Source organism: Clytia hemisphaerica, unplaced genomic scaffold (assembly GCF_902728285.1).
Source record: "Clytia hemisphaerica strain Z4C2 unplaced genomic scaffold, Clytia hemisphaerica genome assembly, whole genome shotgun sequence".
In the NCBI taxonomy this organism is placed as follows: domain Eukaryota; kingdom Metazoa; phylum Cnidaria; class Hydrozoa; order Leptothecata; family Clytiidae; genus Clytia; species Clytia hemisphaerica.
Window position 1 is genome coordinate 2,023,557 of NW_027103979.1, and position 142,656 is coordinate 2,166,212.

The 142,656-nt window shown below is 35.2% G+C and overlaps 11 protein-coding genes and 2 long non-coding RNA genes across 17 annotated transcripts in view; 5 read left to right on the plus strand and 8 right to left on the minus strand.

The window, feature by feature from the left end:
* Positions 1-334: 334 nt before the first annotated feature.
* On the minus strand, positions 335-6,808 carry LOC136810964 (ubiquitin-conjugating enzyme E2 R2-like). Its single transcript, XM_067067558.1, has 5 exons — positions 6,277-6,808; positions 4,518-4,604; positions 4,021-4,118; positions 3,093-3,227; positions 335-2,659 (listed from the first exon to the last, which is right to left on the minus strand). Exons 1-5 carry the CDS (start codon positions 6,442-6,444, stop codon positions 2,425-2,427), a joined length of 723 nt encoding a protein of 240 aa, XP_066923659.1. The 5' UTR covers positions 6,445-6,808; the 3' UTR covers positions 335-2,424.
* Positions 6,809-21,931: 15,123 nt separating this feature from the next.
* On the plus strand, positions 21,932-23,683 carry LOC136811039 (uncharacterized). Its single transcript, XM_067067642.1, has 2 exons — positions 21,932-22,685; positions 22,887-23,683. The coding sequence occupies exons 1-2, from the start codon at positions 21,932-21,934 to the stop codon at positions 23,681-23,683; spliced, it is 1,551 nt and encodes a 516-aa protein (XP_066923743.1).
* A 2,449-nt stretch (positions 23,684-26,132) lies between these two features.
* LOC136811040 (histone H1.8-like) lies at positions 26,133-29,611 on the minus strand. The gene is made up of 5 exons (XM_067067643.1): positions 29,100-29,611; positions 28,359-28,517; positions 27,593-27,901; positions 26,981-27,106; positions 26,133-26,725 (listed from the first exon to the last, which is right to left on the minus strand). Exons 1-5 carry the CDS (start codon positions 29,500-29,502, stop codon positions 26,247-26,249), a joined length of 1,476 nt encoding a protein of 491 aa, XP_066923744.1. The 5' UTR covers positions 29,503-29,611; the 3' UTR covers positions 26,133-26,246.
* Positions 29,612-31,250: 1,639 nt separating this feature from the next.
* On the plus strand, positions 31,251-34,105 carry LOC136810966 (uncharacterized). 2 transcript variants are annotated; one of them, XM_067067561.1, is made up of 2 exons: positions 31,251-31,390; positions 32,934-34,102. In XM_067067561.1, the coding sequence occupies exon 2, from the start codon at positions 32,940-32,942 to the stop codon at positions 33,663-33,665; it is 726 nt and encodes a 241-aa protein (XP_066923662.1). In that variant the 5' UTR covers positions 31,251-31,390; positions 32,934-32,939; the 3' UTR covers positions 33,666-34,102. The 2 variants fall into 2 exon arrangements, with proteins under 2 accessions (XP_066923662.1, XP_066923661.1); XM_067067560.1 differs by lacking the exon at positions 31,251-31,390 and adding an exon at positions 31,479-31,585 and having other exon boundaries at positions 32,934-34,105.
* A 1-nt stretch (position 34,106) lies between these two features.
* Positions 34,107-39,079, minus strand: LOC136810965 (carboxypeptidase A2-like). The gene is made up of 6 exons (XM_067067559.1): positions 38,983-39,079; positions 38,330-38,434; positions 37,706-37,907; positions 36,720-36,922; positions 36,241-36,325; positions 34,107-34,939 (listed from the first exon to the last, which is right to left on the minus strand). Exons 1-6 carry the CDS (start codon positions 39,058-39,060, stop codon positions 34,743-34,745), a joined length of 870 nt encoding a protein of 289 aa, XP_066923660.1. The 5' UTR covers positions 39,061-39,079; the 3' UTR covers positions 34,107-34,742.
* A 13,781-nt stretch (positions 39,080-52,860) lies between these two features.
* On the minus strand, positions 52,861-58,658 carry LOC136810969 (galactosylceramide sulfotransferase-like). The gene is made up of 4 exons (XM_067067562.1): positions 58,548-58,658; positions 57,830-57,863; positions 56,749-56,979; positions 52,861-54,183 (listed from the first exon to the last, which is right to left on the minus strand). Exons 1-4 carry the CDS (start codon positions 58,621-58,623, stop codon positions 53,307-53,309), a joined length of 1,218 nt encoding a protein of 405 aa, XP_066923663.1. The 5' UTR covers positions 58,624-58,658; the 3' UTR covers positions 52,861-53,306.
* Positions 58,659-63,146: 4,488 nt separating this feature from the next.
* LOC136810970 (galactose-3-O-sulfotransferase 2-like) lies at positions 63,147-71,234 on the minus strand. The gene is made up of 5 exons (XM_067067563.1): positions 71,133-71,234; positions 69,942-69,993; positions 66,102-66,377; positions 64,917-65,147; positions 63,147-64,332 (listed from the first exon to the last, which is right to left on the minus strand). Exons 1-5 carry the CDS (start codon positions 71,218-71,220, stop codon positions 63,426-63,428), a joined length of 1,554 nt encoding a protein of 517 aa, XP_066923664.1. The 5' UTR covers positions 71,221-71,234; the 3' UTR covers positions 63,147-63,425.
* LOC136810968 (uncharacterized) lies at positions 66,737-69,044 on the plus strand. The gene is made up of 2 exons (XR_010847180.1): positions 66,737-67,317; positions 67,613-69,044. It is a non-coding gene; the product is annotated as an uncharacterized lncRNA (long non-coding RNA).
* Positions 71,235-79,312: 8,078 nt separating the features above from the next.
* LOC136810971 (stabilizer of axonemal microtubules 2-like) lies at positions 79,313-85,427 on the minus strand. Its single transcript, XM_067067564.1, has 6 exons — positions 85,254-85,427; positions 82,566-82,781; positions 82,238-82,320; positions 81,460-81,729; positions 80,764-81,035; positions 79,313-80,194 (listed from the first exon to the last, which is right to left on the minus strand). The coding sequence occupies exons 1-6, from the start codon at positions 85,286-85,288 to the stop codon at positions 79,610-79,612; spliced, it is 1,461 nt and encodes a 486-aa protein (XP_066923665.1). The 5' UTR covers positions 85,289-85,427; the 3' UTR covers positions 79,313-79,609.
* Positions 85,428-85,746: 319 nt separating this feature from the next.
* On the plus strand, positions 85,747-92,314 carry LOC136810973 (tetratricopeptide repeat protein 24-like). Of its 2 annotated transcripts, XM_067067567.1 has the most exons (4): positions 85,747-85,818; positions 88,672-89,352; positions 89,742-89,969; positions 90,228-92,314. In XM_067067567.1, the coding sequence occupies exons 2-4, from the start codon at positions 88,707-88,709 to the stop codon at positions 91,013-91,015; spliced, it is 1,662 nt and encodes a 553-aa protein (XP_066923668.1). In that variant the 5' UTR covers positions 85,747-85,818; positions 88,672-88,706; the 3' UTR covers positions 91,016-92,314. The 2 variants fall into 2 exon arrangements, with proteins under 2 accessions (XP_066923668.1, XP_066923667.1); XM_067067566.1 differs by lacking the exon at positions 85,747-85,818 and having other exon boundaries at positions 88,347-89,352.
* Positions 92,315-92,937: 623 nt separating this feature from the next.
* LOC136810974 (proteasome assembly chaperone 2-like) lies at positions 92,938-115,736 on the plus strand. Of its 2 annotated transcripts, none has more exons than XM_067067569.1 (8): positions 92,938-93,084; positions 93,447-93,603; positions 93,967-94,025; positions 94,728-94,849; positions 95,695-95,798; positions 96,588-96,639; positions 97,078-97,199; positions 115,668-115,736. In XM_067067569.1, the coding sequence occupies exons 1-8, from the start codon at positions 93,016-93,018 to the stop codon at positions 115,700-115,702; spliced, it is 720 nt and encodes a 239-aa protein (XP_066923670.1). In that variant the 5' UTR covers positions 92,938-93,015; the 3' UTR covers positions 115,703-115,736. The 2 variants fall into 2 exon arrangements, with proteins under 2 accessions (XP_066923670.1, XP_066923669.1); XM_067067568.1 differs by lacking the exon at positions 115,668-115,736 and adding an exon at positions 97,848-98,289.
* On the minus strand, positions 105,423-107,922 carry LOC136810972 (uncharacterized). The gene is made up of 2 exons (XR_010847181.1): positions 107,630-107,922; positions 105,423-105,583 (listed from the first exon to the last, which is right to left on the minus strand). It is a non-coding gene; the product is annotated as an uncharacterized lncRNA (long non-coding RNA).
* Positions 115,737-130,960: 15,224 nt separating the features above from the next.
* LOC136810989 (dynein intermediate chain 2, ciliary-like) overlaps positions 130,961-142,656 on the minus strand; it is a 285,291-nt gene continuing 273,595 nt past the window's right edge. For both annotated transcript variants that reach the window (XM_067067595.1, XM_067067596.1), the window contains 11 exons: positions 141,791-141,857; positions 141,220-141,305; positions 140,575-140,669; positions 139,573-139,662; positions 138,519-138,728; positions 138,249-138,355; positions 137,569-137,668; positions 136,004-136,058; positions 135,590-135,668; positions 132,266-132,323; positions 130,961-131,144 (listed from right to left, as the gene is read on the minus strand). In XM_067067595.1, coding sequence (XP_066923696.1) covers positions 131,067-131,144; positions 132,266-132,323; positions 135,590-135,668; positions 136,004-136,058; positions 137,569-137,668; positions 138,249-138,355; positions 138,519-138,728; positions 139,573-139,662; positions 140,575-140,669; positions 141,220-141,305; positions 141,791-141,857 — 1,025 coding nt within the window. In that variant the 3' untranslated portion in view covers positions 130,961-131,066. The remainder of the gene's footprint in view (positions 131,145-132,265; positions 132,324-135,589; positions 135,669-136,003; positions 136,059-137,568; positions 137,669-138,248; positions 138,356-138,518; positions 138,729-139,572; positions 139,663-140,574; positions 140,670-141,219; positions 141,306-141,790; positions 141,858-142,656) is intronic.

Consider the following 142,656-nt stretch of genomic DNA (forward strand, 5'->3'; position numbering starts at 1 on the left):
CTGGACCATTGCAACTGAGGCCTTGCCTAGTGGTTCAAGCTAGTTTAACCGACCCTAACTTATCTATCAGGTATTTGGCCGGTGACTTGCTAAATCAGGTCTTCGGCCGTTGATTCAGGTCTTCGGCCGCTAAATCAGGTCTGCGTCCGTTAATTCAGGTCTTCGGCTGCTAAATCAGGTCTGCGTCCGCTGACGGAAAAGAAATTTGTGAGAGAGAGAGAGATGGGGTGACTGATTCACAGGGGGGAGGGGGTAATTTATTTTTCCTGGTTTTCCAAAAGTGTTTCATTCTGAAAAATGATAGATTCGGACAAAGAAAAAGCAGCACAAAGAGTTAAAATTCAAAAATCTCTTGTTTAAATTACGTTAAATTATATACAATGAAATAAAATAAGAAGAAAAATACAAAATTAACTATATTTTTAAAGTAAAGTGCGATAACAAAATACACGCTTTTTTTTTTATAAGAATACACTTTATAAGAATGTCCATGATGAAAATGGCCAAAAAATTAAGAATATGCTAAGAATATCACCATCATAGAATTTTGCTACTCAAGCTAAGAATGCCATTTTTAGACCATTTTAAATTATAAATTGTCAATTAGGATCATAACCTAAGAATGTTGTAAGAATATTTTAGGATGATTTTCCCAAAAAAGTTAAGAATATCCATGATGAAATGGATTTACACCATTCTTATAAAAAAAAAAGCGTGTAAATGCAAAATGTTTTTGTCAACCCAAAGAACTTGGCTAACCTCTAAAAAGTTGATCTCAGAGGTTAAGGAAGTTCAAACCTTTTTCCATGGAATTTTTATGAAGAATCAGTATTTTAAAGATAGTTTGATTTCTATATCGCTATGAAAAAATATGTTTAAATTGTAAAGAAATTGCAATTGTAAAACATCGGAACAAAATTCTAGTTATTATTCAAATTTTTTCTGGAAGAGCCTAATATTAGAAAGTTAAGAATTGAGTTAAGAATTGTTCCGCTTATAATAAGCGTCTAAATAGAACAGACGTCTATCTATTTATTATGGCTGAGTTACAGGAGGCTCTGGGAGTCCATTCTCGCAACTATAGATACTCTGAGTAAGCATCCCGTCAGCACCTTGATCTGACTACCCAATTCCCCTCACATGGCATGGGTTGACCCGAGCGAAGGTTTGTTCACTTGCCAAGTGAACCGTTGTGAGTGGGAATCGAACCTTGGTCGCCTGTACAGGAATCAAGGTTGATGTCCACTATACCACAACGCTACCACTAGAGCTCAAAGCTCCGATTTGTAGCCTCGTTGGAACTGCGATCAGTATTCTATTATACCAATCTTAGGAAACAAGCAAAAACACAGCAATAAAAACTTAGTAAAAAAAGGTAATTTATATGTAACTACATACACAAACTTTATGGTCTCCGGACAATTCCCCCCTGGTGAATTCCCCCCCGGTGAATTCCCACCCATATATTTTCATATGTGTTTTTAAGTTTCGAAATCACGGACTGTAACCCCGGGGGTACTAGGGTTAGCGAATGAGAGGTATGTGCGGACGGGACCTCCAAAAACCGACCCTTAGAGAGACTGATTTTTGCTGAAAAGGTGACCCTTAGAGAGACTTTTTGAATTTTTTTTTCGAAGTCATACCCTTAGAGAGACTATATTACAATTTTTTCTCTAGAAATCAAAAAAATTCCTAAAAATCCTGGATTTTCCGACCCTTAGAGAGACTAATTTAAAACTTTCAATCGAAACAAACCTCCAATTTTAGGGTCAAGGATTTTTACATGATGGTCTACAAAGTTTTAAGAATCACAACGCCCATTTTTTTTATTCTGAAAAAAGAACTGAAAGATTTTTACATGATAGTCGTCTACACAGATTTTTATAAGATAAATAGTAAAATAGCTTATTTCAAATTACACGATTTTTTAGTTCACCAGGTCACCAGGGGGGAATTCACCGGGTGGGAATTTTCCGGGTGGGGGGAAATTCACCAGGGGGGAATTGTCCGGGAATCGAACTTTATAAGTCAACCTGAAAAATAACAATCATACACAAACATCAAGGAACCAATTTACCTGAATGTTAATTTATTGCGTTTCCACTCATCACCCCCTGATTCCATCATTTCAGAGGGATTCAGGTTAACTGAGAACTGTCAACGTGAAAGAATCTTCTCTTTCAAGACTTTAATCTCCTCTCCTCTATCATTTTTAAACTTTTTTAACTTCATCACAGGCAAACGACTCTTCGAAAAACGACAATTTGCTATCCCACCATTATCTCGACGAAGAAAAAAGCCGACAAATCGTTCGATAACACTCGTCACACCAAACATCCTGACTTCTAAACGACCAGTGTGTTGACGTCGAAAAGGCGCGAAAAAATTGTCGTTTTTCATCGGGTCGCCGAATATTTGAACCAATCAATCGTCGGCAGTTCCCGAGTCATCATTGTCGTCAAAACACTCGTAGTCATCATCTTCTTCGTCATAATCATCATCGACGTCATAATCGTCGTACCAATCGTCGCAAAGATCAATGTTCGTATCCGACGATTGTGATCCGATCGGCTTGTGTTTAATGCAGTATTCTTCGATAGAAGCAGGGATGACGATCCCTTCTTTTGAAGCAGCTTCACGACTCGCGGCAACTTGTTTTCTTAAAAAGTAAAAAGATTCAACGTCAAATATCTCAACTTTAAGAAAGATTTCGAACCAAAAAAAATTGAATGCTTTTCAGACTGTAACGTGTATAAAGAGACTGTTTAGCATTGTCAAAGCAAAATTTGGTTCTAAGGGAAAGATTTCACAAAATAAAATACAGTAGACTCTCGCTTTTTCGCTAATTCGAACTTCTATTATTCAAATCTTTCTATGATTCGAACTTATTCTCAGTTCCTGTCAGGGAGAAACCCTCTTAAAATACTCTCATTAATTCGAAAGTCTCCATGATTCGGACAAATAAGATTCCCAGTTCGATTTCGAATTAGCGAGATTCAAATGTAGCTCGTATTCTTCAAATTTCATGACGGAAAAACATTATTTCTATCGAGACTTGAGAAGTTTAAAAACAGTGTAGGAAGGAGACTTACTTGACCATATCCTCATAAGCTTTGTCTTTGCCCTTGCTGACGACCAACTTTCGATACATGACGGACGCGTCGACGTTGGCAGGCGAAAAGGTATTCGGCTCGTTCAACATCGAGATGACAGATAATAAAATGGTTCTGAGGGAGTAAAGGGAAATTTAATCTAGAGATAACTTGAAGGGATAAAACTTTTGGGAGATAAAAAGCAAATTTCGTACATTTTAGTGTCATTTACAAAATTTGGTTCTTATGAAAAATTGATCTTATCGATGAAATATTTTGCAAAAATAATTTCAAAAAATGTCAACATAGCCAGTGACGACTCTCAAAATATTTACTGGCATCAAAAGCGCCCAAATAGTGTCATCCACGAACTTAAATCCCATAGAAATCATAATTTTTTTCGGATGAGCTCAGCAACGAACTTTAATCGCTACGAAAGTTTCTACCATTTAAGTATTAAGCATGAAAACTTCTGCTACAGAAGATGGGCAACTGTTACAGGTTAGTCTTCTAGTTTTATGATTGAAGTCTTTAAAGGTTTATTTTTTAAATAAGAGTGCTATCGTTTGCGTACTCATCAATTTTAATTCACAAGCTTTTCACATTGGATTGACACGGATGTGGAGCAAGATTGGTCGGAAATAGGAAAATACAACATTTTTTTTAGCTCATATCAGCATAATATAACAATTGCAAGACACTGTCCTGATATGAAATATGTGTCTGACATGAAACAGAAACACTTATGTAAAAACAAAACCTTTAAGTTAAAATTGCATTGTTTCCAAATACTTTACCCTAAATATATTTGGCAAGTACCAATCATTTGTTATGTACTTTAAAAAAGGTAAGTAGTACTGTGAGCCAACCAGCAGAGAATTCTTCTCTTTTTAACAAAGAACTTCGACAAGACAGTTGTTAAACATACCTGACGTTTTGAGTAGGGTTCCATCGTTCCTGAGGAAGCTCGCCACTCTGTGGGTCGTCTATTGGTGGATGCAAGATGGAAATGCAAACATCACCTGACTGTTGTTAGCGAAAAGATAATGTTAAGGAATTTGGTTAACAATGCCTTATAAACTTGTTTCTGTAACCCGAAATTTTCATACATCGAATAAATTTGCGTTCCCCGTGCATTTTCGAATTATGGAGACTCTACTGTACTTAGAAAACTCCCAAAGCGTGAGGTATTATAAAATAAACTAAGGTTAAAAAAAAGTCGTGAGAGGCTTGGTATCTTGACTCATTACAAAAAAGTGTCATGATCATGAAAAAATCTTTTTGAAGTAATTATGTCTAACGATGAAAATCAAATTTAAACACGCTATTAACATAATAAGCAGTCCTTAAAATATTACTTGAATTTTCAGATCAAGCTTTTAATCATTTTCTCATTTTTAACCAGTTTAACTCAAGGCTACTTACCTCATAAATATTGGGATGCCACATTTTAGTCAAGAATTTGAAAGTGGGTGGAGAGTACGGATAATCTTGAGGGAAATTGATCTTTGCCTGAAATAGTATAAAAGGTAATGAATTTTTATCCAAACAACTCTTCACTTCGATTTTTATAAACATCTGGTGCACGATATACAAGTTTTAAAGTCCCCTCCCCCTCGACTTTAGCATATCATCCAAAGACAACAATCCTTAAACTAAATTCAAATCAATTTGAAGGAAGACATTGCTATTGGGCTCTTCCAGAAAAAAAATTCAACAATGAGAACATTTTTTTTCTAAAGTGGATATCTATGAGGATAAAAAACTACAAAAATGCAGAGGTGACGTGACCCAGGAGTAAGAATTATTTCCAGAGGGGTCTTTACTTCATACCTAATCCACAAATTAGATTCAAGAAAACCTCGATGCGTATAAAGGGATAATCAGATGGTTTGAGATATTTGGCATGCAGAAACCCACTGTTGACCAGAGTAAAACCTTCAATTAAGGCGTGGTTACTTACATTACATTAATTTACTTCTAAATTTCTGAAATTTTTTAATCAAGTCTTTATGATTAAAAAATTAAGACGTATAAATTCTTGAAAAAGAAAATATTTCTTGCAATTCTTTACCATTTTTTTGGTAAAGAGTTTAAAGTTTTTTTCTTCACTTCTCTCGAGATCAAAGCCACCGACATGATAGTTCTGTACATTTTTTTCGATGAATGGATTTGCTAGCGTTTGGAACTTTTAAAACGTAATATGAGATAGGGGTGAAAGATAGGATAAGTTCTAAATCCGGGGGGGGGGGGGGGGTACTACCCTTGTCGACCGACGGGGTGCTCCGCTGAGGTTCGAAAAATGGACCCTACGTGAGACTCGAAATTTGTGAAAAAGTGACCCTGAATGGGACTGAAATTCCAAAATTTTCTAAAATTTTCTACTTTTTCCACAAATTTTTCAAAAAAATAGGCACCCTACGAGGGACTGATTTTTCTATTTTGGTGTTTTTGCGACACTACCTGGGACTCGTGGAGGTTAAAAAAGGTACTCTGACCAGCGGAGCATCCCCGTAACCCATCTTGCCCTAGTACCCCCCCGGGTTCTAAATAAGATCTAAATACTTCTTGGTCACGTAGACAAGTTCAGCAAATATGTTGTTGTAGGCACTTTTTTCGTTCCTCAGCTTTAACCACTAGGCGTGCCCAGCAAGACCTTTTAGCTCGACTTTTCTTTTTCGAATATTTCCTCTCAAATTTCCATTTCAAAAGAATTAGCACAATACGTGCTGCTGCCTTCCTCCTTACACTCATGTCGTTGGTTGAGTGAGAAAATGAGTTGAGAAAAAACTATTGCAGATTTGATAAAACATACAAAAATTTCAAAAAGACTTAAAAGAAAATAGTTAATTTCTTTAATGTATTTTTGATTAAAAAATCTCAAAATTTTTAAAGATATTAATGTAGTGTAACCACGGCTTAACTAATTTCCATAAAGCGATGTTGTATAAATCATTATTTCAAATTTTCTAAAATCAGCTTAGAGACCATTCTTATCGAAACGTTGGAATTCTGATTTTTTTTCATACTAAAAGTCAAGAACTTGTGACTCGGATATCTCGACTTTGGAAAACAGGTAGGTAAGAATATTTGAAGCTTTCGATCAGAATTAAAGATGCCATATATCTGAAAAAATCTGATTATCCCTTTATATTAAAGTCTAACCAACAGAAAAAATAGTTACCTTGAAATAACCGCCCTCATACAACGTTTTGGGCGGTCCAAAAACGCCTACACTCCATTCGAAAAGGTTGTTTTCGTCTTGTAATTCGATCAAGACTCCTTCAACAGGATCTTTAGTAATGTTTTTCATTTCCAGTTGTAAGGCTTTCACTGCTGCGTTTGATGCCATGGTTTATTTGTATCTGTTTTTGTTCGAATATTAAACAAAAACTGAGCCAAAGTTTCACAAGAATGGACAAAATTTTCGGATTGGATTCTTTACAGGGTAGTTTCTTTGTTTGTCACTGTTACTTGTTTATTCTTTGAAATTGTTCAAGAATTTTTGAAATGGATTTTCTTTAAATCGGAGATGGGATGATATTATGTTGCTTCCTTGTCAGTGACTTGCACTTGGTGATAGCTTTGAATGTCCAAATGGCCAAGTCACCAAAGAAAGGCTAACAGATAGTAGTAGGATTTTCTTTCACAAGGCCTTCTCTTTTGCGTTTATTGTATTTAACACTGATGATCTGTTTAATTCTTTTCTGTTTTTTTATGCTATAAAATGGGAAAATAAAGAAATCAAATTTAAATTCAGGGAGTGGGAGTTGGGGCCAAGTGGGAAAACACTTACAAGAACGCAATCTATCAATCGATGACATCTTAATCATTGAGGCACTAATGATCAAAGAGCTCCAGCCCGAGCTAAACACGAAGAATGAATAATTTTTCCTTGTGTTTATCGTCATCATTTAAAAGTCACAATCACAAAATAAACCAAACATCGTGAAGCATAAAACATTAACAATAGTCAAAGCGAATGCAAAAGTCAGGAATGCATTTTCAAATAATCTTGAGAACTGAACATTGATTGGTGTTTTATAATAAAACTTTTACTCATTTTTTAACCCTACACAATACTTGATTAGTTTATTTTAATCCAGCGGACATTGAAAACCTGGTCAATCTCTGGGTGAAAAAAAATTCAACAAAGCAAAACAAAAGAAAAGAAACTAATCCTTGTCAAGTCTACATAAAACACAATTATGACACAAGGCATATCCGTCAAGATTTGTTTTCAAAATGAGATATTGATTCAAATTAATCTGAAAACTCAATCTCTAAAACAGAAAAAAAAAATATTGCCAAATCGTTTCCTGTTTTATTGATCTGTGTTACAAAGAGAAAAGCCAAGTATCAAGAATTTCCCAAATGCAAATTATGTCAAACAATTAATTGCCGAGGTAATTAAACTGAGTAAAATGTTTAATTACAGAGATAGATCTTTTACTCTTTCTTACTTTCCGACACAAGCACACTTCTAAATCTAAATGATGTCACAGTATCAAAGAAATGCTATAGCCTTAGGCCATGATGATTATCAATAAAAAATAACTAAATGACGATCGTTACAGCATCTTTTTAACACTCAAGGCATGGGCATAATCTTTCTTTCAGGTCTCCTCGACAATGAAAAATGCTCCTAAACCATCATTCTTTTAGGAAGCCATATTCTCTAAGACCATGTTTCAGACGTTACGGTTTCGTATTGCTAGTACGGTATGGTTTACATTACCGAGCAGGAGTGTTCGTATTGGTTCTAGAACGTTTCGGAGCGAGAAAACGGAGCTGTTCCGTTCCGATAAAAAACCGAAACCGTTTGGATCAGTTTTGCTTTGTAATGTCTTTATTTTTAACGTTTCGAATTTTGACGTTCACACTTGTTTCGGAACAGTTTCGTGGCGGAACGATACGGAACCGTAACGTCTGAACATGGCCTAAAAGCTAAGACTTCAAATCATATAAATTGCTTTGCAGCCACCTGAAAAATACATCATTGTAGCCATAGACAGGTTCGCATTCATATGAAATTTTGTTTGCCTTCATTTTTCAAAAAACATGTTAAAAGCCTTCCTGGTAGAGGAAAATTGTCCAATTTTAGCGACAACAAAAAAAATGTTAAGCATTATGATATGATCCTTTAAAAAATTTGAACCAAAACCTTTAAGTTGACAAGGTAAAACCTGGCTACCTCAGACTTGTAAATTCTCCTGTAAGTTTGTAATGACTTTTTGAAAGGACAAAGAATTTTTACTCACTTTAGCATTATGAGTAAACTTCATCATCATTCCCAAATTCTAAACTGCCTGAACCGCCAGGGTTAAATGCCAGTTTAAGACAACATGTATTTTTTCATAAGCATACAAAAATTCGAAAACAGGCTTGGGATGCTTAGGTCGTGGTCGCTTATAAGGATGCATATTCCAGGCTAAATTTTAGAGAAATTCTGAATATCCGTAGAATTCGAGCCAAAAATAGCCAAAATCAGGAAAATATGTTTTTCGTAGGCTCATGGTATTGCTAAGTGTATACTTAGATTTTTGCCAAACATGAGCTTAGATATGCTTATAAGTGCAACACTTGATAAAACATGCTATACTTTTATGGACCTACTCTGACTTACCTGGTTATGAAACGAATAAGTAGCCCTTTAGCAAAAAAGTAAGAAACAGAAAATTCTTTAAAAATTAAATATTAATTTAGATCCTTACTTCGATAGAGGAAAGACAGCTTTATGTGCTTATAAAAAGAAAGAAAAAAATTAAATTTGCAAAAGGTAGGTCATTATATTATAAAGTGCTATAAAGGTGATTTTCATGAATTTCGTTAAAGTGGGGGGGGGGACACCTAAAATGGGGGAGTTTTTTTTTCTATAAAAACATGTCTATCAACCAAAATTTCATGTGTCTAACTGGTCTAAACACAAATATTCTTCAAAAGTAAGCCTTCATTGCAAAAAAATGACTAATTTGGCTAAGAACATTGATGTAAGCTTAAAGTGATTCTTATAGATAAAGATGGTACCTATGATGGTACCCTGCTACTTTCATGCAAAAAAATCTGAAAAAATTTATGATACAATATTTCACAGTCCAGAAAGTCCAAAAAGCCCGTTTTTTAGCCGTTTTTGGCTGAAATTCACTCAAAAATCTTTTCCCCCAAAAATCAGCTCCACCACAATCAACGGTTTATAGTTATGCATCATTGTGCAAAAAATCATAAAGAATTAAGTGAGCCAATCTCGGGAAAAGCTAATAGCTAAGTAATTGGTAATTTATTTGCTTATAAAAAAATATCTAATCTGGTCAATTTTTCTAGGGCTGGCTAGGGTGAAGATACTAGTCTTTTACCTCCTTTCCTCTTCAACTTTATATATAACAATACAATGCTTAAAAATTGACGAAACACATTGGCCAGTAATCCATGTAAGAAGTTTACATCGAACTCTGCTACAAAAGTAAAAGGGTCCTCTGAGTAGACTTTGTGTGGCTCATTTGCAGACTATTTATCAAGGTTCCACGTATCGAAATGATCGAACAAATTGAAAATTGTCAAAGAAAATGCCATAATCAAGTGAGTATTCGATCACCAATAAAACCGATAGGTGAACGAGTTCATATATCAAACAAGAAGTTCAGTTAACATTGCAATTCTTTCAATTAAAAAAGCAGCCAACTGAGAGAACTCGAAATACATGCTAATGTTTTTGTGTCCATCACTAAAATTTTACAACTTCATTATGCTTCAAGTCACACGATAAAATAATTTGCGCGCTTAGTCAGTCTGGTTTCCTTGTCCTTATTTATCACAAACACACGCTCTAGGCACTAAGAGGCCGCACACAGATACACTCCCTATTTTTCATTTGAATGGCCAGGGTGAAGTTGGTTGGCAGTATGGCGGTCACATTAACTTCAAAAGGAAACTGGGTTCTTTTTACTATTTTCAGTTCACAGTAAAAAGGTCTACTAAAACATTCCTCACTCGCAAAATGTTGTTTTGATTTGGATATCTTTGTTGAAAGCATGCTAATTAGTTTTTTAGTGACGAGTACATCGTTTAAAGTTTTCTTTTCTAACATAACACTTCACATTTTTCATATATCAACAATCTGTAATGTGATAGGGTGAGTACAATTTAATACTGTGATTGATTGGTAACTTTGGTATGTATTTGTCTTCACAATTGCAGTTTTTCTGACTTTTTGGAACTTTGTGAGTAATTTTCTATATTTTTGTTGAAAATTGAAAATGATTTTCCGAAAGATCGCCACCATTCAAACCAACTAAATGCAAAGTTCTGATGATCAGAAACCCAACGCCCTAACCACTGCCCCACGGATTCATGCCAGGAAAGTCTTTCTGACGGCTATTTATATTGTTAGGGAGGTCAGTCAAATTTTCAAACATCATAAAAATAAAAATAAAACTAGGCTCATCTGATAGCCCTAAACATAAGAAAAAAAATCTGCTTGAACCATCTTTTACCTATGATGGTACCCTACTTTCACTCAAAAAATCAGAAAAAATTTATGATTCAATTTTTCACAAAGTCTAAAGAACCCGTTTTTTAGCCGTTTTTTTTGCCTAAATTTTGCTCAAAATTTAAGAACAACACAGTACAAAATACATCATTGATTGAACAAATACTATGCAAACAGCTTAGAAAGATAATAGAACGATAATTGAAATAGAAAACTGTAAACTTATAACAAAGTGAAAGAAAAATATTATATTAACATATACAGAAAATACTCACTAAAGAACGCAGTGTTTGAACATCACATAACTGACTGTATATACAATACATAACATTTAGACAACACACCACAAGACTGAACATTTATAACTTACACAGATAACAGCAGATAACATAGAAATTCCCATTAGGATCATGATACAATACAAAAATATATAAAAATTACACAAGTCTTTAAGGTAATAAAAACTAAACCTAATACACATGAGACAAAATAAATAACATAAAGGAAACAATTATAAGAAATCTACCTACAAAAGACCAATTAAATACGAAGTAATAATTGAAAGCACATCAAACAGTTACACCAAAGAATAAACATAAAATCAAAGCCCCAAACGGCATTAACATTCAGTATCTCAAAAGATATAAGAAAAAATGGATAGTGAAAATCTTAGCTTTTTCTTAAATATATGTGTCCTTACCAAAGCCAAATTGCATATGCAGAGCGCAACAAAAAGACTCAAAATGAGGCAAAAAATAGACTACAAAGATTACGTCATACTCATGCGGTCTGCTTGCATCAGGTTTAAAATCTCTCAACCAGCATTTTTTGCAATCCATAGTGAAGCCTTTAAGAGCCATTTTTTTTAAAAATCTTCAGAATAAAGAAAGTGTGATACCTCACCCTCTTAGATTTTAATGAAATTTTGACCAAATGATCCATCACACAAGAAAATAAGACCATGAAAATTTCACCTTGATATCTCAAGTAGTTTTGAAGATACAGAGTCTCAAAGATAGGCTACTAAGCGGAAATTGACCCCTAAAAATCATGAACTCTGGTGGGGAGCAGATTTTGAAAGCCAATGAATTTTTATTCAAGTACATTAGAAAGCTGATTTACAGTGGATTTCAAGAACTTTTTGTAGGGAATCAGAAAAAATCAAATTGAGTCTCCAAAATTTTCCCCGAAAATCTCTAGCACCTCCTGTAGAGGGCTTCAAACTTTGTGTAATCTTGGTTTGGAAGCACTTTTAGCTGTCTGCTGATGGTCCTTGGAGACTTTTTTGAAGCAAACTTTTGACCTGGAGTGGTTTACTGGTGGGTTTTGGCCACAAAAATAACATTTTCAGGATTTCTATTTTTGCGTAACCGTCAAAAATGGCCGAAAAAATTGCTATTTCGGCTGATCTGGAGCAAAATTCAAGATGGCGTATCTTTTTTAACCTTCTAAACTACAAATTTTTTTTAAACTTTCAGTAATGCTTCCTTAGTAGGTCTAGTTTATAACCTCAAAAAATCTCAGTGGGGCCTGGAAGTCTCTTAAAGATATGATCAATTGAAAATTTGCTTAACTTCGTTGTTTTTTCCCTCCTAAAATGCTAAATCAGGCCCACTTAAGGGCTCTAAAGGTAAATTTTTGTCAAAATATTGGTTGATCTTCTCTAGCCAACTAATCATTGGCATTAAGGGAACAACTGTAAAAAAATTCAGGTCATTTACATTAACAGATGACATTTTATGACTGTTTCTTTATTTTTAAGTATAGAATATGTAAAAAAATGGAAATGATATCTGGCCTTTCCTACCATTCCAGGGCCTATATTTTCAGGAAAAGCCTCAACCTTTCACAGTTTGGTAAATATTATTCCTAAAAATAAGCAGGTTACTTCAACTAAATGGGTTTAACAGTACTTAATTCCTATTCAAAAACTTTGTAGACTCATTCAGAAATCCTACTTTGACAATAATTAGCGCTTTACCGCAAAATTTCTAAGTCCAAGTGTCGTGATTAACTTTAGACTGTCCAATATCTCTATATTTGTGTACACTGACAGCCTTACTTGTTGATTCTTAAATAACTAAGCAACATTACTAGGGTGATATTTTATGAGATACTGCAAACAATGATGTTTAAATCTTCTGGACAAGAAATATTGGACAGTCTAAAGTTAATCACGACACTTGGACATAGAAATTTTGCGGTAAAGCGCAAATTATTGTCAAAGTAGGATTTCTGAATGAGTCTAAAAAGTTTTTGAATAGGAATTAAGTACTGTTAAACCCATTTAGTTGAAGTAACCTGCTTATTTTTAGGAATAATATTTACCAAACTGTGAAAGGTTGAGGCTTTTCCTGAAAATATAGGCCCTGGAATGGTAGGAAAGGCCAGATATCAGTCCCATTTTTTTACATATTCTATACTTAAAAATAAAGAAACAGTCATAAAATGTCATCTGTTAATGTAAATGACCTGAATTTTTTTACAGTTGTTCCCTTAATGCCAATGATTAGTTGGCTAGAGAAGATCAACCAATATTTTGACAAAAATTTACCTTTAGAGCCCTTAAGTGGGCCTGATTTAGCATTTTAGGAGGGAAAAAACAACGAAGTTAAGCAAATTTTCAATTGATCATATCTTTAAGAGACTTCCAGGCCCCACTGAGATTTTTTGAGGTTATAAACTAGACCTACTAAGGAAGCATTACTGAAAGTTTAAAAAAAATTTGTAGAAGGTTAAAAAAGATACGCCATCTTGAATTTTGCTCCAGATCAGCCGAAATAGCAATTTTTTCGGCCATTTTTGACGGTTACGCAAAAATAGAAATCCTGAAAATGTTATTTTTGTGGCCAAAACCCACCAGTAAACCACTCCAGGTCAAAAGTTTGCTTCAAAAAAGTCTCAAGGACCATCAGCAGACAGTTAAAAGTGCTTCCAAACCCAGATTAAACAAAGTTTGAAGCCCTCTACAGGAGGTGCTAGAGATTTTTGGGGAAAATTTTGGAGACTCAATTTGATTTTTTCTGATTCCCTACAAAAAGTTCTTGAAATCCACTGTAAATCAGCTTTCTAATGTACTTGAATAAAAATTCATTGGCTTTCAAAATCTGCTCCCCACCAGAGTCCATGATTTTTAGGGGTCAATTTTCGCTTAGTAGTCTATCTTTGAGACGCTGTATCTTCAAAACTACTTGAGATATCAAGGTGAAATTTTCAGGGTCTTATTTTCTTGTGTGATGGATCATTTGGTCAAAATTTCATCAAAATCCAAGAGGATGAGGTATCACACCCTGAAGACTCTTAAAAAAAATGGCTCTTAAAGTTGGGGAAAACAAACTTTTTATTTTTAAAAAGCTAGTGCTTGAAATCATCTAAAAAATCTAGTAAAAAAAGAAAATAATTATAAACCCTTGAGAAATCAAGATTTTCACTTATATAAGTTTAAAATATTGTAATATTCTACGCGAGGGCCCATGGACCCACTGGTATCAAAAGAAAGCTTTAATCTTAATTGCACCTCTTCTCCAAAAAAAATTGGCCGGAAAGAACAATCGCTTCAAGTAGGACGACCGTTTGAAGACGAGCCATTGGAACTTTTTTCGGTTTCATCATTATTTTAGTTTACATTTTTTACCTTGGGTCAGAGGTAATGTGATACATGTTGGGTCAGGAGCAAATGAAGGTGAGACTGCTTAACTGCTCTTGGGACTATCTGACAAAACACGGGACGTTGCGTTAAGATCTCACCAGAGATGGAACGAGTTGAAACATGCAGAAACACCAAAATCAAAGGACTTCAAAAGGAAATTAAAGCATGAGAAAACATCATGAAAATTCAAAATGAAGAAATCTCCCAACTGAAATCAAATGACCTCAACGTTATTACAAAAGAAATCAAAGAAAGCCTGGAAACAAATATGAGCATACTCGAGAAGAAGATAGAAACAAAAATCGAGAACATCATAATAAAAAAGAAGCAAGATCTGAAAGAGGTTAGTTATGCTGAAGCTGTATCCAAACAGATGAATCAACAATCAAATAAGGTGGAGAAAATAGCTCGAAGTGAAACAGTCGGCAAACAACGATCCACAGCATGCAATCTAATTTTCCATGGAATCAAAGAAAATTTGGAGGATCCTGAAAATACAACAAAAATCTACGACAAGAAATTTATAAAGTACAGAATCCTTGGATTACAACTGGGTATCAAGGACATAAAAATTGTAAACGAACACACAGAGGATTGGAGTATTCACGGTTAAGAGAGAGGAGGAAGGCAGGTATCGACCAATCAAGGTAGTTTTCGAAAATGAAGAAGACAAGAACAAAGTCTTGAGAACCATCACGACATACAAAGGCCCTCCTTCATCCTATCGAGCAACAGAAGACCTCACAATTATATATTGAACGATTGACAATCAAAGAATTTAGCAATCGAGAGCACGAGCACGCGAGCTCAATGCTCAAATGAAAGGAAGCCCCAGAACAAAATTATACCTAAAGAAAACTGTAACAACAAGCATTTGTAAAAAGATAGGTTCTTAGAGGCCCACGGCGCGCCTTGCACCTCAATCCTTTAATAAATAAATAAATAGTTTTTAGAGTAAATCAGTCAAATGTGCCAAATTCTCCTAGTTTAGGTATGGTTCTCTTAAGTAGGAGAGTAAAAATCTCCTAAAAAAGGTAATCTTCTACTTTGTAAAATCCTTGCCTGGGAAAGGAAACGTGTGTGTTTCAGTCAGACAGAGAGTGGACATCATAAACCAAAAAAACTTTATCTAAATAGATCCAAAATGCAATAGATACACGATTTAGTGTGCATCTATGTTTTGTGGTGCAGACAGTGTAGAACATAAAATACCTATACTAACCCTTCAAACTGTTTTAAATCAGTTTAGAAGCTTTAAATTTCTTCTGTTCAATGTTGGCGTTTTCCCGTTGATGTGGTGGTGGTTGCCTGGCGTGGGGTGACGCATTTTTTTTATTTTGATAATTCACTGTTAGGTCTACCATTTTGGCTTACTTAAGCCATTATAGACTAGGAACTAACTTTCCTAATGTTTAAAGAGCTAGTAGCTGTTTTCTGTTTTCGTCTAACAGGCTAGAGCCCCCGGATTTAAATTTCTGTACACTGAGTGCTGAACCCAGGGGGGGGGGGGGGTACTTAGGCAAAAATAGGTGCTGGGTATGTGTGGACGGTAAGGGTCGGGTTTTTCACCTTTCAAAGTCTCTCTAACTCTAAGGGTTACAAAAATCAGGAAATTTCAAAGTAGTCTCTCTAAGGGTGGGAAAAATCACGATTTTTAGAAAAAAATTTTGATTTTGAGAGAAAAAATTACAAAAAAGTCTCACTAACTAAGGGTAGGAAATTTTTGAAAATCAGAGAAAATTTTTCGAAAAAGTCTCTCTAAGGGTCACTTTTTCACTAAAATTTGGTCTCTCTAAGGGTCGGTTTTCGGAGGTCCCGTCCGCACATACCCCTCATTCACCAACCCTCTAGTACCCCCCCCCCCCCCGGGGTGCTGAAGTGCCAGTTGAGTTACTAGATCATAAAGGTCCCCCCGACTTATTTTTTTTTAAAGACCCTGGTTTAATTTAAGGTAACTCCCTGGTTGGTATCTCATTTTGGCCATCACATAGTTTCAGGCATTGAGTTTCAAGCCCGAAGGGCTAGAGGTCAATCTCTAACCTTTCTCAGGCAAGAAAAATTGAAGCCTTAAAATATGCGCCGTATTTTTGATGACGGATTGAATCTAGCAATTCCTTTGTTTTCGAGTGATATATTTTTCAAAATTAAGCGGTAAATTTTAGTTTTAATCTGTCATTTGTGTAAAAACCAGGCGGGTCGCTCAAGGCCGCGCAACTTTGGTAGGATTTGTTGGCTTCAAATCCTACCAAAGAGATTGACTTTTAGCCCTTCGGGCTTATACTTCATTGGTTTCAGGTTTGAACAATACTTTTTAGATTTTAGATTAGATATTCTGGTTTCACGTTTTATAACGTCATCAATTATGACGTTTCGCTATATATATGATTCTAGCTCTCGCGGCCATTGAGTTTCAAGCGAAGGGCTAGAGGCGTAAGTTTAACCCTTCTCAGGCAAGAGAAACTGAAGCTACTTATTTCCCATCCAAAATGTTAATGTTAATGTATATATTCTTTAAAGTCGAAAAATGTGTACAAATCTGTACTAGCTTTAAGCTAATAGAGTTCGACTGCCTATTTTACAAAATGAATCATTCATCATCATCTGTTAATGCCCAATCGCTGACGATTTCTTCTGTAGAGCATTTTGGTTTACAATTTGAAGATATTTTTGTTCGGTTTTGTAATTTTTTAACGAAGCGTAGTTTTGTTCTTGGGCTTCCTCTTACGCACCAGTTGAATCCTTTATTGTTATTGTCTTTGTTAAGTTTCTTCGCTTGTTCGTGCATCTCCTTGATCTTTTTCCGTTCGTTGATTGTGAAATCTTCCGTTATACTTACCTGAAAGAAACAAGTTTCTTTTAGCATGTGTAAATTCTTCATGATAAGATCTTTGTCATGTTGACTTTGCAGGGTGACTTTCAGAGGACGGCCATTCTTTGTTTTTCTGTTTCCTAATCTGTGGTGGGTAACATTGATTTCTGGAACATTGATGTCATCTAGGAGTTCTCGGAACCGAAATATATCATATTTTTTCCCATTTTCTTCTTCTTCCTTATCTGGGCCTGAATATTCGAGAAACCCGTGAACGATCATATTCAGTTTTCTAGATTCTATGTCTCTCTTTTCACTGTCTTCCTCCCGTTTTTGTTCTTCGGCAGATTTTAAGTCTTCATTGTGCTTCTTGGTAATCTCAGCGTATGTTTTCTTTGATGTTTCAGTCATTATTTCTGCTGTGTGCTTTATTTCTTCCTTAATCATACTTCTTGTCTTCTCCTCCATCTCTTGTAGTTTTCCTGCCAGAAAGGTTTTGAGGTCATTTTTGATGGAATCACGGGTTTTTGTGTTGGTGTTGACCTCTTTGTTCAGTTTTTGTATGACGTCGTCTTTCTTTTTAAGTTCATTTTGCATCATATGTTGAGTGTTTTTTCCCACTTTACTTCTTAGGTTTTTCGTTATTCGTACGCAGTTTGAACATAAGTAATGATCGTTGTAGGATGTCACGAATATTTGTAGTTGATACAGGGGTAGCTGTGTGCACTCATAATGAACTGATCTTTTACATTTTTTGCATGTTAAGCGATCCAGGTCATCGTCTTCAGTACATCTTGACGGCGTGCAAGCTTGAGGTGGTGAAGCTGCTTCGAAAGGCTGATCTTTATCCATTTTGATGTTATTTTCATGAATTTTGATGTTTTTATTGGTTTTCAGCCATTTTTTCGAAGAGCGTTGCAAAAGCGTCTCATACACGCATAGAACGCGCCGTAACCATGACGACGGATTGTATCTAGCGGTTTCTTTTGTTTTGGAGGACTACATTGAAAACTAGCGATATCTTTTAGTTTAAACCGGCGTTAGATTAAAAACTACACGCGGGTGTTCTGGATGGGAAATAAATGGTTTCCTTTCCCATCCAGGAGTCTCACCTCTAGCCCTTCGGGTGGGCTTGAAACTCAATGCTCACCGCGCGGCACCTTTATTAGGGAATATTGTTCAATAATTAAAAAGTGACAGTTTTTTGTCTGTTTTATTCTAAAATGCGAATAATTGAATCCCCATGTTGAAAATCACTAACACGTCACCAAATTAATTGCAAAGTGGAGAAAAACAGCATTACTCAGAGCACATTTTATCGATTTTAATTTTTTTTTAATTTTTTATTTATGAGTAATGACACAAACATAGAATACAAACACTAAAAGGTTCCAGCCCTCCCGCAAAAAAAACCGCTAGATTATACAGCCAGGAGAGAGGAACCTTATAAAAAGAAAAACGAGAAAGATAAAAAACAATAGAAAGGTAAGGCAAAATTAAACAAAAAACAAACTAAATGAGCATTGTGAACAATCAACACAACGGACCCTCGAATCGACCGGTATCTTGGATAAAGTTTACGGTTATACTTAATATATCATGGTTTAGGTTGTTACTAAAATTCGCATCCCCAAAGAGAAGTATTTTGGAAAGTCTTCTTGGGTTTAATGGTAAGCATATGTCAATTTGAAGAAGGCTGTCCAACATTACATGTCTATCATCGGAGAAATCAGAGCAATGCATCAGAAAATGCTGTGTAGTTTCGATAGAGTTATTTCGACAGTTGCAAAAAGGATCAACTATGTCTGCAAAATTGTGTTTCAATTTATGTTCCCGAAGATGACTGAAGTCGACCCTTAAACGGTTAAGTAGAACCACACCTCTATTGTTATCAAGTCTGAAAACCGAATTGGCATTGGGCTTTAAGAATCTGAGTATCGCGGTTTTGAAAAGAGAGATTGAAGGAAGATTTCGTATATTCTCGTCCAGGTTATTCCACTCATTGATACGGTTCGATTCGACAAAAGGGTGGCACAAAAGGAGGTCTAATCCTACGTCTTCCACCAGCATCCTCATCTTCATCTTCATCAACCTCCGCCCCCTCTGGGGAGGAAGGATATTAGAAAGATAAGTTGGCGCAAAGCCATTAATTATCCTAAGCCATTAAGTATTTTAATATAAGTCAGCGTGTAAATTCTACCAGGTGCGCCACAAAAAAGTTTCTCTCTTTAAAAGTAATTTTCTCGAAATCTAAAAATTTTAAAAGAACCATTCCTATTTTATTGGAAAGAAGAAAAATAAACTTAAATTTTGATTGGTCATTTATTGAATTCGATTCATTAGATCAAAAGTTATGCTCAATTGAATAAAAAGTTACTTTTGGAAAGTGCTCAAAAATGTTAAAAATCGACCTATCAAATTATTCAGAAGCATAATTACATGATGTATCAGTATTTTTGTTTCAGTCATTAAAAATGATAATTAGCTGTTTAAATGACCTTTGTTATTTAAAGGAAGGTTGAATTTCAATGAAAGGAAGAAAATTCGTCGAAAAAGGCCAAAAAATCTGGTAAAATTCATAAAAATACATCAAATATGGGTTTCGAGGTAGACTTAATCCAGTCTAGAACCAAAAATCTGAGGAAAATTTCGGTAATACTAAATCAAATTGATTTTGATGAAGATTTTGAACCCTTTCGACCCTTCAGTTTCAAAATTTATGTGTTTAGTTAATGAAAAATGCTCTTAATCATGTAAAGGCTATTGCGATTGCCAAATTTAAAATAAAAATTTGATAGGTCGATTTTTAACGTTTTCGAGCACTTTCTGAAAGTAACATTTTTATTCAATTGGACATAACTTTTGATCTAATGAATCAAATTTAATAAAAGACCCATCAAAATTTAAGTCTGTCTTTCTTCTTTCCAATGAAATAAGAATGGTTCTTTTAAAAATTTTTTAGATTTCGAGAAAATTAGTTTAAAAGAGAGAAACTTTATTGTGGCGCACCCGGTATGATAAAAGGCAATAAACGTAAACAATAAACAATAAACTAGACGTACGTACCGATCTTGTTCAATTCCTATGTGACGACGATAAACACCAATGGTCCGAGCACATGCCTGATATGCACCAATGATACAAAGCTACTCCGCCACACAAAGATCAAAGAACTTCAGAGCGCCAATGAATCCGTCTAAAATGAGATAGACAACCATCAATCTTTTGGTGCGAGCAAAACAATCTTCGGCTAAACGCAAAAAAAAGATAAAAATGACAATCTTTTCGACCAGACCACTTGCACAACGTCATTCCCTCGCAAAACTGGTCACAGTTATCAAAATCCAGCTGACACACAACGTTTTTTTAACGTTCATCCAACGTTATATGGACGTTGTCAACGTTAGATAAACGTTATATGGACGTTGTCAACGAAGCACTGCTATCGAACATGTCAAATGGTTACTAGTTGCGGAGATGGTTGATCTAACAATCGCTCTTCACAACCCCAGTTGGCCATCATACCTCTGCCTCAATGGACAACCGGACACGGGCAGAGAGCTTTGAACCGGTAATTTGGTTGCACATGATGTCGAGGATACATCTCATCTAACTGACACCTTGATTCATTAGGCTGCAAACGTTTCAACAACATACTTGTTGATATCAAACGAATTGACAAAAAGGAAAGCTTTGCTGATACGCGTGCTGGTAGATGTCGTGATTTTTATTTTTGAAAAGACGTTAGCCAAATCTTTCAATTTAAGCCCAAGCTGGCACACAACATTCTTTCAATGTTTACCTAACGTTTTATGGACGTTGTGAATGTTAGATAACGTTGAAACAACGATGTGTGCCAGCTGGGGTTAATTTAATCCAACCTAGAGTCACAAATTATACCTAAACAACCTTTAGCTTTTGCAGTCTAGCCCCCCCCCCTGTTCAAGGTCATTCATTCATAATATTTTATTATATCTTAACTCTCTCTCCCTGTGATACTTTCCTTCCATTGATAGTTAAAATTCATGTTAGAATTTATATTTTAAATTATTTGAAAATCTACTTCTAACATTTTATATTTCCAACACGATCTTTGATAGATCAAACGTAGACTTACACTATTCACCCGATTAATACAATCGGGGGGTGGGTCGAAAAGCTTCGATAGCATCAGTTCAACCTGTACTTCGGGAGCCAGGGGTGGTGCTATCGGAGTGAAAGTAAGCAGGGGAAGTTGACGCGTACTACATAGCCACTCACCTCCTCAGACTGTTGTGTATGGCGGGAGCCAGTTGCCTTCACGTGGTACCCCTGTTTGGAACGAAACACAGCCGATCTAGAGGAAGGAAAACCTCGATAAATTAACCCGACTATTTTTTACGGGTAGTCCGTAGTTCCGGTGGTGATCTTCAACAAACCGATGACTCAGTACTGAGAACAGGGTAGCTTCGCGGACGATCATACGATGACAACGGGAAGGTACATTCAACCAATGACAAGCAAATCCTAAACCCTGATAGGCGGAAGAACGTCGCAAACCGAAAGTTGGTCTCTCCAAACTCTGTCGCATTTTCAAAATTGCAACACTCAACTGTAGAACCCTCCAAAATGATTCAGCTATAACCGAACTCGATAAACTACTTCATGATAAGTCTATTGATATCTGCTGCATTCAAGAACACCGTTTTGTACATAAAGATCAGACCCAGACATTGTTGCTCGTGACCTTGGTTGGTCTACCCTGTTCATAGCTTCAGCCATCCGTAATGACATTGGTGCAGCCATCCACGGTGTAGGAATTGCAATCAACTCAAAAATCCTCCCTCTTCTCTTATCTATCAAAAAAGTTGATGAAAAAAATCGTATGTGCCACATTCAAAGGCAACCCTAAAACTATGGTTTACTCGTGTTATTCTCTGCACAATAATCTTCCAGAGGATAGAGTTATGGAATTTTATGATAAATTAAGCCACTCGATCGGAAACGTCCCCCTTCATCACATGTTATTTATCGGTGGCGACATGAATGCCAAAATTGAAGGAAAATATTCTCTCCATGACACAAGCAACCGCAACGGCCAACTCCTGACCGACTTCTTACATCAATTCAATCTCATTGCGGGTAATACAGTCTTTCAGAAACCACTTCCTAAACTCTGGACCCACCGGTCGCCAAATGGTTTTCTCTCTCAAATTGATTTTGTTCTGTATCGCAAAAGATGGCAAAACAGCATCCACGACTGCCAGGCCTTCTCAAGCTCGAACCCAATTGGCAGTGATCACAGGATTGTAACTGCAAGAGTAAAACTGAGTGTTCGTCGCCCTTCTCCGTCAACCTCAAAGAAATTATTCTGGCAATCCCTTACATTCGATAAAACTCTGTCAAAGCGCATCGACAATGAAATTGTTTCTCAGTTTACTCACCTTCCCAATATCAATCAAAGTTACACCACTTTCGTTTCAATTGCCAACAAAGTTGGATCAAACCTACTTCCTAAACGTGAACGGAAACCTCCCTCCAACTCTATTGACGCACCTGATGTTGTGGCTGCCCGAAAAGCCACACTCAGATCATCAAAGTCATATATTCGCACAGCCCAATCAAATCTTCGAAATACCTACGATCGTGTCGAGGACAGGCGTATCAACAGTATCTTGGACTCCTTTGAAACCTCTTCTTCATCAGCAATAAAAAATGCATGGGACCTGGTCAAAAAGCTTTCTGGAAAGAAGTCCCGTAGTGTTGTTTTTATTGAAGGCACTGATCGTCTCAAGTCTTAGGAAAATCACTTCAAAAATCTTCTCAATGCTGATCCTCTCGATCTAAATAATCTCCCTCCAATTTCGAAAGTTTACGATGAATCTTTAGAAATCTCATCTGGAATTGTAACCAAAGACGAACTTGATTCTGCTATTGATCAAATGAAAAATGGAAAAGCGCCAGGTTTAGATGGACTAAACATTATACTGAATCGCATTCGTCCTGTTGTTGACAAGCTTTTACGCCCAAATCAAAATAGATTCCGTGAAGGTCGATCTACCTCGGCCCATGTGCTTGCTTTACGTAGGATCGTAGAAGAACTTAAAAATCACAAAAAAGAGGCAGTCATTTCGTTCATCGATTTTCGCAAAGCATTTGACTCTATCAATCGTGACCGTATGTTCCAAATTCTCCAAGCCTATTGTATTCCTGAAACTGTAGTCAATGCCATTAAAGTAATTTACCGAGATACTTCTGCCACGGTTACAACCCCAGAAGGACAAACTGATCCTTTCGTAATCTGTACTGGCGTTCTTCAAGGAGACCCTTTAGCACCTTTTCTCTTTATAATCGTTCTGGACTACGCTCTTCAATCCTCAATCACCAGTGACCATGGTCTCACTCTAAAACGTCGTCGAAGTAGGAGACATCCCCCTGAACGACTGCCTGATCTAGATTACGCAGACGATATTGCTCTACTGGAAAATCATATTCAAACTGCTCAATCTCTTCTTCGTGCTGTGGAGGAGGCATGTCAAAATGTAGGTTTATTCTTAAATGCCAGAAAAAGGAAATTTATCCATATCAACCGCACTAACGACGATAAACTGTATTCTTTAGATGGCTCTGAGATCGAACGAGTTGATCATTTTCTACTGTCTTGGTAGTTACACTGAGACAGATCACGATATGAATGTTAGAATAGCCCCATCCTGGAATGCACTTCATTCCCTTCGCAAAGTATGGAAATCAAACATTTCTAAATCTACCAAAACCAAAGTATTCAAAGCCTGTGTAGAATCTATACTACTATATGGCTCGGAATCTTGGACTTTAAACATCTCCCGATCAAAACGCCTTGATGGCACCTACACAAGAATGCTGCGGTCAGCCTTCAATATTTCTTGGAATAATCGCCCAACTATTGCTGAAATCTACGGTAAATTACCCCGCATTTCAAATGTTGTCCGTCGCCGGCGCGTATTTTTTTTCCGTCAGCGGTCTAAACCCAACTTCAGCGGTCGAAACCCAGCTTAGCGGTCGAAGCCCAACCTAACGGCCGAAACCCATTTTACCGGTCGAAACCCATGTTGGAAATGGAAGGGGGATTTTTTAGCGACCGAAACCCAACGCAGGTGAGTAAACAAACTCACAGTTGAATGATTCTTTTGTTTTGATAGCCCACGAGCGAAAGAAGTCAATCTCAAGCTTTTTCGTCGGGATTTATCTATAGGAATATTCTGACAATTAGACTAGGTGATAATTAGATTGGTAATTACTTTTAAATAATATATATTATCCAAGTTTTCAAGTAAAAAAATCAAACTCAAACTCATGATATCAACCCAAAACTTCTCTCAAGTTTAATGTTCCATACGCGAAAGTTTTTCAAGCAAATAAAAGAGAAAATTCTTGGGTTTCGACCGCTAGGATATCTTGTTTCGTTCGTGGGCTATCAAAACAAAAGAATCATTCAACTGTGAGTTTGTTTACTCACCTGCGTTGGGTTTCGGTCGCTAAAAAATCCCCCTTCCATTTCCAACATGGGTTTCGACCGGTAAACTGGGTTTCGGCCGTTAGGTTGGGGGCTTCGACCGCTAAGCTGGGTTTCGACCGCTGAAGTTGGGTTTAGACCGCTGACGGAAAAAAAATACGCGTCGCCGGCGCTTAGCCTTAGCCGGTCATGTTTCAAGACATAACGAACCTTCTGGAAAATTGCTCACCTGGACCCCCAAAGAAGATCGACGTGTTGGTAGACCGAACATCACCCTGCGACAAATCCTTGAAGATGACACTGGACTCAGTGGCAAAGACCATGTTACAGCCATGTCCGATCGTGAAAAATGGAAAAAATACTTTGTATACTTCACCTAACGGATGCATCAAGTACAAGTACAAGTAATACAATAGTTTCTCGTCATCACGTCTGGTATTTATCTTCAATCGATTTTTCCTTTAGTTTGGTGGTATCTTAGTGTAAATTTTAGAGAGTTAGTCTTCTTTATTCCGAGTAGTTTTTATTTCCTAATAATTACTATTTTACTACAAAACTAAGGACTTTGGCAACCTACACATTTTAACTATGGGATCTCTATCTCTCTGAATGAAGGGGTATACATACCCCTGGTTGTAAAATAGCAAATTGCGAAAACACCTTGAAAAATAGTAGTCTTCTTTCGTAAAGTGAGGCTTGGACGAACTAAAATCAATACTGAAAATTTGAGAATTTTATAACTTCTGGAAATTTCAAAAAGGATTCTTCTACTCCTAGAGATATGAATAAATAATTCATCCCTGAAAACGGAAGTTTGGGAATAAGATAACTCGATCAATCTTTTTTTTTGAATACAAATAATTGTCTTAGACCCCCAAGAATTTTTTCTTTGCGAACCTCCTGGGAAAGTTCGTCCAACCCTATGTATGTATTGATAAGAATCACGAACCCTTTAATTCAAAAAACGAGACGTAAATTATTGTAACTATAATGTCGGTCATCACTTCTGCATAGGGAAAATTTCTAGCACTAAGTGCTAACGTCTGAACTAAAGATTAGATCCTAAGGATTTGAAGATCTAAAGGTTTAAGGGTCTAGATAATTCTTCAACCATCAATCAAAACAAGAAACCCTTCATAATGAACAATGTGAAAAGGATAAAATAGCTATTTTCATCCGAACTTGAAATTTCGAAAAGTATTTTTGACCAGGAATGTCTTATAAACTGAAGAATACCAAATTTTTTTGTGAGGAGGGGTCTAATTTCATAATTTCAACTTTATAAAAAGGTCTCTGGTCCAAAATTCCCTTCATATCAATTTGAGTGTCTAAGACTTAATTTAAAAAGACTTGAATTTTCTGCAATTCTGAAATATTTAATCAGTTGTATTAATAGTTGCTTAGCATCTACATTTTTTTGGATGGGTCTTTTCACACTTCCAAAAGTTTATTTTATGTAAGTGAAGAAGGGAACATAAATCTTAATTGCTAAATTTTGAATATCTCAGGTTCTTAAAAATTTATTTGAATGTACAATTTTATCAAAATTATATAAAATCCTTATCGACATAACAGAAAACGGAAATAATTCTAAAAAGTAAAGCAAGTCAAAAGTGTGCCTTCTGTTTATCCTTTTGGTTTGGATATAAGACTGTAAAACAGGTTATTAACAGAAAGCCAAAGCTTGTCCTGTTGCGAATTGCCATAACGCTTACGGCCGATCAAAAATATTCGCTTTAATTTTTAGGTTTTCGACCACGTTTCTTTGGAGCTGGTTTCACGGGTTCTGGTTCGGGTTCTGACTCGGATCCAGTCTTCTCTTCGTTTTCGCTTTCTGTCTGTTGTTCTTTTTCTTGCTCCTTCTGAACAGCCGCCTTGCCGCCACGACCACCGCCACGCTTTTTTGGAACTGACTTAACCGGTTCCAGTTCAGATTCTATTTCTGATTCAGAGTTTTCTTCTTCATTTTCACTGTTTGCCAATTCCTGTTCCTTCTGTTTTGTAGTTTTTCCACCACGACCGCCTGCACGCTTCTTCGGAGCTGGCTGTACTTCTTCATCTTCTTCACTTCCACTTCCGTTTTCCTCTTCCTCAGTTCCACTTCCATTTCCGTTTCGTTCCTCACTTTCTGATTCTTCCTCTTGATCCGATTCTTCCTCGTCGCTTTCCTCTTGAGCCTGTGCAACATCACGCTGCTTCTTATTGGTTAATTGACCTGGAAGAAAGGAAATATCACTCAGCTTGAAAAGATGTTATTTGAATTTCTCTTATTTCATACGCTCTAAAAATGGAATCAGAAATTTACCACTTTACCACTATTCTGGATACTTTTAAATATGGAACTGGTTTGTTCAGTTAAAATCCAACTAATTCCTAAGGTTATAGGGCTTGGCTTGAGTTGACCCATAATAGTTCACTTTATTTGAAAGCTCAGTGTTTTATCAGAATTCGTCAAACAAGGAGATTTTACCAGTGCTTTTAGCTTTCTTTATGGTCTTCATCTTCTCAATCTTGTCTTTCAGAGTTTTCTTCTCACTGACAGTTGGTTTGTCACTCGTATCCTTGCTTCGTCCTTTTTTCGATGCTGTTTCTTTCCCTATAAAATATGATCAAATTATTTTGTAAAAAACTAGTAAATTTTGGCAGAGGTTCTCTGCTGTTCTTATGTTTCTCCTGGCTTTCAGCCTTGAATGGTCATAGATAAAAAGGGATTTAAGAGGGATTTTCAGCCTTTTCCTAAGCTTCTAAAATCTGAGACTAATTGGATCGTTCTTAACTTTTCTGGTAAAATTGTTCTTATAAAAGGTGAATAAGCCAAATTAGTAAAACCACACCGAGAAATAATGGACATATTTAAACATTTGGTTAAAATTTAAATAATAAACTTCTCATTTTTTCGCCTTAAGTGCACACTAATTTTGGTCAAACTTGGAGGCTCAAGCTCGCTCAAGGGCAAAATTCATTATGAAGTAAACTCTAGTCCAGTGGCCTTTACCAAAGTGGTTTCTCGACCCTTACTAACCTTGGCACGTGGTAATGTTTAATATATTGAGTATCAAAAAAGCAAAAATTCATGAATTACCAGATGGTGGTCTTTTGGTCACTTTTTTCTTATCTATTACTTGTTCCTCGTCTATTTCACTTTTGGAAGATTTGGCGCGTGGTTTCCTTCCTTTTGCTGATTTCGGCGCTTCATTTTCTTTATTCTCCTTTGATGACTTTGATGATGGTTTCTTCGTTTCCTTGGTGATGGCTTCTTTTTCTTTCAGTTCTTTTTCTTTGGTTTTGAGCTTGCTCTTACTTTCTTTCTGCTTACTCAGCACTTTTGCAGCTTGTTTCTTCTCTTCTTTGTATTCTTTTGTCAACTTGAAAGATCCGGTTAGACCAGTACCTGAAATTTAAGATTTCGTTAAAATGAAACTTGACAAAATCCTCGACAACAGCTAGGTATTCAAAATAAAGGAAAAATAAAAACACTTTTCGTCATTCGTTTCAAGTACAATGCAAACAAAAGCTGTGTCGGAAACTACTGAAAAAACCCTCGCGAACCAAGGCCGATAAACGATTCTGCGACGTAAAGAGGCCAGCTCCGTAAAACTGGAGGAATCATTTATATCCCCCGGCAAGGCGTCCATCAATTTATCAATAGCACAAGGGGGTCGGATAAGCCCTGAGTTCAGGGTGCTGTTGAAGCAGCCATGCCATACTAAATTTGAAAATAGGTCCCTTAGAATTCTGAACGCCATGGTTAGAAGCACTAAAAACAAAGATGAAAGTTTTTTAAAGATACTTTTACTAAATACTTTAAATTAGATTTTCTTTTGTTAATTTGAGGAAACAGCACTCACCAGTCGAATTCAGGATGATATTCTTTTCGATGGCCCCTTTCATGGCTCTGTTCAAAGCAAGATTATTGACATCTTGTAAAGTGTACTTCTCTTTAATGTGGGCAATTATCTTTGCACGAGATACACCTTTGCCACGCTCCTCTAATTCTGTTAGCGACTCTGAATCATAAAAATTCGGGATGATTAGATGAAAATAAGATATTCACATGAGAACATTTTTATAGAAACAAACTATGTTGGAACACAAAGTCTTCCATGGTCAAAACATTAAGAACAAGTTAAAAATATTTTCAGGCTATGCGGAATCAAATAAATTTCACAATTTCTTACAAGAATTACAAGGCCCGACTTTTTAAGATAACTTGACCCTGAAAGTTTTTGTACAATTTGTTTTCTTTAAATTTATTTTTTGGTTTCCTCCCTCCTTTTCGCAAATTTGGGGAAATAAGTATACATATCCTATCCGCTTCTTTTCGGGCAAAATTTAGAGCCCCCTTCGCTATTTATTACTCTACCCCCCCCCCACTTTTTTGTAGACCATGCCATATTATTTTAAAAGTTACTATTTTAATCCATAAAAACTATTATTCTCCCCAATTAGATAACGTTTTAAGGTTTTTGGAGGGTGTAAAAAGTGAAAGATTTCTTCGTTGCTCAACCAAATTGCCCCCCCCCCACTCATAATTGCTCGCCGGGCCCATGTAGTTCGAGACATTGCTGTAAATATTGGAAAAAACTCACCTTGGATCATCTGTAAATATGGTGGATGAGTATTTTTCGGTAATTTTACACCAACAGCACGGGCAGGTTTGACATAAGTTTGATTTGCAAAAGCTCCATGGTCTCCTTCAGAATCAGACATATTGGTTCGTCGTTGTGTTTTGGAGACAGATTCAGCGGTGAAAAGCTTACGAACTAATTGTTTGTTTTGTTGAAGTTTATTCGAATGGCTTCTTGTTATTCGAATGTTTTGTAAACCAGTAGAGATGGTTGCTGGTTGTTCTGGAAGCTGTGATAAAAGTGTTAACCAGTCTTGTGAGTCTTTGGTTTGTGTAGCAGTTGTAGGTTCCTGTGGAATAGCCTCTTTTTGTCTTGTTGTGAGTGTATTTTTTATTGTTGAAGCAGCTTTTCTAACACGTGGCATTTAGGTTCAAAATCAGAATTTTTGATTCACAAGATTTCCATGTGTGAATGCTCTTGACTCCATCCACCCTGTAAATTTCTTTTTCATGTGTTTCTCATCTCTATTTGTCAAATAGTTTCATTTTATTTTTGCCAACTTTATTGTTGAAATTAAGCATTGTCTGAATCTCTTTATAAAAGTCCTTTGAGAATACCATTCAAAAGTCATTTGTGTATTGCATGAATCAAAAGAATGGTTTTTACTCCGTTCAGTTTTTAAAATTGTATTTTCAATTAACATGATAGCCATGATATTGCTATCTCTCATGAAGACGTTATATTTTGATGTGCAATGCATTGACTTTAAAGTCCCAAAGGGGCTAGAGAGGAATCTTTAACCTTTCTCAAGCAAGGAAAAAGTGAAGCCTTAAGATTTGTTCTGAATTTAGAATGTCGGATAGAATCTATTTAGTTGTTTTTTTGTTTTGCGGAATAGATATTTTTCGAAATCTGGCGATGGGTTTTACTTTTAATCCGGCTTTTGTGTGAAAACCACGCGGGTCACTCGTTTTCAATGGGAAATAGTGGCTTCATTTCCCATCCATGAGTGCTGGATCAAGCCCCTTCAGGACTACAAAATCAATGGTGAAATACCCTTTGGAGCACTGACCTTGTTAACCGACGGGAACTTGCTGCTGGAGTACGAAATATGAACCCTGTCAGGAAATCACTTTTAAAAAAAATTGGCAGGCCCTCTTTGATAGAATTACTAGTTTTTTTTCGAAAACCCACCAATTGATACCTAGTGAAGATGATGAGAGCTGACCCTGTCAGATAATAGTTTTAAACATTTATTGGATTTGACATTTTTTTGATCCGCAACGACACGTTCTAGTACCCCATTTTTCCTGAGTAACGCCCCTCATCGAACATGAGGTTGAAAAGACATTTAAGAGGATTGATATTTTTTCAAAGGAGCAGACATCCCTGTCTCAATGTTCCGGTGAAATTTTTCACACTTAACTTTATCAATATTTCAGAGAATATTTTTTTTAGCTCAAAAAAGCAAGATGGGATGGTTTTGGAGAGGATTTTGTTCCCGATCTGATTTCAATCGAGAGGGGTACATGGTGTGCTTTAAGCTCTTTCAAGCAAAAAAATATATGTGAACATTCTAAAAGATATTGTTGCTATTGTTCTCGAAAATCCATGAAGCTTCTGATTCTATTGTGATGTCAAGTGACCTCTTTAGGATATCCTATCGAAATACGGCACACTTTTCAGCCAAAGTACGCCATCTTGACCTTCGGTCTTTATCAATCTGTAGATGAGATTTGAAGAAGTAGGATTTTTACTTAATGTAGTTTTGCAGACACAATCTCGTACCCAGAGCCAATTGCACCACTTTTTGATTTTGCTAATGAACGTACTTTCGTGAGCGCTATCAATATCATAAGTGAATTAAGGGACTAGGTTCGATATAGAGAGCATCCCACCAGAATTGTTATACAAGGGATGTGTGAGAAGATCAGAAAATTCGGGGTTTAATTCATATTCAGAGTGAACTGATCAAATCGTGTCAGATGAATTAATGATTAATCAAACATTCTAAAAATGAAAACCGAAAATATATTCAATGAATCAATCACAAAAAACGACGAGGAAAAATTAATATTAAATTTTTTGCCATGAAATTTAGAAAAAGGAAAAATAAATCAATCCAAGGAAAAAAAGTATTGAGCATTCTTCGTAAATTTTTCATTTTCTTAGTATGCGTATCTGAATCGAAAAACAGTTAGAATTGACAGTTACTTTTTTTGATCAGGATAGGAAGTATTGGGAGCTACCTCCTAGAAACAGAATTTACAAACATTTTTGGGTCACCTATTGATGTGCTGCACAGATAATATGTAAGTACGTTTATATTTAAACTCACCTGCTAATTTTGACCATTTCTTCTAAAAGATTAGATACCGGTAGACTTCTTTGAAAGTTTTCTTCCGAGGATAGATAAGATTAGGTGTTGGAGTATTTTTATCAGTTTTACCCTCAAGATGGCAATCGATTCTTGTTTTGTAGCTTACAATCTACCGCCAAAGAAACAGGTAAAAAGATTTCTGTTGCTATCTTCCTGGGTGTTGATTTTAGTGAATAATGGTAGAATATCTTTGTGTAATTTTGAATACACCTTTTCGACCGTAGTCACTCAGCCAGGCGCGTGCCACCTACAATCAGGGACAAAATACTTGGCACAAAAGGTAAATTCACCGGGGTGTTTTGAAACCACAATCGATTTGTAAGTGCTCTAAAGTAGGTTCGAAGGGTAGAGTTTTAACCCTGAGTTTTAACGCTAGACTTAGGACCTTAGGATCTGAGGATGTGAGGATCAAAAAGTTTAAAAATGGTCCAGTAGGGCTTGAAATATAGCCTAGAAACCAATAAATCCCTCCCAGATCGAAATAATCGATGAAATCAAGTTGAGGGCCTGAAATTGACATTCTCGCTCGAACTTCAATTTTCGAAAAATGGTAAATTAGCCAAAAGTGCAAATATATTATGGCACGGATTGTAATTATCTAAATGTCCCACAAAACTCGACCCAATCCTTTTTTGACACATTTTTCTATTGCCTATAGGTGCGAAAAAAGGACTGGGACGGATTTAGTGGGATAAAGCGGGAAAAAAATGCCCGCGCGGCAATTGGCGGCTACGGTCGAAAAGATGTATTTACACAACATCGTGATCTGCTTAACTTTCCGAAAGAGGAGCCTATCGGGTCGCTTTCGACTTCGGTCACAGACTTAACTTTCCAACTAATATTTCAATTGTAGCACAAAATCAGTGCTTTTTTGGAAAGTTAAGTGAGATTCTGGACAAGTCCGGTTGATTTACTACGGTAATCAAATTAATTTTGCATTTATAAAAGGTTTGAACATCAGGATATCGCCGAGGTTCTAGAATAATTTCATGTAAATGCTTCACGCCCTTTGTTTCCAAAGGTTTGTAGCCACAGATATGTGTAAAGCCCGAAGGGCTAGATTTGCGGCTTTTATCGAAAAGTGAAGCCTAGGTTTGGAAGGGTTTCCTACCAAAGTCACGTGACTAAAATATGCAATTTCACCGGTTTGAGAGATGTGAAATAGCGTTTGCCGCCTACGTTTTTTGATCTCGCGCTCCGAAAACAATTAAAATGCTAGATCCTATCCATCGGCACGAAATTTAAAAAGTCAAATTTTTGCTTCACTTTTTTTTGCTGGAGAAAGCTTAAAGTTGCCTATCTAGCCCTTCGGGCTTAGATATCTGTGTTTGTAGCTGTCTTATTCTGACTAGCCACCGGTATCATTACAGTAATGGATCGGGCTAGTTTATTCCTCGATTCTATTCGCATGCACTTTACCATTACTTTACCATTGAACTAGTGATGTAAAAATACATTTTCTTTTATTTTTACAGATCAGCATGGCAGTAAAACATTCGTTACTCATACTCATTGTCTCTGGTGGATTAATTGCTCTCATGGGATTTGTTTTGACAATGTTTGGGTTTGCATCTTCATGTAACAAGCCACCAAGATGTCTGAAGTCTGAAAACTCACGAATCCTTTCCTACAAGATCTTCGGCCCTATGTTATTTTTCTTCGGCCTGGCCGCTTCTGGTGCCGGTATCATACTTAAATGGCGACTGAAACCAAAACATCTAAGACTTGAGTACCGTGTTTCTAGTATCGAGGGAACTAACTTCACCGGTGACACAACCCTGGAGACTGCAGAATCCCCTGTGAATGTAACACCAACCGAAGTAACATTCTCACCAAACTTCACCACCACAACGTCTATGCAGATTACTGAACCAGTCACAGTGTCAAACGATGGTACGGATCACGCAGTTGGAGAGCCATCCACGGTGGAGAAACAATATAACTCTCCTCCATGGGTGCCTTCTATGTTAGCTCCGCCAACGTACGAAGAAGTGTGTAGTAAGCCGGCTGAAAAGGAGTGTAGTAGCGCAAAATTACAAGACCACTCCGAGCAGGAGGGTGTAGATGTGACTGATGCTGACGTCAGTGATTTTGTGATCAATGAAGATGAATTGGAAGATGAAGTTTTTGAGGCGGATGATACGGAGGAGAGTGAAGTGTATGAAATTCAAAATCTCATTCATGGCAAAAATTGCTCAGAAGCTTGAGATCATTCATTGATTTTTCCTGTTAAACCGTCTTTCAAGACGGGGTTTTAACATTTTTCGACGGCTTTTAACGACACTTTGAGGACTTTTAAAGGAACCATACTGGTGCAGGCGAGTTTAAAAAACAATGAAAAGTATTGACATACTGTTTGATGATTTGTTGCGGAGGAAGTATGATGTTTTATCAGTTAACAGTAGAATTTTGGAAGAGGTGGGCGGATAATTTTTGATCCGTACACCCCAGTAATTGCTACAACAATGTTAGCTAGAGCGCGACATGGACGTGATTTATGCGGCTGGGCGAAACAAGAAACTTAAAAGTCCTTTTTTTGTAAATTTATTTAGTGAATGAATTTTCTTACTCTTGTTTATATGATTAAATCTTTTAAAGAAGGAATTGTTAAAATATTGAAATATTTACACGTAAAATTACATACACCTGCTTAAGATAAGTTACAAAAATATTAAAAAACATCAAGAAAAGGTTACTTTCTTCCAAACATATGTATAATATGTAGAACACGGTAAGCCATAACAAAATTTCGGCAGCAAGTGATTTTTTTTCACTTTTCGCCGACGAATCTCTACTGACGAGGAAAGTACAAATTTTGGATTTAAAAATTTTGAATTTTTATATATCTTTACGACTCTCTCTCTCTCTCTCTCTCTGGAAAATATCAACCCTCTATTGATAGTAGTTCAGAATGTTCGAGGGATTGTTGTCTTTTGTAAGCTGAAGTTATTGCCATCTCTGCGAAGCAACAAAGTAAACTTCTTTGTCTAAGATTATCAGCATTCCATACAAAGTTATATCCAGTCTTTTTCAAGATAAGGTACCACCTGATAAATTATTTTTACTGTTATAACTTCGGGATAATCATCTCAAAAGCTGCAACATATATGACCTTTTGGGTTTTTGGCATCATCCTTTTATCGGATGGTATGGAATCGTTATTCCGCAATTTTCCAGAAAAATCTAGTCCGAAGAAACCCATCTAATCTTTAAATTTCATGACCGTAATTCATGTGATTCGAACGGTCTACTTGTTACCATATAGCCTCTCTCTCTATGATTTTTTAATCATTTCTGACTTGCGTTATTCCGAATACACCATCAATAATTCCATCAAGAGTTTCCAAAGCTGACGGTTCAATATTTTCTGGAGGTAACAAAAAACCAATTTTAGTATTTCGATTTCTCAATTCAATGATGTAGGAGTTGGTGATATGTAAATCGTCATGCACATAGTCTGGTCCATTGCCACTATGTGGAACTAAAAAGAAAGAAGAAAAAAATTTGAAGAATTGAACATACCTTAACCCTTCAGACCCGAATGACGTACATGAACGTCCAAAATGAGCTCATATACCGAGTCTCAGACTTAAGGCCATAGCTCCTGACCACTAGATTTAAAAAGGTATAAACAGAATGTTTTTAGGAAGAATATAAAAATACCTTTCAAATGGTCTGACTCTTAAGTTACAAGCTTTAACGTTATTTTAAAGTTTTGGGTTTCAAAAAAAAAAAAGTTGAAAATTTTGAGATTTTTCAAAAAATGTTGTGCGCTGGAAAGGTTAAGGGAAGAAATTTCTTTCCACCAAATTTAAATTTATAGATCATTCGCGAAAATAGATTCTCGCCAAATTTAATTTTCTTTCAATTTAGTTTCTATTTCTCCTAAAAACCCTTTTGTTCCCTCTTTTTTCAGCTAAAATATTGAACAACAATGGGTCGTTCGCCAAAATTAATTCACACCAAATTTAGAAATTTTATTAAGTCGCCAAAATAAATTGCACCAAAATTGGCGAATGGGCTCATTCCCCAAAATTTCTTCTCGCTAAAGTTTCTTCTCTTATCTTAAGGTAATCCAACGAAAGAATACTAATTTCTAGAATTTTAGCTTTTGTAAAACGTGTTGCAGGTTTGAATAGATATTTAAAAGAACTCTGATTAAAAACCTGCTCCGATATGTGCGTCGTCACCTACGCGTAAAAAGGCTTTTCCTCCCCCGTTTAACAAGCATCAATTACGTCATCTTACAAACCAATAGTGGGGCTTAAGTAAACTCTCAAGTTGGAGACTATTCCAAAATAATAATACTATTGTTTCGTGGTCTTCTCAAGGTGAGATACCACCTCAAGACCACCGTGCAATGGATTAATCCCATCCATGTTTCCCAAGAGCTTTCAGAACACTACACACCGCAGTGTCACAGAACCGGTCGGACCCATACCAACTAGAAAATTTAGTCCCAGGTGGGACTTTCTCTACAATTTCAGTCCAACTGGACAATTGATTTTGGTTTCGTCCCCAATTGAATTCAATGTAAAAATTTGTACTAGATTTTTTGACCTGGGAACTTAATAGATGGACATTTTCATCTTCACTGTGGGAAGAAGCTACACCGGGGCTGTGATACAAGGGTGTGCTTACATCAAAGAGCTATTAAAGTGAAACAAAATTTGAAATTGGGATCTGCGAAAGTAACAAAAATATTTCTCTTCTCAATGCCAGTTTAGCCGATATTTTTTTTATTTTTCAAAGCTAAAAAATCTAACAATTGGTAGTACTTACTTGAAATGAAAGATGCAGGTCCTATGTTATATGGTGTACCAAACCGTTTCCGAACTCCAGCTTGAAATGTAAACGCAAATTTCACCTGAAAAAAAAATATTCAAAAAAATATTTTCTTATTTTGTAATTTAAACGAGTTTAGAAGTTCATGACATACATTAACCTTGTCCCAGGTGCTTTCAATCCCTTATTTTCATTGATTTTTCATTGAAAATTTCAAAGAGAGCTCAGCCATATAAATCCAACGTTTTAACTAAAATAATAATTTATTTAGGGGCAACAATGCGAGAAAAAGTGGACAGCGATTTTTTCAATATGACAGAAAATCACAAAAGGATATTTAGTAATTTTCCACCGGGTTTTCCCACGGGGTAGATCTAACAAAGCCATCGAGACAAGAATGTTCAGGGGGTGTTCAGGTTGAAACTAGCGCTAGAAAATTCAAATAGAGCTATAAATTAACTGAAAATGAAACTCACAATTTCAGCATTATCCTTTGGTGGTAATGGAGTATATGAATTTGGAGTTAATAACAATTGGAAGAATGAATGTAATGAAAAATAAGCATGTAATCTCTTCTGGTTACACCTCAATTGTTGCGCAAAGGCCCTGACACACGGTGCTTCTTCAGGACATTGACCCCGATACACGTCACTACAAGCATCACCACTAGAGCCGATACCTATATGAATTTTAGAAAACAGTTTGATTGACAGCTTCTTCTTTTTAGGTGTAAAACTATCAGTATTTGAAGCTTATGGGGCAAATAGTGATTATGATTTTTCTGGGGACTAAGTTATTGTTTATCATGTAAAATCGATACTAAAATCTTGAGAAAAAATCGTCTAGCAGATTTCAATAATGCTTTTTATTAGAGGTTTTACCAAATTTGTACTAGTAATCTCATGGTTATGAGGGAAATTCGGGATAAATTTCCCGAGGTCAATTTTGAAATTTTTTGAAATTTCCCGAGTGCAACGAGGGAAATTTAAAACATTTCGAAATTTGACCAAGGGTAATTTATCCAGAATTTCACGAAAACAAACATGGGATTCCTGGTTAATCTCATGGTTTGGTTTGAAATTCTGAAAATTCTTAAAGACGTCAATTTAACAATGGAAATCAATCTGAAATTTTAAAAAGAGGTCTCAAAAAAGTTATAGAAATGCGAATCGAGTTTTAATTGAATAGTATTCCATTTACTTAACCTTCGAAGTTAGTAAGAAATTCGAAAAAGATGATTTCAAACGATAGAAATTTCACTTTTGTGGGAAATTACAAAATCTCGGAGGGAAATTACAAAAGCTAGGAAGGAAATTACAAGTTCGCGGGAAATTACAAATTAACGTAAGCAAAAACGTCAATCGAATTTCAATCAACCATGAGATTAAAGATGTAATTCGAGAAAAGGGAGGGTGGCTCAAAATTACCGTTTGTTAAATTGTTAAAGAAAAAATATACACACCTCCCCATTCTCTCTTAAAATTCCGATTCGGATCAATTCCAACACATTTGGAACCCGAAATACGAGTCCGTGTTTTACGCCACATCCGATTTTCAGTCATTGAAAACTCATAGCCATCCGGGTTAAACATAGGGATGATCCAAACTTCAAATTTCTCCAATAGTTTCTTAATATTTCCATCTTTGTTTTTCTCTTCAAGAATCTGTTGAAAATGATGTTTAAATATTTTAACTGTATGAAGAGAGAGGTAAAGACTTACCGTCGGTAGCCGTACTTGGTCATGAACCAAACTCGTGACCTTGCTGCTCGTTCGTTCGTTATAAATATGATTTATCCTATCATATCCTATGGTTTATTTTAGTCGAAGCCACTATCATGTTTTGAGCAAAAAATAACTTGCGACACTTCATATATTTGACCTTTATTTTAAAGAACTTTACGCAATTTGGGCAGTGTTTTCTTTGCTAAGATTCTTTTTAAAGATATTGTTTTCAAAATTAAAAGATCACGGGGCTTTATCTTGGCTGAAAATATTTAACTTGATGAATACCTTTCAGACCTTTACTTATACTATGAGTGAGTTCGATCGGACAAATCAAATTGGTCTGTAAAATACACACATACTTTTTTTATCATGAACATTGCGGTAGCCGGTGCGATCCATTCACGTGCGTGCATTCCTGCGTCAATCCAAATAATTGGTTTCGGTTTGTAACTTGGTAAGCGTAGCTGTAATGGTTAAGTAAAAGAATTACACTAAAGTTCTGAATAGTAGGGGTCTGGAAAAAGGGGGGGATCCGAAATTTTTCCGAAATCCAATTAAAAAGGAGAGTTCCGAATAAAAGGGGATCTGATATTGTGCCCAAAAAAAATTATAAAAAAATTATAATTGGGGGATATGTTCATTCGGGTCATTAAAGCAACATTATTTTCTCCATTGTAAACGGTGAATGCGACGAATATGAAATGAAAAGAATTGGTCCGAGTTTGCAGGGATTATGAGATCTATTGCATTGACGCATGAAATATATAATGGCATACAAACCATGTTAATCCTAACCCAACGATTCTCTTGTCGAGCTTTAAGGGTCAAGGATTATTTTAAATTAAAGAGGATGTTTCATACGAAATTACCGTTAAGGAGTCAAATGATTTATTTCGAATTACAGAAAGATTTTAATTATAGAGGTATGAGTTTACTGTAGGGCAATACTCCGACATTGAAAGGAAGACCGAGACAAGATCAGATTACTTTTTTCTGACCAAAGGTTGCATACCTTGACAATGACGAGAGGCCTATGCTCTGAAGACCATCCAACATTCTCCACTTTCATGTAACCAAAATTACAAATCATCAATCGATATAGCTCTCTCAGCATCTGAAATTAAAATGAAAAATTTTAGTAGTTTTAGTAGTTTTTTAACAATTTATGTTTATTTAGAGTCTGAACTCTTATTTATCCTAAGAGTTAGTTCTTTCTATTACTCAGACCATCACCTCGAGCAATAAGCGGATCGGATCGGATCGGATTGGATCGGATCACTACGTGCTCGATTTGTATTGGCTCGAACCCACAACTTTGGCAGGAAGCGAGTGCGCTACCATTCGACCACACTTCTTAGATATACTAGACATATAGTGGTCGATCAGCGGTCGATTATACTTTTTTTCTAATATGCCAGCTCTTATTACGCCACAGCCTAATTTTGGGCTCACGCCAATAGGGCCGTTAATCTTCAAATTAGTAAATAATGACTAAAATTTACATTAAAATGTCATTTTTCAGTAGTAAACTATTGAAAATTCCGTCGAAAATTACTGATTTTTAAAAATATTTCTCTGAAGCTTTGAATATGGAGTGAAACAATGGGTAATTTTGTCTTCGAATCATACCTAAAATCCTTTAAATTGAGAAATAATGATAAAAAATTAATGCCGCTTTTAGGTTAAAATTGCTAAATCTTGGCCCTTTTCACGTCGGCCCTTTTAACACCGGCCCTTATTACGCTACGAGCCAAAAATAACGCCAATAAGGGCCGGTGTAAAAATGTAATTTACTACCGAAGAATGATCGATGTGTGTGAAGGAGCAAATCTTACCGGTGAGTAACTGTTATACTGGCGATAGTTAAACTGTCCCCAGAATGGGACTGTATTCTTTACATTTTCATCAATAGCTTTCTTCAAACTTTTGATCTGTGTTTTCATCACAATTTTATTGGACGAACAAAATTTCTTTAAAGCTCTTTGTTTTCTTTTGGGAACACGAACGATGCAGATACTCTTGGAGCCATCCTCAACAAACTCATGCCAAACATCAAGCTATAAGAAAGAGTTATCATAAATTTAAAATTTCATGTTTAAGATAAATTTTGCTGGACTTCTCAACCAAGTTACTCGAAGAATTTTTTGGAAATAATCTATTACCTCAGAATTTTCGACATCTGCGCCAGGAACAGAAAAGGAAGTATCAAAGACAAAACTTTCTTTTACCTTGTTATCTTCCATAAATTGGTTGACGCTCTTCATTTTCTTGATATCTTTTGGATCTGTTTGTAGCTCATACACAGAATCCCTGAAATTAGACGAATTGAAATACTTTTCAATTAGCGGACACTTTAATATTTGGACAGCCTCAGTATCATTCCTCGACGAAGTCAATAAGGAGGACAGACACGGTAAGAAAATTTACAACGGGACAAATAATGCATCAGGTCGGTTCTCTAGGCTCCGACCTTAGATGCGTTTTAACAGAACGTTTGGCTTCAAAAAACTAAATTAGTGGGCGTTATAGTAGTGTCACGTAGTCTAGTATAATAACCAGTGCTTTCAAAGGGCTGCTTCCATAGATATCTTATATAAAACAGAGCTACTCTCTGTATTTCCCAAGCAACGGCAGGTGAAGTAAAATAATGCACCATCTTTGCTGAAAGCAGGTCATAGTAGGTCACAGTTCGGTACAGTACCGGCAATTTGTTCAACCAAGCAAAATAACCCCAAATGGCGCTAAGCGACGAGGCGAAAGATAAGGCTTGATCGATCAAATTGCCGGCACCGAACTATGGTCTACTTATCAAAGATGGCGGATTATTTTGATTCAAATAGGAACGGAGTAGCTCTATCTAATTTTCAGTTTTCGTCAAGGGGAGACCCTAATGCTTTGAGTCTGTAATTTGACTAATTAAACTCACCGATTTCGAATTAGCGAGAGTTTAACTGTACTTCGTAGATAGATAGATAGATATATATGAGCCCTCCGAATGCATTCGGGATGGGTCCTATCTACGAAGGAGTAGGAATCACGGCGCTAACAGACACTGCGACTTGACAAAATGTCTGTCTAATCTACCCACACTCTTGTATCAGTAATGGTACCCAATTTCCCTCACATGGCATGGGTTGACCCGGGCGAAGGTATATTCGCTTGCCAAGTGAATCGTAGAGACACGGTGGGTATCGTTCTCGGGCCTCCCAGGCGGGAGTCGAGGATGATAACCACTACACCACTACACTACTATGCCTAGGTTCCCAATGTAGGTACATAAGTGGTTTATTATTCAAATAAGTGTTTTTTTTTGTTTTGGTCTTTTTGAAGATTGCAAAGATTTTTTTCATAAATCAGGGGTCGGGATTCACATATTAAGAATATTTCCAGTCTTAAAATCCGAAATGTCAAGAACATCCAAGGCTTCAAAAATGTTGGATGTTCTTATAAGAAACGTGTATTTTACCATTGTACCGTTCAATGAAAAACGTGACAGTTCAAACTGTATGTAAGCAAGCAGTAGAGACAGACAGCTATTTTTTAATTTCCTTCCCCCGTTGGCTCTTATGTAAACCGCAAGTTCATTTATCTCTAAATTAATTGAGATTAAACTGTTTATCAAAGATGCTCTGGGAGAGTCAGAGTTTGATAAGTTTAAAAGAGCGAAGAAGACAGTCCAATATGGGGAGCAAAATTTCCTCTAAAACAAAAACAAGTATATGACATAAATCTGAAAGGAAATTATATAAAATTCTAAAGGGAAACTAACGCAGATTAATACCAATATAATCAAAGTTATGAAATCAATATATCGATTTTCCTCTCAAAACCTGATGGCGCCGCTGAATTTATTACTTGTGGCTGAATATTAAAGCTTTGGAAGTCGGGTTTTAAGTAGAGTAGGTATCGTTTAAACACAAAGAAAGGCGCCCTAGTAATATTAATTCTGTACTAGGCCGTTATGTGGTTGCTACTGTGTCTTTTTGTTGTTTTTTTTGTGTCTGTATTAAAAATATGACTAATGGAGCCACAGCCCTTTAGATTTTGAATGTTTTTAAGTGTTTCCAAGCTGATGTCTAAAAGTGCCTAATTCCTTGGCTTAAAAATGATAAGAATTGCTAAGATACAAAACTTTAGATCGAGGTGAAGCCCCTGGCCTCTTGCCTTAATGGAACCTCCATGCAAAGGAGATTCTAATAGCCTTTGGGGGTCCACTCAATGATACTAGAAAGGCTCAAGATTGGGCGTAGCGAGATACCCTGCAAAATTTAAAAAGGAGTGCAGACGTTTATGACATATTCATTATCTTTTGATAAAACAAAGACAATAATTACATTGTTGTAAAAACCGCTCTCATCCATAAATTTTGCAGGGTATCTCGCTGCGCCTATGTATGGTATACAAAAGCTACGAAAGCATTCCAGCAATGCAGATATCTTCATACGAAATGACTCATCGCATAGAAAAGAATAATTTATTATAAATTGGTGTTACCCAATGCTAAATGTTGTAGTCAAATTTGCATGTTTTCAAAACGAACCAGCTAACCATTTAAAAAATAATGACCTTGCTATAGTTCTGATTCGCACAACAGGAAGCCTGCAGTACTGCATTTTTTCAATTTAGTTTTTGATAGTTATAGAAATTGCGACTGTATTTTCTGTTCATATTTTGTACCGGGGATAACTTGCTTTGTTGAGTTGAAAAGTTTCGTAAGATATACTGATTTGCTAATATTCCTTGAGCGGTACTTTTTTTAGAAGTAGTTCCTGTTTTTGGGATTAATTTAGGATTATCTTTCGATATTTCATTCTGTTATCAAAAAAATAGTAATATTTCTCAATATTGTGGCTACCTTCAAAACAAAGTATTAATTCAAAATGTCGGATGTATCTTTTCATTCTTCTGCTTTGAAATTTGGCAAACATTATAACTTGTGTGCTTTGCTTTTAATTAGACTAAAATCTCACTAAAATGTTTTAACCAGGTATGCAAGAAATTATGAATGAATTTATCACTTTTCGTACAGGTGAAAGTGGCCTAAGCAATAAGTGTAGACCATTCATAGAGCTTTTTTTCAATCCCTGGCCTATTCATACCAAAGACAGTTGAAATGGTACTTGATGCCTCTCTGCTTAATGCTCAGCAATTAAAGAGAAAAGGATCAAGTGTAAGTGGAGCAATCCAGGGAGAAGGATTGGTGTTTTCCCTAGACCTCCGGGTAGATCTAGTTATCAAAAGAGGAGCTTTTGGATCGCCTCCGCTAAATGCAGTTGCAAGACTTGTTTACTACAGGCGGAAGTAACAAAAATTGGAACAGAGATTGATACAAAGGAATCCTTGATTGGAGATAATTACAACTCTTTAAATTTTGTTTTAAAACTTTTAAACAATTCCAATTTAATGAAAATTACCTTAGATTAAACATACTTAACTTACAAAATGAGAAATCAGTTTCTTTGACCATGAAAATTACTTTACATGAAATAGTTGCACTTATACTGTGGTTTAATACAAAGGAACTCTGACGACGATAGAAAGACCTCACATGGCAATGAGAGAAAATCCATTATCATTGAGAAAAATGTTCTTTCCCCGTATTAGTTTTTGGAGTTTCAAGCCCCGCCGAAGAGGCTAGAGTTGAAACTCTTGGCGGATTGAAAATGGAAACACTTATCCATCTATAACGCCTAACGTGTGTTTTTCACACAAACGCCAGATTGAAAGAGAACTTATCGACTATCCATCCCCAGCTACAAAAGATCTGGGAACAATGATCCCTACCGAGTTTTGGTCCGTTATTTTTACCTCCACCGGCCACTTTGGAGAAGGGGGTGTACAAAGGTATATTATAAAATCTTACCCAATAAATTGCTCATTGATACATTCTACAGACAATATAAGTTGGTGCACCAGTAACAAACCAATGCAAATGTTCTTCATTTTGTTCGTTCTCAAACCAATCAAAAACTACTTCCTTGATTATATTTTTTACTGATATTTCACTGATTTAAACTAAAAATTGAAAAGGCATATTTAAAACAGTAATTATAATTGTTTTAACCCTTAGACCACGAGGGACGCGTATATACGTCCAAAACAAGCCAAAATACTGAGTCTCAGACTTGAGGCCATAGCTCCTGACAACTTGATTTAAAGGGGCATAAAGAGTATAAGAATAGCTTTCTAATGCTACCAAAAACATTTTCTAAATCATAAGCTACAAACTTTTATGGCACTTTAGAGTTTTAAGTTTCAAAAAAAAGGATTTAAAAAAATTTCAACTTTTTCAAAAAAAAAAAAAAAAACAGCGCGCACAAAGGGTAAAGTAACAAACAGTACATAGAAATCCCTAAGAAGAACTTTTGCAGCTGATTTAGATCTGAGATCCTGTCGACATTTTGTAATAACTTGGTTTGATCAAGCCACCAGCTATTGCTAGTTTGATAGCTGTTCGTACTGTGTCGTTAGCCGGTCATCTAAATGGGTTTCGATGTTTCCTGGTTTTCAAACCACTCTGATGTCATATCATTACGCCCTTGTAATGTCGGCCACAGAAAATAAATACTCCTTGTTCATGCAATAATCTTTCAGGCACGTACAAAAAAAATCGTGTCCAAGACCCGATGGGACCTTCTTCTTAAAACACTCCGTACAAATTCTTCAAAAAGTTTCTCCAAGTGAGAAAAATGCACAGAAATTTCCCCGTAGAGATTTTTAAACTATAATGCGATAAAACGATAGAGTTTGAAGTTCCCACTCACCAAAGACAAGACATTTCTGCCCAAATTTATTCTCATTTTCTCCTTTATTTTATGCCCACTTCTTATTTTCATCGGGTCACTGAGACAGGGGTGTTATAAATGTCTTTTATTTTATTGCTTGATCTACAGTGCCATGCATGGTCCATATGATGCTTTAAAATCTCCTGTCTTCTGTCACGTAAGGATAGCAATAGCCATATTTTCAAGGCACTATCGCACAACACCAGTGAATCCTTGTCCGAATTCCTGCTCCATAGCCAAGAGGACTGGCCTCTGGACCCCGTGAAAACTTAGAACTAGACTTAGATTACTTGGCTAGTCACGTAAAATATCGACTCAATGTATTTAGTATTTTTAACCAACTTTTATCAGTAACGATTTATTGAAAAAGAAAAAACTTCCCAGAGTCGAACATAAAAAGAAATCTAGAAAGAGATTTAATCCGTTAAATCTTTGATACCTTCCAAAAAAGCAATCGATAATGAATGTGCAATTTAGTGCAGCTCCTACCTTTATATATCACCTCAAAAAGTAATCAAGAAACCCCAAAGAGTATATATTGACGATGTGAACACAATTCAAATCAAGGAATGAAAACCACAAAGTTTTTGTCACATCTAAACCAAGAATTTTAAAATTCCATCATCGAACACATATAAAAATCCATCAAAAAGTTTTAATGAGTATTACAGTAAGGGTCATTAATGTGAATTAAACTAATAGTAATGTGACACAATGTAACAACTCCCTGACCTTACGCTTCGAGTAACAGTAAAGAATTAAGCTTTATAATGACAGTGATTAAGAACTACCAATTAGGTTGCTATATAACTCTTTTCCAGTATTTGTAACTTTATTGAAGGATTAGTGTTGTCCATATTGGACAAGAAGTACATGCCAACTATAAGAAACATTACTCTGAAACGTGGAGGATTCCAGTTTCATTTATGAAAGTCTAGGGTAGGGACTTGTGCTATATTACTTGCCAATGGCGGAATGTTGCCACGAATTTAGAAAAATGGGTTTTAAGTGTGGCACTTTTATTGGTTCTTTTCTTAAAATGAAATCTACAATTAACATTGTATCACGGAATTCACTGCATCAGCATAAAACATAACATAAAACAAATTGGTAAAGCCCGAAGGGATCTGTAATTTAAATTTGTAACTTAGTACATCAACTCTCCGTAAATTCTTAGCTGAATTTCTGAAATAAAAGTATCTTCTTAAGGGAAATAGGATTACAAAATCTTGTAATTTTCCCTATAAACCACCCTGCCCTGCAAAGGTATTGTTTATTTCTCATTACCTGGTCTGCTTGTCTAGGGTGCTTAAAGTTGCAACTCCACCCAGTCCATGTCCAATGAAAGTTGATGGTAAGTAATTTCAGACAAATATTTCTTAAAGGTTTTGAACAAATCTTATGTTCTTTATAAGAATGATTTGGTTGAAATACTTTCTAAATTTCTTAGAATTACAATGACCTCCTTCCATTATAGTATACATTTAAATGGTAAACCAGTCAGTTTGGCGGTGTGTCTTTGAACGTGATTTTAAAGACTTCAGATTAGCAGTTGAGTATATTTTTATTGTCCTTTAATTTGCGAGCAATATATTTTTGATTGATAGATGAATTTTGAGCTACAAATAGGTTTGCGTCCTCGTTTTAAAAAGCAACCTAATGGAAAGTTGCCAGTAGTAAACTAACTTACAAAATTTGCAATTAAGACTATTTCTTTCTTTTGACTTCTCTTGGATAGAAAATGAAGCAACTTATTTTCCATCAGAAACGCGTGACCCACATGGTTATCACACAAACGCCAGATCGACCATTCTGACGTAATGGCCAGATTTTTTAAAATGTGCTCCGTGAAAACAAAAAAAGCGCTCGATTCATTTTGTTATTTTTAAAGCGGCACAAAGGTTGATTGATTTCACTTCCACTTAAAAGGTTGAAGTTTCTTCCCTGGTCTTTGTTTTAAACGCAGTGATGTTACAAATTTCATCGAAATTGTATTTAGACTCGCAAACTAGTCTGTTAATTAATCATGTCAGAGGGTGGGAACATAAAGGCGGCGGGCGTTTGCTAAAATAGGAGCTGCGTAGGAGAACAAGCAAAACTTAGTGAGAGAGTGCTTTCAGCCCTTGTCGCCGAAAAAAATTTCTTCCTGTGCTTACCTAACTTCTACACTTCCTTTTCCCGCGTGATACCGTTCCAGCCCGACTGGCGTGCAAGTCTCAATTGTATTATGTTTTCAGATTTTGATATTGATTGAAAGTTGGAGGGAAAGGAAAATTGTAATTAACTTGATTATAGTTTACCACCAACGCTGTGCGTATGTTATATAAGTCGTCTAGTTGCGGGGGTTTGAAAAGAGAAATGGCTCGTTCACAAGCTATTCAGGGGGAGTTGCAGAAAGCCCATTTTCATTTTTCTTTCTAATGTACAACGCGAGTTTGAATCCACACATTGAATATAGTTTGTTCTTATGAAAAAACGCGTATGGAGACTCCACTGTATGGCCCACCTTGATCCTTACTGCATGTGGTGTTTCAGACGATGTTATCGTCCGTTACAGTGACAGTAAAGGCGGGAAAATATGGCGGTATACGGAAAAAAAGAGCGGCGGGAGAGTTTCGAAGAAACAGACGATACCAATTTGCGCCAAAATGGTATAGTCCAAGACTGGTAAACTCTACCGACTGTGAACTCTTTTCAGCAAAAAAAAAACCGTTTGAGAATTTTCTTCGGCTTTGGGCTTATTTCTTAGATAGTGATGTGTCTTAGACTATAGCATAGTCTAGTGGTGTTTCAACATTTTTCCTATAACAGCTAAATGAAAAATGTTTGACCACGTTTTACCCTGCCATATTAAAATGAAATGAGACGTTTAATTATAGCCTGCAATAGTCATGCATTAAGAATTCCTAGTTCAAGGCACATGAATGGAAAATTATAATGGAAATTTAATTTGCAATACATTTTCGATCATAAATCAAAATAATTTGATGATCATTAACCTTAATGGGGTTTGATATCATAATTATAATCTTTCAATCAAGTATATTAATCAATCAGCTGTCAAAATAATTCTAACCAAATCCCTGGTTTGTAAAATAAAGCTGGCTATATACTCGGTTTAAACTGCAAAGGTCTGAATGAGTTTTAAGCTCCGAATAGGGGCTAAATGTCAAATTCAGCCATCTATTTTCCAGCTCAAATGCGCGACTTGCGTGTTTTTTACACAAATAAAGAAAATACCACCCGGTATATAGCAAAATTTTGAAAAATATACAACGCGAGAACTAAGAAAGTCTAAGAAAGTTTTAGATTCAATCGTTCAATTTATAAAGGTGGCACAAATCTTATGGCCTGTGGATTCATTATTTCTTGTTTGGGAAAGGTTGATGATTCCACTCTTGTCTGCGCCTCTTGTCTTGTCTGCATCCGGCTACGGTGTGCAAGGTTGTGTGCTCGATCCCCAGCCGGGCCATATCAAAGATTTTCCTGTAACACCCCTTAACCTTTGATCTAGTGGGTCTTTTTTGATGAAATTTGGCTACTTGATGCCTCTCTGCTTGATACTCAGCAATTAAGAGAATGATCAAGGGTAAGTGGAGCAATACAGGGAGAAAGAGTGGCGCCCTCCCCTACCTTCAGGCAGACAGCTATCGAAAGAGGAGCAGCCTTGGGTCCTCCGACTGTGGTTGCAGACTTCTTACTCAAGTCCTTCGGGTTTTCAACTGAATGAACGGTTTATATACAAGGAAGAAGATGATCGTGGAAAGTTTGACTGCTGATAAAGCATACTATGGCTTTTTTTAAAGATCTTTAATGAGGATATTAAGTATCCATTATGAGTGATAATCAAGAATAACATACCTTAAGTGGATTAAATTTCGCGTGGATTAATTTTCGCGGTTTTCGCGAATTTTGGCCGTTTTCGCGAAATTTTGTCCACGCGAAATATTTAAAATCTAAAAATTGGCCAAAACCTCTAGGAAAATGAAAGAAATCGGGTGAAAAAGAGGCTGATTCGCGAAATTTTGTCCACGCGAAATTTTTAGATCCTTGATTCGCGAAAAAAAGTCCACGCGAAAATTTATCCACTTAAGGTATCAAAATCCAGACTGTCTGGTTTACTTGAGTAAATTGCAATGGAAAATTGCTAAATTTCTTAATTCAGTCAACTTTAGGGATCACGTGCTTGGTTTATTTTACGTGGGTCAAAAACTATTTTTCTTGTCCAGCCGTAGTGAAGTTTCCAAAATTTGATTTCATTCAAATTTGTCCTTATATAGGTCTATAAGTGCTTTGCAGGGATCCCGAGAGGGGGTCACTCATATGGTTCACCCTTAAGGTTAGGTTTTTCGAGACCCTCAAAGTGCATTGTAAAGTTTTAATACAGGGTCTTTTTTCAGCTGGATACACTATAAGAGTGTGTTTGGCGACTAGTGGATTCAGCAAAAGAAGATATGAAAGCTAAAAGGTAAAATGCACCTACCAGAGTACCTTCTACTTCTCAAAAGCTGCACTGTAAGAAATCAATTACCATTCCCCCTGGGGGATGGGATTGAAAAAGCTCAGTCATCTAGTGGTAGTTTTTAGCACATAGCAATATAGGTTGACTCACTTATTCAAATATAGAAGGGTGAGATAAAAATCGTATTAATCTCTTTTTGTAACGCCGTATTTATTGGTTTCGCGGTAGGTAGTAAAAAGGTCGTTAAAAATTATGATGTTTGTTGGTTCCATTGTGGGAATCCTGTATTAAATAATTGCCAATGAAATTATGCCATTAGAATTATAAAGAGCCCATATTGACACGGGTGAATATCTCGGCCTCAATCGTGAAAAGGCCCAAGGGGTACTAGGTTTGCGAGGTGACGGGTATGTCCAAGGAAAAAATCGAAAATCATCGGCCCTTTGATTAGAGAAAGGAAAAATTGGCGTTTTTGGGACCCTTGAAGAGACCTCTCTCAAAAGCTTTGTTGATTTCCACTCGATTTTTGGAAAATCACGACCCTGTGAGATAGGAAATTTCGATTTTTAAATTTTGGGCCCTTGCACTGACTCAGTTTGCTTTTTAATGGTTTTTGTACCCCTTAAGATACGTGTAAAAGTGTGCTCAAGTTGGGAAGAATGTTGGATAGTTGGCAAGATATAGTTGGTGATCGCCTGGTATGGAGAAGCTCAATTGTTGGTATGTGTGGTAAAGTCAATGAGAATAGAATTGCAATCTATCGACGGAGAAAAGAGCACCGAGCTCGAAAGAAAAATTTAAGTGTAAATTGATCAGATAGAATCTATTTTATTTATTTCGCCTAGAAAAAGTATTACGATAGCCTTTCGCGGTGGCGGTGTTGGTGTCCTCGGAAAAAAAAATTAGAAAACAAAAGTACTCGATACGGTGGACGAACTCACTAAATCTAATTTACAAATTACACGCTCGTATAACCACGGACGATTTTTGCGGGTTTTCTTTGGATTACGTCATATAATTGTGTGTTTTTAGCTTCACAGTTTGGATTTTTTCTTTATTTTCTTACAAGCATATACTTTATAAGAATCAAATCAATAACTTTTGATAAACGGCGATATACTTTTCGGTAATTAGTTCTTACAAAGTAAACATGGGATGGCGAAAAAGATGAGCATGTTTATTTTTCTTATAAGCATATACTTTATAAGAATCAAATCAATATTGAGGTTAAGTATCGATAGATAAATCACGACGACGGACGAATTTTCTCTAATATCCGCTTTGCTTCTAGAATAAGGTATTTTGCTTATAAGCATATACTCTATAACAATCAAATTAATAACTCTTTATAGATGGTTCTTAAGAATTAAACAACCATTGTTCTTAAATTGATCTTATCTTTTTAGCGATTTTGAGCCTCGTTGTTCATATAAAATAATTTCATCAAGGCTCGATGTAAAGTAGATTTCAGATTAGCTTCCATCTCTACTTATTGTTTTTCCCATTCAGTTTAAACTTTAGGCGAAATTTTCGACTTCAAGTAGTCTTGTTTTACATTGTATTGATTGGTGTTTTACCTGCATCGGGTCATAGGCGTATTATATGTACCCCTTTGAGGAACTTTCGAGGGTGTGAAAAAGGGACCTACCCGCACATACCCGGCACCCATTCTGCCTAAGTATCCCCCCCCCTGGGTGAAAAGAACAAAAAAAATAAAACATCAATCCATCTGAAATATTTTAAAAGAAGTAGTAAACCAAGTAACATCCTAACGCGATGATTTTGGTACCCGTTACCTAAATACAATTCGACCTATGTGATTTTTTATCTATATCATCTTATCCGACGAACCTATTTTTCAGCGTCTTCTATATTAGGTTGCCCATTGTTTTACTACATATTTCTATACTATGTAGCCGACCAGCCCACTAAGCTTTCATAAATGATTTAGCTGTCCACTTCGTATCAGTTTGAATCGTAGAATTTTATATACATTTATATACATAACATATACATGAAATATTTCAACTTCTTGTAAGAAGAACCAATATACTTTTGGAGATCAAGAAATTAATGATGAAAAAAAAATATATACTCGCGGGAAACTAGTTCATGTACAGAAGGGTTATCCAAATTTAAGAAATCTCAAATGCCTAAAATAAAATCGTGTGACCAGACGTGTTGATGGTTTCTCATATATGCCGTAATCAAAATTCAAAACAATTGACACTCGTGAATACCAACTTCCTTATTTTTATGAATGGCAGGGAAACTCAGATTGTAACTATGACCAAGGCGTCACACGTTCATCTAATATTCATAACGTCCATATAACTTTAGATTAAAGTTGAAACAACGTTGTGTGCCCTTGACAGGTATTTATAATTTGAATCATGGAAAAAACGAGATTCTACTGTAGTAGCTTCCGTAACACCCCTGTGTCACAGACCCGCTAGAAACCCAGCCCCACTGGAAAATTTGTCCAAAAATTAATCACTGTTCGAAGAAATACCCTACAATTTCAGCCCCATTGGGAAATTGACTTTAATTTTGGTAATTTAGCCCCACTTAAAGCTTAATGGCAGAAAGTTGCACTCCAAAGACTCCAAAACCATCCCTGCTGGAAATTTTGGGCTGGGAACAACCTAATTTCTATCTCCATTGGGATTTCGATCCCGGGGGACCACTCGATTTTTAAACGACGGCAAGTGACTCCAAAAAATTTGCTCTCAAAATCGGACCCTTACAGTGCAGCCCTTGAGCAGTAAAAAGGTACACATTGTATTTAATCGAACGTTTCTGCTGACCCTTACAGTGTAGTTTGACTTCTTTTTGTTTTACTGAAACCACCTAAAAATTAGCCTGAGATGTCGACACAATGTGCAATACAAATCAAAATGGGTGCGAGTCAAAATTACTAAAGACACATTAGATTTTTACTATCAAACTTGAAATTTAGTAGTCCCAAAACACACCCTTACAGTGTATCCAGCTAAAAGAAGACCCTTGTAATCTATAAGCCTCTTTAATTCATTAGACTGGAGTCTACATAGTCCTTTTTATCATTGCAAATTTGCGGTGGGCTAGGGTAGTGCTTCTTATCTTCAAGTGTCGGTTTTACTGCGATAAAAATACTGAAAAGCTACATTAAACTGACTAAATATAATTATTTGTCCCAGTTTCTTTCTGGTCAAATCCTTCGCTGGTATATAATTTTGGATCCCTAAAGATTTTGATTATACCTATAACAATAATGCATGAAATATAGAAAATATAGAAAAAAATTCAAAGTATAAAATATGAAATATAAAATATATAAAATGATAAAATTTGAAGAACATCATAACGTGTTAAAATATTTCTAAATACTATCAAAATGTAATACGGCATATGAATTAACTGTAAGATGCAAAGTTTGAATAATTTTTCCGCTAAACTAGAATGTATTCACAACTAATAAACATCGTCAACCCTTAGCTCCATTCAAATTTCATTTTGTGATCTAAGTCTAAAAATTTAATAGAATGAACATCGGAAAAATAGTTCAGAGCACTTTATGAAAAGAAAAAGGAAAGAAAAATTTTACAAGCTTAAACTTAAACTAAAAGAAAATGAATATGAGTAGAAAAAACATCAACCTATCTATCTAAAATATTCTAAAAATTACTTTGTGCTCTCTTATTTGCAAAAGAAAATTCAGTGACATTGTATATCTCATATTCATAGCTAAAAGAACTGGTAAAGACTTTCCCCTGCGGTGCTTTTATCTCGCCAGTTCCATACATACAGTTGATTCGCTGTAATTCGATCTTCATGGAAACAAAGATATTATTCGAATCACAGAAAGATTCGATGAATAGAAGTTCGAATTAGAGTGAGCTAACTGTATTTGATTTTAGTCTAAATATTTTAACCTCCGTTTTTCCAGCCGTTTAATTATGAATATGTACTCCCTACGGGCTGGCATGTAATATGTTGAAAGTCTATCCCTGGTGCACCAAACCTTCATCATAACATCTTCGTATAGTTAGATGAATAAATCAGCATTGTGGTCCAGTTCTGCTCTTTTGTCACTTTTTATTTTTTTACCTAGCCATTGTGTTTTTGTTTTTTTCTTTCAAGCTCAGCTCTAGCTTTAGCCATCTTACGGAAAATAGCTTGTCGAATTTCTTGGATTTCCTGACTGTAAAGTCGACGAAACCAGTTAATATAATTAGTTTCCGAGCGGAACACCATCTCACAAACAGAAACAAGGACAGTATTAACGTTTTCTCCAGGTTTATGTTTAATGATTGCAGTGTCCTTATGGTCATGTGCTCCTCCTTTTGTCTCCTTAACATCACAAGCATCTTTAAATTGGTCTAATTTATTTCTAAAGATTTTTAGATCATCATGAAAGGATTTTCCATACTCGGCAATCTTTCTCCATAACGTTTTGTTAAAATGTTGGTAAAGGAGCAAGTCTGCTCTATTCCATTTTGTAATAGTCTCCTTGAGCTTAGGATCCATTTTAGCTTTAACTTTGTGTCTTTGATTATGTTTAATATACAAGATATCTTCAAAAGTCCAACAAAAAAGACGCTTCATTAGGATTAGACTTTCGTCAAAATGCTCCATAATTAGGAACATATCCATTTCATTTTCTAGCTCCTGTATTTTTTGTTGAATTAAAGTATCTTCGTATTCCATCTGACTAAAAAACGGTTTTCCCAAATCGAAAAGCATTCCATTGTGGAGCAAGGGTACTATCTTGTCATTTTTTTTGATTGCTTTTTGTTGAAATTTCATTGGTGACTCGAAGAATTCTTTAAATTCAACTTTTGATTTTCGATGCTCATATTTTTGGAATGTTTGACCCATCTCCTCATAATTGTAAACACTTTCGACATTAGTGATTGGATTGCGTATGATTGTAATGAACTTGACATCTTTTGGAAAAAAATTACTCATCCTTGATTTGTTCAACCTGGATTGAAAAATTGGAAAACTTATTTAATAATGCACACAGATTTCTTGTGTTAAAATGTGCTATGTCATATTGGATTAAAACAAAAATTTGAAAATTCTTATGAACCTAATGATGGTATGAACACCGAAAAACTTCGAAAGAAATGAAAATTGTTACATGAATTTTCAAATTTTTGTTTTAATCCAATAACACAAACCCCAGTAGAAAAAATTGGCCAAAATATCGTCCTTAAAAGAAAATTATTTTCCAACTTTTGTCCCTGCTGAAAATAATCAAATAAATAAATTTCTTGAATTTACTTCAACCATTGATTTGCGTAATAACTAAAACGTGAAACGTCAGAGAAACGGGTGGAAACGATATGGAAACGGGGGGAATCGCCCTGGAAACGGGGAGAAACGACAGGGAAATGGGGAGAAACGATTGGAAACGGGTAAACGACCAACAGTGAACAAAGCTTCTGTTGTATCATTAGTCGGTTCCCGTCGTCGCAAACGCCGGTTTAGCAAAGCCCTTAGGATGATAAAGATGGTATTGTTGATGCTCTCAAACTTTATTTTTAAGGGGAATTCGAATAAGTTTTCATCAATCACGGGAGTACATATCATATCGTAAATATCTTTTTATGCTTCAAATGGAATAAGAGATAGAATGGGACTTCTTCACCAGAAATAGTAAATAAATAATAAATAAAAGCTTAGTAAATAATAAATCTTCAATTGTGAGAGTTTCAGTAAGTTTGAAAGCGATTTCAATTTAATTTTAATCGAAAACGGGAACTTAATTGACCTGACCAGTAAAACGTCAAATTGAGAGCCTCAATATATCATCAGTGTGTAAGAATGGAAAATATATAAAACAATTTTGCTCGCTGTATTTACGAATTTGAGGTCGACATGACGCGCCTTATAAGACCAAATAATAACTGCATTTTCGAAAAACAATAAGATTTCTTGTTTTAAAACTGCACGAAATCCCTCTTTCATACTCGAATCAACCCCTTGGCAAAATTTGAGAAATTTTTCATAAACTCGCCGAGGAGTAGATAAGCTGAACGCATCATAAGCCCTTTTGATAATAAAGGGGAAACTATAGACTGAATTAATCCCAAAGAACGAAAAATTACCACTTAAAATGGTTTAAAACTAAAGATATGACAAATTTTATGTTCTGTTACGTCATTTGGGCTCTAAATGATGTCATCGAATGTGTAATAAACTTTTCACTCTACTGTAACTATTTCTTCATTGACCAAATATATGCTCATGATGATTTCCGATCCCATGAGGGGTCAATCATTGCTTAAATCCTTCTCAAACTCCAGATATTGCATTTTTCAGTTTTTGATGACGTCATCGGACCTAAGATGCCTCAATTTGAATATGTTTAATTTCGAAAGTCTCTATATACCCACTCTTACCCCTCCTAACTTATTTTCCATTAAAATTCTCGATCCAATGAGGGGTCAACGACCTCCCAACTCCTTTTCAAACTCGAGATATCGCATTTTGAAGTTATTCCCAAACTTGTGACGTCATTGGGTCCCGTTCTAATGTTGTCAACGGTCAATTCAAGAGTTTTGGAATTTTTGTGGTCAACGGGTAGCTTATGCCCCAAGGGTTCCAAAAAAAACAAAAAACATCAATTATTTCCACGGGAAAGTGGGTTTTTAAATTTGCGAAAGATTTGCACTGCAACGACTTTTATGGTTATGCGGAGCCTGTGATAAAACGGAGATGTATCTTAATGCTGGGCTAGCGTTACATAAATTTCCGTGTCGTTTCCACCCGTTTCCGTGTCGTTTCCACCCGTTTCCGTGTCGTTTCCACCCGTTTCCGTGTCGTTTCCACCCGTTTCCGTATCGTTTCCACCCGTTTTCATTTCGTTTCCACCCGTTTCTGTATCGTTTCCACCCGTTTCCACCCGTTTCTCTGACGTTTCACCTTTTAGTTACTACGATTCATTTGAACTCAAATAATGCTTGTGTTTGAAAGGGCGCTAGGCTTGCAGGGTAATGTATCAGTTCTCTGTGTGGACCTGACCTCTAACCATTGAGTTTCAAGCCCGAAGAGCTAGAGCCGAACTTTAAATCTTCTCAGGCAAGAGAAATTGAAGCTTCGTATTTCCCATCCAGAACGCGCCGTAATCATGACGACGGATTGTATCTACTGTAGTGGTTCCTACATTTTTTGAAATCTAGTGATAAATTTTAGTTTCAATCCGGCTTTTGTGTAAAAACTACGCGCAGGCGTTCTGGATGGGAAATAAAAAGGGGAGTCTCGTCTCTAGCCCTTCGGGCTTGAAACTTAATGCCTCCAACAACATGTGACATAATTATCTAGAAATTTTTTAGAACCTTTGCAGAGACTAAATGGCTAAATTATACATAACAATGTGTAATAAATAATTTGTTTGGGTATCCCTCTAAGTTACTTTCAAGGGTGCGAAAATGGAACCCTTTTGGCTTATTCGGCACCACCCCCTTCCCCAGGGAAATGCAAAACAGTACCGTTTTTCCTCTAATTATCACAGCCAGATATTCTACAACAAAAAAACACAGACCTTGCATGATTGATCAACAGGTTTGCCTTGGTATCGCTTCTATATTGGAAATAACTCATTTCAACTGATCGTTCTGAGAAAATGTTGGGCCATTGAAACCGATTCAATCCCTTTAGGGGTAATAACACCCTCAAATTATTCATCTCTGCAAATCTGTTAAGGATGTTCGCCAACGTACTACTACCAGTCTTGTGCGTCTTCAAGAATACTATATTCTCCTGCCTCTGGCATCTAAAAAGACGAAAGATCATAGATATGATAATCCAATACACGTTTTTTTATAAGAATACACTTTATAAGAATGTCCACGATGAAAATGGCCAATAAATGAAGAATAATTCTAAGAATATCACCATCATGGAATTTGGCTACTCAAGCTAAGAATACCATTTTTAGAGCATATTCAATTATAGATTGCCAATTACCCCCAAGTAAGGCTCGCTCTTTTCACAAGAATGCCATTCTATCCTTGAGACGTATGTACTAAATGTTAAATTTAGTCTGAATTAGGATCCTAACCTAAGAATGCTGTAAGAATATTTGGATGATTTCCGCAAAAAAGTTAAGAATATTCATGATGAAATGAATTTACACCATTCTTATAAGAAAAAAGCATTTAATGTAATAAATAATTGAACATTCTAAAACGCGGACATCTCTAACTAGCCAATACTAGCCTGTCCGCTAATTTCAGGTTCCCATGTACTTAGGCTGGAGAAAAAACTAAGGTTGGAGGGTTGACCTCTCACTCTCTTATCCTGATCCAACCACGCTTCGTTTTATCATACTTGATGGACGTGATATGGTCGTATTGTAGGGGCTTTCAGAAGTAAAAAGTGGAATAAGAAACTGGGGACGAGTTCGGTGACTTCAATGAATGAGAGATTTGCCGTTTAGCCTGTATCAAACTTGATGATGGTATTTCTAATATATTAATAAATTAGCATTATCATTAAATTCAAACATTAATTAATGTCTTTGTAGTTGAATTTACACGAGATAGACCTACGCTAATTTTTATTCATTTCAAACGGAGAGAATGTTTTTGGAAACTATTGGAACTATTAAAGTAATAACTAACACATTTGTTGTTGCAGCTTCAGTCGTGGTATCGCCTAGAAAAGAATCAAATAAAGAACCATTAGTCAATTTTCCTTAGATACGAGGATTCCTAAATAGAATTCGTCGATATTATAACGAGTAAAAATTCGCAAACTAGCAAAAAATCATTCAAATATTTAACCGAATGTAATTATGCAGCGGTGACCGTAGAATAAAGATTGAACATCCGGCTACGGCACAAGGTTGTGAGTCTTAACAAAGATTGTGAGTCTTATCAAAGATCACAAATAAAATTTGATGCCTCTCTACTTACTGCCAGCAGAGTCAAGAGTAAGTGAAGAAATGGTTCGCGACCTTCAGATAGACCGTTATAGAAAGAAGATCCTCCCAACTGGCACACAACGTTGTTTTAACGTTCATTTAACGTTATATGGACGTTGTGAACGTTAGATAAACGTTGAGACAACGTTGCGTGCTAGCTGAAACAGTTAACTACTGTTAATTCGAACTCGAATTGGGAATCCTATTTTTTTGAATAACAGAGAGATTTGAATTAAAGAGAGTATTTTAAGAGGGTTTCTCCCTGACAGGAACTGAGAATAAGTTCGAATCATAGAGAGATTTGAATATTAGAAGTTCGAATTAGCGAGAGTCCACTACTTAAAACCAGAGATGCATATTACATATGTTAGGATTAACCATATGTTGTGGACTGTACAAAATCAGATATTTTTTACCTCCTCGGAACAGATAAAGGACGATCGTTGATACAAGTAATCCATAGAAAAGCAAAACCTTTTTATTTCTCCGCATATTTTTGGCTATAAATTTAATCAGGGTTTATATGAATCTCTGAAAAAAATCATCATGATAATAATAGCGAGGTTATGCACGGGTTTATTTTGACCGTAAAGTGCGATACCGTAGACCTGTACATAACTTGCCAAAGCAAACCATGCAAGTGAAATCTTATATACAGGCCTACGTGTCGCATTGAACGGTCTAAATGAACACTTGCTTAACCTCGCTAATAACAAATATTTTACGTGGCATGCTTCGAAAAATTCAACAGCTTTTAGACAGTTGAAGAATTGTTTGCACGAATGACCACAAACAGAACTTGATAGTAACTTAACAAAATTAGAAACAAGAGCGAAAAAACAGAAAGATAAAAAAAATCATTAACATTGTCATTAAATATGATGTGTGAGCGATAAAGGAGCTAAATGCGGAAGGAAGAAAGGTTTTTATGGTTGTAAACCGTGCTTCTTCTAATTTTTGCTTTGCTCGTAATTTTAGCCAAACCAGCTGCCGTGAATTAAATAAAAACAAACAGTGCCTTAGTACCGAGGGAACACAAGGGGTTTTTTAATCCCTTTCCCCTCCAACCAAACCCCTGAATGGCCCTTGCAATGCTTACAAATGTCCTAGAAGGAGATGAATACACTCAAAAACCTTCTCTTTTTGAGTTATTTAGTGCAATGAAACTACTGACGGAAAATGCAATTTATGACGTCAAAAATCTTCTCTTTTTTTTTCTCGAAGACGGCAAAAAATTAATTTCGCTAACAGTGTTTCAGTGAATTAATACGCATACGTTTCTTTTCCGCAACAACGGAACTATGCTATGAATTGAAACGAAAAAAATCCATTGACCTTAAACTATAAACTTTTTCGACCGTCGTCACGCAGTCAGGGTCCGTACCACTTTATTATTTAATTTACCACACTAAACTCTTTAAGTGCGAAAAAAATGCCCGCGCGGCAATTGGCGGCTACGGTCGAAAAGGTGTATTGGCCCAAGGAAAGCCGTCAAACTCTTCGCTTACCCTACCGTAATAAACAACACTTTGTTCCAATAGCTCACTAACTTTTATCAAAGAATAAAATCAACGTTGAACAATCTCCTTTTTACTGCATTTTTTACTTTAAAAAAAATAAAACTCGCAATTACTCACAATTACAAAAAATATTAATCGTGGCATTTTGAATATACCGAGCAAAAAATTGTCATTTTCAAAAAAGGACATATTTTGCTACATTAATCTTTTTAATCCTGTCTGTATGCACATTTAGAGAAAGCTTTTATATTGAACGTTTTTTATCTATGGATTCCATCTCGTTTCTTTTTGTATGTCAGAAAAGAAATGTGGCATTGCTACTTTAGTATTATAACTATGTAAGAGGCCCCCCCAGCGGTTTGCGTGATGGCGTGATTGGGACTTTTTTCTTGCGTGATGGCGTGATTAGAGATTTTTTTTGGCGTGATGCGTGATAGGGCAAAAACTTGAGGCGTGATGCGTGATTTGGGCTATTTTCGCTATTTTTTGCGTGATGAAAAATTTTAGCAATTTTCGTGATGCGTGATGGAGAAATTTTTTGAGGCGTGATGGCGTGATTAGGGGTGCCACTGGGGGGCCTCATGTAAAATGTAACGTAAAATAGATCTAAAAATTAAAAGTTTTCTTCCCTTTTTCTTTCAACTTTTTGTAATGATCAATTGTTCATCCAAAGAGCCTGCTCGGATATAACCAGTTAGCTGAATACTATCTTGACTGACGATAGATTCAACACAATGATTTGACCACCAAGGCTAAAATAATGCAGAGCTCGTATGATTCTATCCTGAATTGTTTAGAATTATAGAGAAGGCGCCATCATTTTATTTGTGACCCAAGTATTCTCATGCTTTCAGATAAAGAAAAATTATTGAGTTTGATCCCGGCTAGCTCAGAGAGGGCTATCAGGGAATTTTTAATTATCTGTAAAAATAAGATCTAAAATTTTTGTCCGATCTGGGAACAAACTATAACGTTTTTATTAGGACGGTCTATGAATATCTGGAAAAGTTTGAAAAAAAATTTGAGATTTGGCGAATAGGAGGTTTGAGTCCCGTTTGAGTCTAGACATATGGGTCTTCTGCGAGTTCAAGGAAAGTAAAAAACGAAAATATTGTAGGTGCAAAAATCTAGGAAAGGAGAATTTGGAATTGTGCCATTGATTTTCGAGATTTTAAGAAAACACAACCCAGCTAGCACACAACATTCTGTTAACGTTAATCTAATATTCACAACGTCCATATAACGAAACAATGTGCTAGCCGGGAAAATGATACAAAGAGTGGTAAGAAAAACCTCATCAAAATACTTAGGATCTGATGAATATCATGTTTTTGGTAAGATTCCTCTTCCTGGACTAAGATTTCTCTGTCACTAGTGGTGAAAGACCAGGACTCCAAATAGTTAAAAAAATGGGCTTTAGAAAGTTAGGTAATTCCCACAAGTCAACACAAGATTTTCCGTACCTTTAGCAAAAATCCCTTTTCAATAGCAGGTTGATCACTGCAGTGGAATAGAAAAAAAAGATGTACCAAGTACATGGAATCCTATGAAGTAATACCCTGAGTATCAGAGATTAAGTTTTCCAAGAATATATTAACCTCTGAAGACCAATAATATAAATTTTATCGCACATGTGTCAATCTAATCACTGTGGAAAGAATCAAAGATGAAGAGCAAATGTTACCATATTAATGTCTAGCAGACTGTATCAGTATGCAGTTTACTATTTATAAATTCCCCAGAAACCTCTAAGTGTAATCGAAGTGAGTTTTTTTCGAAAGAAATCTTTTACTCCCCAAATGTATAACAGTAATTACTTAACTATTAATTATGGAAATATCACTTTTAATTAAATCGAAATAATAGACAGACTTTATATTATGATTCTCTATCACTGACTCTTTTTAAAAAGCATTGATGATATTTTTTAGTTGTGTTTTCAACGACGGAAATAAAAATATAAACTTTGAACTTCATCCAAGATCTTGGATGGCCGTCATGGTTACTTTTGTCTTTGTTGATTGCGCGATGAATAGAATCTCGATTCGTTGGCACAGCGTCAATATATGATTTTGACCTGTGCTTTTCAAGGTAATGAAATAAGGTAATGAAACGAAGTGAAAAATTTGCGAGTAAGATAATGTAAAAAGCCCTTGCTAACAATCTCATGAAAAGATTATTGAGAAACAGTGACCGATACCAATTGCAGAGCAAAACTCAACTTTCTACCAAAAGCATATATTTTCGCATAACTTAATACCTAAAAGGTATGAATAAAAAACGATATACTCTACTTACATGACCGACCAATATGAACGTAAACCTATTGAATATCTTAACTTTTTCTCCTTATCAGTATACAAAGTTCCAAACATTAAACATGACTACTTTCTCTTGGAGACAATTGGATTATCTTTGTAACGCGAGGCCCGTACTGTACAATAAGTACTTAATTACAATAGTTAATAAACAAAGACAAATATAAATAATATATAAACCAGAAATGACAAATTTAGACGGTCATTCCCACCGCAGGAAGCTTAAAGCTTCCGAGGATGGCACTTATATTTTCACGCATAAGGAAGTTGGGTAAACATCTCATAATTTTGCGCGCGTTTTTCAGTATTTTAGTTCCGGTTAAATGGTGTACCGGTACCATTCTAATCTCGATTGTATTTTTATTGTTTATCATCATTAAATTCACTTTTCCGCACTTTTTTTGATCTGATTACCCATTTTCAAAGCTCTATATGTCTTTTTTTATTACCTCAGGGAGTCGAATTAAGGGAAATTCCACCACAAGTAGTTATTAACCGCTAATTAGAAATTTTTATCCTTTCAAAAATTATTCGTTTGGCTATTACAGTAAAATGGCAGTTTCAAGACTTGTTGCATTTGAATTTTTCGGTATCTCTTCCGTTTCGCTGTTTTCATAATTAAACATAACCTAAGGGACTCCGCAATCTAATGAGCCCCTTCCCTGGACTAAAAACCTACCTCCCTCGAGGATACAGGTGCCAGTTTGGTTCGCCAATCTGACTGATCTTTTGGTAGGAAAAAAAATACCTTGGTTCGTTAATAAAATAATAAATCTGTTATTGTCTTCTTCTGTTCCGTTTTGTTCTCCTCCATCGCTTGATAGGTTATTCGGTCCCTATATTGTCGGCAATCGCCGTATGTTCATGAAAAGAAATGTAATCGATTAATAAAGTTTAAGTACACGACCTTGTGTTGCAAATGAGATGTCAAAGTCTACTCCGTTCCTCCCTTTTATAGCACATGCTCAGGAATTCGCATGTCGGTACTTTCGTCCGAAATTGTATAAGATATTCAGATTTCCGGATATTTTTTTTCAAAATATAGCGGAAATCACACAATCGAACATTCTAATGTTTTTTCTTTTTAATTGCTTTTTAATGACTTAAGTCATTCAATTGTTCACGAAATTCACAATTGAACTCTTTAATAGCTACAAAATAAAAGTGACAAAAAAAATCAAGTTTCGAAAAAAAGTTTGAAAAAAAAATTCTACTGTGGTATAATACCGTGGTATATCAGGAATTATTCAATGGCTGTTTTTGCCTACGGGTATACAATAATAAACAATAACCTCAAACACGCAAATTAGCAGTCGGGTGGAAATTTTATCTGCGTGGGTGAAAAATAGTCGGAGGTTACGTTTTATAATATGCAACCATGTTATATCATAATATCATAATAATATATTACACGGACGATAACATCGTCTAGGTAGACACTTGCTTATTCATGTCACTATTGCTGATTAACTTGGCTTCTTGATCGTCGATAGCGTGAAGAAACACTTTTCAATCGTTTTCGGCGTTGCCTTTGTCTTTCAAGTTCACCCTCTTTACGAAGTTTGGTTCTGATTTCCAATACATATTGTCTTCGAAATTTTCGAATATAATCAACTTCTGAACGAAAAACCATATTGCAAAAGGGTGTCCTCAAAGAGTCGACTTTTTTTCCAGGAATAAATTTGATCACATTTGTGTCTTTGCTACCAAATGCTTTTCCATGTGTTAGCCTGAAATCACACTCATCTTTTAACTGACTCAGTCTAGTTCTGAAGTAATTCAAATCATTCCAAAATTCTTTGCCATACTCGGCAATCTTTCTCCATAAAGTTTTGTTAAAATGTTGGTAAAGGAGCAAGTCTGCTCTATTCCATTTTGTAATAGTCTCCTTGAGCTTAGGATCCATTTTAGTTTTAACTTTGTGTCTTTGATTATGTTTAATATACAAGATATCTTCAAAAGTCCAACAAAAAAGACGCTTCATTAGGATTAGACTTTCATCAAAATGCTCCATAATTAGGAACATATCCATTTCATTGTCTAGCTCTCTTATCTCATTGTAAATTATAGTATCATTGTAATATGTCTTATTATAAAAATCCCGCCCTAAATCAAATAGCATTCCATTGTGGAGCAAGGGCGTCGCCTCCTCCTTATTATTCAACGCCCTATGTAAATACTTCATCGGCGTCTCAAAGAATTCGTGCAATGTTACACTTGAACTTCGGTTCTCGTAACTTTGGAATATTTTACTGTAACCTTGGTAATTGTAAAAACTTTCGAAATTTGTGACTGGATGACGTAATAATGAAATGAACTTGACATCTCTCGGGAAGAAGTATGACATCTCAGTCTTGTTTAACCTGAAATTGAAAATCATTATTTGTCAAGGCGGAAGAATAAAAATCATTTTCGCAACTACAGTTTACTTTCCCAGTTCTAATTTCTGAACAGATTCTTGTACTTCCAATTTGTACCTTTAAATTGTTTTTCCATCGACACCCTTATCCCTTTTTTGAAGTTCCGCGTAGTAGTAATGGTTGAGTCAATGATATTTCATGGGGGGGATGGGTTCAGGGGTTATCCGATTCTGCGATTCGGTCAAAATATTTCTCGCTTTCTGTCAAACCGTTTAGAAAAGAACCAAAATTTCGCCACCAAAGTTGCTTTGAAATTCAAGGTTTTTGTCATAAATTCCGGGAATTCTAAATATTTTTGCCATTTCCAAAAACGGCAACATTATTTGCTACATTCTGTTTTTCCGGACTAAAATGCCCAATATTTCGATTCCAACAAAGGACTGAATTTCCGAAATTTTGTCAAAATTCCCATCGAATTCCGCCACTCCGTCCGAAAAAGGGTCGATTTCGTTCCTCCGTCAACCGGGGGATTATTGGCTTTTACTGACAACCGACAGTATCGTTTTAACGTTAGACATAAAATGTACCTTGCATGATTGACTAACAAATTTGCTTTAAAATTGTTCCTTTTATCCAAGTAATTTTCTTCCACGTAATATCCTGAAAAGATTGATGGCCAAGAAAATCGATGCGCTACCCCTCTTGGTAATAGCATTCGTAAATTGTTGATGTCAGCAAATCTGTTCAAAATATTAGTCAAAGTGCTGCTCCCAGTTTTATGCGTCTTTAGAAACACAATATTCTGTTGACTGCGACATCTGAAAGATTTAAAAAATACAAAGAAACTTTAAACGATAGGTAGGGCATTCAGTTGACTCCCTCTAATTCGATCGTCAAGAGATCGAAAACTTTCTTTGAATTCTTAATATTCATAATGTAATCTTTTATACGGAAACACACAAAAAACATTGGGCGTTTGCCACCAGTTTCATTCTTTAAATTCAAAACTGGTGGCATACACCCGGTGTTTTTCAGCTGCTTCCGTATAAAAGATTTCATCATGAATATCAGGAATCGGAGAAAGAATCGAATTAAAATAATAATTTAAACCACTTTTCAGCTGAGAGGTCCAATATTTTAGTTCGGGTTACATAAAATTCGAATAATAGCCGTTCGGATTAGAGAGAGTTGACTGCAAGTGCCTTTATCATCTACGGCTTCTGTGAATCTAAAATATTCTGCATTTGGCCAGATACTTATGTGTTTATTGATACGGTTCATCAGGTAGCCGACATATCTTAGTGATATCAAGTCCACAAAAAACGCCACTCATTTGACGCCCATATAACATACGGTGTTTGCTTGCTGTGTATTGTACCTATTCAGATATTCATGACGTAGCCTTTTATCGATTTTATGCAGTAACGCCAGAAAGATATCGACCATTATTTAGAATATTCTGCTTAGGGAATTACATAATGAAATCATTTAATGGGCTCTTAATGGGCAGAAAAAGCCTGTACCCCTGTGTTGTGTAGCGTCAAGGGTGATCTGAAAATTAAAAAAAAATCCACGGGGCTGATTTTTCGCCGAAAGTGAGAACGAAAATCCAAGGGAGTCCTGAAAAAATAAAAACAAAATCCAGGGGGGGTCACCTTTTCAAAAAAAAGATCTCCTCAAACGCATAAGGGGTACAGATTTTATCTGGAATAGCACAGTTTAGGTCGTTTAAAGATCGGCCACGCCCTCCCCCGCCCTTCCGCAATTCTTACTCTGAATATCCTTTCAAATTTCTGGAATGAAGTTGTTGAATTTCGTATCTTTCTATTTCTTCTTTTTTCTTTCGTTCCCAGCCTTCTTCTTCTTTATTTTTTATTTCCATTAGATGCTGAAAACGCTGACTCAGCTCCACCGTGAAATTCCGTAATGAGAAATATAAATTTTTATCACCGTGTATTTGTAATATTTTCCTTGCACCTTCTTTATATGCCTTCTCTGTTTTAACTGATGTGTTTGTTGTTTTGGTGAATGTATGATGTGTGATGAACCTACGAAAAAATGATTTATATTATGCTACACGTTTCTTTTTTTTTTAAGAACAAACTATATAAGAAGATAAGGCTTTGAAGGCCAAAATGTTAAGAACAAGTTAAGAACATTTTAAGATTTTGCAGACTCTAGAACATCGAATTTCATAGGAATATGGACGAAAATACTCAAAATATGGCGAAAATAAGAACATGTTAATAACACTTTTAGGCTTAAAACTGAAAAAGTTCAGAACATCCCAAGGCTTCAAAAACAAAAAAACATGTAGTTTGAAAAGAGCTACTGCAGTAAATTGATAGAGCATCTTTCTAAGGTGTACAATATTGTGAATTCCAGAGACTTCATATTATTACCAGAGATTTGGGAAAAGAGGATAAGAAACGCCGCTGCCGCTCGCTGTTTTCCTATTCTTTCCCTTTGAATTCGGCACCCTTTGAAGAAGCAAGGCTGTAGAATAGTTGAGCAAGAAGGAAGGCCGAAACAAAATGGCGTTACGTACAGGTTAACCAATGTTCAAGAAAAAAGTCCTTGAATAAAGCTTTCCAGTGAGTTCTTTGTGAAAAAGAGACTGGGGAGTGAATCTTTGATCTTTTGGGGGTTTCCCCTGAGAAAATCGAGGAAAATCATTCCATATTCTGGGAGTAAAGATGGCGGACATGAGGCATGCTTGAAATTTTAAAAAATTGGGACCAATTTCTTTCTGGCTTGTATTGCTCTGAATGAATTTTTTGTGTTGCAGACATAATTTTTATGGGTAGTAGGAAGGTTGATAGTGATCATGTAAGTATTAGTTTACCCCGGCACTCTCTAAAACGTCTTGGCATTTTGATTTAAGATGGGCAAAATCAATTGATAATTTTGTTGTTTTTTTTCAACTTTTAGATAAAAAAAATGTAATTTTAAGCAAAACTTGCCCCAAGGTAATGGAATTGAGATTCAGTAAGTATACTTGATTTCCTCTGTGGTACTTTTAGCTTTATCTAGGGAAACCATTGATTTTTGGGTTGGAAATTTCAAGGTTTCAACAACAAAAACATTTCAAAAAAATAACTTTGAAATGTGATATTTATAAATTGTGATTACCTGAAGGGCCATGATTTTGACCATGATTTAGAAGGTGCAAGGCTTTGGTACTTTTACATTCAAAATATTGTTTAATCCGTAGAATTTTCATTTTGTATTTAAACGGATTAGGGTAATTTCATATACAGATTTACATTTTATATATTTTCAGGCTAGTTATCATATTCTTTGTGAAATACTGTTAACAACACCATCCCATAGAAGTATTGGCCATCCAAGTACAGATTGCCGATGCAACGACGATTGACTCAAGATTCAGACATTTTTACATGTTGACTGTCACGTCTGTTCTCTGCAGTGCCAGCAGAAAAGGACTGCTAAAAGATGAGTGTGAACTGATGTATGAAAACTTTATGTGTATTATATCTATTTGACTCAACAGAAGCAGGATGGAATAATAATTCTATGGTGTTTGATGTTATATTTATGGAAAAAGTGGATTTGAGCGGTTGGACCTGTATGCCCTTTGAAAAATGGATGTCGATATATTTATTATTAGAATGTTCAATGGAAAATTGGGGATTTCGATATACACATTATTATGTAAATGTTCTCTGGCGAAGTGGATTTTGATGCAACTTCTTTTCGGAATCTTTATTTCGATGTTTGTTTTTTATCCAGGTTGTCCTTGGAAACTGAATTTTGAGGCATAAATACATATTGCATGGTATAGATGAAATGGATACGTGCTGCGATGATAAGTCTACTTCATTTGTCTATATTTATACAAGTTATCAAATCAGGGAACATGTAGGCCAAAATTGCCAAATGTAAACAAACCAGGAAGAGCCAGAAATGCTTCTATAATCTAAATTTATATTCATATTTTCAGTCTGATGTTATCTTTAAACTATATTTTTCAAATTTAGATTTAAATTTTTTTAGCATTGAGTCATAACACCTTTTGCATTTAGTGTTCATGGAGCAATAATCCAATTTTTAATCAGCTTTAAAGTCTTAAAATCTGTATGAAATGTACTACTCAAGAACATAGTTGGAAAGGCTTTGGTCGTTTTTATTGTATATCCAACTTTTTACTTCAAGTAAAGTCAATGGTGATCTATTTTTCTTCATGCTCTACAATACACATTGATTTGAGGTGTTTTAAAGGCCTATAAATGAAGTTAAATTATACTGAAAAAGTCTTTTTGTTCTTAATCTTTTGCAGCAGTTGCAAAGAAGATTTATATTCAGAGAAATAGCGAAGTCATATTATGCACTGAAAAAAAATACAAACTAACAATGACAATCTGTAATTCAAATATACATAATATACACTGTGGAAGAATATTTAATTTTTATACACTATTATTTGTTGGGTTGGATGGAAATGCATAGTTTTTTTAACCTCATTTTTACGATGTTTTTGTATATATAATATTTTTTCTAACATATCTGGGGAAATCCCCTGGTGATGTCTTCGGTATAATTTTTGTATTTTTTCAATGGTATTGTAAGATTATTTTATGTTTTGTTGTCTAGAACTCATAAAGTTCTTACAAGAAAGCCTTCATGGTATTTATGACCTCCTGGCATTGATATCATGAATGGCCATCGTTTCTTTTTTCCTTTTCTTTCTTTGACATTTGTTGTTGTTTTTTTGTCCTCCAAGGTTTTATTTTCAACCTCGCTATCCCTACTGAAGAGGCCTTTATGGTATTGTTTCTTAGAAACTTTAACCCAAGAATAATGATAAACTAGTTTTACCAGCTTCGTTTGTATTCTAACGCAACACATTTCAATTATTTTGGTATCTAAATTATCCAGCAAGGAAAATATTTTTTACAAATAAAGCTGAGAAACTATTTAAGGCTCGCAACCCAAACTCTTGTCCAAAGTAAAAAAGTGCTTATAAAAAATAACAAAATTCTCGATTTTAGAAAGAAAAAAAAATTCACTTTCGATATCAATCACGGCTGCCATTTTTTGTTTGTACTTCTAGTCTTGTGCGCATAACGAATCAAGCGCTCTGATTGGTTCAGAACGAAAACAATCGATCGGCCGCAGACATTTCAATAGAAACAAAAGATTCTACAGCCTAGCTTCAAATAGATGAATAGCGCATTTCTTATCCTCTTTTTCCAAATCTCTGTTATTACAAACGAATGAATTGATAGGGGTGGTTGCAAGATATAAAGATATATTCCTGTTTCAGTGACCTTTTCTAAGTGTGAATTGAAGGTCAATGAAAAGGTTAGATGTCGGGGATGGAACGATTCTTACAGGGGATTTAGTATTCTGTTGTTTTCAAACTGAAGTTTTTACTTTTTCACACTTCAAAGTTTTCTTTGTTAATATTTTCTTCGAGACTTTGAACACCCCTGTCTCACAGCCCCGCGGTGGAACTTTTTTCCTCAGTCAATTTCCAAGCGGGGGTAACATTCCCGGGTATTTTCCTACAAGGGACGAAATTGTTGCCAAATTTTCCAGTGGGTCTGGGGTCCCAGCGGGTCTGTGCCACAGGGGTGTCTTTGACTAACCTTCGACTCCGAGACACTCTTAACAAATGCCCATGAATCCTCGTAAAGTCATCTATAAAAAAAGTTAACAATATTGATAATTGATTTGGACTTGTTGCAAAATGACTTACTGGAAGAGTCAAAATATCCGTCGGTCTTGACTTCACTTTGAAAGTGATAGGGTCACGTTATGCTATCGCCTAAAACAGCTCTGTTTTAAAGTCATCAAACAGAAGTTGACTTGGTTAATAAATTTGCTTTGAAAAAATGTGGTCAGATCAAGGCAAAGGCCCGCTGCCATATGGCGCCTACGAAATACATTGAGAATTCACTTTTGGGCTATCTGTCAAATATAATCGAAGCTATATTCTGAGCCTTATTTGACTATTTTTAAACGTTTGGATTCTCAGATCCTAAGTTGTTAAGTCTTAAGATTAGCGTTAAAACTCAGAGTTAAAACTCTCCCCCTACAATAAACCCAAGTTAGAGCGCTTCAAAACTTCTTTTCTTTTAATATTGTGACCTCGATTATAACAATACTCTTTGTCTCCCGAATAGACACGGGATAGACACCCCCCGCTAATTGTTGAGAGAAAAAAATCCCCCCCCCCGCTCTTATTAGGATCCCCCCGTCTATTCGGGAGACAAGAGAAGGCGTTAATGTTCTTTGGATCGTGGATTCACTCCACTATCTAGTCTGTAAAGCTTAACATAGGATGATACAGGCTACAAACTTGGAACTCTTTTTGTTTTTGTCAAACTATTTTTGATATGAAGTAAATCTACAGGGTGGGCAAAAAAATACGTTCAAACAAAAATTGTGCTACTTACAGAGCAATTAGTACCCCATAAATTTTATTTCTCTTTTGCTAGCTATACTTGAAAACCTCGTCATAAGCACTACATGTAATACATTTCACAAAAGTTAGTCGCATTAGTCTTTTATATACATTATATTTTTTTAGTACATTCCATTCATTATTATTCTTCAGATACTTGACTTGATAAGAGGTTTTAAAATGACATTCAAAACAAAGGATTTGTAATTTTATTAAGAAAGAAATTTGATAGAATGTCTTCAAGCAAATGCCGAAATGTCGAGAAGCTATCAAAGTTTTAGATTTTCTATAGCACTTTTAATTGGATTTTTGTCTGACCATATTTCACTTTGCCCACCCTGTAAAATTGTAGTGAAATGTGTGATATACATACCTTGATAGAAAATAAATCCAATAATGACCAAAGAAGTCAGTATTCCACATGGCAATAAACCAAGTGCTATTTTGTTCACCAACACCATCTTTGATTCATAAAAAGCTTGAAAAGAATTTTCAGATATTAATGAATGAATGAGTCTGCAAAATTTCGGCCAACGGCCTTCCAATTTGAAGTCCCCAAGCTGACCCCCGAGTGAAAGAACTCAACTAACTCAACAAGCAAAGCGCCAAGAATTTGAGACAAATTTGACCATAAAAAATATCAATAAAAATATCCCATACTTCTACAATTATTTCAAAGAAAATCATTTCAAAAAAACTTCTACTTTTAAGCCTAGTAGCTCGACTAGAAAAAATAACTTAGTTCATGGTCCATCGAAAATAAAAGGAAGTTCCATGATGTAAGCCATGGAAGAAAAAACATGTTACACTGTTTATAAAGTAGTAGGGTCCTAAATGATTTGAAAAGCCTCTTTAACAAGAGCATGTTGGATATGTTTTGAGTAAAAACATCTTTTTTCCCAAAATATATCTCGTAGCTAAATCTCACTTGCTCTCTCTTCCTTTTCCGTCTACTTGTTTTATATATAAAGGTTTTGTTTTTAAATAAAAGTGGTATCGTTTGCTTACTCGTCAATCTTAATTTACAAGCTTTTCCGCATTTTCCGCTCCACATCCGTGGAGTAAGATTGGTTAGAAAGGGAAAATAAAACATTTTTTTGCTTATATCAGCACAATATAAAAATAGGTAGACACTGTCCTGATATAAAATATGTGTCTGATATGTAACGGGAACACTTATGTAAAAAACAAAACCTTTAATCATAAATAACAACAAAAATTTTGATTTTCATTCAATCAAGGACTTCTGTTTTAATATATTGAATCATCTATTGATCCAAATAGAAGTCCTTATTCACGGCTTACCACCCAAATTTTCTCCGTCAGCAATCTTTGAGATAAAAAGATTATATAACAAGCTACCATTGATTACAATTATTCCGCAATGGGCAAAGACTATCTAAAAAGAGAGTAACGCCTCAATACCAACATCACATTTATTATATAACAGACTACCATAGCGTAAACAAGATAAAGCCACAGAAATGTCGGTGCTTGAAGACATTCTGATAAATAACGAGATTGCTCACGGGAATTTCTAACCTGCGCGAGCAAACCCGCACCTGTCAATCACTTTTTAGACCTGTCAATCATTTTTATCTGCTTTTCTTTTCACTTGTGGTTTCGAAAAAGTGTTTGTAAGATAATAAAAAAAGACGAAAGTCGATTTTTATGCATTTTTTTAGTTCAAAGTTTTGGATTACTGGATTTTCAAGAGAAGGGAAAGTCATAACTCTTGACTCTTGACTCTCCACCCGCTAACCAACCCGATCCATTTTGAAATACTGTATTTGAGTCAAACTGCACTGAGGTGACACTACTTATAAAATTTTTGTTTCTTAAAAATATAACGGGAATTTCCAAAAATATCAATAAGAGATTGGTCAAAGCTGACAAAATAACACAAACTTCAACGCAACGCATAGGATTCGAACTCTCAAAAGTGACAGTTTCCAACTTGACAGCTCGACACCTTATCCACTCGGCCACTCATGATGTTAGGTTCATCGAACAATGAATAAAAATGATATATCTTTATTTGCCATGACCTGTATAATTTTATTTGCCCTGTCAAGGTATTAACTTCTTAAACAAATGATTTTAGATCATTTCCAACATGCGGGAGCCGATCACTCATCGAGATTTTCAGGGGATTTTCAGGACTCTTTAGTCTTTAAGTGGGCTGTAAACCCTGCTAGTGCCTGTAAAATTAGAATTTCCATCTGTTAGGACACTCTCCAATCTCCTTAAATTCTCAAATGACTGAAGAGAGGAGCTTTTTCTTGTATACAGTACCCATTATACAGCAGACAGAATTCACAGAGCGTACACACACGGGCGATTAAACACGATCGCGGGGAATGCGGGTCAAAAAATTCCCGTGAGCAATCTCGTTATTTATCAAAAAGTGCTTGAAGTCCTTAATTTAAAAAAACATTTTTGTTGCCAATAATGGCTCACAAAAAAATATTTGCCACTAAACAAAAAGAGCTAACTCAAAGGGAATTAGTCAAAATGGGGGAAGAATTCAAGAATATTTATTTGTCGCCTAAATCAAAAAACTTCCATTGCTCGGCAAATTAAAACTGTATTGAATATTTGGATCAGGTCGGATTAGCGTGGTAAATGGGTATAACTATGACTGTGAAAACAAAATCAATTTTACAGACCAAAGCATTCTCCATTTCTGACTGTCCCGAATCGCACCCAAAACAACTATTTTCAACTTTCCCGCGTTGCACCTAAGACGACGATTTTCGACAAATTGGAACTATAATGCCACACCCATTCACTGTCCCGCCCGCTGTGTAGCCAAATTGGAATTATGTTAGGTTCTTTCTACAGTGATTAGATTGACATCTAATGACATCTTTTGGGGGGAAGGAGGCAAAGAGGCCTCCAAAAGTGAATTTATTTGATAACTTTGAAATACTTATCAAATGACTTAAACAAAAATGCCAATTCATATTTGGTGCGCACTTACGACATCATGCCAAAAAATAAGACCTCTTTTTTCACTTTAATTTTTTTGCTCAAATTTTTTGAGATAACTCACGTGACATGAAATTTTTGGGCAATAGATCAATTTTTTGCATCCTTTTGGTATTGTGTATTTTACAGACCGTCCCAAATATGCCCTTTTTGCCTAAATCAGCCCTAGGATACAGCAATTGTGATTGCAAAATGTAATTGACTGAATGTTATTGAGAATTTTAAAAAGTGTTAGGTATTGATAATACAAGCCTGCGGTTAAATTTCTGTAAACTCAGACGATAGTGGTTTTGACGCTGAAAGTGAGTATTTCGGGACCGTAAAATACGGAGTGGTCTGTAAAATTTAGAACCACTCGTGTGATTAAATTGAATTTTGATTGAATTTTGCACAATTTTGTCTTAGATGGTCAATATCTATCACTATCAAAAATTCCATAAGTCAAAAGCTCCAGTAGATTCTTAGTTCCAGCAGGTTATCAATCTGTATTTTACATATGCAAAGTACCATAATACTCATGGGCAGGATTGGACATACCACAACTTCAATCAAATGAGAATTTCCCTAATTTGGTTAAAAATTGGTGAGCTGGTCCCTCTTCAAAAACCCCTCTTCCCAAAAGTCCTTCCCTTCTTCTTCTTCTCCTCTCGTGGCATAACTCCAATTCGGGTACGAAGTGACCCAGTGGACGGGTGTGGTATAATTACAATTTGGATACAAATCGGGACAGTAGATGGGTGTGGCATAATTCCAATTTGAGTAGGATCAGGGACAGTCGAAAATAGTTGTTTTGGATGCGATGCGGGACAGTCGATTGTGATAGAGAATATTTTGGTCTAAAAATTTGATCTTGGGCACGAAGTGGGACAGTCGCTTTCACTGCCCGGGTTATACCCATGTACCACGCTAACCTGACCTGATCCTAATATTCCATCGTTCGAAAAACTAGAATTCACTAAAATCTTTTTTCCTTAATATTTTGTTCTAGTGCATATCGGCCAAAGACTGTGGTTCATTCTGATTTGAAACACTATAATTTCTGATATGAAATATACACCATGGCATTTTAAAGAATTTGTAATTTTCTTTTCTTTTCTTTTTTCTTTTAATTATGCTAAAATAATAAATAAAAGACAATTAAATGTTAAAAATTCTATACAAAGTTTTGGTGCAGTCATAATTATTAACATTCTGATTATAAATTTTAGAAATACTAGTAAATAAAAAACTTCCTAAACCTACAATAGTCTTGCAATGGTGCGAGTCTAACAAAAAAATTGGTTGCAGTTGCAAAGCAAGGCTGTTTTGAAAAGATCGTCAATTTTATTGAACAACAGTACGAGGCTAATATTTGGTGTAAAAAAGTGCAATTTTACCAAAAAAATCCCAATTAAAAAATTGCTTAAAGCTATGAAATAAAGTAAGTACAATAAATACAAAATTTTAGTGCATATTTTATAAATACAAATTCCAAAAATAGCTTCAATGCCATTATCTTAAAAATTACAATTTAAAGTAAAAAGCGTGCTTTAGAAAAAATGGTTTATTCGTTATAATGCCAACGAAATGCCAACACGCTGGCATCATTAGGCATTTGACAAACCGAACAATTGCGCGGAACAATAGAATTCAAAAGAATACTGCAAGCAATTACAAATGCCAAGCTGGTCTAAACGCAGCCAAAGATGCCAATTTATATGTTATCACGTTCCCTTTGAGAATTTCATTTTATAGAAATTTGTTTACTAGCATACATGTTTTTTTTATAAGCATAACGCTTATAAGCATATGAAGGCTAATCTGAACAAATTTTTTACAAAATTTCTGAATTCATTAAAAAACTTGGCTCGGGGTGAATCATAAGCATAATTCTTAAGCATATAATAAGCATAAACTATGCCTGGATGCTTTGAGAACTTAAGCATACACGAGCCTGACCAAGGGGCATACGCTTGCTTATAAAAAAAAACATGTACGGCTATATTACCTAGAAAATTTATAGAACATATTGGGTGCGTTCACACTGGAAAGTTTACTTAATTAAATCTATCAAAGTTAAACAAAGAGATTTATGATGGATGAATACACTGGTTTATTACAGTTCTTTGTAGGTTCACGAGATCTATTATAACACGGTAATTGATTTTGCTTAAGGCTTCTCATTGGTTGATTTTTTTATTGAGAGTTTCGATTTCACCTGTGATTGGTTGATATTGGTATCCATACATCACTTGAAATCCGCAAACATATTTGTTCTAATGGTTTTACTCAATAACTGCATTCATCTTACACATCAACAACACCGTTTGCACTATTTCTATTTTTTTCCTCAGTTCATTCGTTTTTGAAATCGTAAAACTTTTTGTTCACTGCACGCATTCTTTGTTTATGCTTCCTTAATAAAATCTTTTGTTTTAAGGGAAGCCTCTACCCTACCCTTAAGACAATAGAGCTTACGACTCTTAATTAAGGAAGATCGATTAAAAATTACAATACTACGCGTTCGACTCTTTGTTCAATGCACGTTGTGTATTGTAGTCAACAAAAGATTCTCCTAACTACATTTTTATTAAGGAAGGTCTGTAGTGTGAACACGACCATTGCTACGTCATTTTATTACTAATTACTATTTGCGTATTGCCTAGGGAAATGATTAGAGTGTATAAAAACCCACAACATTTGTAGATAGGCGAATTCATTTTATTATAACGATGAGAACATCAGTGCAAATTATGATAAAGGACTAAAGTTTGTTAAAGATGAAATATGGCTGGAAAAAAAGTTACATGATTGTCCTTATACCCCCCCCCTTATAATTTACTGAGGTATCCTTCGAAGGGCCTTCGAATGAATTCCTTTGCCTTTGCAAAGTTCAACATCATATTTGGTGGGCACTTACGACATCATTGATGACGTCATCACCACCTGATGACGTCATCATTGTTTGAAAATACCAAAAATAGGACCTCCCACTTTTTTCACTTAAATTTTTTTGCTCAAATTTTGTGAGATAACTCACGTGACATGAAATTTATGGGCAATAGATCAATTTTTTGCATCCTTTTGGTATTGTGTATTTTACAGACCGTCCCAAATATGCCCTTTTTGCCTAAATCAGCCCTAGGATACAGCAATTGTGATTGCAAAATGTAATTGACTGAATGTTATTGAGAATTTTGAAAAGTGTGAGGTATTGATAATACAAGCTTGCGGTTAAATATTTCAGTAAACTCAGACGATAGTGGTTTTGACGCTGAAAGTGAGTATTTCGGGACCGTAAAATACGGAGTGGTCTGTAAAATCTAAAACCGCTCCTGTGACTAAATTGAATTTTGATTGAATTTTGCACAATTTTGTCTTAGATGGTCAATATCTATCACTATTAAAAATTTCAAATCAAAAGCCCCAGTAGATTCTTAGTTCCAGCAGATATTTTCCAACCTGTATTTTACGGACCAAATACTCATGGGCAGAGAGTTGGACATACCACAACTTCAATCAAATGAGAATTTCCCTAATTTGGTTAAAAATTGGTGAACTGGTCCCTCTTCAAAAACCTCTCTCCACAAAAGTCCTTCCCTTCTTCTCATTTCGTGGAAGGCTACAGCACAATTCCAAATTCGGCATAATTATAATTTGGGCACAAAGCGGGACAGTGGATGGGTGTGGCATAATTCCAATTTGGGTACGAAGCGGGACAGTGGATGGGTGTGACATAACTCCGATTTGGGCACGAAGCGACCCAGTGGACGGGTATGGCTTAATCACAATTTGGGTACAAGCGGCACAGTGGGCGGGTGTGGCATAATTCCAATTTGGGTACGAAGCGACCCAGTGGACGGGTGTGGCATAATTACAATTAGAGTAGGATCAGGGACAGTCGAAAATAGTTGTTTTGGGTGTGATGCGGGACAGTCGAATGTGATAGAGAATATTTTGGTCTAAAAATTTGAACTTGGGCACGAAGCGGGACAGTCGCTTTCACTGCCCGGGTTATACCCATGTACCACGCTAACCCGACCTGATCCTAATATTCCATCGTTCGAAAAACTAATCTTTTTTCCTTAATATTTTGTTCTAGCACCAAGTGTCCTTGCTAGCACATATCGGCTTATGAGTTTGGTTCAGTGAAGCACTATATTTTCTGATATATGAAATATACACGATGGCATTTTAAAGAATTTGTAATTTTCTTTTCTTTTTTCTTTTAATTATGCTAAAATAAATAAAAGACAATTGATGTTAAAAATTCTATACAAAGTTTTGGTGCAGTCATAATTATTAACATTCAGATTATAAATTTTAGAAATAAATGAAAACCTCAAGCCTTTAATGATCTTGCAATGGTGCGAGTCTAACAAAAAAATTGTTTACACGCACAAAGCCAGGCTGCTTTGAAACGATCGTCAATTTTATTGAACAACAGTAGACTAGGCTGTTCTCTTGAAAAATATATGGTGTAAAAAAGTGCAAATTTACCAAAAAAATCCCAATTAAAAAATTGCTTAAAGCTATAAAATAAAGTAAGTACAATAAATACAAAATTTTGGTGCATATTTTATAAATACAAATTCCAAAAATAGCTACAATACCATTATCTTTTACATACGAAAAAAGGGGTTTAAAGGGACATAACAGTAGTAAAATGTAAACATTGCGCGAACCACGTGTCATTAAAGAGAACAATTAAAATCACGTGTCCAAAATAAACTTGTAAAACAATTGAAACAATCAAAATCAATCAAAACAATCAAAATCAGCCATATTTTTATTTTGAAATGTGACATTTGTTTTGATTTTGTATCCCGCTGCACGCGGTTTGTTTACAAATTTCGTCAGTACTTTTATGTCCCTTTAATAGTGGCAATTCAAAGTAAAGAGCTTACTTTAGAAAAAATGGTACTATATATAAACAACATTAAAAAACGAATAATTAAATAATTTTAATTTATTTTGTCAATCAACTCTGAAGTGTAAGCAATTTTGTTGGTATATAAAATGCCTAACTTACTCCATTCTTGAAATTCCCCTTTCCCAAACTGTTACCTCCCTACATGGAAAATTCATTCTAAATGTATTCTCTACGTGCGATTAACCGATAAGACCAACTAAATGTCAATGCTTGTAATTAAGGTCAGCCTTTACGAAAAACCCAAAGGGGGGAGTAAATTTTTTCACTTAAGTTTCGGTACATAATACACGGGTTGGAAAATTAAATCAATGCGGCAGTCAAAACATGTGATTACTCGAAAAATTTCACGTGATTGTATTCCCATCACAACTTACAGCTGATAACTTTATTAGTGTCAGTAAATTCGAACCAATCAGAAATAAATGCCATGTAAAAAGCACATAAAAATCTCGAGTAAAAGCGTGATTTGTATTCAGACTATAATTTTGCAGCCTGTGTATTTAAGTAGGACTGTGTCAGACTGTGTAGATATTTTAATACAATATAAATCATGGTATTAGTGCTTATCACCCACATCTTTTCAATCGGCGTGATAATTTGATAAAATGATAAGGTCATTTTAATTAAAGTCAGTTGAATTTTTTGCAGAAGTGCTACACAAAAAAATGAGCACTTTACTTTGGCTTTCTTTCTTGTTTACAGGAACATTTAGACAGAGATTTGAACAGTGGTCAGAGGATGAAGAAAGCTGTAGCATCTGTAGCAAAATATGCCACTCAACTGAAGTGGGATTCTCTTTCATCCTATTGGCTCATCTCTATTGGGTTGTTGCGTACGCCATTAAAATGTTTCAAATATAGCGTTGTATGCATCTACATTTAAAGTTCACGTCAAAACTTGAAGAAATTCAAATTAACTAAGTGTCAAAAAAGGTTAACCAAAGTGTTTCAATGAACAGCAACGTATCTCTCACCTTGAGATTGCTTATGTTGTTGGCCAATGGGTGGTAAAGGGGCGGATGGCGACCCAAGACGGGCGGAGTCAGGTACCAAATAACGATGACCTAATGTGAAATCATCTTTGAATTTGTAGCCAGCGAAATTGTTAGCCACTATGGCTTTGGAAGGGCATTCTGGGAGCTTCTTTTCGTTGAAATGGTTATCGTAAGAGGTATCAGAGGCGAAAGGCGCGCTTCGATCCATCATTTCATGGTCACGCTTCACCGGTTTTGATGGCGCCGCATTCAAGCGTTTGTATTGGTCCTTCGACTCTGTGACCGCATCAAAGGGAGCCTCTGATTGGTGGTATTCACGCTCACGTGCCATACTTTTCTCTGGCACGTGACCTTCATGTGTAATGTAACCATCTTTGTATGATGTCATCCCATTAAATCGTTTATCCATCCAGTCTAGACTGTCGCGCGGCCGCTTAGTGACTTGAGCTTGGCTTCCATGCTGTTTATAATCGTCTGATGTTTTGTTGAAATTCATTTTGCCTTGTGGTTTGCGATATGTTGGTCCAGCGTCTTGAACCTTTGATAGTGGAAAAAGTAATTCGTTATAAGGCTGGACTTAAAAAAATGTTCGTTTACTGTCAGCCGACCGACTCTTCTCTAAACTTACCGACCTAAAAACTTTTATTGCTATTTCGACGAAGAGAGTTTTTCTTCTTCAAAAATTCTATGAATGACTAAAATAAATTTTTTTTCCGACCGACCGACCGACCGACCGACCGACCTCAAAAATCTAGGGTCGGGTGACGGCAAACCAAGCATTCCAGCCTAACGAGGCTAGGTCCTCGTGGTACTTTAAAGGACATCGTTTAATATGTCTCCTACCATTATACTTACACAGCATTTATAAAAAAAAAAAACACCTTTCTCTCTATCCCCGCGTCGTACGCGAGCACAAATTTCTATATAAAACAATCAAAAGAGAGGTATCACCAACTGATAGCCATTAACTCGATCTATTTTATACATGATCACCTCTAAAGAGATATACATAACATTAACACAGTCCTCGATACTTTCCTTAACTAATGGAAACGTGTAAGCATTTTAATTATAATTTTCAGAGAGAATCTGATTTATATGAAGTACCTGTCTTCTTTGAACTTCCCAGCTTTTATAGGTGGAGTTGTTTGTTGTCTCTTGGTCTAAAGGATCTTTAGACATAAACAAATTATTATCATATTTGATCATCTCCGATTTATCGCGATTAGTATGCTGTTGATAATCAGATTTCATCAGTGATTTGCCTTCAAAGGGTCGTTCATTTGGGCGGTAAACTGCAGCGGGTGGTTTTTGGTGTCTGGCTCCTGTTTTGTGCTGAACATAATGATCCTTGTTGGTTGTATCATAACTTCCCGGTCCTGAAAAAACATACATGATTAAGAGGGTTGAAACGTCTAAAACTCTTGATATTGACAAAAAGTAAATTCTTGTTGTAATTCTTTAGATCTACGAAAAGTAAAAGTTACCACATTTGTGGTAACAAGGTACTCTGTACCCGAGTATATCTCACATTTATCGTTTCGTAGGACTTTTGTAGTAATTTTGAAATTAGCCGTAGATATCGGGTCTGTGTACAGGCTACTTAAAAGGCCTCGTGGAAACAGTACTTTCGAGATGCACCAGTCAATCTTAAATTATAATTGTATGCTCGTTGAGTGCCAAGTAAAGTATAGCTTAAATATCTATCAATTTATGTAAGGATCATAACATAAACATTTGATTAAAAAGAAATTTATTGTTCTGGTCTAGCAGATACTATTACATCAACAGTTTTTTATTCACCTGAATGGTTGAGTTGATCCTGTCTCCGATGTGTCGGTTCTTTTGCTTGTTGGAGGCGAGTGAAATCAGATTGATGAGTAGTCTGATGGTCAAATGGATCTTCAGACATCTGAACATTATCTTCCAATCTATGAATATGAGGTTTTTCACCGATTTGTTTTTCACCAAAATCCTTGTGTGTTACTGATTTTTTAACTCGATCTTTGCCATCTCCATAGGGCTGTGATTTCCTCTTGAAGTAGTCTGGTAAGGGATAGTGTTCACCTTTCCCTGATAAGAACAATGCAGATAGAATAAACTCAATGATATTGGAGAGAAAATGATAATTATTATAGTTTTTTCATAACTACTGTAAATTTAAATAAAATAGTAATCGACTTTCTGCCCTGTTTATTCTCAAAAAGTGGGCGGAATGCAGAGAGTTGGCAGTGGCAATATTATTGGCATTGACGTCAAAAAAGGGGAGCAATACATTTAACTCCCCACAGTCAACTTTATGCCCTATTTCAATTCACAATTAAGATTAGGGAGGACAAAATATGGGCCGTCTAAACCAGAGCTTAGAAAAGGTTCAAGATCCACACCAGAAGTATCTTGATGCTTCGGTAGTGTGGTTTGCAATTTTCTGACAGTGCACCAAATCTCTCGAACGTTTTTTCTTCATAAAAACAGAAAATTTTAAGCATTGTAAAGCCACCTTTTTCATTGCACTTTATTGAATTAATAAACAGATGCCAAAAATGCAAGCATGTTATCAGATTCTAATATCTCAATTTACCTTCATGATATTTAGTACCATACTCTGTGCTCAATTCCATGGGTGCACTATTCTTCACGTACATTTGTTGTGGCCGCTCATTGCTAAAAAACACAATTGATCGATATTAGAAATAAATATTCCAATTGTTTCAAAGGGAAAGATACCTGCTTTCACTTATGTCAATATACGGGGACGCAATTTAATACTGTAAATTCAAAATTTAGTCCCATGTTATAAAGTGCCTTTTAGGTTATTTTCACGAATTTACATAATAGTCAAAACTTAAACGTTAAATAGCAAAATCATTGACCGCAACTAGGGTCTGTGAGAATCGAAAAATACCTACTTTCGTTTTTCGATTTGATGCGCTGGAAATTTCTCTGAATGAGTTGTATTATAGTCGACTTGTCCTTCATTCTTCAATTGATCATCAGGTTTGCGGATGGGATCTCTAATCTTGCTTGCGTCACCTTTGTAACGTGTTTGGTACTCTGAGAATTGACATGGTCCTTTAGCTTTGGTGGACTTGGGCTGTGTCATGTAATGGGGACATCGATGCTTCCTAAAATCGAAATTGGAAGTTTTTCCAGTTCTGTATTTTAATTAAAGTGTTTTAACCAACTTGATGACAATAAAAATCTATTATCTCTAGCATTATATCAAATTAGTATTGATATCACTTTCCAATCATTCAATGTCAACTAACTAGCCTCAAAACATATATGTATTTTTCATCATCATTATTCATTACTACCAATTATTTCATATATAACATAAGCCCTAGAACTAGAACTAGAAAACTTAATTTTGATAGGAGCTTTAACAAAATTAGTCAAGTAGGTTAATAAAGCTTATGCTGAAAGGAAACTATATCCCTTTCTGAAATTCCCTAAAGATATTGTTTACATCATTGCATAGAATCTATTTATTTTATTTTCAGGTGCACCCAAAAAAGGTATTCAGGTTTGTCAAGATACTGTGAGCTTACAGTTTAAAAGGTTTTTTGTTGATTCTTTTTTATTGTATAGAGGAAATCCTAAATTTTGGTATATAAATATCTAAAATTGGTCCTGTCAATCAAAAGTTATGCTGTAGAATAAAAAAAGAATCAATAAAAATTCTTTAACCATTAGCTCACAATATCTTGACAAACTTGTATACCTTCCTGATGCACTTAGTTTTTTTTTTTTCATCTAATGATGGACAATACAAAACTTGACAAAAACATTTTCATAAACATAGGCAAAAGAAAGCCAGTACTAAGTTTGTATTGATAATTTAAAGGCAATTCTAAAAGTCTGTTAAACAAGGGGTAAGCAATAATCAAAATACTCATCATCTCCAGGTTTTGAAAGAACATACACCTTGGGGATGGATATTTTCAACATAAGGGGATGCTAAAAGGGGGGGGGGTCATTTAGGAAGGAAGGATTCCATGCTGCTTGTATAGGTAGATATACTTTCATCAACTACAAAAGGTGGGTTCAAAGTGTGGGAGCTTTTTAATGGAACAAAATTTTTTGGATTTTTTATCCCAAATTCATGTAACCTTTTAAAAGGTATGTTAATTGTGATGGCGAAGTTAAATGGATGAAGTTAAATAGTTTAAATGTTTTTGTTACAACAGAGAACTTGAACACTTTGATTTGATTCAATATATGCAAAAACATCATTATTTTGGTTTTTTGTTTAGCAGGGGCAGAGAGAGAACAGGGCAGAAAGAAAAAACTTCTTCGTTCAATAGCTGGTTTTTTTAAATAGTAAAAATAAACCTCTGCTAGAAGTTCATTATTTATTCAAGAACTAATTCAGCCTGTTTTCCTCTCAACTATTTAACTAAATGAAAAAATGAATAATGAAAGGATAACAAATTCTGTTTCATAAAAATAGTGACACTTTATGAATACTTTACTGGTCTTAGGTTCCAATTCTTTTCTTTGATAAAAAAAACAAAAATATTTTGACTCATAAACCTTAGAAATCCATAAAAAGTTTGCTCATGCAAAAACTAGTTTCTTGAGGTGACTCCCACCATCATACCCTCAAAATACTCAAAGTCCAATACAAAGATTGGTTGATGGTACCGTAACTTGGTCTAATGTCAAAATTCCTCATCTGATTCCCTTTTTTAGAGATGAAAATAATAGAAGGGTCTAAACTATTTTTCATTGCTTAGGGGTCAGGGAAGAAAAATCCTTTTTAAATCAGTGATTCCAAGTTTCACATTATTCCTATCCTTAAAGAAGATATTAGACCAACTTACGGTACTCTTTGTCCAAACTAATGAAAATCTTTATCAGACTCGTTGTGACCTTTTTTTTACCTTTCAAAAAGTTATTTTAAACTTCAAAAGCTTATAACTTGAGAATCACTGTTAACAAATTTCAATAATTTACCTACCTAGCTAACTGTAGGAATGATTAAACTTTGTGTGGGTCATCAAATTATGCAGGACAAAACTGTCTGGTGTTTGTTATGTTTTACATTACAGTACACAAACTCTTGACACCAAAAATATACTGGACTTATAATACTGGTAGGGCTCTCTACTTCTCCATTGTTAAAATTGGTGTAAAAAAACCTCTGAGGGGTGATGATGTTGTGCTCCATTGTGATGTTGCTAATTTCTTCTTCTTCATTTTCAAGGAGGGTAACTTGGGAGAAAGTTGAATATGGTACCAAGATTTAGCTCATGAAAGCTAAAAACTTTGACAGCCCTACAACTCTGTACAACTTGCTATCAATTGTAATTGAAATTTTAACAGTAAATTGCTTTAATCTTTGACTATTTTCTCTTGTTTAATACTGCAATTTCTTGACAAAACATCAAGCTCAAAATTGCACAGTGTACTGATCTGTCTGTTAGTGCTTTGGTGTGAAAGGCCAGATCCAAAGTAAAGTGCTCCCTTTGGGAAAAATATCATGAAAAAAACACCAGCTGAAAAACAACAAAACGTTCCCAGATTACCCCCCAGCAACCCAGTTTTATAAGGTGATAATTTTTGAAAACAGAAACATATAGTGATCAACTTACCCACATTGGCAAATTTGGCATATACACTTGGGCATTATGAAGCTTGAGCTATCACATCAAAATGTACTTTACTTCCAATAGGAAATCTTTTTTTAACAAATCACGTTTTTCCACTTTTCACACCAGGTCCGTCGCTGTAGAAATAACATAAACATGTTAAAAATTTGACTCGATTAAGACTGCGGGAAGTGTTCAATGCAATGGCTTCTCACATGGCATGTTCGAAAATAAGCGAGATTTATCTCAGTTAACCAGTCGCTGAGCTTTCCTAAGTGAGACAAGTTTCCAGATGAGCGAGTAAACAAAATAACATCGATTTGACTTTCCAGTGCGAGCCCTTTAAAATGAGCGAACTTTTGATCAAGAAGCGGTTTTTCAACGAAGTATTACCAAACCGTCAGAAATCGAGTCCCGATGAGCATCCAGTTGGGTTGCTTGATTCGTGAAGTAGTTCGATCGAGGTACGTGCCAAGAATACTTACTAGGACCGCTCTGGTTGTTCTGATTAACTCAAGCTTTCCTTTGGAAAAAAGTCACTGCTAGTTTGTGGTTTGATCGCTTGCTGGTAAGTATTTTTTAATTTTACTCACATTGTCAGGAGTGCAGCCTAAGTGCTTGGACTTTCTTGTTCTTGTCACTGTGAAACTGAGCAGGTTGTTTAGCTGGTGTGTTAAAAAACAACCCACAGAGGTGGTATGAATGATGAAAAGGCGAAAATCATGATAAGGGGAAGCAGCATGCAATAAATAAAGCAGCTCAAATAAAGAGGACCATAGTGTTCTGTGTTATGGTTTTCCCAATTTGGACTTTCTTCCTATGATGGAGAGCAACTCAGGTGCAATTTAAAGACCCTACACACCGGGCTTAAAGAAACACATTCGGAGCAAAAAGTGCCGTTTTTTTCATGCTCCGGAACACCGGAAGATTTCGGAGCACTTCCAGAGTGTTCCGGAGCACGGTTTTCGGCGATTGGTCTGCACCAAAACTCCGGAACGTTTCGGTGCAGCAATGAATTTTGAAATAAATATACCTTTTTTCAAAGAACAACCCTGTTGAATAATTATGTAGTCAAGCCATACAAACAATGATACAGCAATGAATAATTACTGTTTCATGATGCATATTGTAATAATTATGCATGGGTGTAACATTGTTTTTCTGCTGGACTACATAATTATTCAACAGGGTGGCCTCTTTGAAAAAAGGTCTATTCATGTATAAAAAGGTTTTCAATTTTTGCCTGGAAAGGCTTGTGATGACGTCATCACAAAGCTTTCAACCTCCATAACCTTTGATAGAAATATTTTCAAGGCATGCTTTATACCTCAATTTTCATCAGTATTTCATACTCTTTCCGCTGGAACTATCAGATTTTGAATATTTTCAAAAAAATACTTTTTGCCGCCAGCCACCTGGTGACGTCATCTGGCAGGTGGTCAGGTAGACAGGAGACCCGTCGTGTGTTTTTTTATAATTTGATGTACACAAGACGGGTTCGAGCTGTGAGTCCAATATTGGACTCACATTTTTTACAGTGGGAAATTCGAATTTAGCGCTGTCCTCACTTACTAAAATAAAAACAAAATTTCGAAAGTTGCGCTTTCTCTAAGAAAGTGTGACCAGTAAAAGAAAAACAAAATTTGATTGGCTATGTTTTCAACCGTTATTAGGATCTAAGAAATTCAAACTCTCAGCCCGTACCATGCTATACATTTCGCCATCAGTTTATCAAAGAAGAAATCATAGCATGGATTCCCAGGCTAGTGGTCAGGTGGCAAAATTTGGTGTTACTTTTTGAAATTAATTTTTAAATCCTCTAAGGATCATATGTGCCAAATTTCATGCTTTTACATGGTTTCATCCATGATTTTGAGTCCCCCCTTAAAACACAAATCACCCCTTATCAATTTATCCCCCCTTAAAGCTTAGAGATGGTTTTGAGGTGCCCCTTAAGTCTTACTCCCCCCTTAAATTTGCAAGACTCTTATGTATACATGCCCTTAATTTTTGGGGTGTAGAGACAAGCGAGAAATTAGTCCTTAAGCTCTTCTACTGATATTTCTTTCTTTCTTTTGTGAAAAAGTTTTTTATCATTATATACTTTTCTAAACCAGCAAATTTAAAATATTAGTAGAGAATGATAAACTGCAATAAACAATATACCTGGTATAAAAATCCCTACAATACACTTTTCTAGAATCGTTTTCTCCTCAAACTGATAACGAAACTATTCCATATAGAAGCAGAACAGCAAAATATTCCAAATTGAATGTCTTTAAAAAATGTAAATATTCGAATCACGGGCCATTCCATTACTGAAATGTGATTGGAGCCTTAGATGTAGTGTAGGATGATGGCACACCAAGGAAACAAAAATATTTTAGAATGCAACATTCGAAAATTCCATAGCTGGAATGTGATTGGAGCCTTAGATGCTTTGCAAGAGCCAAAGTCAATTTTCCAAAGTGGTGTCCCCACCCACCATTTTCTAAACTTTTACTAATTCGTTTGCCTAGGCATAATGAGGAAGGAAATATTTAGTGGAGAAGAGTAGATTTATCTTTGATGAATGGAAAAGGGGACAACAGGCCCCATCATGGTTGGGGCTGACTAGAAAATTTTTTTTTAAATCGACTGCCAAGCTACCCTAAATCACTAAATACAAATAGACAAATTGACTTTCTAGAGTGAAAAGAAACTTTAAAGAAAGAAAGTGTAATGCGAGCAAAGCGTGCGAAAAAATTGATGTTTTATGATTTCAATATTGTTGTCAGCATTGGTCTTGAGGCGCAGTTAGATTTTCATTTAATAATGCTATATTGTACACAAAAAACTTGTAAATTAGCTAGATTGCAAAGAAGTTAACAATGAACTGTTTTGCGAGCGAAGCGAGGGAAAAAATTGCAAGAAAGGAACAAGATTACTCCCCCCTCAAGTAGCAAGGGCTTCCATTTGACCCTTGAGACCAAGTCCCCCCTTATTTCTCAGTTTTTAACATTTTTGCCCCTTGTGTTTTTCTCTAAATTTTAAATCACCCCTTATTTTAAGGGGGGGGGGCTGAAACCATGTTTTATCACCATCTGAAGTATTCTTTCGTTTTTATGTGCTACCAGACCTCAATACTTGGATCAATTTGCATCAATTTTCATGTTTTGCTTATCCAAATCGCTACGTTAAAAATGTGCCACACTTTGTATGGGCCATCTAGACAAACCAAAACAAGTTACTGTGGTCAAGGATAGGTTCTTTAAGTTTAATGGATTTTATGAATATAGATTGAAAATGGCTCTCTTAAAACAGTTTTAAATGTAAATAAGTTGAAAATTTTTGATTTTAAAAATTTTTCTCTGGGCTACAGTGCTTGATTTTATAAAATACATGTAATGTTAATCTGTGTATATCAGTACTATTTATTTAGATTATAATCATAAAAGACGAATAAAGATTAGAAGTATGGATGAGTCTTTGGATGAAACTTTCAATGAAAGGACTCTGGAAATCCAATCTCTTACCCGGTATGGGCATGACTTGTTAATGAAGGGTTCTACAGTGGAAGCAAGCGAGGCTTTTCTAAATGCTTATCAATTTGCGAAACAAGAGAATAATCCTTATGTTGTTCGAGCATGCTCCTTCAATCTTGGAGCTTGTTATGTTGCAAGTGGACAAGCCAAAGTTGGATTAAAGTACTTAGAAATGGCAATGCCTTCTGTCATTGATGATGATGGTTTAGAGAATTTTTCAGATCTGTGGTATAATATTGCTGTAGCACGACACTCGATGGGAGACATTGAACAAGCTAGCATTGCATATCAAAAAGCACAAGAAGGGTATAATAGGTTGGATTCAAGAAAACTTGAGGCTGAATGTTTATCTAAGCTAGCAGTTTGTTATCATTTATTGAGGCGTCTAAGTGAAAGTAAAATATCTTATTATAAAGCACATGAATCATATGAGCGACTTGGAGACCGCAACAATCAAGCTCTGTGTCTTGTGAGTTTGACTGGAGTCTTCTCTGAGCTAAAGGACATCGATGGTTGTGCTAAAGTTCTGGATATACTTTTGGATGTGTGCCAAGACTTAGAAGACTGCTCGTTGCAAGGTAAACAATATATTATAGCAAGTATGAAGACAGATGTCAGCATTCCTTGCATTTCTGTTGTTTGATCTTTTGTTTACTGTGTAGCCAGTACATTTGCACTATCTTGGACTATAAATCATTTGTCTTGATCCATATCAATTCTTTAAATGGAGAGTAATTATCTAATAGAATTTCATTTCCCAATAGACAGGAAAAAATAAAATTGATATTCTTAACGTAAAAAGGAAGTGAAATTTCTTAGAAATGAGCATTGAAATGTAACTTCTTTTAGTAATCAGGAAAATACCCAGGGGAGTCCTTTTTTGCTCAAAAGTTTTGCCATTTTTATGTTTTGCTTTGAATCCCCTTCATGTTTTATCATGACTTTGACTCATTTCATTCTACTCTAGCTAAGATTTATCATGATATTGGCTTACTGTACATATCTGAGAAGCTTTACGAGTCGGCTGCAGAATGTTTTGAGCAATCATTGAAATCAATGGACAAAGAACTTGTAGAGAATTCGATTGACAAACATTTGAAAGCCACTGTCCTTCAAAACCTTGGAGCAGTTTGCAATTACATGAGTAGCTACCAAAAGGCAATAGATTATCATCAGAAAGCCATTGATATTTTTGGTGAGTATACTCATTCCTTTTAGAGATAGTAAGTTAGTAAGTTAGTCTTGCCATTGTATTTCAAGGCTTTTTCAAGACACCCATTTTGATAACTATAGTAACAAAAGGTAGCAAGGGTACAAATGAAGCCTTTCAATGGATTGTTTGAAAAACTCTTGAATATTCTCACAGCAAGACAAGTTGTGCAATACTTTTGTTTTTTCTAATTGCTGTATTTTGTAAACAAGATTTAGTGGTATTGATTCATTTGATTTGCAGGTGAAATTTCAGATCGATCAAGCCAAACAGAAGTCTTTGCAAATCTAGCTTATGCATTCACAAAGACAGAAGACTACGAAAATTCCATAATGGCTTTCAAGCATGCAGTCAGATCAGCCAAGGATACTGGGAACCAAGAAGCTCAATTTTTGGCTACAGAAGGGTTAGCTGCTGCCTATTTTAGAAATGGCAACTACGATAAATCAGTCCCAACGTATAAGGAAGCATTGAGTCTCATACCACCAAGTAAACCAGGGAGTGATAAGGTGTCATACACTGACAGAATCGTATCAAAATTATCAGATGCCATGCAATTCCAACTTGAAATTCAACAAAAAGAAGCTGAGAGTGGTGATTCACCAAGGCGTAATAAAAACACAGCTTTTTACCATAAAGACTCCGTAAATACAATGAGGTTCTTCCAAGAAAAACAACACTCATTGATTGCTAAAGGTTTAGAAGCTCACTCCAGTGATGGGGAGGAACAAGCTAGCAGTTCTGAAGACGATCAAAGCAGCCTAAGCACCTCGGTATCCCAAAAACAACAACAACAACAACAACAACAGAAAAATAAACAGAATTATAATAACGAAGGGATGAATTTCAGCATGAAAAGCACATTGAATAAGAGTAATTATTATGAGCAACCAGTCCAAGATGATGAGCAGATCCCAAGAGCAGTTAAGGAATATTATTTGGCGCAAGTTTGTCGAGAGAATAATGCTAAAAAGGAGGAACCAGCTCCTAAAGAGAAAAAAGAGTCCTCAAAGATGTGTCTCATTATGTAATTTTGTAAGACTTATTAAAAAAAAGTTCTTCCATCTCAGACAGAATTCCGTCTTGCCAAAGTTTTAAAAAAGGGCATTTTCTATTCCAAGATTTTTAGCAAAATGCAATAAAATATCAAGAATATTGGAAGAACCTGCGGAGATAAACTTTGCTTGGACCACACTGCACTTATGAAAATTATATTATTATTATCAAAATGTCGTCACTACATTCCTAAGGAAATTGCTGCTTTACTCTACCTAAACCCTATCATAGGGGCGGTTCAAAACTTGGGGGGCGGGGCTTTTCCTGTACCACCCCTCAACTTTTGATCTAGTTGATCTTTTTGAATTGAAATTTGGCACGCAAGATCCTTTTCATATAAGGTAACAAGTGAGGTAAGGTAAAGTGAGCAAAAACCGAAAATTTCCTTTGTTCTTCTAAATAGCTAATTGTGATTTAACAAAGTTCCCTGAGTTTAAAATGCAAATGAACGGTTTGAATGATAAGAAATAAATTTGTATTGGAAAAGTGTCAATTTTTATGACACCTCATTGATGAAGAGATTCATCATGCTCACAGTGTCAAAGTTTTTAGGTGTCAAAAATTATTTTTTTTGAAGCTGACTAAAAGTTTGGAATTAAAAAATGTCCAATTTTCGGTTATTAACATTTTCTCCCCCCTCTAGTACGAATAGGGTTAAAAGAGTGTTTGAACCTAAATCAATTTTTACCCTCTCCATCACTGTTCACCTTTAGGGGAATATCAGATGATTTTTTATATTTGGCTTAAAGATACCTTTTATTGTCCGAGAGACACCTCTAAATCTTTTGACCCATTTTTTTTCTAAAGCTGAGATATTTGACTTTGAAATCTCTAAAAATGAGTCGTTACACAGTCTTTAGTTGAATTTCTATTGTTTTCAAGTAAAAATTTGAAAATTCAAAGTCGAATATCTCAGCTTTGAAAATAATGGGGTCTAAAAATCAAAGGTGTTTTTTAGGATCATAAAAGGTTTCTCTTATGTCTTAGCCAAATAGAATTATCTGATAATCACTTTAAGTTTAAGTACTGGCTTTGTGGTTGTTTCAAACTTCTCGATATTATTTATTTATGAAATTGCCATAGTATTTTTGGGGGGTAATGAATATCTTATATATTAAATAACTACATTATTAATATAAAGTATGATTTATTGTGTATATAGACTTAATTATTTTGATTTTTGAGGATTGGTTTGGGGAGATAACTTTTTTTATTTTTTTTAAACGTGTACATAATCTTTAAAGGTTTAAAGATATATTCAGTCATAAAAATTATTTAAAATTTGGCTTAATTACATTAATAACTTACGTTTAATGTTTTGCTCCCATTTAGATTTTTACTTTAGAATGATTTTTGATTAGACTTTCAGGCTTTTTTTGTCTAAAATAAAAGTACTACATGGTTCCCTATTTCTTAGAAAGCAACTTTTATGCAATTCTTTTCGGGAGTACAAAAAATCGTATAATTTTTTCTCACTTGGTCCGAGATTTTTCAAGTAAGGACTGATGCCCTACTGATTAAAAACAATACTTTTAAGTTGAGATAGAGAAATACGGAAAGTCGGATGTTCACTGGAAAAAAGTTCGTCTCGAAGTGTTTTTGTTGCAAAAATATGCTTCCAGACATAATGAAAGTATTTTGTTTATTTTGGTTGAGCGTTTCCATTTTACTCCAGTGAACACCTAGGCTACGTCGTCGTATATCTTCTTATTTTATTCCAGTGAATACGTCGTATATCTTCCTTCGTTTCGAGCCTAAGACTCCTACTCTTCGTAATACCCAAAAGCCTTGAGCTGTCTATTGTGTAGACTATTGAACAACTAGCTTTAAGACATTGAAAGGTATTTACTTACAATTTTTACTTATGCCTCTCAAAAATATTTTTCGTTACTTTTAGATTGAATAACACAAAAAAATCCGTAGAAAATACTATAGAATAATCAATACAATTTACAGACCAGAAGAGATAGCAGTGATGCATTCAGACGGACTGTTTTTAACGAAGAAACCAACAAACAATTGGAATGGATTTCATCTCATTCTGGTCTGTTTATTAGACTTTAAGATTATTACTATGCTCTAATCAATGCTCAGGCAATGCAATGCTTCGACGTTTCAAAAATAAAAGTCTGGATATGTCTATAAGCGTTTTTTCAATTTTTTTCTTATCTTTTCAATGCAATCTGACTCTTTAACATATATTTGTCAATTTGCAAAGCATTAGTTTTGTAGGTGTGCAGTTAGTTTGGGAAATGAAACTACTACAACCTGCAACATTTTTGGGTATCACTTATCAATTCATAGAAGCGTCAAACACTTAGGAGTATCTCATTAAACGCCAGCTCGATTTGGTATGGTTATAACAAGCCACATCAATTTAATGATTCAAATTTTTTTTATTTTTAGCCATCTGTGAGTATCAGTAATGTAGGACAACTTGCAGTGGATATGCTCTTACACAACTTGAAAGACAAAGTCAAAAAAGTGTCCGGAATTTATGACGAAGCATTATTACCGGTCACGGGGAAAGATCATAATGGAGAAATCTTCGAATCAATGGAAGGTATTATTTTTTTAAACGATTAATTTTTGAGTTCAAATACCTTGTTGAAGAATCAATATTTAGCAATCTGCTCAGGTATTGGGCTATTCTAGAAAAGAATTGTACACCTAACTGTCTAACCGAGTCTGGCAGACCACACCATCGTAGTACCTTGTGATCAGACTTGTATATGTTTAAACAATATATTTCTTTTAAAGCTCTACTGTTAGATGTTTTTTATATTTTTGGTGACATTGTGATGACATATTTTCAATCCAACCTCGACTATAACCTAAAGTCTTTGATATTGTTGTTGGTGTAGGGAATAACAGACATCAAGATTTATTTGGACCTAAAATTCGTTTTCGAAATATTATTTTTCAGTATTTGAAGCTGAAAATTTAAAGTTGGTTATCATTCAACAAAGAGCACCCTTCATTAAAGTAAGGAACACCTCGTCAATATTTATTTTTTCGCTTACACAAGTTTCACCAGCCAAACGGTTCCTTAGAACTAACAGCTTCACAAAATTCTAATTTGTTTCCCATTTATACCAAAAAATTACCAAAGATATCTAAAAGGTTGAGAATACAACTTGACTGCATTGAACTTGCTTACATATTCGAGTGATTTGCCTTGTCCCTCATAAGGATGGATTTAAGATAGTCATAGATAGTCCTATCAAATTACAGACAATTACAATAGATCAATTCGATTTTCACTTATTCTTTCTGTACCAGCCCAACCAAATAACATCACTTCGTTAAAGATTGTTCGAATGTTAAAAAATAGCTATTGCACGCTCCAACGCATTAGCGAGTTTATGTATTCTGACTTTTGAGGATAGTGACTGAGGCGATTTGGGAAAACCCGCATTTTTGACCTGCAAAATCGAGTACGGTAAGAGAACTTGCTTACCGTCGTCATCAGCGGATCAGGATCTAGATAATTCAAAAGCTAACCGTCTCCATACATACATAAACTCGCTATTGATATTTGGAGAACAGTGGAAAAATGTCTCCGACACAAAATGGTGGCTAATAGCAACAAACCAAACTTTATCTTTTCAATCGCGTTTTAAAACAAAGAAAGAATTTGGTTTGTTTACTGGCCAATTTTCACTTAACTGAAACATTTTTTCTTAGGGAAGAATCCCAAGTTTTAGACAACGTCTACTGGCGTGGATTGAACGATGTCAGTTCAAGAAAGTAACCATACTTTCCAGTGTCAGCTCACATGTCAAGACAGATGCGGACTTAAATGAAAGGTCAGAATAATCATGGACAGTGTTAGTCTGCACGCATCCCCTCTGATATGTCTTGATATAGGGGATGAGTATGATGTATGAAAATTTCCTTCCGAGAGTTACCCCAAACTCAAAAAAGCTCACAAATCCAATAATTGTATTAATCTCTAGCCATTCAAATTTTTAATTTAAATTTAATGAAACTTAAAGTTCTCTCATATTACCAATCAAGCTAATCAAGTTTCTAAAACTCGAAAATATAAAGATGGGGGTAACTCTCGGACGGGAATTTTATACACGGTACATTCCCTATATGAAAATCTTAGATCATCCATAAAACATAATGATACGGCTATTCATCATATGCACCATTGCAATGTCTTCCAAGGAGCCAACAGCTGATTAGTTGAAAGTGACGTATTGTCTGATTTTACGTCACTTACAACCAATCAACTATTGGGTCCATGATGTAATGTCAGAAGACATCGCAGTGGTGCGGTTAAAATCTTCTTTGTATAGATTGTCCTTTTTTGGTCTTGGAGTGAGAAAATTTTTATAAATTAATTACAAAAAAAGCTAGATTTATACAGTGGAAACTCCACATCTCGAAAACGCAAGTTTATCCGAATTATGGAAATTTTGAGTTATGGAGTAAGGTTAACTGAAGGGAGTAGAAAACTTGTTCGAGTTAAAAAGACATTCCATCTATAGAGGTTCTAGTTAAAGAGACTCTACTGTATTTGCAAATTATGCTTTTACTAAATATCCCTGTCAATCAATTTTGGTTTGATTACTATGTTCCTTATGAGGTGGATTCTAATCACGTACATAAGATTAACATTCAGATTATACTGTTTATATTTTAGTTCACCATTCCGCTTTCTGTGCAACAAGGACACTATTAGAAAGGAGCTTGTTTCAAAACATCAATGGATCGAATATTCAGTTAAGAAGCTGTTAGAGCACAAAGGTAAAAATGAACCTGGATTATGAATAGAATACACCTTTTCGACCTTAGCCGCCAATTGCCGCGCGGGCATTTTTTTATCCGCTTTATCCCATTAAACTCGATCCAATCCTTTTTTGACGCATTTTTCTATTGTCTATAGGTGCGAAAAAAGGGACTGGGACGGTTTTAGTGGGATAAAGTGGACAAAAATATGCCTCTTTGGCAATTGGCGGCAACGGTCAAAAAGGTGTATATAAATGCTGATGCACTTTTTGATTTTTTGGATAATGGGCTGGGAGCTTCTTTGAAGGTGAGTCAACACAGTATGAAAAAATTAGAGAGGCCCAGCTGGCACACAACGTTGTTTCAACGTTTATCTAACGTTATATGGACGTTGTGAACGTCAAATAAACGTTGAAACAACGTTTGTGCCAGCTTGGGGGGGGGTGAAAGAGCCTCTAACAGGTTTTTACTTACGTGTTGTGTTGGCGTGATGCTTTAGTTGTTGTTGTTTTTTAGACTAATTTTTCGATATTTTTTGCGTGATGAAAATAGATTTTAGCAATTTTAGCAAAAAAATTACCACCATAGAGCCTCGTGAAGTTTGAGGACAAAATAGAACCGACTGTTCACAAATGTCGCCTTCTTTCAGGTCAAAATAATGAACTTTGAAATAGAGGGCTGAGTGAATTGAATTTCAATGTTAACAAAAATCAGATTTCTGTTAAAAAATTCTATGCCACTACTTGTCAGAATCGTACCTAGACGGGTTCTCGTTTACCGTTATCAATTTTTCTAATTACTTTTTAGGATCTCTAGAGCTGCCTGGATCAGGGATCGCCAAATCTCTTTACGAAGACAGGTATGGATTTATGACGAATATTTTTGTCTTTTCTATTGACTCAATCAAACTAATTTTTATTAAATACGTGAAGGATGTTTTTTACCTTTCAAAGTCTTTCTAAAGGTTTAAAAGTCGAATTAGCCTCTCTAAGGATCAGGATTTCCCTAATTGAGCCTCATAATAGTATAAAATCGTCTCTTTAAGGTTCACCTTTTCTCAAAAATTTAGTCTCTCAAAGGATCGCTTCTCGGAGGTCCATTTCGCACATACCTGACATTCTCAAACATCCCCAGATGATGACCTAGAAACTTCATGTTTTTTTATTCAGTAAACAGTCAGTTTTTTATTTTATTGTCATTAAAAGGGGTTAATGTGAGTCAGCCCCCCCCCCCCCACCAAAGAAATATTTTTGTCTTATTCGACTTGGTTCTTTGATTGAATTCCATTCCTTTTCAGCGAATCACAAAATATTCCATTTGTGGTTTGTTTGGTCTTTTGTAACCATGGTGACTCCAGGAAAGAACTTCGTGTAGCAATGCAGCATCTTCAACAATATTTGAATTTAGAATGGGCACTAGGTATACATGACAGTTTTCGTAATTTTTTCCCTGATTTGGTTTTATCCGCTAGATTTAAAGTTCGTTCGTTTTAAGCGTGTACTCCTTTTTTATCACGTAGAAACCACCCTCGACGTCTAGTAGATGTACGCTGATATGGTTTACACATATCAACAATTAATACGTAACATATCGTTCTGCAAAAAGTGTACACGCTTAAGTGGATAGACCTAAGTTCTGTTGGAACGGAAAAATATAATTTCCCCTAGATCTCTTGGACATATTTTTCGTCATTGGAAGGAAAAGATTTCCCTAGCCAAATATCATTAGCTAATTATCGATTATATTTTAAGTACTTTAAGTACTTTTTTATATCTTGAAAAATCCCAAAATCAATAATCAAAAATCTCCCTCAAAATATTTTATAAACACTACAGCCGACTCTCATTTATTCGAACCTCTACTATTCGAATCTTTCTATAATTCGAACTAAAATATTGGTTTCCTCAGCTAGAAACTCGTATAAGATATTTCTATATTTCGAATCTTTCTCTTATTCGAAGACAATCTTTAGTCCCTTGAAGATTGAATTAGAGACTGTTAACTGTATTACCATGGATGAAATCAAATTTTTTTAAGCGACGTTATCTTTTCTTCTTCGTAATAAAGGGGAGCTATCGGAACCATCACATTGGAAAATACAAAGCGCTTATGATAATGAGTTGATGATTTTCTGATCAGATGGAATTAGAATAAACTGCAATGCAAAGAAAGGAAATTTGACAAAACATTGACTTCATAAAGTCTATATATTTGGGTACACCAGGCACCACTAGAGACTTTAATTATATCGGATGTCATAAATGAAACAATTAAACTATTCTTTATGAAGACAATCCATGATAAATGAAAATTTGACTCATGTAACAGAATTTATATGATTGTGTCGTGCAGAAAATAACCTGCAGGCCGTCATATTGATCATATAATACGGTGGAATACCTGAAGACCTTTAAGCTACATCACACCCCAGAAGTGGTAAGGACACATCTCATGTAACATTTTTCGTTATTTTGGACCAAACATTTTGAAGAAAATTGTTTTTTTTAAATATTGTTTGATGATAATCAATTTATTTCACTTAGTTGATAAAAATAAAAATGAAAATAAAAATGGCTCCTATCATACGAATAGTACCCGTCATTTGCTATTTTTCAAGTCTAAAAAAGGAAAATGATTTACACTTTCGCGATTTGTGAAGAATCAAGCGAATACACATAAAGTTGAAGCTTGCGATAATTAATTACCTTGATTTACGCGAGGATTTCATTTGGTGATTTTTGCAGGTTTTTTCCAAAAATTTTTCCAAAAATTTGTGAAATTTAATGCTCGCGAATATTTTGAAACTGAAAGAAATTAGTTGAAAAAGGGACCGATTCGCAAAAATTCATCCACTTCAAAGGTATTGTTTGACAGGAAGACTTAATTACAAATTTAAGCGATCTTTTTAAGCAGTTCTCCAATCTCTAAACTCAAATAACTGTTCGAGGACTATAACTTTGGGGAGGGAGTTTTTTTACTTCCAAAGTTTCAAAAATCGGAAATTTCTATAATGATGGTCTCTCCATGGACATATAGCCTCTCTAAGGTTCGAAAACTCACGATTTTTAGGAAATTCTTTTTAAGTTTCAAGAGCAAATTCTAAAAGAGTCCGTTTTTCTAAGGGTAGGAAATTTTTCGAAAATGGAATTTTCTCTTTAAATGGGGGCTTTTTCACTATAACTTGGTCTCTTAGGGTCGGCTTTGGGAAGTTCCCTTCCTCACGTACCCCCTCATCTAACAGCCCTAGTACCCCCGGGGGACTATAACAATAGCAAGGTTAAGTTGTTGATTAGTAAGTCACACCTTATCGCTCTTCATTTTTTCCTGATAATTTAAAATCTTTCCTTATTTTAATCTTTCGCTAAAGGTGGTAAACGAGTTTTTTGACGAGCTTTCGGTTATTATTTCATAACATTTTTAGGTCCCTCTGACTCATACATATTTTTTATAAGAAATAGTAAGTTTTTGTTGTGGCACTTTGACCCTTAAATCGTTCTTATCATATTCTTATTTTTTGGGCAAAGTAAGTTTTTTTAGCTTATTTTTATTAAAATACACTGAACTTGCTTAAAAATTCCTCAATTCTAGGTTCAGCATGTCTGTTAACTTGTTCATTATTTTTGCGTTTTCGAGCCTTATTGTTCTTATAAAATTTGAATAGTTTAAATCAGGCTGTTCAAAGAGTTTCGGGTATTATCTTTTTTTTCGATACAATTAAAAGTAATTAAAACGAATGCTCAAAAATAATATTCGAATGTTTTTGAATGAGACACATAATGAGCAAAAGATCTTATTATAAAATTGTTGTTCGGTTTTCCCAGTTTGACCAGCGTTGTTGGCATGGTGAAACTTTGGTCCGTCATATTGTTATTAGTGTAATCTCATGGTACCAAAGCTTTTGTAATTTCTCTCCTAGATTTTGTAGTTTCCTGCAAAAGTGAAATTTACTTCGTTTGGAAATTCATCACCTTTCAATCTCTTACCAACTTCGAAGGCATAAGTAAATGGAATATTATCCAATTAAAACTCGATTCGCGTTTCTATGACCTCTTTTTAAAGTTTCAGATTGATTTAGTGTTAAATTGACATCTTTCAGAATTGTTAGAATTTCAATCAACCCTGAGATTAACCAGGAAACCCATATGCTTGTTTTCGTGAAATTCTGGATAAATTACCCTCGGTCAAATTTCGAAATGTTATTCTAAAAAAAAATTCAAAATTGACCTCGGGAAATTTATCCCAAATTTCCCTCGTAACCATGAAATTACTAGTACTAATATTCTTTTTAAAGTTATTCACAAGAAATAGGTTATATTAGCTGTTATTTTTCATTTCTTTAGTGTATGAGGTTTGTCCATCCTCCAATTCTTTCTTTCGACTCTGAGAACATGCTTTTGACGACCGAAATGGATCGGTGTCCAATTTGGATTTGTAAAAACGAATAAGGAGAAAACCCAAACAAAAAACCAACAAAAGCCAAACCACAAAAAAACAAAAACTACAACAAAAAAAAACAACCACACCAAAAAAACAACCAACAAAAAAAAAAAACCAAAAACCAAAACACACAAACCACACAAAAACCCCACAACAAAAAAAAAACCAAAAAAGCCCACACACCCAAACCAAACAAAACAACCAAAACGCACAAACCCCAAAACAAAAACAAACCAACAAACCACCAAACCCAAACCAAACAAACCACAAAAAAAAACAAAAAAAAACCCACAAAACAACCAAAACAAAAAACAAAAAAAACACAAAAACAACAAAACAAAAAAAAACAACAACAAAACAAACAAAAAACAAACCCAACAAAAAACAAAACAAACCACAAACACAAGAGACCAAAACAAACAAACAAACCAACAAAACCACAACCACAACAAAACCCACACACAACCCAAAAACCCAACCACAAAAACAAAACAAAAAAACAACACAAAAAAACCAACAAAACAAACCAACAGCAACACAACAAACCCACACAAAAAAAACAAACACAAACAACAACCACCCAAAGAAAAACACAAGAAACCCCACCACCACACAACAAAAAACCAACAACAACACAACACACAAAACAACACACAAACCAAACCAAAAACAGAACCAAACCACAAAAACAAAAAAACCAAACACCCAAAAACAACAACACAAAAAAAACACAACACAAACCACAACAAAACCACAAAAACAAGAAACACAAAAAAAAAACACCAAACCAAACAAAACAAACCAAAAAACCAAAAACAAAAACCACAAAAAAAACAAAAAAAAAAACCAAAACACCCCAACCAACAAAACAACAAACAACAAAACAACCCCCCCAACAAACAAAAACAGACAAAAAAGAACATCGAAACCAACCAACCAACACCAAACAAACCACCAAACAACACAAAAAACAACAAAAAAAACACCAAAACAAAAAAAACAAAACCAAAAAACAAACCAACACCAAAAACACAAAAAAAAGAAAACCCAAACAAACACAAACAAAAACACAAAAAAAAAACACAAAAACACACAACAAAAAAAAAAAACCACAAACAACACAACCCACAAAACAAAAACAAAACCAAAAGCCCCCACCCAACACAAAAACAACAAACAAAAACAACAAAAACCCACAAAACAAAAACAAAAAAAAAACAACCAACCAAACACACAAAACCCCACAAGAAAAAGACAAAAACACACAAAAAAAAAAAAAAAAACCAAAAAAAAACCACCCCAAACAAAAACACAACCAAACACCACCCCAAACCCAACCAACAACAAAAACAAACAAAAAACACACACAACCACACCACCAAAACAAAAAACACCAAAAACAAACACCACAAAAAACAACAAACAAAAAAAACACACAACAAAAAAAAAACCAAAACAAAAAAAAAAACAAAAAACAACACACAAACACAAAAGCCACAAAAAAAGCAACAAAACAAAACAAAACACACAAAACAACCAAAAAACAAAAAAAAACCCAAACAACACAAACCCAACCAAAAAAAACCACAAAACCACAAAAACCAAAAAAAAAAACAACACAAAACAAAAACAACACCAAAAAAACAAAAAACAAAAAAAACACAAAACACACCCCAAAAACCACAACAAAAACAAACCAAAAAGCGCACAAAAACAAAAAACAAAACAAACAAAAAACAAACAAAAAAAACACAACACACACAACAAACAAAACCCAAACACCCCAAACAAAAACAAACACCAAAAACAACAAACCAAACAACCAACAAAAAAACACGACAAAAAAAAAACAAAACACAAAAACAAACACAACCAAAACCACCAAAAAAAACACACCACACAACACACAAGAAACCACACACCAACCAACCCCACAACACCACCCACACAAAAACAAAAACACCAAACCCCAAAACAAAAACCAAAACCAAAACACCCCACACATAAAAAGCACAAAAAACAAAACAAACAAACAAAAAAACACACAACACCCCAAACACAAAAACCACACAAAAAAACAACACCAAAACAAACAAAACACAACCCCCAAAACAAAAAACACCCCCCACACAACCAACACCAACAAAACCCAACAAACCAAAACACAAAAACCAAAACAACACAACCCAACAAAAAAACCCCCACAAAAAAACAACAAAAAAAACCCAACAAAACAACACAACACAAAAACACACAACACACAACAACACAAAACCCAACCAAAAAAACACAACACCACACCCCACCCAAAACCAACCCAACACACACCACACCAAAAACCCAAACAAAAAAAAAAACAAACACAAAAACCAAAAACCCAACCCCCCCAACCACAACCACAAAAAAAACACACCAAAAGAACAAACCCCACACACCCCCAACCAACCCGAAAAAACAAAAAAACAAACCACACCAAAACACCCCCCCCCCACCAAACACAAAAACACCCAAACAAACCACAAACCCAAAACCAACACCACCAACACACAAACCAACCACCACCACAAACCACAAAAAAAGCCAACACAAAACCCACCAACAAACAACCAAAAACCAAACCCCCCCCACAACCCAAAAAAACAAAACAAAAACACAAAACCAAGAAGAAAAACACCCCACCAAAAAAACAGACACCAAAAAAAAAAACACCCACATACCACAAACCAAACACAACAACACAAACACCACCAAAAACACACAAAAAAACAAAACAAAAAAACAAAACCACCAAAAACCACACACAAACAACACCCAACACACCCCAAAAAAAACACAAAAGAACAAAAAAAAAACCACAAAACACCAAAAAACACCCCCAAAAACCAAACAAAACCCACCACACACAAAACACAACCAAACACAAAACAAAATAAAACACAAAACAAACACAAAAAACGGGAAGAAAAATGCAAGGTGAATGGAAAATGGTCTTTTCTCAATAGATGGAATCGCCAAGTTGTCAAATTTGCGCTTTTACGCAAGAACATTTCAAATCACGCAATTCTACAAACCGCTAAGAGGCCTCTGCAGAATTATGTCTAAGAGAAATCTCGAGTTTAACACGCGACTTAGATTGTTAACAGCTCTAAAACTATTAGGAATTTTACTAGTTCGGCTAAAGAAAATGAGTTGAGTAAATTAATTTCATACCGAAAGTTTCAATCTTCAGTGGTCTTTTGAACACCCTATGGTTTGACCATTTCAAAAGTTCTGTGTTTTGTGGATGACACAGAATTCTTGTGTTTCCTTAGATTGCTCCACTTCCGTCGCTAAATCCTCATATGGCGTCTTCTGTAATATCAATGCTTTCAGCAGATATCTTTGCAGTGTGTATGAATTTTAAATTTTCAGAATGGATAGTGTTTCAGGGTGTTTTTTTCACCAGGGACGATTTTTCGCCGGTTTTTCCGGATCTTCTGTGATGGAGGTGTCTGGCATAATGTATCAATAAGCAATAAGCAAGAGAGAATGTATTTTTTTCTGATTATTGTTTTTTTTGATAATTATTTAATAAAAAATTATAGGGTTGCAATGATCTATACAAAATATTTACAAAATAATTAAATATAAGAATTAACAATATATTTTGAGCATGTAGATGACAAAAATACTAAAAAGGTTTATTTGGGTGTTTTCAAATTCTAACTTGTGCCTTATTAAGAGGAACTCCTCTGATAAAACTTTTGCGTGCATTTTGGTTGTTTTTTTCTCTTTCCAACTCTCATGACAAAGAACGTGGCGAAAATGGCGTGGGAAAAAGGGCGGATGAGATTTAGCTATTAAATAACATAAGACCTCGTGGCTCTCGTTGCTTAACGAGCTTCAGAAACGGAAGAATGCCTACGTTTGAATTTCTAAATAACTTGCTTTATCTAATTTTTTTTTGTAAGACTATATGTTAAGATTTTTAAAAGAAGTTTTGGATGAGGATCGACTGTTCTCACTTTGAGTCTCAAATTGTTCTCAGGTCCTGTATTTCAGGGCAATACTGAGGCATTTTAGGCTGCACTCGTTGAGTCTGAGCAGTTATACCAGACTCAGCGTTGTCCTTATATTTCGACATTCTAAGATTCTCTTTGTTCCTGTAAAATTGGTCTTATATAAACAGTGTTATTACTGTCTTGAAATGGCAGAAGTTTTTATGATACTGTAAGGCTACACCCATAATATTTTCCTAGACGGCTGTATTGTAATCTTATATTTCGTTGCAAGCTTATGAGAAATTGCAAAATGTTGACTGTCGATTCTTTGATTTTTTGCATGCGAAGACATATTTACAAACAAACATCATAAAAAATTACTCAATAATTGTCTGATTATATTACACTATGTACAAGTTAGTTTATTTACTTGATGAGAGAGAAGTATGAAGGTCGACAATATCGCATGTCATTGTGTGTTAAAACGAAAGTTGGCTCTCCCAGAAATCAAATAATTTATCCAAATACAAGGTCATAATAAAACAGTGTTAAAGTGCAAAATTCGTATTAAATTTCAGGGCATTGTTTCCTTTTATAATATATTTTGATAACGTTTTTTATGAGAACAAGTTTTTGAAGCTTTCGGATGCTCTTAACTTTTTGAGAATTTGAAGCTTAAAATTGTTTTTAACATGTTCTTATTTTTACCATTTTGTGAGTATTTTGTCAATTTTTCTAAGAAATTGAGTGTTTTAGAGTCCACAAAGTCTTACAATGTTCTTAACATTTTGACCATCGAAGCCTTATGTTTTTTTATGTATAGTTTGTTCTTACAAAAAAAACGTGTACATCGATTCCAGTCAAGCTGTGACTGAGATCAAAAAACAGATTTCACAATATTTTATTTTACCGATAATATTAGAATTAGACTTCTTGTATGTCATTAGATAAGACCAGAATTATTCTCCCAACTCAACAATAAAGTCCAAATCTCATCGCATACAAATACCATTATTTTCTGGACGCGCACCATTATTTACAAAAGGGTATCCCCTCGTATAGCTTTCTACCCTGGTGCCAGGTCATTGTGAACAATATCCCATAATCCTCTGCTTGTATTGCACACCAGTTCATATTACATCGAGGTATTTTTCTTGCCAAGTTTGCTGCTATTTTTATTCAAGTAGGTACTATTGCCAGTGGACGAGTTAAGGGATCCTCCTCGAGTGCTTGAAGTGGAGTTGTTTGTTTTGGTATTTCGATTATTTGTATTGCTTGTATACTTCTTGTTCAAATCGTCCCCCATTTTGGCTAAAGATTGACCGATACTTTTGACAGCCAAGTTGCTGTTTAGACCTGTCTTCATTTTGTGTTCTTGTAGTATACCTGTGAATAGACATGAAGTTTTTTAGACGAGAAAACGTGGATTGGATCTCAGTACAGTTGACTCTCTCTCTAATCCGACCAAAAATCTTATTCGAATTAGAGAAAGATTCGAATTGCAGGGGCTAGTTTAAACATTTATAGCATTTTCGAAAAGATTCAAATAATAGTGATTCGATTTAGAGAGAGTTCTCAGTATTTCAATACTATCCTGACGAGTTTCCAATAACATGAAAAGAGTATTTTATCATGCCATATGCATCTTTTAGCTCTATTACAAACACGAAAATCGCCAAAATTTTCTCATAACTGTATATTTGTCGACTAAAATAGCAGTATTTTGACCCGCAGCAGACCCCTATACTTCCTATACAGAAACTATAAAAACCTTTTCGTTAGAGATAAATGAGTACTGTAGAAAGGCCTAATAAAACAGCCGAAATCACGCATAGCGCCGTGTTTTTGGCCTAATCATGCGTAACACGCTGAGATTCACATCATCACGCTGAGTTGTCAAAGTCACGCCTTCACGCAAGAAAATTTCCAATCACGCAATCGTTTAAACCGCTAAGAGGCCTCAACAATATTATGTCGAAGAGAAAGCACCAGTTTTACACACGACTTCGCACGATTTCTCATTTCTTTGTCAGTCTATCAAATAACCATAAAAACAAAATACTATATATTTAAAAACCAAAAATCTTTATTTCAACTAGTTTATCCTCTTATCATTCCTCGTAACAAAGATGGCTGACGAAACTTTATCATTTCATTTCGATAAAAATCACGTGCACATCAATCAAAAGGCTGACATTAATAACTACTTTCCTGTCAGTACAATGTTTATTTCATCTTTTCACGGAAACTGCTTTTAGAGGAACATCATTAAGTTAAAGCGGATTTCGTTTTCGATTTATAGTTTCTAGTTCATTTATAGTTTTTTTTACAATTCACCTATCAACCCTAGAGAAGGTTGTGCTAGAGTTTATCAGAAAAGTCGTTAAATTTATTTTCTTACATATACAGACGTAAGTTTTCGTACTGACAGTCTAACTCTGTCCCTTTATGTTTAAGTAGTTGATTGTTAAATTGAGGAGCTGAGTTAGCATTTGCTAGAAGAATGATACAAATTTGGTTTTATTCATCCTACCTAAAGCCACCCTTGTCTCCCAACTTTCAATGGAGCTGCCTTATTATAAACGTTCCTTTCAAGGAATTCGTGATAGCTTTGATGGGACCTCTTCATTTCACTATTGTGCTTACGTAGGTTATTCGTGTGAAATCATAAAAACAAACCTTTGTCAAAGACCCACTGCGAGCCCAGCCCCACTGGAAAATTTCACCAAAATTCTGTGGTAAATATACCCTACAATTTCAGCCCCATCGGTAGATTGACTTAGATTTTATCCCCATTTGAAATCTACTGCAAAAATATTGCACCCCAAAACCATTCCCACTGGATATTCCAGGCTTATTGGGACAATAGACTTTCTATTCCCATTGGAATACTCTTACATTCCAAATAAACGGGGGGGGGGGGTCGAATAAATGGGGGGGGGTTGGAAAATTTTATAGATTTTAATAAACGGGGGGGGCCTAATTGCCGGTGGGGGGTTGGAAATTTTTACTTCTGAAACCCAAAAATAAGGTAAAAATAGGCTAAAATCAGGCTATTTAGAGCAAAATAAGGGGCCTTCTCTCTGACAGCTGAAAATATTCTTAGAGATTAATAAACGGGGGGTCCTAATAAGGTCCGGGGGGGGGTTGGGTTGGAAAATTTTCGAAAAATTAACAAGCGGGGGGGCCCTAAGAGTACCCCTGCTGTGGGAAAGATGTTCCACCGGGGCTGTGAGACAGTGGTGTATAAAAAGTGGCATTAGCTGGAGTTTTTACAAGATACTTCACTAATTGGTCATTTAAAGTGATAGAGATGACGCGTTCTTTAGAAAAAGTAATAAGATTCTTTTATTACATCTTGACGACCAACCAAATCAAATAAGAGCTTGTAAAAACTCCAGCTTGTCCCTAAAAAGTAGAGACAAATCTTACCTTGGTTTATGAAATTCGGTGATTAGATTATGTATTTTCCCTTTCTTTTCGATCTAACTGTTTGTCTGTTTTGAATGCGTGGGTGGCTCTAAGTCTTGACTTCCGTGGTTTTTGTACAAGTCAAAATACCCAAAATATAGAATCCAGCACTTCCAACGATTTTTTCAACGTTGACGTGAAACAGCGATAAAGATATATGATACTTCAGAATATGATAAAATATGAGTTTCACTTTATAGATTTGTGTGTCTTGACTTGTTCTTAAACGTTGTCAAAATACCAACTGAGTTCAATCTGATAGATATTGCGTTTTATCATTTTTTCGCTCCACTTGAGGTTCGATGTAACACGATCTTTTGTCGGTTTTTGTCGCTTGATTGTCGGTTTTCGGCTTTGTCTCCTGTTTATTTTTGTGTTTTTGAGCCCAGTTTGAATGAAAAAGATTGGAGGTGGTACTTTTTTTGTTTGTTTGTTTGTTCAATTGCGTTTTGATGGTAAGAGTTTTACTTAAATGTCGAGTACACGTTTTTTTATAAGAACTAACTAAAAAACTCTACTCTAAAACACCTGATTTCTTAGGATAATTGACAAAAATACTCACAAAATGGTGAAAATAAGAACATGTTAAGAACATTTTTAGGCTTAAAACTCAAAAAATTAAGAGCATCCGAAGACTTCAAAAATTTTGGATGTTCTTATAAAAAAAGGGGAAGGGCTTCGGCATCGAGGTAGGTGAATATATGTCGGTCTTTTTCTGAGTGCTCGTCCCATTCCCCTCCGGTTCCAGATTACCAGAAACAAAATTTCCAGTTTGCTAAGATTAGACTTCCTGTTTTCAATAAGCATCTGCTCATCCTCTAGCGAAAAGAGTTTCTTATAGGAAGTATATCTATATGTTATAGAGGTATGCGACTCACTTCATGTTTTCAACTGAAACCGCAGATTTTTCTTTATTTTTTAAAGAAAGAATCTCATGAACATTTTTAGGCAAGTCTTTCTTTATGTACAGTCTGTTTCATTGTGTTTTTCGCGTATAACGTAGCGTATGACCTCTGCCACAATCAATTTAGCATTTTCCTTACATATCGAGTCTGTTAGCAGGCACCTGGGGCCATGAAAAGACCGGATAGATTTCTTGGTCAATCAAAAACGAAATCATAGAAGGTAAACGCACAATAACGAAAGATAAAATAGGTCTCACAGTATAGGCAAAAAAACCTTAAAATTGTCACTTGTATCCAATGCTCAGTCTAGTTCCTTACCCGCGTTATTATAAGCGAGCGTAATCTATTCTTTTGCAATAGACCTTTTCATGAATTACGTGACGAACATCACTTGTCTCATTTTGAAATTATTGCCATGGTGATTAACTCCCAGCAGATTTGATCAAAACTACTTCCTATTCATAAAAATCATTCAATGTCTCAAGAGGGGGGGTTGTACTTTTACGGTGTGACGGGATTGGCCCTTTTATAGTACGGTATTACGGGATTTGACGAAAAAAAAGACGGGAAAACGGTATTTTAAAATCAGACGGTGACGGTATTTGGCCTTACTTTTTGTCATTATGCCGGTATTTGAACCTGTACAAATCGGTGTGACGGTGTTGTTGTTTTTTTCCCGAATTCCGGGATTCAGCAAAAAATTTGACGGGAAAATGTTATTTCGAACCCCTACAAACCCGCCCCCTCAAGAGACATGGTAGTTGTTTGAATACGAGGCAAGTGATGTTCGTGATGTAACTTATGAAAAGGTCAATTCAAAGATCCCGTGTGGTTTGTCATTCCTTATTTCCGGACCACTTAAACCGCAACTGGTCTTTTTCTAATCCGAAAAAAAAACCGCATTCGATCTTTGCATCATCTAAATAACCTTTGAATCTTCTTTTGCAATCAACACGATCTTACTGCGTGATTGCGCCAATTCTTAGTTCATGGTAAGTCGACCAAGTTAGACGACTACTTCAGACATAGTAGAAATAAAGCAAAAAGTAATGGAAGGGAACTATTTTATTAGTTTTATACAAAACTAAATCCCGTAACAATAATCGTATTATCATATAACGCCTATACTACTGTACTACACGCATTATAAACGACGCCAGTCTAAGTTCATGGCAGATTATGGCAGAATATTTCACACGGCAAATGTATGGTAGACCAGAATCATCCATTGAAGGCACAATCTCGTGTATCTTTTCTCATTTGCGATCAAATTCTTATCCTGCGAGGATGCGGATTAAAAATCCGTTTTGTGGTAAAATCTTTCAAAGTTCATGAGGAGATTGCTTCTGCAAATTTGAAATTTTCACATTCTTAAATTCAGTAGATCTCACCCTAACTTACATAACTTAGCCAGAACTAAATTATCTCTCAAGAATAATAAAAGGCTACTTGTTTTTCGTATACCAACACTTGACGTTTATCGTGAAGGCACTCTAGTCTTTATTTGTTTCTAGTTGACTAGTATTTTTGATTGAATTTATAACTTAATTTTTTTCGACCAATCAATAAGTTGACACGTGGGAAATCTATGTTAGGCTGATGTTAAGATTTCCATCACGATTTTTTATTTTTTGTTGTCAAATTTTTGTTTTGTCAGTAATCATGTGATATTGAACCATGTGTTGAAAAGAAAAAATAATGTTTTGAAATTTGATGCCACTCGCTGTATGACGATGGGTATAGGAAATACAGATATCTCAACCAAAACACTGGATGAGCTTTTCCCTGTCCATGGTACCATCTTGAATCATATAACCACATTCCTCACTATTTTGCTTACAATATTAATTTGAACAAATGCACCCTCAAATAAACGCTCTTGCTATAGACTAAAGGATTTCATAAATGCATGGGGCGTTTATTCGAGGTAATACGATACAAGCCCTGAAGTGTTGTCGCGTTTCAATATTTGGCAAGGACGAAATACACATGCTAAATAATCTACCAATTTTAGCTTCATCTAGTTGTATTTTTAAGACATCTGTGGTAAGAAATACCTTTTTCTTACGCAGGTGATGTAGATTTTTTTTTTGACATTAGCTATCAATTACTTACATTCTTTGTCCCATTTCAATTGGAATCGTCACTTACTTTAGGCGTACAAACTTTCGCGATCAGAAACTTTCGCGAGGACGAAAAATCGCGAAATTCACGACATTTACTTTCGCGAATTTAACGGAAAGGTATTTTTTGCGAGTATAAACTTTCGCGAATCAAGACGTAAAATTGAGAATTTTCACATGAAAAAATGGCTTAGAGACACAAATACTTCTTGGGTTGGCTTGAAACATTTGTCCTTTGACTTATTTGTCTTTTAGCAGGCTAAAAAGTGCCATAAAAGTTACATTTTATTCAAAGTTTGAAGTTTTACAGATTTTCTATTTTGTCAAGAATTTTTCGCGAGCATAAACTTTCGCGAATGGCCCTTCCTAGAATTTTTAAAGACATTTACTTTCGCGAAAAGGGCCAAAATTCGCGAAAATCGTGAAAGTTTCTGCTCGCGAAAATTTCTACGCCTAAAGTATTTGAGAGGCTTTTTTAGAGAACAGGATTTTTGGCCACACAAAATGAATGAAACGGGGGGTACTTAGGCAAAATGGGTACCGGGTATGTGCGAGCCATAAGGGTCCCTTTTCACACCCTCAAATATACGAAAATCGAAAATCAACTCCCTCTAAGGCTCATAAATTCGTGAAATTTGGAATGAAATTTGAAAATATTGGCTGAAATTTTGGGAAAATAGTCTCTTTGAGGGTCAACCCCCCCACTCAGGATTTTCCCTCTTGTATATACAATAGAGTCTCTTTTACTCGAACCTCTATAACTGGAATCTCGAACAGGTTTTCTCGTCCTTTCAGTTAACAATACTAAACCAATCCCCATAACTCGAAATTTCTTTAACTCGGACAAACTTGTATTACCTTTGCAGGCTCGAGTTTATGGAGACTCAACTGTACAGCCGTATTACAGACTATGTCGAAAACTCTCCCTACTGAAAAAAAACTGCCCAAAAGTTTTTCCCATTGAACCTACTGTGAAAGCCGAGAGGTCAAAAAATTATCTCCTGTAGGAAGAATACCTCCATTGGGAAAACTGCTAAGAGTAACATTACATAAATTGTCGTTACATATCCTTCCTTTTCCATGTGGTTTATTTTTAAGTAAAGATCTTTTTTTCCTCTCTGCTTAAGTATGTATGTGGCCGGTAGGATTTTGCGTTAAAAGCCATTTTGAGTGGGAAAAATTTGTAAATTCTTTGTGAACTATTACAACTGTTAACTATAATTTAAGTAGCCTGGGAATCCAAGCTCATAATTGGGAATCCCCGGGGGGGGTACTACCCCTGTCGACCGACGGGGGTGCTCCGCCGAGGTTCGAAAAATGGACCCTACGTGGGAATCGAAATTTGCGAAAAAAGTGACCCTGAATGGGACTGAAATTCCGAAATTTTCTCAAATTTTCTACTTTTTCCCCAAATTTTCCAAAAATAGGCACCCTACGAGGGACTGATTTTTCTATTTTCGTGTTTTTGCGACCCTACCAGGGACTCGTGGAGGTTAAAAAAGGTACCCTGACCAGCGGAGCATCCCCGTAACCCATTTTGCCCTCTCTTTCACAAGCTCTAAAGACTTTCAAAACTACTAAAAACCACATCAAAACATCAGCCACGTGTGTTTAGACTTCCAGCCAACAGCCAAAATTTTTAAATTGTCTGCAAAAAATTGAATCAAAGTCTGAAGACAAGTCACGATTTCACTCAAAATTTTTGAGTCTGCTAAATGACGTTCCCTATGTGCCCACGTGCCCTAATCTTTTTGACGTGCCTTCGTGCCCTACATGCCTGACGTGCTCACGTGCCTTACGTGCCCAACGTGCTTGCGTACTTACGTAACCTCCGAAATTTTACGTGCCTGACGTGCCTACGTGCTTACGTGCCCAAAGTTTTGACGTGCCCTCAAATTTTGACGTGCCCTCGAATTTTGACGTGCCCTCGAATTTTGAGGTGCCCTCGAATTTCGACGTGCCCTCAAATTTCGACGTGCCCTCAAATTTTGACGTGCCCTCGAATTTCGACGTGCCCTTGATTTTCGACGTGCCCTCAAATTTCGACGTGCGTGCCCTCGAATTTCGACGTTCTCGAATTTTTTTCTTGAACAAATCTGGTATTTTTATTGTTATTTCTTGTTTTTTTCTGAAACGAAAGACTTCTTTATTCTACCACTCGTTGTCGGAAAAAATCTGTTTCGGAAAACTAGCTCAGCCGTCAAAAGTATTGTCGGACTTTTTTGCGGTCGGACTAGAAAGTGTCGGACTTCTGAAAACTCTCCCTTCTTTTTTAGAACTTTGTTACTTCAATCAAATAGACAGTAGTGTTTATAAAAAAGGTTGATTTTGGTTGGATTGGTTCTGTTGCAGGATTCTTCATATTTTTTTCATCCAACCTCTTTTAACCTCAACATCTTATCTACATACTTAGATATGAAGTGTATAAATTATAATAAAGAAAATAGTGTTGTTTATAGCACGAGTTTACTTTATTGTTTGCTCCCAATCTGGACACATACTAATTTCACAAACGAGAAAAATTCCTTCCAGATACACAGTTGGTTGTAGCAAAATAAAAAAATATGATCTAGAGGGATTTTTTACCATTTAGTTTACCCCAATTGACAAAGAAAACAAATTTTCTTTTTATTCTATGGACCGTCCACATAGTACGTAACGCACTAAGGAGAGGGTTCTTCCCAAAAGCGTATGCTTGCGTACAGGGGGAGGGGAGCGGCCAAAGGAAAATGTACGTAGAGAAAAGATTTTCATAGCCTTTTTTGCTTATTTCTTTGTCGACTTTTACGCTTCTTATACGCATCAAGGAAAAGAAAAAGTTTCTTAATAAACATTGAGTTTTATTTGAAATGAAATATGATATAGTGCGTACAGGGGGAGGGGGTACTCGATTTTCGATATTTTAGTGCGTACGTACTATGTGGACGACCCCCTACGAAATTTTGGAGTCTGCTAAATGACGTGCCCTAGAAAATATAAGAAAGAGGCTCGTAAATGATAAAAGATCGTGCAACTATTCTTCCTCTAAAAGCTACCTACTAAGTTAGCCTAATTATAAAAATACCAGATTTGTTCAAGAAAAAAAAAAATATTAGGGCACGTCGAAACTCGAGGGCACGTCGAAATTTGAGGGCACGTCAAAATTTGAGAGCACGTCGAAATTTGAGGGCACGTCAAAATTTGAGGGCACGTCAAAATTTGAGGGCACGTCAAAACTTAGGGCACGTAAGCACGTAGGCACGTCGGGCACATCAAATTTTGGAGGGCACGTAAGCACGCAAGCACGTTAGGCACGTAAGGCACGCGAGCACAAAGGCACGTAGTGCACGATGGCACGTCAAAAAAATAAGGGCACGTCATTTAGCAGACTCAAAAATTTTATGTGCTTGTTACATTTTCGAATTTATCTTCTATACTAATTGAGTTTATGAAAAATTTCTGTAACACTAGCCCAGTAACATATTAAGGTTTCTAAAATTTGAACGCCGCGGCTGGAGAACCTAACCACCTTCTATACAAAAAGTCTCGCGCTAAGTTTGACAAGCGTAGAAAACTCGGATTAGAGAAGACTCTACACTGCTATTTGTAAACGAAAAAAGTTCCGACGTCAATTTCATGAAAAAGTACTGCGACGTCACAAAGTTTCAAATAAAAAGGTGTGGCATTTTTGTTGCACGATTTCGAATTATTTTATATAAACACACGCAACAATATCCAACATTGTTGTTTGATGATTAAACTTCGTCTAACATTATTTAAAAAGGTTTCAATGTTGGTTGCATTGCATATGCGCCGGTCTTAAGCTGTCCACATGTGAAGCCAACAAACGGGAAAACCTTCAGTGCTCAATCGCAAAGCGCGAGCCTCTCCTTCACAACTAAGGCTTTTTCTTTCCTAGAAGTAACCCTCTCGCCACCTCAGACACCTTTGGGCGTCTGCAACGACGGTTACCCTCGATAATTTGGACAGGGTCACTATGGCATTTCATTGAACACAAACTTCCGTTATCTTAAAAAGACATATCATCGAGGCTTACAGACACAAGTATAATTTTTATTATTGTATTCGGCATTTTAAGCCAAAACGATGTCAGGAATTAACCCACATTATAGTATTTTAAAGGCTTTTGATGTACAAGCAAAACCGTTAACGGCGTTTGCGACGACGGGAGGCAACTTGGTAAGGCAACTAAGTCAAAAGACAAAAGTTTTAATCCAATCCAAGAAGTATCTTGTCACTCTTAGCTATTTTTCGTGTGAAAATTTTCATTTTATGTCTCGATTTGCGAAAGTTTAATGCTCGCGAAAAATGTTTTTATGTTCGAAGTCGCGAAAGTGAATGTCGTGAATTTCGCGATTTTTCGACTCTCACCTAATGACGAGGACCCATGTAAGGAGAGTACTTATTTTGGAGAGCAGCAACATTCTTATTGATAAGAACTTATTTTGGCGAATCGTCAAACTTTTTAATTTTGGCTAGAACTAATATTGGCGAATGTAGCGTAAAAGAAAAGAGGTGTCGAAATTAGTAATCGAAGGAGTGTTTTGGAAGCCCGCCCCCCCCGCCCAATCAAGCAAGTGGATCCGCTGGGGGGAAGGGGTTCGTCTTACTACTCTGCACTCACGGTTTTAAGGGTTTTCAAAGAGACCTTTAAAAGTTTCTGAGTGCGATCCGTTAATGAAGAACCTATAAGGTCTGATTCTATTCTAGCCCCCAAGGGTTTCATTTCCAACAAGACCTTAATATGTCCCGACGTAGACCAAATAGGGTCTGATTCTATTTTCAGACCTTACGGGTGTGGTTCTGTATAAGACCTTTTAAGGTTCCTGTAAATACTCTTAGAGGTTTAAATTTAAATGAGACCCTTTAAAATTAAGACCCTTCAGTTCGTTATCGAAGAACCTCAAGGGTGTTGACATGGATGAGACCTCTTGAAATAGACTGCTAATGGTTTCCTTTACTTTTCTTCAGGTTCCAGCTTACAGTTTGCGATGGATGTTGCCTGATTTAGCCAGAGTGTATTACTCGAGCAAGTTAAATTCCAGCTACTTTAAGGGCAGAAACTTTCGCGGACAGAAACTTTCGCGTTTTTCGCGTTTTTGGCATTTTTTCGCGAAAGTTTCTGCCAGGTAAGAAATTAAACAAGAAATTCGCGTAAGTTAATTTCGCGAAAAATGAAATTTTACTAAAAATCGCGAAAGTTTTTTCCAAGTTTTAAAAGCTGAGGAGGAGAGTCGATATTATCGATATTATCGCAAGGACTAGGATTCGGAATGGGAGGAAGAAGTGCAAATAGTTTATCTTTCATTTATTTGATATCACTCTTTCATATCACTCTTTCGATTGAAGAAAAAAATGAGATTTAAATAATTTTTTATTCACTTTCCCTAGCCACTCGTGAAAGTTATTGGTACTAAAATTGAACATTCACAAAAAACCGCGAAAGTTTCTTCCGTAAATTTTCTTCAAAAAGTAAAAATCGCGAAACTTAAATACGCGAAATTTCGCGACTTTTCGGTCTCGCGAAAGATTTTGCCCGCGAAAGTTTCTGCCCTTAAAAGTCTCTGCCCTTAAAGTATTCGTTTCCTCTTTCATTCCTGTTTGTTAAGAAAAATTATTACCAATCGAAACCTGCTTACTCTATTTTTGTAATGTTTAAAGTTGCATAAAGTTTACTGAAGAAAAATGCATAACTTTAGGTTATTCGAATCTTTTCCTAGGTTTTAAGTGAGCCCAACAGAATATCAGATTTATCTATCTTTATTATTCGTCAAGCTTTTTGGGTCCACATTATCAAGATTTTTGGTGTTTTCCACAATCCTTACATGTTTCTCTCTAGAGGTCTTGCATGGACTTGAAACTTGACATATCTGGGCTCTTTAACCCTTTCCGTGCCGATGTCGGCAAGAGCATTTTCGATTTCTTTGCTGAGGTTTTTGAAGTTTATTGAAAGTTCGATTTTATATAAGATGATTTTCATAATTATACATTTTTCAACTCAAAGTAAACACATATCACTAGTATAAAGCTAAATCTGTTGATAAACTCTGTGGTCGCTCATGTCGGTATATGCCGACATCTGGTAAATAGGTCGTACCTTCATTTTTTCCGTGGCAAATAGGTCGAACCTTGATAAAAATACGCACGGCAGTTAAAGGGTTAGTATGGTAAGAGCTCGTAGACTTTGGGCTTTAAACATGAAATTGACTTAAGATCGATGCTGAAGAAAAAAATAATTCTTAACATTATGACGTCATCTGATGACAATGACTTTCAGCCTTGATTGTTCTTTCTGACTGGCGACTTCAAATCCAAAGAAATCCATCCATTGTCTTTTTCATTAAAGTCTATCCCTATCAGTTAAAATTACTATATCATGCTTCTTGGATGAGCGTCATAGTCGATATTTTTATTCCCGTCGTTGAAAACACAACTTACAAAAAGTCATCAATGCTTTGTAAAAAGAGTCAGTGATAGAGAATCATAACATAAAGTCTGTCTATTATTTCGATTCAATTAAAGTGACATTTCCATAATTAAAAGTTTAGTAATTACTGTTATACATTTGGGGATCATGTAAAAGATTTCTTTCGAAATAAACTCATTTCAACTACACTTGGAGGTTTCTGGGGAATTCGTAAATAGTAAACTGACTGATACAGTCTGCTAGACATTAATATGGTAATATTTGCTCTTCATCTTCGATTTTTTCTACAGTGATTAGATTGACACATGCGCGATAAAATTTCTATTATTTGTCTTCAGAGGTTACTATTTTCTTTGAAAACTTAACCTCTGATACTCAGGGTAGACCAATTAGTGAAGTATCTTGTAAAAATTCCAGCTCATCTCAATTGAATACCCTCCGAAAAGTATTTTTCGGCCATCCACAAAATTAAATTCCCGCCAAAATTTCTTCGCTTAAGGTATTATGTTATTCCCTATATTTGATTTAATTCTGCTTACTAGTTTTGAAAAAAGTTAGAAAAGGCCGTAAATAGTGATAAGTTTCTATGTGGGTGTACTTATGTCTATTTATTCCACTTTCGATGTTTTTGAATTTTGGTTTTATTTTTATCGAATTGTTTGGGGCGTTTGTGTTTGATAATTTGAAATACTTATCAAAGTTTTACAATGAATCATAGGCAGAAAGTACTGGCTTGGCTTAGGTAACTTAAAGAGCCAGCAGCTCTACTCTTAGCATCGGACGTTAGGTTGTGTAACTGCCAAATAGCAGTTGTTTTTGTATACTTTTAATTTGAGCGTCAGTTTATTGGGGGATTGTCTATTTATTTGTTAATTATCATGTAATTATGTGATACGTATTCCCTTAGGCTTGCTCTCCTTCGTGTGTTTCTCTTTGTCTAGCGTCTAGTAAGTAAGTAAGTAAGTAATGAATTTTTTTGTCTTAATAAGCGAGACGAGCGACCACACTCATAGACATAAAACTAAACTAAGGAGGTGGCCGCACGCTACAAGTAAAAATATTTTCTAAGATCTTACTAAGATACATTGAAAATAATTTTTTTAATAGCAATAAAGAAATGAAAAATTCAGAACCAAACTCGAAAATCGTAAAAATTAAGTATATAGAGGAGAGGAAATATAATCTTGTTAAATCTTTGAGACGATCCAATGTTAGTGTAGAGATGTTGTCATAGGCTAGGTATTTTTGTATTTCGTTCCAAATCGAAATAGATTGGTATAAAATTGAGTAATTACCATAAGTCACTGTGGTTACTTCAGGATTTTTTAAAAGACCAGACTTACAACGAATAACATTATGACGGTCAGTATCATTTAGACGCCTATATTCAAGACTTTGCAAAAGAGGAAGAGGTAGCTTGTGATTTAAAAGTTTAAACAGTAAAATAAAATTTAAGTGTTTGACAAAGTCAAAAAAGGAAAGAAGTTTAAAATCCAAAAGAAGGGGAAAATAATGTGCACGAAAATCAGAGAAGGACATAATTCTAAGAGCTTACTTCTGGAGAATAAGAGCTCGTTTCGAGTTTGGCCTTGTACGTTGGCCCCAAATTTGGGCTGCATATGAAAGATGAAATTGGGAAAGAGAAAATTATAATGATGTTAACCCTTTAACGACTGGGTCTTTTTATTTGTCCGTGCCTAAAATACCGCGGCTTTTTGAACTGACTGTTCTTAAAATACCGAGCCTTTCTCCGGAGGTGGTTGATAAAATACCGCGACTTTCTTACGACCCGTGCCAAAAAGACTGAATGACGAAATAACTCGGCAAAAAGTACTTTAGGGGTTCGCGACTGCGAGACTAGCCTAGAAGTACACAACTAAAAAGTTACAAGAGAAAATTACATAGAGAAAATGGTCAGGAATTATAAAAAAGACTCATATCAGCATGATTGAAATAAACAATAACTTCTTTTGCAACTTTTGAATTTTGTTTTGGAAGTTGGACTTAAAAAATATTTTACGAATTTCTTCGGCATCAGTATTTTTGGCATGGAACGCGATGACGAGATATCTCGTCATCGGTCATTAAAAGGTTAAGGTTTTTTTGTTGACATAGTGTCGAAGTTTACTCAGAGCCCCATTGGCTCTTTTTAATTTGTTACATACAAAATTGACGTGATGTTTCCAGTTCAGATGCTCGTCAATACACTCTTCTCGAGATACATAAATTTATTGTTGTCCTCGTTTTCAAACAGATTTCATTGCTATAAAATTACATATTCACAATGATAATTGTGTTGTTTACACCTCATGAGACAATTTGAATTTCAAGTACTTTTGCTTTAGAGTTAATGTTTGCCTTTTGGGAATTTAAATTGGTTTAAATGTATAATTTCATAGCAATGAAATCTGTTTGAAAACGAGGACAACAATAAATTTATGCATCTCGAGAAGAGTGTATATACACGCCAAGATATCTCACAACTTTGCTTGGCCTAAATCGATCGATGACCATTGATTTTAATTTTCAAATCGTAGTTGATTTTCTTTCTGACTGGACGGAAGATCATAAGCTCAGTCTTGCTGGTGTTCAGAGATATTTTGCTTGCCTTCAGCCAATTCATCAAGACTTTTAGATCAATATTGGCTTGCTTTGAAATTGGTTTTAGAAATTCGTTTGAAGAAAATAACATGATGTCATCAGCAAAAAGATTGACCAATGCATATCGAAGTGCAATGTGGAGATCATTAGCATAAAGAAGGAAAAGTAAAGGACCAAGGACAGAGCCTTGTGGGACACCATTTTCCATGGCTTTTAATCTTGAGTTTTTACCAGATACTGACACGAATTGTGATCTACAACAATCGGTGACGAAATACTTGGCACAAAAAGGAAATCCACCGGAGTGTTTTGAAACCACAATCGATTTGCAAGTGCTCTAAAGTAGGTTGGAAGGGTAGATTTTTAACCCTGAGTTTTAACGCTAGACTTAGGATCTGAGGATCTGAGGATCCAAAAGTTCAAAAATAGTCCAGTAGGGCTTGAAATATAGCCTAGAAACCAATAAATCCCTCCCAGATCGAAATAATCGTTGAAATCAAGTTGACGGCCTGAAATTGACATTCTCGCTCGAACTTCAATTTTAGAAAAATGGTAAATTAGTCAAAAGTGCCAATATGTTATGGCACCGATTGTAGAAAGAAAAAAACGAAACCAATCAAGAGCTTTGCCACGAATACCATAAAAATCGAGCTTTGACAGTAGAATTGAGTGATCGACGATATCAAAGGCTTTTTGCAAATCGGTAAATATAGAACATCCATACTCACCATCATCAAGAGCTTTAGAAGTTTTGTTTAATGCAGTAAAGAAGAGCTGTCTCAGTTGAATGATTGGAACGAAAACCAAATTGTAAATGATATATAGAGTTAGAATGATCAAGAAAGTTTATTAGCCGCTTGAGCGTAAGTTTTTGGAAAATTTTGTCGATGTTTGAAAGAAGAGAGATATGGGCCTGTAGTTTTCAGCATCAAATGGAGAGCCCTTTTTTTTGAAGACGGGGATGACTTTCGCTTCTTAGAGTTGACTAGGAAAGATACCAGTAAAGAAAGAAAGATTTATGATATCTGCAAAGATTGAAGAAAGACTTTTCAGATTTGAGGAGATAATTCGAAAAGGAATGCTGTTTGGACCTGAAGCTTTATGTCCACTGAGAGATGAAATAACTTTAGAGATTTCATTTTTGGAAGTTGGAGAAACAAGAAAGCGATTGACGTTTCGATTGTCATTCTTCAGCCATTCTGAGAAATGATGACGTGTGTGAGGAATTTTAGAGTGTATCTTACCTGCAATAGTAGAGAAAAAGTCGTTAAAAGCTTCAGAAACTTCTTCAGGATTAGAAGATAAAGAATCATCGATATTCAAGGAAATGCCAGTGGAAGAAGAAGAAGAGAATATAATCTCTCTGACGCCTTGCCATAGTTTGCGAAGATTACTAGAATTTTGAAAAAAGTAACGAGAATAGTAAAGTTTTTTACTTTCACGAATAAGAGACACAATTCGATTTCGATAAAATTCATACCTACCACGTAGAAATTTTTTAAGATCAGGTGAAGAATCGGGTACTCTCAAATAGTCGTTGTTAAAGTTATCTCTGATTTCCATGGAGTAACGAATGCCTTTGGTGATCCAAGGTTTTAGTAAGAGATCAGCGGTGACTGGTCAATTGTTTCAGGGGAACATGTTTGTCATACAAAGAATTAAATCGAGTTATAAAAGAGTTAAAAGACGAATCAACATTTCCCCTTTCAATATCAAGAAGACCTTTCCAATCCACGTTCTCGAATTCTTCTTTGAAACCTACTTCATCAAAGTTTGACCAATCTCTACGAAAAGGAAGTTCAGGTTTATAGTGAGAGCTACAATCGGTGTTTAAAATTAAAAATTGTGGAAGATGATCGGATATCGAGACAGTGAGGTTTCCAGAAATTGAAGAGCAGTTTAGAGGAGAGATAAAAATATTATCAATGAGAGTACTTGAAGTATCAGTGATCCGCGTTGGAAGAGTAATAGATGGAAGAATTTGATAGGCACCGTTGGAATAGGCGTTGGAAGAGTAATAGATGGAAGAATTTGATAGGCACCAAGGACGTCAAGAAATTTGGAGTGAGAGATTTCAAAATCATAAGTCAAAATATCAATGTTGAAGTCACCCAACAGGACGAGATTTTTGTTTTCTTGACAAGACTTTCGCAACAAAGGAGTTAAGATTTTTTCGTTAAAAAGATCAATGCCAAAAAGAGGGTGTTTATAAATACATCCAACAATGAAATGTTTACGGTTTTTCAGGACGATTTCAGCAAAGGTGGATTCAAGGTTGCCAGAATTAGAATATACAAGCTTTGAAAGATCTTCACAAGGCTTGCTATTGAAAGATTTAGAAATAAAAAGGGCAGCTCCCCCAACTGTTGTGACTGCCGGGGTATCAAATGACTTAAAACCAGGGATGGAGAGCTCAGTATTTTCGATCGTAGAATGACGCCTTGTTTCATTACAAAGATTATCGTGGTGTTTTTCTAAAGAGCAAATGTTCAGATGGAAGCAAGAAAAATTTTGTTTTTTTAGAGAAAGAGAAGAAAATTCTTGAGTACTAAAATATTAGCAATCAAAATGATTGACATGGTCATCATATGTAATATCATCTCGTTGTTCATCGATTTGAGAATCAAAATTAGAAAAAGTATCTGAAATAGAATTTAAGTGTTTAAAATAGGTTTTCAAGTGACTTATGTCTAAATTTTCATCAGGATCAAGGTTAGGTAAAGCATCATACCTACAAGTTTACAAAGCCAGATGTTCCTTAAAAACTTTGATTCGACACCAAGACACTTAGCATGAGATCGCCTTTCGCAGTTAGGACAAAAATGAAAAGTTTTAGCCGTTATTTTTTTCGAGCAAACAGAGCATTCTTCGGTTGCCATTGTAAGAATTTTTTGTCAATGAATGTAACAAAAGTGTTTCTCGAGCCAAACACAAATAAAGTAGATAGAATAAAAAAAAGGAATCACCCTCTAGTTTAAAAAAAAAGTTTTTACGATTTCTTTACAGTATTCGCTGAATAGACGAAATCAGAATTAGTGCAATTTTCGAATTGTACGAGTTATTATGTGATTACGAGCTAATCGCACAACTTGTTTCACTACTTTTTCCCCGTTAGGAAAGTAAATTACACTGAAAGTTTTATATTTTTTCTTCTACGTTTTTCTTCTATTAAAGTATATAGATTTTCTTTCTCACAAAATGAAATTTGAATGCAATTAAAACGTTCGATGAAAAAAAATGTAAGAAAAAACATTTAAATCAATTTCGTAAACATTGGCGCGGCATCGAGAGTGTGATTAACGATTAATTGCTCTCTAAAGGATGCAATTCGGCAATTAACGATGAATTGCTCTCTTTGAAGGCGCGCCAAATAAGAAAGAATAACCCATCGTGCGACCCGGGGGGGGGGGCACTCAAGGTAAATGACCTACAAAACGACGTTCGGCCCTTAAGGGTAGGTTTTTCATAGTTCAGCTAGTGCATTGTAAGGGTAGGAAATTACAAAACTGCACACTGAACTGCACTGTAAGGGTAGGAAATTGTGATAAAAGGCCAATTTTTTGGTAAAATTGGCACAAAATTGGTCAATTTTGGAGGAAAAATTCCACATTTTCTTGGAAAATTGCAAAAATTTTCATTTTTTTCTTTTTCTAGTTTTATAATGTCGTTCAAATCAGCCTTGAAATTCGCAACTCGATCTAATTTAGTCTGCAAACACTCGATGACTTCAGATTTTGTTGAAAGTTCTTGTTTGAGATTATCAACTTCTGTTTTGAGTGATAGGTTTTCGTTTTGTAATTGAATCAAAATATCATCTTTCATTTCTTGCATTTTCTTATTAATGTCATACCTTACATAAACTTTAACTTAATATTGTTCTTTTATATTGTAGCTCTCTGTACTGTATCTTGATTTATTGAGCCTTATATTGACATATTATTTGCCTCTCAGGTTTGATTTGTACTTAAGAAATGTACCTTTATCTATTTTAGCAAAATATATTACCGTTCGAAACCGTAAAAATCACGTCCGGCTCTCCTGCAATAACAGGGTATGTCTTACCGTTATTTGACAAAGGATCAAAACAAAAGAAAAATAAAGGATAATGAGCCACATAAATAGAGTAGAAAAAGAGAGATTTTTTCACCATTGCTTTCAGATAAACAGATGCCACACCCTCTCATTTCATAAATAGAACTTCTTCAGAACTTTTTATTCAGTTCACTTTGAGTCCTCTCTTACAGCAGACTTTTCCACTAAAAGAGATCAGAAGAAGATAAGAAACCACGCTCATACAATTCATCAGAAAACCGCTTCTCCGAAGAAGAGATATTATTGAACTTCGCGACACCCTAAAGTAAAGAATAAAACAGCTGCGCAAAATAACACAATTGGAAAAGAAACGTCCCAGAAACTTCTTGAATATCAGAATTTCGTATTAGAGAGCAAATCAAATACAGCAACTACAATCATAGTAAATCACGGTAATTCAGTTCCCCTCATTCATTTGAACACTTGCAATGAATCTAACAAAATCATTGTGCCTGGAATTCTGCAAAGAACTAGAAATTGTCAATTGCACAGCCGACATATGCTCACAATTCGTGGTAACTGATAATACGGAACTCGACAAAACTGCATTCAAGCACAACGGAACTTTTACTGTAATTACTCACAGCGATTGGAAAAAGTATGAATCCATTGTTATCATCATTGTTTCAGCGTTATCCCTATTGGCTAATTTCAATGTTATCTCTATGGAAACACGCAACAAATCCAACATGAAGTTTTTCGTTAGTCTGCTGGCCATCTCAGATTCAACGTTTGCGTTTTTCCGACTTTTAGTCGTCACGCCGTCACTAGTGTCGCATGAATGGGGCTACCATCCAATATCGTGTAAACTTTTTGTGACGGTAACGGAGGGCGGAAGTTTTATTTCTATATCTCTTGTGTTTCTTATCTCTTTACAGCGGTGTCGTGTCGTAGTTCACGAAACACGAACTGGACATTCAAAGACTTTTTGTATCGGTTACGGCTTTCTGATACTGATTCTCGCCGTAGGCTCCTTAGTGCCAATGATCCAAGTCTTAGATGTTGATCAGTTTGGAATATGCAGAGAAATCTGGCCAGGTGATTGGTCGATGTATTATTCATGGTACTTGCTGATTGTCGTCTGTATGCTGCCCAGCCTTGGCCTCACTTACCTGAATATACGTATTGCGTTATTCTTGCAACGTAATATGACCAACGACACCATATTACAACTGCTGTCGGCACGCGAATGTAGCAAAAGACGAAAAGACAAAAGGAAGGCTCAGTTACATCTCTTATTATTAATGGTTTGTTTCATATGTTGTGTTTCACCAACCAAAATCTTTTGGGTTCTTCAAGATACAGTTGGAATCGAAAACCAAAATGTATATTTGGTTTTGAGTTTTATTTCATCTATTTCGTACGCATTCCATACATTATCCAACCCTATCATGTACACTATCTCAAAAATACCATTGAAGAGTTTCTTGAAACAGAACTTGATTATTAAACTTTTTATCAGTCGGAAATCGGACAACCAAACGTCCAGTAAAATATTGTCGAGTAAAAATAATCTGAGCAGCTTGAAAAGTACTTCTTTGCTCAAAAAAAGAAGATCTAATAAACACTCTATTGTTTAATCTATTTTTGAATCTATATATTGAGTATGAACAACATATTTTTGTTGAAATTGTTAGTTTGGACCCTTAGGATCAACTTAAGCCAGAGAGCCATTTTTCGATATAACGGATTTTTCAAAATGGCGGATTTTTATAAAAGTCCAAAAAGGTATCAACTCTACCTTGTGGAAAGTAAATTCGTTCAGCTTTACTTAGGTAGTGGTTTTAGAAAGAATCTTTAAGTATATGAAATTTTTACCCTATTAATCTTTTAATTTTCATATAATAATATAATATAATTGATACAATTACAACAAAACATTAATTACTCTTTCGCTATCCAGTAGTAAGTTATATCCCATTTTCTGGGGATGAGCTGGAGTTTTTAAAAGATACTTTCTGATGTTTACCCCATGGTTTCATACCATATAAACCGAGGGGTAAGTAAATCACTTGAAAAAAGGTGTGCGATACTTTTTGACTTTTTGAATTTTCATTTGACTTTTTTTGAATTTTCATTTGACTTTTTTTGACTTTTTTTGACTTTTTTTTTGACTTTTTTCAAACTTCCATTTTGACTTTTTCCCGACAAAAACGCCCACCGCCTTCGGGCGCCTAAAATTTTCCGCCCAAATCTGTCCAAAAATTCAAACCGCCCATAAATTTTGCTCCACCCATCCGCCCATTCAAGAAACTTATTGACTTTTTCAAGACTTTTTTTTGACTTTTTTTTTACTTTTATTTGACTTTTTGACTTTTTTCTAAGAATTTTTGACTTTTTCTTTGACTTTTTGACTTTTTTTTGACTTTTTGTAGAGGTGTACGATAATTTTTCGAGTGATTTACCCCTCGATATAAACAATGTCACAAGCAAAACTTACCTCGTTATCAAATATTATTATGGTAACAGGGTACTAACCCTGATTTTCAGAAAAATTTGTCTTAGGGACTAGCCAACCCTTTTTATATACCCCCCCCCCGGTACTCTGAGTTTTTTGAGGCAAAAAGGGACCCCCACCCACTATTTAGAAGCTGGTTACCAAGAAAAATATGTGTACATAACCCTGGAAAAATACATATTGATACCTACTAGCGCTCAATTTTATCTGGCCATGTGGGAGGGAGGCCTCAAAATCATTTTTTCGCGACAATTCGATTTTTCAAAATGATTAGAAAAATTTCCATTCTGATTCACAAAAATTGATAGAATTTACCTATTTTACACACCAAATACCAGAATTCATTGTTCATAATTTGATTTGGTCTTTTTAAAGTATGGTCTGCAAAAAAGTGAGAGGCCCACGGTTAAGGGCGCCCTTGTGAACACTGGAAGTTCTTACAAGGTGGGGAAACCAGAGAGTTCAATTTCTGTCCAAATAAGGCTAGGAAAAGTAAAAAAATTTCAACTTTTTCTCACTCAAAAGATCGGAATTTTTTCAAATTAGTCTCAATAATTGTAGTAAAATTCACAAAACCTTTTTAGGAAATTCAGCTGTCTATGTGAAATTCTAGGCACGAATTGGAGTAAGTGCAGTATCATACAAGCCATGTTATGTTTTCCTCTTCTACAAACGATTCCTCTTCTATAAAAAAAGTAGAGCCTTTTTCTTACTTGAGTCTCGAGTCGCGGAAAATTAAATAACCTTTGTGTCCGAAATAGTAAAAAATGAGATTTCAAAAACGAAGAACTTGAAAATTAGAGTTTGAACAGATTTTGGGAGCAGTGGAATGTAGGAAACCATGGAAAGTCTTTTTTTTTCACTTGACCTCTACCAAACCTTTTTAAACAGATAAAAATGACAAATAAAAAAATATTTCAGGCTGACATATATGCTTATGTTATGTTTAGAAATTCAGCAAATCTGAGCCTTCATATGCTTATAAGCGTTATGCTTATAAAAATAACATGTACTTGCAATTTCTCAATGAATATTTCAAATCTAACAGATTATTCTCCACGAGGGGTAAATCACTGAAAAAATTGCACGTTACAAACGTTTTGAAAAATACAAAAGAAATCAAAGAAAGCAAAAAGCAAAAGAAATCAAAAAGAAACAAAAAGCAAAAAAAATCAAAAAAAAAGCAAACATCAAAAAGAAATCAAAAAGAAATCAAAAATCAAAAAAACAAAAAAAATCAATCAAAAAAGAAAAAATAAAAAAAAAAAAAAAAAAAAAAAAATCAAAAAAAATCAAATCAAAAAAATCAAAAATCAAAAAAAACAAAAAAAGAAATCAAAAAGAAATCAAAAAAATAGAAATCAAAAAGAAATCAAAAGCAAAAAAAAATCAAAAAGAAATCAAAATGAAAATCAAAAAAAAAATCAAAAAAAAAATCAAAAAAAAAATCAAAAATCAAAAAGAAATCAAAAAGAAATCAGAAATCAAAAAGAAATCAAAAAGAATCTTGCAAAAAGAAAAATCAGAAAAGTCAAAAAAAAGCAATCAAAAAAGAAATCAAAAAAAAAAAAAAAAAAAAATCAAAAAAAAAATCAAAAATCAAAAAAATCAAAAAAAAATCAAAAAAAAGAAATCAAAAAAATCAAAAAATCAAAAAAGAAAAAAAAAAAATCAAAAAAAGAAATCAAAATCAAAAAGAAATCAAAAAGAAATCAAAATGAAAATCAAAAAAAAAATCAAATTTCAAAAATCAAAAAAAAAATCAAAAATCAAAAAGAAATCAAAAAGAAATCAGAAATCAAAAGGAAATCAAAAAGAAATCAAAAATCAAAAAGAAATCAAAAAAATATCAAAAATCAAAAAGAAATCAAAAAGAAATCAAAATGAAAATCAAAAAAAAAATCAAAAAAAAAATCAAAAAAAAAATCAAAAATCAAAAAGAAATCAAAAAGAAATCAGAAATCAAAAAGAAATCAAAAAGAAATCAAAAAGAAATCAGAAATCAAAAAGCAATCAAAAAGAAATCAAAAATTAAAAAAAAATCAAAAAAAAAATCAAAAAAAAAATCAAAAATCAAAAAGAAATCAAAAAAAAAACAGAAAGAAATCAAAAGAAATCAAAAGAAAAAAAACTCAAAAAGAAAATCAAAAAGAAATCAGAAATCAAAAAGAAATCAAAAAGAAATCAAAATGAAAATCAAAAAAAAAATCAAATTTCAAAAATCAAAAAAAAAATCAAAAATCAAAAAGAAATCAAAAAGAAATCAGAAATCAAAAGGAAATCAAAAAGAAATCAAAAATCAAAAAGAAATCAAAAAAATATCAAAAATCAAAAAGAAATCAAAAAGAAATCAAAAATCAAAAAGAAATCAAAATCTCGTACACCTAATTTTTAGTGATTTACCCCTCGATTCTCCATTGAAAAGATAATTTAGAGCACTAGAAAATGAAGATGAAAATTGAAGAAGAAAAGAATATTTATACTTAGTTGCTACAAACTCTATTTTTGGTACGTTGAAGCTTCCTGAGTTCAGATGTATACATATTTTTTCCTTATAAGCATTGCGTTTATAAGCATAAATAGGCTCATATAATATGGCAAAAATTTCAGCATATGCTAAACATCACCTTGAGCTTTCATTTTCAGAATTCGTTTGTTTTTCGCTGGAATTTCGAAATTTCTCTAAAATCTAAGATATAAGCTTCCCTTAAAAAGCATTTTTCAGCTTTGTAAATCTTTCGATCTAAGCATTTCCGAGCCAGCTTTTGGATTTTTGTATGCTTATAAAAAATAAGATGTATTGTTTTTCACATAAAATTGTTTATTTACAGAGGCTGTAACCTTCGATGTAAGAACCTTACAAGGTAAAAGTGACTATATACAGTAGCTGAAATCTGGAGGCTTCTAATTCGGCAAAAAAAATTTCCACTATAATTTTTGTGATTGTTATCGGTGATGACGGGCCGCAAGGGTGTTTTCCGTTAAAATTTGATTTGATCTGTTTTATGTGTTTGCAAATCATGAATAAATTAATTACAATCTCTAAGGTGAAATAAAAATCTTCGTCACTTTACCTCAGTTTTTCAAGTTGTCATAATAGTTTTTGAAAAACATTCAAAGTACTTCACCTCCCAAGATGCATTTCAATAGATTGTTTACAAAAAATCAAGGATTCTTTCTAATACAAAATACTAACCGAGAGAAGTAAAACGAAAAGTGACAAAATTGTCAGAAAAGAATAACAAGCTGAATAAGTTGAATCAAAATTCAATCAAATTTTGTCTATATTTATATCTTTCACTAAACCTCAAAATTGAATCAAGGGAGTCCGTTCCCCTATTCAAGTCATTTATCAAAGTTCACCCCAATTTATTTTTTCTAATGTTTGGGTAACTACCCATAGTAACCGTTTGTTTTTGAAGTTAGAAAACAAACGAATTTATAAATTGAACAGATTCAAAAAGTTTTCAACAAGGCGGAATCAGTCAGACGAAAAAGAAAATTTGAATTTGGTCACTGCTCACAAACTCGCGAAACAAAGTCAAAAAGGGATTCTTAAAAAGCTATAATAAACGTTCAGAACTATACTTAGAAAACTAAACACTTCGAGAGCAGATACATTGCTGAGACAAGGAAAATCACAAAATTCAACAACAATGCTTGGTCCATCGTATCTTTCGCACCAAGAAATGATTTATGAACCATCACCACGCGACGGCATCTCATACATCAACCGTTTACGTCAACCAACACATTTCACATACCTCCCAAAAGATAAATTTCATGATGTCTCTGCTAAACCAAGGCTTTTTGAACGTCCAAATGATGACCATTTAGGACCACTGGCGTTTAAGAAAAACAACTCAGAAGGCGTAACAACTAAACCAACCTTAAGGTACAGTATGCTGGCTTCAGAATGGCGCGATACGATGCAGCTACGAGATAAACAAGACTGGCTGGACAGTCGATATAACCCAGACCACTGGTTTATGTTCGAAAACTACGACCCCCGTCATCCGTCTTATTACGATAGAGATCACCTGAGAGATGGATACGTTTCTTACTACTCACCGCGCGGCTCCAGCATTAGCAGCCGTAGCCGAATCAGTAGTAATGACTCTGTGGCAAGCGCACCTCATTTTATCACACCTAAATTGACAAGCCGCACGGACATGCTCAGACGATCAGTCACAAGCGCGCGACCGATCGGTCAACGCTACAATCACACTCCAAGATGGTCAAATCATTATTATGGCGCAAGTACGGGACGATTCTGATAAAATGTCTTATGTAATAAATGAGTATTTTAATAGTGTTTTTTGTTTGTTTAATTCAAACTTTGTAATTTCGTTTATTTTAGTTTTTAAGAAAATATTGTAATTTAATTTTCCTGTACAACATATTATTTTAAAGAGAAAAAAATGATAAAAAATGAGCACTCTCACTCTCATGCTTCATTTCCTCTCTGATCCACGCAGTATGCTTAAAGAGTGTTAAGAAGGGATTTAGTCTCAAAGATGTTGTCGTTGTTGTTGTTTACAATAATTTTCTGTTATATTTCAAAAAAAAAAATAAAGTTCGACTGATATGTAAAGATTTACAATAAATAATAGAGAAAAATAATAATTATGCTCTCGCAATATATTTTGTCTTCTTGCATTAAAACCAGAAAATAATCAAAAGCTGTATTATTAAAGAATGTATTAAAAATGTTGATTTTAAGAAATATTTACACATACATATTGTCAAAAGTTTCGATTCTATTTACATTGAGAAATTTTTATTGATCTATCTATTCCGATGGTTCGCGTACTAAACTTAACAGTTTGTCAAATTTCGCAACCTCATTTTCAGGTCCTTTTCCTTTTTCCTAGAATCAGAAACGATACATTAATCAATCAAAAGGAACAGAATGCGCAAGTTGGGAGGAGTTTCCGAGAATCCGGTACTGACCAGTATTCCGGTATTAAATTAAAAGCACTTGGCTAAAGTGTGCAAGATTATGGGTTAAATCCCCGGTCGGATCAGTGATACTCAGCAATAAAAGAGAAAGGATTTAAGTCGATCAATCTAGGGATAATCGCCCCCGCACTATCTATCGGGTCAATAGCTTTAAAAAGAAGAGCCTTCGGGTTCCCTCCGACTGCGTTCGAAAGGCTTAATATTCGAGGGTAATACACCTATGAACCATTGCGCTACAATTACCGCCGAAATGGATTGATAATTTGGGTTATTCAGAATTTAAAGCTCGGGCGATTTTATTATTTCCACTTTGTTTCATTGGATTTTTCGATTCGGGAGGGGTTAAGTGGCTTCAAGGCTATATTATAAGCCCTATTAGAATATTTTTGAGCTTTTTTATCCTGAAATCCTTAAATCTCAAGTCTCTTGTTAAAAGTCAGAGTTTAAACTCTACATACTTTCCAACCGTACTGTACTTTAAAGCACTTCAAAATCACTTTCAGATTTAAAATGTTGAGGAAATTTCCCTTTTGTGCCAAATGTTATAGCGATGATTGCAGAACAAAAAGCAGAAGCTGTATACAATAGGAATGGGCTCGAGTTTGAAAGGGTCGAATGATATGGAATAACAATGTACATATAATGCTGACGTTACACTCTGATGGATGCAAACATTTGCCGTAACTTTATTCTGTTAAATTCGCAACTAGTAAGATAAACTTAAAGGGATAATCGGATGGTTTGAGATTTTTGGCCTGTAGAAACGTTCTTTGATTTTGAGTAAAACCTCTAAATCTTTTTATAACTATCTTACAAAGTCGAGATATTTACAGATTGAATTTTCTGAAAATGGGGTCCCACACATTTCTTACGCCAATAGATTGTTTTCTTGTTTGAAGTCAAAAACCTTTAACTTGAATAACTTAACATTTTGAAAAAAGAGGAAAATATTTTGAGGTTTCTCACAGGACCATAGAAGGAATTAACATCTCTTAAATATCTTAAACCATCTGATTACAAAAATAGTACCTTTGGATGAAGTGCCTTCCGTAGATTTGGTGAAAGCTTGACTGACGTCACATATCCTCTGTCAAGTGGAAAAAAAATGTTAAAGTTTTGGTAAAAACAAATCTATTTAAGAACATGAAGGACAGTTTGGGAAAAACAGTACGACAAATTAAGAACAGTCCTAGTCTCAGATTTTAGAAATTGCTAAGCTCATGCTGTATTTAAGCTCTCAAGTCAATGAAAGTGAACAAAGTAAGAATATCGAAAAACATTTACTGTATGCCTTAAAATCACGAAAATCCGTACAGCCAAAAATTATCGGTTCTTATAAAAAAAATGTACATCGAAAATATAAAATGCAGTTTTTTTCTAACCGTACTGCAAACAGATGGATCTAAAACGGTTATGTCTGAAATGACTCATCAAGTAGTCTTTTTTTAACAAGGATTAAAACAATCGTTAAAAATACTAACTCGAAAGATTTTTGTCAACGGAGGGAAAGCTTGAAACCCGTTGAAACTTGGGATTAAATTAGGAGCAATCGAAGATTTCAGTAATTTGATTGAAAAAAATTGACAAAAACTGAATGGGGTAATTCTGCCAGGAATGAATTTATTTTCGAGTAAATAGTTCTCAAGTTCGACAAATCAGACTGCGAAACAATAATAACAAAGTGGAAAGACATCATTTGCTTTAAGTGTGCACTCTTTTTCCTATCATATGGAAACCGCTCTCAAGGGATCTCAATTATTCGAACTAGACTGGACTTGTTCCGCATGGTATTAAGGATAAGAGTTCATAATTATAGCGAATGGACTTTAAATGTGTTGACATTCCCAGGAGTTAAATGGGTAAATTGATATTCAACCCCATTTTATGTACCACCCTGGATTTTCCACCTAATTTTACTTACTATTTCTTCACTCGAAAAACTATACCTCCCCCTGGATTTATCTTCCAGACCATCCTTGACGTCACATCTCCTCAACATAGGGAATAGTACAGACTTCCTTATTGGTATTATAGTTCGCGTGTTACAAAATTTCGCGAAACGCGAAATTTTTTCCAGAAAACGTTTTTCGCGTGTACTAAATTTCGCGATTGCCAGTTTCTGGAAATTTTCGCGTGTATTAAATTTCGCGATTCACTGAATTGGGCATTTTCAAAAAGTGGGAATAAAGAAAGAAATTGACTGATTTCGCTTGAAACCCAACGTATTGGGTATAAGCATACCATAAATAGTAATAAAACTAGTGACAAAAATAGTAACTAAGTGTAACAAATAAATATTTTCGATTGTCGACCTATTTTGAAAATTTTTCGCGTGTATCTAATTTCGCGATTTTGTATTTTTTTTTAATTTAAACGGTATAAATTTGCGAAATTTAGCCTAAAAAATCGCGAAATTAAGTACCCGCGAAATTTTGTAGCACGCGAAATATAATACCAATAAGGTATTTTTGGAAAAGCTCTATTCCAGTATTCTTAAAACAATGGCATCATAAAGCAAAAGAAAAAACATCGAAAGAAAAAGACAAGAGTCATATATGGAAAGTGAGAGGTAGTCCTAGGACTAAACTCTATTTAAAGAAATTTACGACGGAAACACAATGATTATAATAAGAAGAGCGGGTTAGAGGCCCAGTATGTATGCCTAACTGTAAAACTCTATAATAGAATTGAAAAACGAATGGAATGATAAGATCTGTAAATTGTAAAGATGTAAAATTATATCATAATAGAGGTCAATAGACCTGAGAAATACACTTCTATAAATAATTAAGTATTTTATAAGTTCAATTCGTTAAAGAGGTTATTAACTAACTAAAGTCTGTCCAGATATAATTGGCAGTGGAAACAAGAATGTCTCTAACTTTTGATAGTCAAATATAATTATAGAATTTTTTTTTTACTTGTTTTAGAGAATGAAAAGCGCTATATTTGAATGTATTTTTGGTTGAAAAATTCGCGATTTTTAGCGGTTAAATTTGCGATTGCAAAAATTGAGCTTTTTTTCTACTTATGCTATAACGTTCATTTTTACACCAGTGGTGGTTCAACCTTAGGTTAGGAAGTTTGTTAAATTTCAAGGCAAACAGAAAGTCCTTCGGAAGTATTGTGACCCGAAATACCCCTTGGTAGCACTTTTCTGTGAAATATCAAATCTCTAACTTATTACTAAAAACGGGGGTAGTGATATGATTGATAAAACAGTTTTTCGATCACTGCCAATTATATCTGGACAGACTTTAAGTCTGAGTCTAATTTTCCTTCGCTAGTTGCTTGTTGCTTTTAGTGCTACTAATAAATAGGCTTCCAGATTAGCTTTATCTTTAAGTTTAGTGCGAGTACAATCTCAGATAACGTGGGTACGGTTTACGAAATCCCGGTTAGCAGTTTTCTGAGATTAGTTAAGAGAACGTTGAACGATAAAAATATACAGAGAGATTTCAGAGAGAGAGATAGAGAGAGAGAGAGAGAGAGAGAGTTACTCATGGATATCTAGATTACTTTTCCATGAAAAATGGAGCGACAAAAACGAAACCCCTATGTAAACCAGGAAGAATCGCGAAATAAAAAGTTAAAATCAATTTAGTGTGTCGGGGGAAATTCGCAAAATTGAGAAAATCAAGCGCGAAAGAATAATAAAATTATTTTCCCAATTTTGCTTTTAGCATCTAATCATTTCCTAGAGAATTGTTACTGCAAAAATAAATTCAAATTGGAAGCTACTTTAGGCGAACAAACTTTCGCGAGCAGAAACTTTCACGAGGACGAAAAATCACGAAATTCACGACATTTACTTTCGCGAATTTAACGGAAAAATATTTTTCGTGAGCATAAACTTTCGCGAATCAAGACGTAAAATTGAGAATTTTCACATGAAAAAATGGCTTAGAGAGGGACAAAGTCTTATAGCAGGCTAAAAAGTGCCATAAAAGTTACATTTTATTCAAAGTTATGAAGTTTTACAGATTTTTTATTTTGTCAAGAATTTTTCGCGAGCATAAACTTTCGCGAATGGCCCTTCCTAGAATTTTTAAAGACATTTACTTTCGCGAATAGGACCAAAAATCGCGAAAATCGCGAAAGTTTCTGCTCGTGAAAGTTTGTACGCCTAAAGTAAATGATAAGAAAGAAGTGAGAACAATGAAATTTACCATACAGTAGGTTATTATGACACAGGCTAACACAAATGTACTAAATATCAAAAGGTCTCGAAAAAAAAAAAGCTTTAGAGCGCACGAATAACAGAAAAACCCACCGAGAGCTACATTGGCAAAATCGCGCAATCTTTTGCATTTCTCGGGAGCTTCTTGCAATAAAATAATAAAACCGGTTTACCTATCATCTCCGATAATCACAATCGGGTGAAGCGGATTGAATGAAACGTGAGTCAACTTCGTTTTGCCTTTCTGAACAACTAAAAAAAAAAAGAAAAGGGATATCAGGGATATAGCAATTATGGCTTTTCCAGAACAAATTTGGGGCGTCTTTATGAAATTTACTCCCCGGACGGTGAATTATGACCCCTCGGACAAAATATCCAATATATCCTCTACTCCCCATGTACAAAAACTTTCTGGAAGAGCCATATACATCTGACTTTTATCTGGCAAGTGACAAATCAAGTTTTTTTCCTGTGGCCGTTATAGAGATAGATAGTGAACAGTTTCAGACTCGCGTAATTGTCTCAAATTGGTATGATTCTGAAAGTCAGTCCAATAGAATAGAAGTAAGGGTTTGAAAATGACTTACTGAATTGATCGCATACCGGTTCATATTTATTGATACTCAAATCGTAAACAACGACCTACAAGGAAAAATACACTCTTTTTAAAATATCAGGTTTAATGCCCGTGAACCAGTAATTTTTTTTTCACGAAAATTTGAAATTCAAATTTTATTTTCATCTTCCAACGACTTAAAGTAGCCACGTATTTTATACAGTGTGTCCCGGAAAAAGCGGACACCTTTTTATATAAAGTAAAACCCTTAAACTAATTATCTAAACTGGGCTTATAATAATAATAATAATTTAAATTAGCTTAAAATTCAATTCCCCAGATAATTAAATAGGTTTTGGAGATTAATATCAAGTATACAAGTCATAAAATTTGGCATAAATTATGAGGATATTACTTTATCAAAAAATTTGTCCGCTTTTTTTCAGGGCACACTGTATAAGAACAAACTATATAAGAACATAAGGCTACGTGGTCAAAATGTTAAGAAAAAGTTAAGAACATTTTATGGTTTTACGGACTCTAAAACACCTGAATTTTAGGAAAATGTGCAAAATTATTCAAAAAATGGTGGAGAGTCGAAATTTGCGGGTTCTTATGAAAAAAGTGTACAATCTAATTCATTCTCAGCTGGCACACAACGTCGTTTCAACGTTTTTCTAATATTCACAACGTCCATATAACGTTAGATGAACGTTGAAACAACGTTTTGTGCAGCTGGGTTATACTCTCGGGTGCCTAATAAACGTACATGTACGTTTATTTTTTTCGTGTCAAATTTCCCGCCTGTACGCACCTTATAAGGAACTGTACGTTTATTTATTCTGAAGAATTTTCCCGCCTGTACGTTTATTCCCTCCTGTACGTTTATTTATTTTCACCCAATATCGCCCAATTCATACTGCAAAAACTTGTTATATTTTGTTCAAGTAAGATATGTAGAAAAGCCGTTAATTACATTCGAACGTATTGTGGGAAATTTCGAGTGTTACACGAGTAAATTCGAACGTTTTGCTTATTTAGTACTTGTCATTGATCTATAACAAGAGATATACCTATACTTAAGTCAGTCGTTTCGACCTGGATGTTCTACTTTTGAAAAATAGTAGATTTTTCCCTGTACGTTTATTTTAGCCTGTACGTTTATTTATTTTAGCTCTGATTTCTCGCCTGTACGTTTATTTCAGCCTGTACGTTTATTAATTCCAATTTTATTCTCTCCCCTGTACGTTTATTTTGGTCTGTACGTTTATTAGGCACCCGAGAGTAACTAGGTACCATAAAGAATGACTAAATACACGGGTTGCAAAAATTATATCAATGCAGTCAAAACATGTGATTACTCGAAAAAGTTCACGTGATTTTATTCCCATGTAACTTGCTTTATAACTTACAGCTGATATCTTTATTAGTGTCAACAAATGTCAATACATTTGAACCAATTAGAAATAAATGTCATGTAACAAGCACATAAACATTTCGAGTAAAAACGTAACTTGTCTTCAGACTTTAATTTTTCAACATGTAGCAAGAATATATGTAAAAAAAGACAAAAACTGTATTGAAGGTAAAATTTACCTTTCCATCCGCCGTAACGGCTGCGAAAACAGTAGAAGCATAAGGAGCCCATGCCACATCGCCCACGGCACTTCCCAAATCAAACGTGAAAATAGCATCCCTAGATGAATAAGAAAGAAAAACAATAATGAGAAATCTTTTGATACACTTGTCGAATTAAAAATAAGAGACTTTCATAAAATATATTTCGACAGTAAGTACGCCTCATAAAGCTTAAAGGAAAAAATATTGAAAGAAGCTTGAAAAATTTCAAAAAATTGAGCATGAGATTTTTGGCGAGTTTACAGTGAAATGCTCTCATCAACAATTCACGTGGAGGAAAAGTTGAAAGTTTCTCCACGTCAATTCATTCAAAAAGTTACAGAGCATTTTCAGATTATTTTTCCAGTGACAAATTGAATAGTGAAAGGAAAACAAGCACCAGCATTGACTTTGGTAGATATCATGTATACATGGGCCCCGGAAAGCCATTTGGAATGGAGGGACCAATATTTTGGAAAAATGGTAGGTCGACGAATTTTTTTTACTTTTTACACCCTCAAAACGTTTTTTAATTAGGGAGAAAAACAGTTTTTTAAGATTTGATTTGGTCTGTATAAAGTCGTTTTAATGTACATAAGTATGGTCTGCGAAAATGTGAGGGGAGGCCGATGAGGGGGCCCATGGTATGGACAACTTACGGACATGTGTGGTCCCAAATTTTGACAGACCAATCAGCACTACAGGAGATAAAGATCTTCGGATGAAAATGATTCCAACGTACTGCATACACAGCCATATGGTGAGCCTGGTTGATTAATAAGGAGAGGATAAAGAATGTTATTTAGTACTTTAATGAAATAAACCAACATAGTGATTAAAAAATCATCTACTGGAAAAAGGATAGCCTAGAGTGGCTTCTTTCCTATCCGATTCGGCGTGGCCTAAATAAAAAAGAAAATAATACTCACATCGAAGGAGGAGAGATACTTGCTGGAATATGCTTTCGAACATTTATGAATCTTTCCTTCCTCAGTCCCCACTAAGAATAAATAATCAATTGTTCGATGGAAATCAATGGCGGTGCCACATCCAAGGGCGTTCATTTGTGTCCCTTCGGGGCCGTTAGCAGGGGTCTCGTCCATCTTCAGTTGAATGACGTCAGTGAAGTGTAAATCACTCTGAAAATAAACGAATCCTTCTTATTTCATGCTATTCAATATGCAAACTTTTTTTACGGAAACACCCCGTTTTTTCCAGTAGTGACAAATTCTAAACAACTTTTCTAAATAAATTTGCCACTATATAAAGGAAAATCATGCCAGTTTAGTCTGACTTGACTTTTTCGTAACCACAGAATGCAAAAAATGCAAATGGCAAAAACAAAATGCTTTCAGATATTGTATTTCGGCTGTCGTAATTTTAATTAAGGACCTAGTTAAAGATCAAAAAATAATTTTGATAAGATAATTCGATTTTAGCGTCGGTGATTCCAAAATTCACACATTCCCACTAAAAAGACCCAACAATATAAAAGCTATTCACAAGTAATGTAAATTTTGCTTATCGTTGATGAATCCCAGTTGGCATACAACGTCGTTTCAACGTTTTTCTAATATTCACAACGTCCACATAACGTTAAGATGAACGTTGAAACAACGTTGTGTGTCAGTTGGGACGTCCAGCCCATTAAGTTCAATAATATGATTATAGAAAATAAAAGATCTCAGGCTTTTTGATTGATTTGAAAGTTGAAGCTCTCATTCAAAAGCATCTTCTTAAAGGTTTTATTTTTACAAAAGTGTTCCCGTTTCATATCAGACACATGTTTGATATCAGGACAGTGTCTGTCTATTGTTATATCGTGCTGATATTAGCAAAAAAAAATTTTTTCTTTTCCTCTTTCTGACTTATCTTGCTCCACATCTGTGTCTATTCATTATGAAAAGCTTGTAAATTAAAATTGATGAGTAAGCAAACGATATCACTCTTATTTAAAAACAAAACCTTTAATTTAGAATTTACCTTAATGATGGTCCATGCGACAACACGACCGTCGGATGCGACTGAATAAAAATTCAAATTCCCATCTAAATTGTCTTTCTGCCATTTCACCTGAAGAAGAAAGAAAATGAATTCCAAAATCGATTTCAAAGAGATCAAAAGCTTCGTCCGATCAAGGGAAATAGCTAAATTTGTATGATTAAAAATCTGCAGTAAAATAATGAATATGATCATGCAGGAAACTGAAATTATGAGCTTATTCTGCTTTTTTTAGTGTTGATTTGATATATTCATCTGTGGATCCCTTTGTCTGTCAGTATGAAGTGAACAGACACTATTTTAAGAATAGCCGAATTCAAATCATTCTCTAGATAGTTTTAGGTGTAAGATACAACATACGGCTACGGTGCGAAAGAATCTGACCCTATAGCCGGGTCACACGAAAGACTCAAGAATGTTACTTGATGCCTCTCTGCTTGATGCTTATCAATGAAATAGAAAAATCCAGAGTTATTCTAGATTCAGGTCTATCGAAAGAGGATCGTACGGTTCACAAGACTTATTTATATTCTATAGTTTTTAAGATTGAATAAGAGAAAGCTCGAACTGTAGTTATGGACTACCTAGCCCGGAGGCCACTTAAAGCTTTTTGATAGACTGGATGGCGCTGATAAGTGGCCCGGTTTATTTTCATTGGTAGACTTTATTTTTTGGCTTTGCTTGAGGTGGTAGCAGATACATGCCACTAGATCCAGTCCCTTTTTGGGGAAAAACAAACAGAAAACTATGACCAAGGGATCGATTGTTTTCAAAGTTAGGAGGTATTTTTGTGTTTTTATTATCGCCTCGTAAACTTTGATTTTAGAATATATTTTATTGTTTTGTTGTTTTCATATAATTTTCGAAAACAAAAAGCGAAAAAATTCAAGATGGCGAAATCCTCTAGTCTACTTCACTGGACATCAAAATCATCAAAAAGTAAAGTTCAGTCAGAAGTAGACTCTAGTCTATGGACTACATTACCTCCCAAACAGGATCTGTGTGTTTTCCCGTCTTTGCAGTGGACTGATAAACTGGTTTACTTGTTTTGTCTTCAAGACTGAAAACGGCCACTGAGCCTGTAAAGGAAACGAGAAAAGATCATTCAAAACGGAATCATGAGTCTAAGTTGATTAATTTTTACGGGAATCAAATTTGGCATGTTTATTCAAGGAACTTTTTTCATTCAAGTTTCTTGGTTTTTTATAACACCTAAAGAAATCACCTTCAAATATAACTATTAGACTATTTTATATAAATGGTATTATCCCATAATGTCATCATAGGGTTCAGCCCCCCCGCAGAAATTTGGGTGTACCTAACAAAAAGTGTTACAAAAGCCAGGTAACTGAAAGTATTCTTAAATTTAGAGGGTACCTGATATTTTTAGGGGTACCTGCATTTTCATTAGTGGGGGCGGGGGCTGTTGTTTTTGTATGAAGTATTTTCCTTGACTAAACCAACTTTCCAATTTCGAATCGAACCATTTCATTCAGAAGACTTTGTAAAAGGAAGTAACTCAAAGTTGGGGGGCTACTTTAGAATTCTAAAACTTTTGGGGTACCTAAATTTTTGGGGGTACCTGAACCCTGGAGAACCCTATGGTCATTAGAAAAAAGGACACTATACCGTCATAGAATCCAACAACTATAAGATGAGAATGTGTGGGGTGGATATCCAGACACATCACACCACGGTTTGTCACATACACATGTCTAAAATAGAAAAGTTGAATGTTATACGATTGAATCGCTTTAACTCGAGCTTTCTAACTAGAATGTCTCCTTAACTCGTCCCTCTAGTTTACAATGCCTTATGTAAACTAGATTACACCATAACTCAAAATTTGCGAAATTAAATTCCGTGAAACACGCATATTCTCGGGATTAAATAAAAACCACCTCTAAAATTGGTCTTTTTTAGGGCAAAAAAGGCCATAGTACTGTAGATAAAAAAAATCTCTCTATCGCGAAACTAAATTCCGCGAAACTTTCGAATTTTGAGTTGTAACCCCGAAATTAAATTCCGCAAAAATTACTTCCTGTGAAAATTTCTTCCCTTAAAGTACTAAAGAAAGATTTTTTGGTATACATAAAAATCATAAAATTTCTCAATCAAGAAATCCGAAAAACAATCATAGTTCGAAGTCGTTCGAGTTTCATTTTGCCTTAAAAAATTATTCCTCGAAAAAAACACTTACTCGGGGAATGATGGATTCTTTAGAGAATAAAAACATATCATGCCGTTGTTCTGTTTCAGGAAATCATCTAAAAAACAGTTATGTATTCATGATATGCACCATTGCGATGTCTTCCACGGACCCAATAAGTGACGTAAAATCAGTCAATACGTCACTTTCAACCAATCACCTATTGGGACCATGGAAGACATTGCAATGGTGCATAACATGGATACCGGTAGCAAAAAACATCAAGAACTCAATGAATTTAAAGTTCAACTTGCTCACAATTACTGAAAATGGAATTTTGAGCGTTAATAATACAGTAAAACCTCTAATTAACGGACACTCTAAAAGGCGGACACCTCTGATTAGCGGACAATTTCATTTTCCCCGGCCGTTTCCAAGTCAAATCCTCATAAAAAAGTTTCTAAAAGGCGGACACTCAATTAGCGGACCCTCTGATTAGCGGACAAATTTTTTTCACACGAAATGGTCAAAACCACTACTTTAGCTCTCCAATTAGCGGACATTGAATATCACAGGCGTCCAAAATTGAAAAAAATTTTTTTAGATATTTTTATTTCAAACACTTATTAGTCTTATTATTCAAATTATTTCTACAAATTTCCAGTTTTCCCTTCACCCGTTCGACGAATTAAGGTGGGCCAAAGAAATCATAAATCACTGGTACTTCAAGTCCGTACCCACCACCTCGATTTAACCTCTTACCAGTCACTCGAGCTCTTCTATGACCTAGTGTCTGCAGATAAGTACTTTAGACCCCAATTTTGTATTTTCGACACCCTGGGATGGCCTAATTTCAAAATTGGAGCTCCGAGATCAAAAGTTTCTAAAAGGCGGACACTTCTAATTAGCGGCACTAA

Coding starts and splice junctions, on each gene's coding strand:
- LOC136810966 (XM_067067560.1), top strand. CDS start 31,535: ATGGCAATCGATTCTTGTTTTGTAGCTTACAATCTACCGCCAAAGAAA. Junction 31,586..32,933: donor ATCTACCGCCAAAGAAACAG/GTAAAAAGATTT, acceptor TTATTTTTACAG/ATCAGCATGGCAGTAAAACA.
- LOC136810969 (XM_067067562.1), bottom strand. CDS start 58,623: ATGCGGAGAAATAAAAAGGTTTTGCTTTTCTATGGATTACTTGTATCA. Junction 56,980..57,829: donor GAAGCTGCAACAACAAATGT/GTTAGTTATTAC, acceptor TCGTCTTTTTAG/ATGCCAGAGGCAGGAGAATA. Junction 54,184..56,748: donor CTGTTGATCAATCATGCAAG/GTCTGTGTTTTT, acceptor TTTTCAATCCAG/GTTGAACAAATCAAGGATGA.
- LOC136810971 (XM_067067564.1), bottom strand. CDS start 85,288: ATGCCCAAGTGTATATGCCAAATTTGCCAATGTGG. Junction 82,782..85,253: donor TGCCAAATTTGCCAATGTGG/GTAAGTTGATCA, acceptor TTTCGATTTTAG/GAAGCATCGATGTCCCCATT. Junction 81,036..81,459: donor GGATCAACTCAACCATTCAG/GTGAATAAAAAA, acceptor ATGTTTTTTCAG/GACCGGGAAGTTATGATACA.
- LOC136810973 (XM_067067567.1), top strand. CDS start 88,707: ATGGATGAGTCTTTGGATGAAACTTTCAATGAAAGGACTCTGGAAATC. Junction 89,353..89,741: donor AGAAGACTGCTCGTTGCAAG/GTAAACAATATA, acceptor ATTCTACTCTAG/CTAAGATTTATCATGATATT. Junction 89,970..90,227: donor GAAAGCCATTGATATTTTTG/GTGAGTATACTC, acceptor TTTGATTTGCAG/GTGAAATTTCAGATCGATCA.
- LOC136810964 (XM_067067558.1), bottom strand. CDS start 6,444: ATGGCATCAAACGCAGCAGTGAAAGCCTTACAACTGGAAATGAAAAAC. Junction 4,119..4,517: donor GGCATCCCAATATTTATGAG/GTAAGTAGCCTT, acceptor CGCTAACAACAG/TCAGGTGATGTTTGCATTTC. Junction 2,660..3,092: donor GCTTATGAGGATATGGTCAA/GTAAGTCTCCTT, acceptor TTACTTTTTAAG/AAAACAAGTTGCCGCGAGTC.
- LOC136810970 (XM_067067563.1), bottom strand. CDS start 71,220: ATGGTGTTGGTGAACAAAATAGCACTTGGTTTATTGCCATGTGGAATA. Junction 66,378..69,941: donor AGAGTGTCTCGGAGTCGAAG/GTTAGTCAAAGA, acceptor ATTTTTTCGTAG/GTTCATCACACATCATACAT. Junction 65,148..66,101: donor AATTTGAAAGGATATTCAGA/GTAAGAATTGCG, acceptor TAAATCTTTCAG/ATGTCGCAGTCAACAGAATA.
- LOC136810965 (XM_067067559.1), bottom strand. CDS start 39,060: ATGATTTGTAATTTTGGTTACATGAAAGTGGAGAATGTTGGATGGTCT. Junction 38,435..38,982: donor GGCCTCTCGTCATTGTCAAG/GTATGCAACCTT, acceptor TAACCATTACAG/CTACGCTTACCAAGTTACAA. Junction 34,940..36,240: donor ACCTGCATCTTTCATTTCAA/GTAAGTACTACC, acceptor CTTTCTTTTTAG/TTCCACATAGTGGCAATGGA.
- LOC136811040 (XM_067067643.1), bottom strand. CDS start 29,502: ATGCCACGTGTTAGAAAAGCTGCTTCAACAATAAAAAATACACTCACA. Junction 27,107..27,592: donor GACCAAAAGACCACCATCTG/GTAATTCATGAA, acceptor CATATTTTATAG/GGAAAGAAACAGCATCGAAA. Junction 26,726..26,980: donor AAAGAAAGCTAAAAGCACTG/GTAAAATCTCCT, acceptor CCTTTCTTCCAG/GTCAATTAACCAATAAGAAG.
- LOC136810974 (XM_067067568.1), top strand. CDS start 93,016: ATGCATTCAGACGGACTGTTTTTAACGAAGAAACCAACAAACAATTGG. Junction 93,604..93,966: donor AATCTTCGAATCAATGGAAG/GTATTATTTTTT, acceptor ATTATTTTTCAG/TATTTGAAGCTGAAAATTTA. Junction 94,850..95,694: donor GATGCGGACTTAAATGAAAG/GTCAGAATAATC, acceptor TTTATATTTTAG/TTCACCATTCCGCTTTCTGT.
- LOC136811039 (XM_067067642.1), top strand. CDS start 21,932: ATGGTTTACTCGTGTTATTCTCTGCACAATAATCTTCCAGAGGATAGA. Junction 22,686..22,886: donor CGAGGACAGGCGTATCAACA/GTATCTTGGACT, acceptor CAATTTCGAAAG/TTTACGATGAATCTTTAGAA.